The sequence below is a fragment of the Lycium barbarum genome, chromosome 3 (genome assembly GCF_019175385.1).
Source record: "Lycium barbarum isolate Lr01 chromosome 3, ASM1917538v2, whole genome shotgun sequence".
NCBI classification, from domain to species: domain Eukaryota; kingdom Viridiplantae; phylum Streptophyta; class Magnoliopsida; order Solanales; family Solanaceae; genus Lycium; species Lycium barbarum.
Genome location: NC_083339.1, coordinates 130,351,216 through 130,456,117, shown reverse-complemented (window position 1 = coordinate 130,456,117; position 104,902 = coordinate 130,351,216). Strand labels below are relative to the sequence as shown.

The 104,902-nt window shown below is 35.4% G+C and overlaps 10 protein-coding genes across 14 annotated transcripts; 4 read left to right on the top strand and 6 right to left on the bottom strand.

Moving 5' to 3' along the window:
* Positions 1-11,241: 11,241 nt before the first annotated feature.
* Positions 11,242-22,236, bottom strand: LOC132632527 (uncharacterized). Its single transcript, XM_060348493.1, has 20 exons — positions 22,020-22,236; positions 21,717-21,803; positions 21,519-21,587; positions 20,789-20,921; positions 20,605-20,651; positions 20,422-20,508; positions 20,237-20,298; positions 19,303-19,345; positions 19,123-19,203; positions 17,849-17,965; positions 16,883-16,988; positions 16,685-16,748; positions 16,480-16,522; positions 14,154-14,414; positions 13,912-14,073; positions 13,092-13,226; positions 12,827-12,979; positions 12,582-12,668; positions 11,873-11,941; positions 11,242-11,779 (listed from the first exon to the last, which is right to left on the bottom strand). Exons 1-20 carry the CDS (start codon positions 22,149-22,151, stop codon positions 11,672-11,674), a joined length of 2,046 nt encoding a protein of 681 aa, XP_060204476.1. The 5' UTR covers positions 22,152-22,236; the 3' UTR covers positions 11,242-11,671.
* Positions 22,237-24,389: 2,153 nt separating this feature from the next.
* LOC132632526 (tubulin gamma-1 chain) lies at positions 24,390-33,276 on the top strand. The gene is made up of 11 exons (XM_060348492.1): positions 24,390-24,741; positions 26,197-26,397; positions 26,975-27,086; positions 27,197-27,597; positions 29,931-29,984; positions 30,058-30,162; positions 30,712-30,786; positions 30,866-30,910; positions 31,603-31,731; positions 32,752-32,856; positions 32,940-33,276. The coding sequence occupies exons 1-11, from the start codon at positions 24,613-24,615 to the stop codon at positions 33,006-33,008; spliced, it is 1,425 nt and encodes a 474-aa protein (XP_060204475.1). The 5' UTR covers positions 24,390-24,612; the 3' UTR covers positions 33,009-33,276.
* A 1,215-nt stretch (positions 33,277-34,491) lies between these two features.
* Positions 34,492-39,970, top strand: LOC132632525 (uncharacterized). Of its 3 annotated transcripts, none has more exons than XM_060348491.1 (10): positions 34,492-34,689; positions 34,964-34,987; positions 35,245-35,326; positions 35,420-35,629; positions 38,647-38,769; positions 38,871-38,928; positions 39,011-39,084; positions 39,255-39,343; positions 39,418-39,516; positions 39,660-39,970. In XM_060348491.1, exons 1-9 carry the CDS (start codon positions 34,604-34,606, stop codon positions 39,485-39,487), a joined length of 816 nt encoding a protein of 271 aa, XP_060204474.1. In that variant the 5' UTR covers positions 34,492-34,603; the 3' UTR covers positions 39,488-39,516; positions 39,660-39,970. The 3 variants fall into 3 exon arrangements, with proteins under 3 accessions (XP_060204474.1, XP_060204471.1, XP_060204473.1); XM_060348488.1 differs by having other exon boundaries at positions 34,492-34,699; positions 34,965-34,987; XM_060348490.1 differs by having other exon boundaries at positions 34,494-34,699; positions 34,965-34,987; positions 35,420-35,626.
* Positions 39,971-41,815: 1,845 nt separating this feature from the next.
* LOC132632521 (uncharacterized) lies at positions 41,816-44,334 on the bottom strand. The gene is made up of 2 exons (XM_060348485.1): positions 43,361-44,334; positions 41,816-42,768 (listed from the first exon to the last, which is right to left on the bottom strand). Exons 1-2 carry the CDS (start codon positions 44,149-44,151, stop codon positions 42,141-42,143), a joined length of 1,419 nt encoding a protein of 472 aa, XP_060204468.1. The 5' UTR covers positions 44,152-44,334; the 3' UTR covers positions 41,816-42,140.
* A 261-nt stretch (positions 44,335-44,595) lies between these two features.
* Positions 44,596-48,559, top strand: LOC132632524 (uncharacterized). The gene is made up of 9 exons (XM_060348487.1): positions 44,596-44,904; positions 45,256-45,331; positions 45,929-45,968; positions 46,772-46,830; positions 46,904-46,941; positions 47,152-47,215; positions 47,363-47,416; positions 47,948-48,049; positions 48,202-48,559. The coding sequence occupies exons 1-9, from the start codon at positions 44,735-44,737 to the stop codon at positions 48,256-48,258; spliced, it is 660 nt and encodes a 219-aa protein (XP_060204470.1). The 5' UTR covers positions 44,596-44,734; the 3' UTR covers positions 48,259-48,559.
* Positions 48,560-48,803: 244 nt separating this feature from the next.
* Positions 48,804-55,473, bottom strand: LOC132632523 (ubiquitin-like modifier-activating enzyme 5). Its single transcript, XM_060348486.1, has 14 exons — positions 55,153-55,473; positions 54,101-54,169; positions 53,899-54,012; positions 53,215-53,343; positions 52,939-53,007; positions 51,842-51,994; positions 51,596-51,632; positions 51,421-51,503; positions 50,935-51,009; positions 50,480-50,554; positions 49,987-50,073; positions 49,780-49,895; positions 49,539-49,585; positions 48,804-49,327 (listed from the first exon to the last, which is right to left on the bottom strand). The coding sequence occupies exons 1-14, from the start codon at positions 55,240-55,242 to the stop codon at positions 49,191-49,193; spliced, it is 1,281 nt and encodes a 426-aa protein (XP_060204469.1). The 5' UTR covers positions 55,243-55,473; the 3' UTR covers positions 48,804-49,190.
* Positions 55,474-56,892: 1,419 nt separating this feature from the next.
* LOC132632520 (UPF0235 protein At5g63440) lies at positions 56,893-61,146 on the bottom strand. Of its 3 annotated transcripts, none has more exons than XM_060348483.1 (7): positions 60,955-61,146; positions 59,929-60,029; positions 59,080-59,233; positions 58,695-58,791; positions 58,139-58,227; positions 57,957-58,025; positions 56,893-57,068 (listed from the first exon to the last, which is right to left on the bottom strand). In XM_060348483.1, exons 1-7 carry the CDS (start codon positions 61,030-61,032, stop codon positions 57,009-57,011), a joined length of 648 nt encoding a protein of 215 aa, XP_060204466.1. In that variant the 5' UTR covers positions 61,033-61,146; the 3' UTR covers positions 56,893-57,008. The 3 variants fall into 3 exon arrangements, with proteins under 3 accessions (XP_060204466.1, XP_060204465.1, XP_060204467.1); XM_060348482.1 differs by having other exon boundaries at positions 59,929-60,043; positions 60,955-61,142; XM_060348484.1 differs by having other exon boundaries at positions 59,929-60,073; positions 60,955-61,093.
* Positions 61,147-66,671: 5,525 nt separating this feature from the next.
* On the top strand, positions 66,672-67,885 carry LOC132631352 (uncharacterized). The gene is made up of 2 exons (XM_060346934.1): positions 66,672-66,970; positions 67,348-67,885. The coding sequence occupies exons 1-2, from the start codon at positions 66,672-66,674 to the stop codon at positions 67,883-67,885; spliced, it is 837 nt and encodes a 278-aa protein (XP_060202917.1).
* Positions 67,886-80,107: 12,222 nt separating this feature from the next.
* Positions 80,108-82,606, bottom strand: LOC132632519 (exocyst complex component EXO70B1). Its single transcript, XM_060348481.1, has one exon. It carries the CDS (start codon positions 82,306-82,308, stop codon positions 80,305-80,307), a length of 2,004 nt encoding a protein of 667 aa, XP_060204464.1. The 5' UTR covers positions 82,309-82,606; the 3' UTR covers positions 80,108-80,304.
* Positions 82,607-90,434: 7,828 nt separating this feature from the next.
* LOC132632518 (SNF1-related protein kinase regulatory subunit gamma-1) lies at positions 90,435-95,191 on the bottom strand. Its single transcript, XM_060348480.1, has 6 exons — positions 94,869-95,191; positions 93,752-93,924; positions 93,378-93,575; positions 93,000-93,275; positions 91,662-91,825; positions 90,435-90,941 (listed from the first exon to the last, which is right to left on the bottom strand). The coding sequence occupies exons 1-6, from the start codon at positions 95,038-95,040 to the stop codon at positions 90,644-90,646; spliced, it is 1,281 nt and encodes a 426-aa protein (XP_060204463.1). The 5' UTR covers positions 95,041-95,191; the 3' UTR covers positions 90,435-90,643.
* Positions 95,192-104,902: the final 9,711 nt, after the last annotated feature.

Sequence of the window (104,902 nt, the reverse complement as noted above, 5' to 3'; positions counted from 1 at the left end):
TTTTTCAATGTATTCTTTTCAAGTGAAATGCATTATCAATCATAACTTCAACTTCCACATGTTTTCAATAAATATATATTATTCTAAATATCACTTAATTCATGTCCAAACGCCTCTTTAATCTCAAGCATAACTCTTAATCCGCACACTCCTTTTGCCCCCCACCCCACTGTGGAAAATGAAAATGAAAGTTTTGTTCTAATCTATGTTCTCATTTAACTTGCCCAAAGCATGCTAGCTGTTACACCCCGTACTTTTGTATGTTAAGCATCTTCGTGAGTTTGTGGTTATAGTTTTGGAGAGCGGTGTCGCGACCCAAACTGGAGGGCCATGACGGGCACCCGGGCCCTACCTGCCGAGCACCGTTAAACATGCTTTCCTATCATGATCATAAACAAGAGTGGACCTCGGGCTCACCAGATGAAATTCTGCTAAATCATATGAGAAATATGCTGAAAAAGGGATGAGCCCAAGAAGACATACTATACGACTATGTTGGTCAAAACTGTGCAAGCCGACAAGGCCATCATGAAATACTATACAGCAAAAATATAAGCCAAAGGGCCCGTACAAAGTCTAACTATGCCATGACTGTCTACAAGCCTCTACTAGAGTATATGACGTAACAAGGTCGGGACAGGGCCCTGTCATACCCATATGCACACAAAGGTATAACGTACCCAAAACACAACAGCAACTTCGGAATAAGAGGAGTGCTCCAATATCCGCTGAACAGCAGCCTTTAGTGGCGGATCTTCAACCTGTCTACCTGAACCTGCGGGTAAGAAACGCAGCGCCCCAGGAAAGGGACGTCAGTACGGACAAAGTACTGAGTATGTAAGGCATGAAAGTAACATGAAAGAGACATAAGAGAACATAGGATGAAATGTATGCAACTTGTATGTCTGAACTGCCTCTGTGGCCCAATGATATACATAAATATTGTGAATGCATGAATAACGGTCATATGCTTATGTAACGCCTGTCAAGCCTGTGTGGGCATCCTATTGTATCATATCGGCCTCTGTGGGCATCATCATCATGTGACCAGTTGATCAGGTGGTAGTGTGTATATAAGAGTACATCCTGAATCTATCGGAGTGATGGAAAGACGTTACACCTCCGAACATCGTTATGAGAGAGCATTTTCATTAATAAGTGACTCTATGAATCATACTGAATCTGAACAAAAACTTACTGAGAATAACATTCTAGAACATGATCAACATGGAACATCTCTAGCTACTAAGAATAAAATTCATTATGGAGTAGCGTTACGTTTACGTTCCGTTCATAAAGATCATGCCAAAAAGAATGAAAGCTAGCCTTAACATACCTCAAGTCATCCAAGCAATCCAATAACGAGCTTATCACCACTAGAGCGTCAATCCTATAATAAAGGAATACATATACAACTTAGATGGCGCTAGTATATTCGTATATCAAATGATAACTCGATTCCAAAGTGAAACGGGTAGCACTTCCCCTATTTCTTAATCACCACAACACATCCAACAGCCAACAATCAACACAACAACCTCATATGATTCTCTTTAAACTTATTTCATCAACATTTAGGAATATACAATAGAACAACCCATTATATACTTTGCATACAACATTTATATACCTTCTTCTTTCAAATATACCAAGTATAACAACCCCCAACACAATCTCAACATCGACTACAATCCATATAACAAGACTTTTAGCTTAAAATCACATTAGCAACATAACTCAAGTTAGATTACATCTCAACATAAACTCAAGTTCATATTTGAACCCTTCCTCCAACTTCCTTTCCTCCAAACCTAGCATAATCATCATATAAACTCATAACATGGAAACAATATGGAATCTTACCTCAAGAACTCAAAAGCACTTCAATTCCAAGATTATTTCACCTTGAAATATCCTCCAAAGCTTCTACAAGAAGGAGAAACAAGGTTCAACAATACTTTGAAAACCTTTAGCACTTGATTCTCACTTTTGATCTTTGATTTATCTTGGGTTTACTTACGAAATGTTTGAGAGGGTTTCTAGAGGTCTCTAGGGTCTGTTGAGGATGAAAAAATGAAGGAAAAATGAGTTTGGACCTTTTCAAACACTTAAAAACATTTCCACCGCCTCAAATATACGCCATGGATGTACGGGCGTACTTCCATGTACGTCCTGTACTTTTATCACGTACTTGGACCCTAAAAAATCCAAAATTCTGCCAACTTTTGGAAAATGAGGTACGGGACGTACTTTTTTTTGTACGGGACATACATGATCCCGTACTTCTCAGATTTGTGATCTGTCAGTTGCATTGGAAAGAAGACTCTCTAAACTTGAATTTACATAGGTTATGAATTCCTAACTCCTCATATTCTAGAAGATATATCTCCCTAAATTTGGACCAAAAATCCTGTCCAAAATTCTGCCAGGTTTTCCCCAAATTTTTACGAACTTAATTCCTTCAATTCACTTGACCCCGAAACCTTTAAATAGTTACTTAACACTTGTTAAAGGTATCCTTTAACCTTATAGGAGCTCCATGTCCTCTTCGGCTTACGTTAGTTTACTTACGACACAAACGACATAAATTTACGAGGTGTAACAAGCGAAATTTTCTTCGAGGTTTTATAAGATTAGTCGTGTTCACCTTGAGTATACAAAGGTTTAATTCTATGTTTGGCATGTGTTGGAAGGATTAGAGGATGAACGAATTGAAGAGAATACGTTTTGCCGAAGTTTGAGTTTGGGAAGAAAAATACGGACCATATATCATAATTATGGATCGTACTTTGGAATAAGGTCCATACTTCTCTTGGCAGAGAGGGTAAAATTTTTATTGGAAAATACGGTCCGTATATACGCACTATATATATATATATATATATACGGCAGTATTTTTTGGCTGCATTTTTATGTCTGTTCCAGTTCTTTTTTTTACATATATTTCGTATACTCCTCATTTTATCTTATTTCCTTCATTTCCCTGACCTCTAACCTTCTAGAAAACCCCCCTCCAACATACCTAATCAACCCCTAAGTGAAATCAAGGATCAAAAGATAAGATCAAGTGCTTAAAGGTTCTAAAGTGATTGTGGAAGGTTGTTTCTCCTCTTGGTAGTGGTTTTGGAGGATACTTTAAGGTAAAGTAATCTTGGAATTGAAGTGTTCTTGAGTTCGTGAGGTAATATTTTATCTTAATCCATGTTTATAAGTTTATGTGATGGTTATACTAGGTTTGGAGTGAAATAAGTTAGAGGGAAGGTTCAAATATGAACTTGAGTTTATATTGAGATGTAATCTAACTTGAGTCATGTTGTTAATGTGTTTTTGAGCTAAACTCTTGTTGTAAGGATAGTAATTGGTGTTGAGATTGTATTGAGGATGTTATACTTGGTATAATTGGAAGAAAAAAGTGTAGATGTGTCGTATACAAAGCGTATATTGGGCTATTTTGATATAAATCTTGGAGTGAGTGGTGATGTGAAATTAAAGAGACTTATATGAGGTTGTTGTTGTGTTGTTGGTTGTTAGGTGTGCTGTAGTGACTAAGGATATTGGAATACTAGTCCGACAGATTCGTTGTGAGAATGTGCTGACGACTAGAGGTATGTTAAGTCTAACTTTCTTCTTTTGGCATGATCCTTATGAATGAAACGCAAACGTCACACAACCCCATAATGATTCTATTCTTAGAAACTAGGGATTATCTATGTTGATTCATGTTCCAGTAATATTGTTCTTAGTAAGTCCTCCAGATTCAGTATGCTTCATAGAATCACTTGTTGATGAAAATGCTATCTCATAATGATGTTCGGAGGAATAATGACCTTACGTCACTCCGACAGATTCAGGATGTATTATTATCATATTCATGCATTGTGTGTGTGTGTGTGTGTGTCTCTCTCTCTCTCTCTCTCTCTCTCTCTCTCTATATATATATATATATATATATATATATATATATATAGACTATGACCCCACAGGCATTATATACGCGTATATTATATTATATCTATCTGGGATATGGGGAAGATTACGGCGTTATATACGCACTACCACCTGATCTGCTGGTCACATGATGATGATGATGCCCACAGAGACCGATATGATACGATGAGATGCCCACGGATATATATATATATATATATATATATATATATATATATATATATATATATATATATATATATATATATGATCAGGCGTTATATACGTGTGTGGGTGTGTATATACACACACTTATGCATATCATTGGCCCTTAGAGGCAGTCCAGATGTACAAGTTGCATTCCTTTTATTTTGTAGTTTCATGTCATCTTTATGTTACTTTCATGTCTTACATACTCAGTACTTTATTCGTAAAGCCCCTTTTGCCTGGGGGAACGTTGCATTTCATGCCCGCAGGTTCAGGTAGACAGATTGACGATCCGCCTGTGTAGGTTTCCATCCAGCTGATTTTTTAGTACTCCACTTGTCTTAGAGTTGCTGTCGTGTTATGGTACGTTATATATTTTTTTGTTGTACATACGAGTATGCCGGGGCCCTGCCCCAACCTTATTATGTCATGCACTCTAGTAAAAGGCTTGTAGACAGTTATAGTACAGTTAGATGTTGTATGGCCCTCTCAGCCTAGATTTTGTTGTAGAGTTATCTATGGTGGCCTGGCCGGCCAGTACAGTTATGTCCAGCACGGTTATACACGTATGTCCTTTCGGGCTCATCCCTTCTCAGCATATTTCTCTTATGATCTAGCAGGTTGCCATTTGATGACCCTCGTGGTCCACCCTTGTTGATGATTATGATATCAAAGTATGATTAGCGGTGCTCGGGTACCCGTCATGGCCCTCCGATTTGGGTTGTGACACTACCGCCGATCAAATTATCTATTAATTCTTTAAGGTTTTTGCACTTTCCTTAGCTCTCCTCATACTTGATTACCAAAGATTTGCAATAAGGTTTTTCTTCTTTATTTCGAAACAAATACAGTTTATCAAAATGATTAATGTTTGTGATTTTTTCTTAAGGAGTGGATACAATATACTATATATAGTAGGGATAGTATGCTGAAACCAAGAATATTGAAATGGTTAGGCAAAGGCAGAGGTGGATCCAGGAATTTGAGATTCCGGGTGCCACACTATTTTGGGCTTCGATTCTTGTTATTCAGCCTTCTAGTTTATATAGACCGACCAATTATCACACTATTTTGGCCTTTGACTTGATTTATTTTGAGCTTCGGTTCGGGTTATTCATCTTAGCTACAAGTATTTCTATTGTTACAATTTTTAACTCGTGGAAAAGCAGAAGCGTCGGCTTTCTCGACGCGTTCCATAGCCCAGTTTCGTAAACAAGGGAATGACCCAATGCATTAGTTGACTTAAACGAGTTGGGGAGTGCAGCAACTTCCGTCCGTTTATATAGATAAACCGATTGTCACACTATTTTGGATTTCAACTTGATTTATTTTTTCTACTGCCGCAATTTGGGTTATTCATCTTTTCGATTTATATAGACATCAATTAAACGAAATAATTTAATAATTATGATAATTTTAAACAAAGCATAAAAATTCAATAGTATTACTAATATCAACAAAAATATATTATTCATTTATAATTGAGAGTTATGTTTTGAAGCTATCAGCTAACTCAAGACTAATCAACTAGAACTAGAACTCAACTTAGATGCACATTTAGATATCAAAATAAAAAATTAATGAACACTATCAACTATAAAGAGAAGCAAGGATATAGAAAATTTTATAAAGTCAATGTGACTCATTAGGGAAAAAAAAACCAGCAGCAAGTAAATAAAAAGAAAAGAAGAAACAAGGAAAATAAAGTAAAGAAGAAGCAAAATAGAAAAAGAAAATAAGAAAAAAGGAGAATTAATCTTCTGTAAGCTTCTTAAAAAAGAGAAGTCTTTAAAAGAATTGGTGCAAGTTGGACTCGATCTCAGGTGCTGTGGGCACAACTTTCGGCCCTTCACCAGTGGCACCAAACAATCATTTGTTAGTCGGGGTGCCATTTTACATATTTATACTATTTCCCATATATACTCACATATATATACAAGATTTTGCTCGAGGTGTGCGGGTGGCGTGGCATCCCCACCCGCCTTACTAGATCCGCCCCCGCAAAGGAGTTTGGTATGACATCATGAACTAATTGGACTTATTGACGCGTAAAAGGACAGACAAAATTGTCAAAATATGTATAATGAGTAATGACCAGCTCATGAATTCACAGCTTCATATTTCTCCACCAAACATAGTGCCCTTTTGTTTCTAGGCCAAACCCACAAATTGTGTACGTACTACAATTCGTAATGTGTCCCATAAGATTTTTAATTCACTACATTACATCAATCTCCATCTATAGTATCTTCATTCAAAGATTTCATTCCCTTCAAAATATTTATGAAAAATCTCTATCCAATCTTTGAACAATCTAAATCCTCTCAATATCCGGAAAATTATCTGATTTCATAGATTATATTTGCGCAAAGTACCATATTTAAAATTTGGATAGTACCCAAGAATCATGAGAGTAGGTACAAAGTAGAAGTGCACACCTCCCAACCCCTCCAAACGCCAATTAAAAACTTAAAGGAACTTCTTTTAGTTTCTTCCCAATGGTTAAATTGATACTTTTATCAGGGCCTTTAGTGAAGAAAAAAAATAGCTCTATTCACTCAAGATATAAAATATATTTACACAATCAGATCACTAATGAAATAATTACATATAATTTTTTATGATAAGAGTTATGGGTAACATGATAAAATAGGTACAACTAACATGTTATAACAGTTCACTCATTTTTTTTTGGACACATTGGGAAATGCTAAATAACCAAATTATCATAAGCAACATTGCTACATGCATGGTTAAATCAGTCGCGAATAAAAATTCCATATCCTTAGTGGCCTCTAGCTAAACTAGCAACTCTTTTTCATATTTGTGTTATAATAGTTTATTCACAATATAAATAATCTTTATATGTCAGTGTATATAACTTAAAATCGATTAAAAAAAAAAAAAGAGGGGGGAGGGGGTTGGGGAGAGAAAAAGAGAAGAGGGCTTCATCCCTTCCTCAAAAAGGAAAAACAACGACATTAATTGCAAATAATTTTGGCTCCCTTATTGATTAAGGACTTTCTTATAAGAGAAGTTGGACGGTCATTTAATTAATCGTTTAGTGGTAGTTAGTAGTAAAAAGATAAAGAAAAAAAGTTGTCTTTAAACAGCACTAGCTAGGGTAAGTAACTTCAGATTTTTATAAATTAATTAAAAAAACTTTTTAACTGCACTAATTACTTTGTTTGGGCATTGCTCAATGCTCCCGGGGTCCAACACATAAGCTTAAACTTTCACTTCTTTAATGATAAAGATAAAAGGAGTAAAGGCCGGTGTGAATTAATGACATCTAAAAGCTTTTAGTTACTTTGTATTGTTCATCCAAATTTGCCTTGACATCTAAAAAGATTGGCCTATGACAAGACATGCACAAATTCGTTGCAAGTTCAATGTATCCTTTTTTTTTTTTAGGTAACTCGAACAAGATCGATATTACGCTATAAAACTCTCTTTCTACGTATATTCAACGGTCTGCTTTCTTATTTGGTGGAGCTAAGTGAGAAATGGAGACATGCCACGATGTTCGTTACTCTCCTATGGGCAATGTGTATTGGAGCCGGAAATAATTAAGATTTTAAGTATATATATGAGGTCTGAATTTTAGAAAATATAGCCTTTTTGAGTGCTTGATGAATTATTTACACATACTAAATGAAAATTTAAACATAAATTCAAAATTTGACTCAAAAGTAATGAGTTCTGTTGAATCTAAAGGTAAAGCTATACGCTCGTCTCAACTATTAAATCTCCTTCATTGAGAAATTATATTTACAATGCAAGCAAGGTAATAACTGTTTGGGTTATAGTTTAATTGTTGAAGTGACAAAGGAGTTCAAGACTTGTTTTGTATCACTTGTTAAAATCTCATACGTGACATTCTATTGTAATTTTGAATCTCTTTATATAAATTTTTAGCTCCTCATTTTATGCTGCAAGTCCAAACTCCAAAGGTGAATTCAAGATTTTAGTTAGTTGTATGAGTTCTTAACTTTGGACAGAACATTAATGTTTCGAAATAGATAATTTACTTTTCAGTGAACTTTTATTATAAATTGACATTTGGTGAAAGCTATTGGTTCTGCCGACCGTAATTACTTGTAGCATGGGTCCGCAGCTTATAAGACAAGGATTGACTATTGGTTCACTTTAAATCCCACTAATAACATGTAAGGGCAATTTAGACAGTGGCAGACACGTTATGGGGATTAATTTGGACTAGTTTGACGTTTTAAACCTAATAAAAAGGTCAAAAGAGCCTATCTCTTAAGGTAATAAATAGGTTTGGACTTTCACAATATGAAATTTATTTACAGCCATCGTTTTTGCTATTGGATTTGATTTCTTGAAGAAAATGTACAATTACACCATCATATCCCAAAAGGTAAATAAGTTTGCTCTTGGATTTGATTTGATTATTAGGTACAAGTCCACGTTAGAGGCCCTCCCTATTCTCTTAGTCGAAAAGACTTACTCCTTCCATTCACTTTTACTTGTCCAGTATTTCAAAAATAGATTTTCACTTTTACTTGTCACTTTTAGCATATCAAGAGAAGACAATTTTATTTTTTCTGTTTTACCTATAATATTAATTACTCACTTCAAATCATTTTTTAAATCCAATAAAAATATGCACTAATTAATATGGGCACATTGGTAAATTATGCACTTCATTTATTATTTCTTAAACAACGTGAAAAATTTAAAGTGGACAAGTAAAAGTGAACGAAGGAGTATAATGATTGTTAGAGGATATTGGATTGAAGAAAAAGCTAGTTTCTTTTTACTATTTATAATATTCCAGACACAAAAAAATTAAAGCTATTATGATTAACATTGGATGGTAATCCGATTTTATCCCATCATATCATGTATTTTTAATTATCTTATTTAAGGTCAAAAATGAATTATTATGTTAATATCTATATCAACGAATTATGATGATGTTTATTAAAGTGGTGTTCGGATTTAGTTCTTTTTATTATTCATTTAGTTCCGGTTTTAATTTTTGGAAAGCTAATTCAAGGCATACGAAAAAGTGGTGTGTTTGGATGATCCTTTGAGAAAATGTTTTTGGAAACATTGTGTTAATTTTTTCTGAAAAACCTAAATTTGCTTGTTCTTTATTTCCGAAAAACATTTTATTTGATATTCGAAAAGCAAAATTTGCTTTTGAATTCCAACAGTGGTGTTTTGAGTATTTTAGTGTGTGTATCTTATCGTAACTACTCCTATACGGTTAATTTTTTAAAACCATATTATATCCCGGATATGATGAATTAAGACGATGCAAAATATACAGAGTACAACCTCCACACGGTTCATAATAATTGAAGAAGTCTGGCATTTGTCACTATGTCCAAAATCTTTTTTTTATATTCTCTCGTAACTTGGGAGATGCTAAATCAGTAGTAATAATGACCAGGCTTTTTCCACTTTTCAGGGAAAAATAGCATAAAATACAAGTATAGAATATGGCAACGCGTGCTTTGTCCTGGATTAGAAATCTTTATGGGGACATGCAGCTAATTAAAATACAAAGCTTAGCTTGCTAAAGTTTGGACATTATTAGTACACACACTACTTCTTGGACAGGAATATTAAGTTTACAATTATGTACAATATATATTTTTATAGAATCGAATAAAAGAATTTTAATATACGTTCCTGGGTCCAAACTGTTGGTTAATTCGCATAAAGGTTGTAATATAGGTGAGACAAACAGAAATATTTTATTGACTAAAGTGGGAGGAAAGTGAGTAAAATACAAATATGTGATTATGGCATGCGCGACGCTTACTTGGTTGAAGTCATTAAATAATGAAACAATTCAAAATGAAAAATAAGTAAATACAAAGGTGAAGATGGGTCCATCTTTTGAGAGACTGATAGTGCTTTCAGAGTGATAGTAGGTGAGTAGAGACATAATCCGTGGTTAATATGCAGCGTTTTAGATAATGTTAATGTGGAGAATGTACCAAAATTCAAACAAGATTAAGGAGCTAGCTAATCACTTTCATTTAAATAATGTATCCAAATTCACTCCCTCTTTTATCTTCAAAATTTACGGTACAAGAAGAGTAGAATCTAATTATGTCAAAAAGTCAAGGATAATTGCTTTTACTATTCACTCAATCAACTACGTCCCAATCCAAAATTAATAATTATCCTTGATCTTTTTTTTTTCATCTCAATCCACTATAATCCAGGTTTATGTCATTCTAATACGAAAAACTATTTTTTAAGGTAACTATGGGCTCTCTGAACTACAAGTACTTTGAATCTCAACCCCCACATGAACACACAAATTAGAAACAAACTTAAAAAGCTCTTGACAAACATTATATTGAATTTACCGCAAAAGTTACAACAAAATCTTAATTATAACTAGTTGGTATTATCTATATGGATGTTTTTGGTTTCGTTTTGTTTTGTACTGAGTATTTAGCCAAGTCCATTTTAATTTCAATAGATTTAAAATCTCTTGTGATGACTTCTCTGCATGACTTTAAATCTACTTCTATCCCTTTATCACAATTATCATAGCAATGACAGATGCACATAGAGGTTCAAATCAAATACGCCAAACTTGACCTTTTATTTATTCTGTGTGACTTGCGACCTCTATTGATTTTGATTATTTCTAATCTGGTCTAATCTTCTAGTATTACTTTACGGACCTTAACATTCATATTTTTCCAACATCCGTCTCTTATTCTTTTAAATTTTGAATATTTTTCAAAATGGATGCTATGGAAGAATGAAAGGACACGAAGGAGAGAAATTTTCCGGAATGAGGAGAAAAAAGTAACTAGCAATATCTCCTACTATACGCCTGTGAGCTAATAACCCATTGTCACTTTCATTTCATGATGCAAAATGTAGACACAAGACATACACAAAGATGGTAGCCCTAACTTCAGACAAAAGTTTTTTAAGTCTTTTATAAAATCAAAATTCATTATATCATATATTGCCTTTACCACAAAAACAGAAAAATAAAATCATGCGAAATCCTTTCAAAGCAAATTTCAGGCAATTTCTAAGAGCCGCTGCCGATGGTGTGGAGTTGTTACCTACTTATCTAGCTAACTTGTACATATGCTCTTTGCCAATCTTTTCTCACTATTGACTATGTTTGATTCATGCAACAAACATACCCTTACATTGTCTTCACGTTTGTCGAAGATGCCACTCCATTTTTAACCTTTGTTGAATATCTATCCTTACAATTACATCTTATCATGTTCGTCTCCACTCAACTTGCTAGCCATATCAAAACTGCAAAACGCAAATATATAAAACAATAACTACCACACAAGTCGAAGTTGGCCTATAGAAGTTTAAATTCTTGAGGCTGGAAAATCCGCTGCTTGACTTATACATATTGGCTCTCGCATCTTTAGGCAAACGGAACAAGAATATCTTCCTGCAACCCTGTTTTGGTGAAAGAATCTACACTGGCATTTCAATATCTCCTTTTGGGGCCTTTACCAGATGAGGAGATAAGTCGAATCTAAGGTCACGAGGACCAAGGCTACTTGGATGCTACATTTTTGTTTTTCTTGTTTCCTCTCTTCTTTGCACTACTCTTTTCAGGTCCCTCTGCCTCTTCCGCCTTCTGCTCCGCCTCTAGAATGGCCAGCTGCATTTTGTTCCCATAGGAGGTCACGTCAAACACTGATCACTTATGATATGTCAGCATATAACAGAATATATGTATAATTTTCAAGCGTACCTCATCAAGGATAGGTTTGAGCTCCTTGTACCGACATTCAGCAAGATCAAAACCATCCTTACGCAGCTCCTACAGTGACAAGAGAACGACACTAGAGCTCACACAATATACATATCAATTTACACAGTTTGAAATATAAATTGCATAAAAAAAAATCATGTATATAAACATAAAGAGAACATAAGTAATCTGGAAAGTCTTTCAATTCAACATTCTCAAGGCCAGCCACCATATTGGCTTTTCATTCTTGGCGGCATATTCGGTCCCTCACATGTATAATCTCCTCACAGGTGACCTCCCAGGCCTCTAAATTCTTGTTCAGTGATCAACCTCTCTCTGTCAATCTCCGTGTTATCACCATCACAATCTCCAACAACCCAACTCATATAGGGTTCTACTACCTGCGTCATTCCACTCGATCATATATAACAATAAAGCAATGCCGCCCATCTGATCCTTCCATCTCCATTTCAGGGATGGTACATAGGTAACTTGACAATGTTGAATTTCCTCCCAGTGTAATATCATTTCAAATGAAGCTCCATGCAATTAAAAATAAACGTAAACACCTCATATAAAGTTATTTTTCTGTGCATTAATTTGATAACGACTTTTCCATTCAACTCCTTTAGAGTAGTAATATTACGACGAAAAAGGATCAAATGCATTGTGCATCTTCCCCCAAATAATTAAGATAGGTAAAACTGACCTTTCCCGTATGTTGTGTGTGTTCATATGCTGCCATTTGCCAGTACATATTTGTTCGTTTGTAGAATTCCCTCAGAGACTCCCCCGGCTTCACAAATGAAAAAAAGGGGCAATAAATTTGGAGTAGAGAAAAATGTCCGAGCTAAATGTAGTGTACAAATCAATAACTAGTCACTCAAATTAAGTTTATCTAAAAAAGACCACATTTGTTGCTCAACCAGAATCAGATTTAGAAGAATACAGTACCACTGGTGTTCTTTGAGCATCAGAAAGACCAAGACTAGCTCTGATTTGCTCAATTCTGGCTCGTTTCTCCTTCCTTCTCAGTGTTTTACCTTCACCTCTAATTATGGCAACGGCATCTCCAGTTTCAACTGATGTTGATGCACCATTCCTAGCCTTTAAACAAATGAATATTACAACACAGTTTGTCTTCCAAACAATAATTTGGGAAAATGACATAGGATATTTGATGAAAATCAAGTCTGCTCAATGCATTAAGGAAAGAGACCTCAACATCAACTTCTTCATCAGTGTCCTCGTCGCTACCATCACCACTCTCACAATCTTCGTCTTCACTGTCATCTTCATCTTCGTCCTCATCATCTTCATTATCTGACACTTCAACCCACTCAGACTCAGATGCCTGGCGGAAAATCTAAAGATAAGTCCAGGGCACACGGAAAAAGCAAACACAAGTCTGCAATATAGCACTTACACTATCTTCACAAGTTCAAGTGATGATTTTACTTGCAATTAAAGAAATTCAGAAAATATCACATCAAATGGTCGGCAATAGAATTAGCCGCACAAGGGCTTTTGGCATCAACCAAATAGTTAACTGGAATATTATCTTCACACAAGTACTTGTCCATTTAACGGGATAAGGTGCAAAATAATGTCTGTGGGGTCAAGCGGAACCTGTTAATGAACCACACACTTCTCTTGTTGGAAAAAAAAAAAAGGTTTACTTACTCAGTAAGCTAATGTCTTTTTGAAGTGTGTCTCACTGGACAGGCAAAGACGAAATTAAAATTTGAAAAGGCTTGCAAGTCAAAATATACAAGGATGCTGCATCATGACACGTGAAGATGATCAGCTGCTTGAACTTGTTATGAAGACAGAATAAGTAGATAAGAGATGATCTATCCTTTTGGAAATGATAATAGAAAAAAAAAATCAACTAGGAAAATTTACTTCCTAAGGAACCAAATAATTATGGGTTTGACAGTGAAAACTAGGAGAGGGGAAATGGAGGCAAGACAGACTCATTAATTAGACAAGCTAAACAGAAAGAGACAGTAAACAACAACAGAAAAATATTCACTAACCGGGATAATGCATTTCCATTCATCAAGTTTACTGAGATTAAGCATATATAAGTCATCAAGAGTAATCTCTTGATCTCTAATTTCCATCATGCCACCGTAGATATATAAGGTATCTTTTGCCACAGCCATGCATGAATTGATACGCCCACTGGGCTTTACTACCTGAAAGATGAACAAGCATCTTAGGGAGACAAATAAATGAAAATACATTATTGAGATATTATGTTATTCGCACAACTGACATCTGCTGAAGCTGAATTTTGCACGACTGAAGATTTAGAGCTAGAAACAACTGGCTTTTCCTCAGAGCTAGAAGCTACATTGCCATCATCAATAGTCACATTCTTTTTCATGTTCAAAGACATTTTATTGATATTGCCTTTTGTGCTGCCATCATCTTCATAATCAAGGTCCTCATCTTCATCATTTGCATCAACTTCCATTGCACTTGTCTTAATATCAACATCCATGCTGTCAGCTTGCTCATCTAAAACTTGCTTTTGCTGCGAGCAGATCCAACAAAACAGATTTTATCAATCAAATTCCATTTCTAGAGAATAGAGATACAATAACATATATGCTTTAGAATACACAAAGAGAAAGAGAGACACATTTGTTTCAGAAAGGCAAGAGATGAGAACGCCTCTAAAATGAGAATTTTCATGTCATTTTTTAGATGGCAGCTCGAGACCTGCTTGAGCTCAAGAGAAACTCAAATTCAGGAGCTCGAGCTTAGCTCGAACCTCATCCCATAGGACTCAGGTTTGCTCGGTATGCTCGAAAATGTCAAGCACAATGGCATGCTCCAAAATGTCAAGCACAATCCGAATCATGGTGTCAGCTTCTGTCAGAATGAAAACTACAGAGGCCAAAACAATGTCAACAAACTAAAAATGGAGAGCCTATACTTAGGGTGTAGAATCTGAGAAGAAGAAATTAAGGAAGACAAAATGAAAACCAAAAACATGCAACATACCCAAATGGCCAACGCCAATGGAACAGAACAGCTAGAACACAAAAATCATTATAGAAAATCACAACATTGCTCCTTCTGCTTCCTAACCAAAAACAACTGTTCCTATAGTTAGAACTTGAGAAATCACCATCAAACACTGAATCACTCTAAAAAAAAAATATTGACCTTGCAAAATATTCTTCTTTATCTTCAAATAAAAGATATTCGACCCAGCACTTGCAAACATATAGCTTGGCATTAGTGATTTGCATGGAAAAACTGAGAAGTGGCTTTGAAAATTGAAACGGCTGCTGCTGCATAGAGTTGTAAAAGGAAGAGATCTTAATGCCAATGACCGAGATGAAAAAGATGAACGCTTGGACGGTAGAGGCAGCCAGAGACTCACCTCAAGGAAAGAGGCATGAGATTACAGCTTGAGAGAAGAAAAAGGTGAAAGTAGAGGTGGCTATTTGTATTTATGCTTAGGGTTTCGAAGTACTTAAATTTGAATTAGGGAAAGAATTTCGGGCAGGCTTGGTTAGGCTAATAAGCTAAATAAGTCGGGCACCAACAAGTTCAGGCTCGGGCACATTGCTAGTGGCTCAGTCAAACTTGAAAGTGTAGAGCCAGGCACGAGTGGCTCGCAAGCTACCCAGCTCAGCTACACCCCAGTTCTCACAAAGGTCCGCTCTAAGCAGGTAGAGCACGTTCGACATGGGAAGATATTATTACACAAGAGATTTGCAGGTTGAGCAACAGCAGCAAGATGGACCTCATAGAACTAAAGTAAGTTGGCCTGTTCCAAAGCCCAACTTACCCAAGTATGTATGGCCAGCTTGCATTACTTAGTTCGAATCTAGGTTGGACACAAAATAAAATGAGGAATTACGTAATATGATTTTTCTAAAATTAGTCATGCAACATGACATGATCTAGTGCATTTTAAGAGACTCGTTCGAGCTGCACTTAGACCCTAAATCTAGGTGCAGCATGGGCTGGACACTTCCATGGCTTCAGTGCAAGCACTAAGACGCCAAGGCATGCGCCTCAATTATCCATAGATTTTATCTTGAAGAGGACGTCAATGAAATTGTGATTAAGCATCTGGTTACTAATGTTCACGTACAACAGCCCAAGACAAACTTATGTCCCATACAAGAACAGGGCTGGTTATGCGCCACCTGTCATGCATATACCTTTGGACCTCGGGCTTTTTTTGGTCTCAGTATTCTTCATCTAGACCAATTCCACAGTACAAGGAACTACTTTGTTTTCTACATTGTTTTCCGAGATAGAGGAGCTTCACAACCCTCTTTGCCGATGCAAGAATCCAGAAGTTCCTAAGATAGGCTCTGTCTAAGTGTTGTTTGAATTGCAGTTTTTATTAGCACTTTCGACTGTCTCCCTAATGTCTTTGGTGATCACGAAACTATTGGACCCAAATAACAAAAGGAAATGAAATCTGTGGCAGGAGAACATTGATTTTATAACAAACTGTAGTGACGAAAAGGTTGCTAACCACATGTATAAAAAAGCTTCAAAAGGGTGTGCATGAGACAGTAGTTTAAGCAGGTAGCGCTGAAGACGATTTTAAAAGCTAATAATGCTAGTACCTTATGTTTTGTAGATTTCTCCTTCCGCAGCTCCAATGGATACCTGTATGTAGAATAAATTATTAACCTCCAAAAGAAAATAGCATCACACACTGTCTAAGGCGGAAATGATACAGAAAGAATGTGAAAGATAGGCATGTGCAACCAAAATAAGAAAAAAGCATTCATCTCAAGAAAAATACAAAGTAATGGAATAGACATTTACCAGCGATGATTGTCTAATTGGAAGCCATAAAGTTCATTCAGGAACAAGCTCATCATAGCATCACCTGGATAGAACATACAGTCAGATGTTTGTTTGCATTTCTTTTTTCTAAAAGTTGTCCTTTTAAAAGTTAAAAGAGCAAATAATGTGAAAAGAAGCACAAAGGCTGCAAGATATGCTTATACAAAGAAAACCAACCTTCCATTTCCATATCCACGACACCTCCAAATAGTATAGCCCGCTTTTTATGGACGCACATAGAGAAACCAGCACGAGGCCCAGGAGGCATGCCACTTTTTTTTACCTTACATGCAGCAAGACAAATTTAATAAAAGGCAATGTTCTGAACATCGAAAAATTACTCAAACAATGTAATAAGAGAACTCTTTCAACTTGTCAATAAAATAAATAAAGCAACATAACAAACAAATACTAAACTCCAAATTTTCAGAGATGATCTTTCTGATGATGCTTCTACACCTATGCTCTAGTTTGTAAAAGAAGCAACGCGTTATCTCACTCCCATCCATATATAGATGGAGACATAAATGCAACAGCCATTTCATAGTGTTCCTCATGTACAGCAACTATGCTCGTCTTTTTTCTTTTCTTTTTTAGTGGGAGGGAATGTTTTGCAGGAGAATTCTGGTAAAAATGATGTACTTCAAAGAATGCAATTAGTATCTTTCTCAGAAAACAATTAAAGAAATCATTGGTATCTTTATCAGAAAATAAACGTATTTAATTTCTCGTGACAAAGGCAGCAAACTATGAAGTCTGGACATCTGCAATCATTGCTGTCACTTGGCTAGGAAGTACATTTTGAAGCAATAGATGTCAATCTAAGCTCGATACTGTAATGATCTTATACGTACTTAAATTCCATTTTCTGCCAATGTTTGGAACTGAAGTGTGATTTTAGTATTTAGTTTCCATATAATAGTCTAGAGGGTGAGGGCATCTTTAGCATACTTATGTTTATTATTGTCAAATATAATGATACAGTCAAATGGTTCAGACCCATCTGCTACATGGAGAGCTACACTAACTAATTTGAAGGGGAAGAGAAAGCGGGAGAGAGGGGAAAAGTACATTACTTCTTTTTTTCCACCATAAGAGATTTTGAATACAAGGGAGAGAAGGAGAGAACAGTAAGATATAAACCTTGTTCCATTCCCACGTCTTAGGATCAAGGGACCACATGTCTGAGTGAACAATTCCCTTCTCTGAGCCACTTTTATCTGATGAAACTTCTTTGGAATAACCACCATATAGATATATCTGAAATTTGTAAAAGATGGACTTAGGAACCAATTAATGTGATTACCACCAAAGAAGCATATAATATGAGAGACTAACTGAAGTACTGAAAAGCTTTCTATAGAACGCTAAAGGAAACAAATCATATAATGCAAAAGATAAGTCACGCAACTAAAAGAACAATACTGCAAAACTGAAGGAACATGTAACCAATTAATGAATTAAAGAAAATAGAGAAGTCAATCGTTATTCCTAAGAAGAAGTTCAAAGATACCTGAGATTCACCAGGATATTACCTATTCTGGGTCAAGGGTGTAAACAGCTCCACCTCAGTGGTATAGGAAAAGAAATAAAGGAACTAATTTGCTGAACAGGGAGGATGGCAAACTGAAAGAATGGAAACTGCGACTTAATTTCCCACCTGAAGCACTCTCCTTGTCTAATAGAAGGAACCAAAAAGGAATAGAAGAGATGATATATCTCTTAACAAAGTTGAAATGTATTAAGATATATTGATCAAATTAACAAAATGTTGACAATAACAGAACACCCTTATTTTTATTCATTTTGAAGCTTTTGTGCAACAAGCAAGAGCAAATAATTCTGCCAACCTTCCTTTTATCCTTACTTCTTCACTTCTTCTTCAAACAACATAAAAAAAGGTCAAGGAATACTAATTCAACATATTATTACTCACTCCTGAAGGTCTTATCTGATTCAATCCCGATGAGTAATGGCAAGTAGAACAAAAATATCCTTAGGCTTCCTTTTTTTTAATTTTCTACAGTTTGGACTGTACAGAAGTACAGGTTGACCACTATCAAGGAAGAAAATACTACAAAAAACAAGAAATTTAGGACTTAAAAGAATAGAGTTTTCAGATACCTAATGGTATGTTCTACAGTGGTGCCTACAACCTTGAATAGTAGTAAGCACTAAGTTGTACATGTTCAGAGCCAATATCTAAGTCTTATAGCAGGGGAAGAGGGGAGCGGTCGAAGTCTGGAAGGTAGGAGCTCAACAAAATGCAGCAGAATTAAACAGTATTAAACCCCACTAGCTAGTAATCCCGGTAGCAGCATATTATACATCCATCCCAGACACCTCAAATAGTCAAACAAAGATGATAGGTAGGGCAATTTCTGGTGGAGCCAGAATTATTCCAGCTGATCATTCACCTCATCTTGATTAACAAAAAATTGGAAGCCACTTCGAGCACTCGGCCACATGCATCCAGGTGTAGGTTTTATCTCTTGCCACTGCAGCGCGAATATCAAAGCGATAGCAATAAGAACTTGTTAAACAAATAAACCAGAAAAAAATGCAGAAATGTCAGGTTCATTAAATCATGTACTCACCTTATACTGATCAAGATCAAATACATGCAGATCATTGTAATACCTGCAACAAGTAGAGGTTTTGAAAATTTTAGAAATCAGACCAAAAGATCACTTTATGTCCAGACAATTAGGTTAGAGCCTCATTGAGATGCATTTAATATAATACTAGCAGGCATCTATTCACCTAATCTTGAGCCGAGGGTCTATCAGAAACAGCCTCCCTACCTTCCCAAGGTAGGGTTAAGGTCTGCGTACACTCTACCCTCCCCAGACCCCACCTGGTGGGATTATACTGGGTATGTTGTTGTTGTTATATTGGCAGGCATCTATGCAACCGAGCTACTTGTGGAAACAGAGATTAAATAAGTGATAAATGAATCACTGGAGAATATTCCGTGATGTCTTTTATAAGAAAATATCCTGTTATAGTTGGGGATAAAAAAGGGCAAAAGGGCAGCCCCGTACACTAAGCTCCCGCTATCATGTTATAGTTGGGGATACAATACATGAATCCGCAGGACACATGTCAAACCTTATCTGAAATTTTCAGCAAGTCACTCTGCCCTACAAACAATAGGTTATGCGGTTACTAGTTTACAGGTTTTTGCCTCCATTCTCCGCAAGGCTTGGCTCTGGATGCCACCATACCTTGAGTGCATGGAGGTATGCTGGCTGCAGAAGAATTTGGCAGTACATAGCAGGCAAGCATGTTGATATGAATATATAATTCTAATTGTATGTAGAAAGAATCATCTCGCAAAATATGTACGACTAAACTTCACAACTTCAAAAGCTAATTGAAGCATGAGGAGGGCTGCAAGTTATTTACAAAGCCACAAGGAGCACTGACAATAATCACTAATTAAAAAAAAAATGGGTTTATAGATCATTGAAAGCTTCTCATATTAATTTCAGTAACTTGCAACTCTTCAACAAAGGCAAAAATAACCACCTGACTTCCCTAAGAGTGTCATAGAAGCCTCCAAAAACTATAATCTTGTGCTTGTACAAGATCTGCAATAAGCCGAGTTCGAATCGTAAGCACCTTTATAAGGCCAAAAAAGTTCCAAAAGAGACCCCAAAAAAAAAAAAAAACTGCTTATCAAGAATTAAGTTAGTAGAGAAAGCTGAATGTACCATGCGATGACCTGAACGTGGACAAGGACAGCCTTTATAATTTAGTTGCTCCCATTGGTTTGTTTTCAAGTCCAACACCCAAAAGTCCTGCAACACAAATTAGAAAAGGGTACATAATACATTGTAAATCTTGGGCTAAAAGGCAGAAGTGTGACATTCCAAGGGATAAATAATGGATTCTACCTTGTAGTGATGGAATCGCTCTTGGTTAGGAGATGTAAATTCACCACCTGATAATGTAACAGCAATTACCACATAAAACCACCATGGAAGAGGAATAAAATATGAACTCAAATGCATATATCAAGATGAACAACGTTGTTTATGCTAAAAAGAATACTCATTATACAGACTTTGGATCTTTTACCAAAAATATAAAGATAATTCTTCCAAGCAACTGCTTGGTGTGCACTGCGAGGAGGCGGACTGTTAGGGCTTGAAATCAACTTCCACTCTTGCTTTTCCACATCATACCGGTAAAGATCGCCATATACAAACGTCTGCATTTAGCCAATTCGACAAGCTCCAAATCATCAGTTCAAACTATAACACATCACTAGTCCATCAAAAGAATCATTGAAAAAAGGGAACTTAAAGCTAACCATTAATAAATTAATCCCTTTTCCCTAAACAAGTTGTCCGTTTTGGCTTCACGAGAGTCAAACATAATGATATTTGAAAAAGATGTTTTCTTTTATCGCTTTTAATAAGGACAACATGCAACCTACAGTACTTCTCATTTAATTTTGTAAACGACAAAACTTTTTTTCCTTAAGGAATTCATACTCCAATACAGCTCCGAAAATCAGTTAAACTGACCCTTGAGATGCAAATGGGCAATAAAACTGACACATAGAGAGTATTATTCAGCGCACCACATTTTTATGAATAAGTGACTCATAATCAAGATTTTTGATCACTGTGAAGCTAGCTGGAAAGTAGAAAGTTCCTTAAACTTGCAGCATTAAGTAGACAAACACACGCGATGAGAAAAACTGGAATATGCATTCCAAAGGAAACTCTTGAGGCAAACGTATCAAATTATAACTAAATTTCATAGAATTGCTCCGACACTACTAATTTCCACATTTGCTTACCTTGCTGCCATTGTAAAATTCACCACCGTAGAGAACTAATTCAGTCTCCTTCAATGGATTAATGTTCAACTGCAAAAACCAATTAAACAAGAAACACAGTTGTAGATAAAGTTTACTAATACATTAATATAAATGCTTGCTTTTATTGAACTGTGTTACACGAATAAATAAAATCGAAGTGTCAATAGTTTCACTTACCGAACAGTTGGATCGGGGAGAAGGTGCACGCACGTTATCTTCAATGTGAATTTCCTTCTTCTTAGCTTCCTCTTTTTGTATGCTCAGCTGTCAATGTGTAATACAATTTTCAAATACTAGTTAGTTTCTAATTTTACATTTTTTGCACCAGCCATAAAAGTGTGTGGCCTAGTGGTTCAGTTTCAAAATCCGCAAAAACAGTAGTGATTTCTTTTTATCAGTTCAAATATTACGTGGCAAGCTGGCCTGAACATCACGGTTAATAAAAAAGAAAATATTTGTTGAGGGTAAGAAGTGGGGTACCAATATAGCATCGATATCATCTTCAGGGGAGAGTTTCTTGGACTCTCTACGGGCTCGTTTTTCTTCAGCTTTAGCTGTTTTCTTCTCTGTTTTTTCCTTACCTTTGCCTGGTTTCTTCGTTTTCTTTCCCATTTTTCACTATGTCCTGCTGCTGCTCAGTTCCGGCGGCTCCTTCGCAGTGTAGTCAAAATTGAGCGTTTTATAGCCTGACCAGTTTTAAGAAGAAAAAAGTAAGGTTATTATTTAAGAGCCCGTTTGCATCGGCTGTTTTCAACTTTTTTGAGTGTTTGATTGACTAGCTTAAAGTTATTTTGTGTTTAAAATAAGCACAAAAAAATAATTGGACCCATTTGACTTAGCTTATCTAAAGCAGCTTATAAGCCAAAAAAAATAAGTTAGACTACCCAACTTATTTTTTTTAGCTTATAAGCTGCAAACAGCTTATAGGCATAAGCCCATCCAAACAGGCTCTAAATGTAAAGTGATCATTAGGCCCGTTTGTCCATAGATTTTTTTATTTTGAATTTTGAATTTTGGAGTTGGAGTTTTTGGTGAAATGTAATTGTAAAAAAAGTTAAAATAGTGAATTTTTTTTAAAAAATAAGTTTTTTGAGTTTTTGGTATTCCGGAATGCAACTTCAAGTTGTATTCGGAATTCTCATGGCCAAATGCTGATTCCGGAAAAAAGTGAAAAAAATCGGAATAAGGTGAATAATTCTTATGGCCACACGGGGGCTTAATAAATGGTTTGTTATTATGTGTGATAAAAATGGAGGAATGACTATAAATGAATTTACTTAGGCATTTCATCCTTAAATATTTTAATTTCACTGTTTAGGTATAATTATTTCATATACAATCAAATAATGTGTATAGTCCCTTGTATTCAATACGAGTATTATTTAGTAGTGTCAACTAAATGTTGCATTAGTTATGTACGAAACTATTATTTTTTCTCATGCGGCCAACCAAATGCTGTATTATTTCATGTGAGAGTTTATGTTGAGAATAATTGTTCCAATACCATAATCAAACAATTTTTAAGTTATTTTTACGAGCAACATGAGTTGCTTTTATGAAAAAACGTAAAATGATTTCTCTTTAAAATAAGAGCATAAACTTTTAAAACTCTTGGTGATAAAATATCTTTCAATTTTTTAAATGTACCAAATTATCATTACTTGTATATAAGCGAGGATGGCAAGGATTTGTCGTCCTCACAGGGGTTGTACAAGAATTTCAATTCCTTACACGTGGCTGCTGTAATTTAGTAGGCGTTTGGCCATAGAAATAAAAAAAAAACACTTTTTTTCTGGTTTTTTGGAATTTTGGAGTTGGAGTTGTGTTTGACAAACGGATACGACCGACTCTGACTTTCACACATCACTCTGTGTCTACACCTGTTATACATAATTTAATTATTTATATAATTTTTAAAAACTTATACATATTGATTTGAGGTACACGCGCTTTGCGCGTACCCTAAAACTAGCATTGATAAAAATGTACATACAATAAATGTTTATCAAAATAAAGAAAGAAATTATCATCATAAAAAAAGGGCATGATATCGCAAAAAGTTCTTTTGGTCAAAATGTTGTGCGACTCGGAAAACATAAGACATTTTGATCAAACAAAAGTACAACAAGACTTGAACTTCCAATCGTTAGGTTTAATTTGAAATAAACTTTTAATGGAGGTCATAAATGTCTGATTTCATAAAGATTAGAGGTAAACTTAGTCGGCATTTGGAAATGCGATTTCATCTCATCAGATGAAATCAAGTTTAGACATGCGATTTCATCTCATGACTCCCAAATCATCAAAAAAGACATGATTTGGAATTTCAAATCACGATTTCAAAAATTTTAAATGTAAAAATTGATTCATAAGTTTATATTTTGTAAAAATAGATCCATAAGTTAATAGATATATTTACCAATCATGTTTACCAACCATTTGTATCAAATATTAAAAGATCTACAAGTTGGTAGTATATTTATAACGAATTTACTCTTACCAACCATGTAAGAGGATTATATTAAATAGTAGTTACACTACAACTCATATCCAATTTTTTATTTTATCGAACTAAAATTTGATCAATAAATATTCATTTTTTAGAAAGGCCTTCTAATAGCGTATTAATTTTATTATGCATTATTAACTTGCTCATTGATAAAATTATATAAGATTTGAGAAAATTTAAACTTTTTTATCTATAAAAAATAAATTTAAAAAATTTAAATTACATATCCAAATAAAACTTGAACTTCAAATGTTGGCTCGTTCGATTTTAGGAATAAATTTAGGAAAGAAGTTGAAGGCATACCGCTCGCGGCTTATGTTAGCGCGCACCAGCAAAACATAATTAAGCCGGTCAGACTAATTAACCCCACCATTATAAGACTTGACATAATTGCCGAAACCTCGCTTTTTTCCCTCTTTTCTTTTTCGAAACCCCTTACAAAAAGTGGCCATAAAGCTAAAGTAGAAGCAAATTCCGATTGTTCTCTTTTTCTTCTAGCAGATCGTGCAGTTTAAAACTCCTTGATACTGTCAAGTTAACCAGCCTGGAAAAAGTAAAAGGAAAATGCCGAGAGAAATTATCACACTGCAAGTGGGACAATGTGGAAACCAGATTGGAATGGAGTTCTGGAAACAGCTATGCCTTGAACACGGTATCAGTAAAGAAGGCATTCTTGAAGATTTTGCTACTCAGGTTTTCTAACTACTTCGCTTTTGTTACGTTCAGTGTGCCTGTTTGCATAAATTTAACTAGTATACCGCTTCTATACCAAGCATTAGGTTTTAACTTAGCTTTATATTGTACTTCTTGAAATGTTAGCTTAGAGTACTTTGTTTCCTGTATGGTTAGGTATAGAAATAGAAGTCAGCACAAACACAATTGTAGGAGACTAGGAGGTGTAAAGTTGATTTATTGTTTTAAGTTGGGATAGTCTTTTGTAGTTCATTTACTTCGGAAGGAAATAGATTTCTTATTTTGTCGTTGTGGTGGAAAATGAAATGCGAATACAACAACATACTCAGTGAAATCCCACAAAGTGGAGTCTGGAGAGGACCTTACCCCTATCCTGTGAATCTAAGAGAAAAAAGGGCTAACATTTTCTTTGGATGAAGTATTATTATGAATGGCATCAAGAAGATGCATATGGAAATATAGTTACAATAGAGTGAGATTGTTAGGTCCGTTACAAGAGAAAAAAGGGTTAACATTAAAGTACCGTTTTCATTGCAGAGGTACTTAGGTCTATTTTATCATTTGTGGTCAGCATAAAATGCAAGTGGTGATAGTTACAATTGACAACTCAGAATGGTTAGATCATGTAGTAGTTAGTGAGGCAGTTTAGTTGATTTATTCTATGACAATTAACATTAGTGAATTTGAAATCTACATGGGAAGCTAAACATCCCTCCGAATTTCATACCAAAGAAGCGTCGATTGGTTTAAGTAAAACATCTGACTGTTACCACGATGAGCCTTTTTATTTATTGGTCCTTGTGGTTTACTTTTGAAAAATTACGTGGTTTTGCTTCGAATTTGTTATGCTGGATTTCACCGGTTGATAGACTTGTTGTTTCTAAGAAACCAATTTGAGGGAGCTTGAAACTGGATTCGTCTGCATTTTTTTTTTTTTTTGAAACTGTTAACTTCTATAATTCATATGTAGCAAAACAGTACTCAGGTAGTACTGTAACCATATTTACAAGAAACTCTTAACTTTTACTGTCCTCTCTCTAATTGAATGTAAAACATCACTTATAGTGACAGTATCATTTGAGTAGATCTGATTACACCAACACACAACAGCAAAATAAAGCTTAACTTGATCTTCTGCACCCCATTCTCCACATTCTCAAAACATCTGGAGTCTGCAAATTATAGATATGATTCTTTCATTTTCTGATCTGATTTATGCTACCTAGGGGCCATGGAAACATACATGTACATACAACATTGTCATTGAGCCACATGCATGTGAATGGTGGATCTACAGGTCCTCATCCACTTATACAAAATATTCTTATTCGTTTTACACACTTGCTTCAGTTGCTTGTGTGTGATTAAGTGCTTGTGTTTTCATCGTAAGACCACTCTCTTATGCAACATAAATATCCTAGATTACTTTATAGTGATGAGTATGTGATGCTGCAGGGAGGTGATAGGAAAGATGTATTTTTCTATCAAGCGGATGACCAACACTACATACCTCGAGCATTATTGATGGATTTAGAGCCCAGGGTGATTAATGGTATACAAAATGGTGAATATAGGAATCTCTACAATCATGAGAATGTATTCATTGCAGATCATGGAGGAGGTGCTGGAAATAATTGGGCAAGCGGATATCATCAGGTCTAGTTGTTTTCTTTTTAATCTTTGTCTCAGTTTGATAAAGATGAGTACTTTTCCAATGAAGAAATGGAGGTATTAATAGAAAAAGATTAATTATGTGTAGGAACAAACTAATGACATTGCATAAACATAAATACTCTCAGCTAGTTTCTGGGCTACCGTTTATTAAGATTTCCATATTCAAAGATGCTTCATCAATGTTACACGCAATAGATTGCACTCTCAGTGTCAGTTTAGAGGGCTGGATGCCAAGTTGGACAAATGAGCCAAGCTCATAATAGCTGTGATTAATCTTGGCTTATAAAAGAATATATAGACTCTTTGACTGCCTTTACAGTTTCGATTGGAGATACATCGGTTGAGTTGAGAAAACTAGTATCTGTCATCAACCTTGATCTATCCACTTCAATATCTGTTCTGTATGCTTTCTCTGTGATGTTCACTGGACCAGCACCTTTGAAGAGTCTTTATTCAGCAAATAATCTTGAAGTGCTTCATGACCCTTTCATTTTGTTGTCCCTAGAGATTGGATTGGTAGTTTCTGAAAAATTTGGTAAAAAACCATTTATTTTATCAGGGTAAGCAATACGAGGAGGACTTAATGGACATGATTGACAGGGAAGCAGATGGAAGTGATAGTCTCGAGGGTTTTGTTCTATGCCATTCGATTGCCGGTGGAACTGGCTCAGGTTGACTTCTTTTATTAAGTTGGTTCAGATTGTGATAATGTCAGTACAATGAGTGTCTCAGAATTAAGTGCGGATATTTATTATGTTGCTAATCACTGTCCTTAGTGCAGGTATGGGGTCATACCTGTTGGAGACTCTGAATGACCGCTACAGCAAAAAACTTGTCCAAACCTACAGTGTCTTTCCTAACCAAAATGAGACAAGTGATGTGGTTGTACAACCTTACAATTCCCTATTGACACTCAAGCGCCTGACATTGAATGCGGATTGTGTAGTTGTACTTGATAATACTGCACTCAATAGAATTGCAGTAGAACGGCTGCATATTACGACTCCCACATTTACTCAAACAAATTCATTAGTGTCTACTGTAATGTCAGCAAGTACAACTACACTACGCTACCCAGGATACATGAACAATGACTTGGTTGGCCTCCTTGCTTCTTTGATACCTACACCAAGATGCCATTTCCTTATGACTGGATATACGCCACTCACTGTGGAACGTCAAGTAAGATATCCGTTCTTATCTGTCAGTGTTTTATTTCTAAATGTTCTATATGTAATTGTATTTGCGATTTCTGATTATTATCTTTTTACTATTGCGCTCTCATAATAGCTCAATTGTCTGTTTTTTTCCTTAGAACGAAGTAGAACTGAAATGTTGACTTAAGTAATCTATATTCATGCCGTCCATTGATCAATTGTACAGACCAGTTTCATCCCACAGTGGTTTTATAAGAAGTATCAGTTGATTTTTTTTTTTTTGGGGATTCTGATAGTGGGGTACCTGGGGGATTTCAGTTGCTAATTCTATCTCCTGTCCTGTTGAAAAGTATGGTTTGCCCACCGGCTTTTGTTAAAACTTATCTCATAGATACATTATTCAACTCACCTGAGATGTTTGGTCATGCACTATGTAAACCTCCAAATGCCTCGATCCTTGGGTGTGACACTAAACATTATTGAAGGTACACCAAGGGTGTGGCTCAGTGGTCAATAAAGTAGTTGAAAACATTGGAGACCAGGGTTCAAATTCCAGCAGAGAGGAACGATGCTAGCTGATTCTTCCCATCTGTTTAAGCCTTGGTCGGAAGACTTACCAGGTAGTACAATTGTACTGGTGGGAGGTAGCAGAGATTTGTGGTATATTCAAAGTGCGTGTAAGCTGGTTGAGACACAGTTGTAAAAAAAATGAAAAACTAAAAGGGCATGAGGTAGAACTAAAATCACGTGGATTTTGGGTCTAAAATGGGCTATGCCAAGATCAACTGCAGATCTGCTTCTCTGCTGGTACAACAAGGGTCTGCCTAAAGGAAGGAAAAAGATCAAAGCGGCTTGTATTTGGTGGTGCATATGGAAAGAGAGAAACAAAAGATGTTTTGAAGGACACAGCAGCTCCATACTGAAGATACAGTCTGACTGCATACTTTTGATTTCTTTTTGGTGTAAATTGGAGTGGGTAAATGAGGTTTACAGTTCTTAGATACTTTTGTATAGCCTAGACTGGGCGTTCGTCCGCCTCTTTTTATCTCTCTCTCTCTCTCTGGATGTAAGTATCACTTTTTTCTTGCTGTTCTCGCTTTAATAATACTTACCATTTTTTTCTTAAAAAAGAACTCACATGGACAAAAATTGCCTCAGAAACCGTCAATATCACTTAATCCATGAGAACTTAGCAAATAGAAAAGATTCATATAGATGATATCGATTTGTAGGGGTTTAGGCTTAGTCATGTTGGTGCATTTACCTTACATCCAGTGTTTGCTAGGAGTGTTTATAGTTTGTCTAGAGATGTGTACGTTAGTAGAAACTGTAGAGAATCTCTTTTTTAAAACTCGCTAGGTTATTCTTTTATCTCCCTAAGTTGTTTTAAAAGATAAAATATTGAACATTAAAATGAAATGGATCTAAATGAAGCAGAATAGATGTTGAGGATTCATATAGTCGAGTCTAACTTTGTTTGAGATTGAGATGTAGTTGTTTGATAATGTAAAAACTAATTATTTTTATTAACGTAACGTCGGGGGAATCCCCGTATATGAGTATTATACCAAAAAGCAGAAAAACCTAGACCAAAAACATGGTTCTGTACAAAGTTCACCCAATTATTTATACAAACAAAGACTTAAAGGGTGCACTAAAAGAAACTAGAGGTATGAGGTTGCTCCTCACATGTACAAAATCATTATCGACCCCTTCAAAATCTCTCCTATTCCTCTCTCTCAACACCACCCACATAAGAGCCCATGGGCTATATCCTATGCCTTCAGTATTCTCGTTCTTCTTTTGAAAGCGCAACTATGAATGCGTCCTTTACCATTCTCGGCACAGTCCACTGTATTCTAAACCAATTCTGAAGGTTCCCACAATTGGTGCATAGCTACATGACAATGTTATGAGAAGTCCACATCTTCTCCTGAACATCTACACACAGAGTACTAGCTGACTCTCTATTCGACTATCCTTTTTATCATCCTTTTAATTCTACTAGCTTAGAAGATGAAATAGAGACTATATTTGCCTCACAAAAGGTAGTTATTTCTTTTTAATTCCACTATATCACTCTCTATTCGACTATCCTTTTTTCTTTTCTGTTTATAAGTAAAATTGTAAATTGCTGTCCTATTTTTATTTTGAGCCGAGGGTCTATCGGAAACAGCCTCTCTATCCCGCAAAGGTAGGGGTTAGGTCTACGTACATCTTACCCTCCACAGACCCCACTTCTGGGATTACACTGGGTATGTTGTTGTTGTAGTAAAGTTGTATCATGCAGCTTGTGTGTGGGACATTCAGTAGTGACAAGTGACAACTGAAGCATATATCTAATAATCCTGTTTGCAGGCTAACGTGATTCGGAAAACAACTGTACTTGATGTGATGAGAAGGCTCCTTCAGGTATGGAAACCTGTCCTCTATATTGTCCTATTGAAAGATTTTGCAGATATACTCAAAGACTTTCACTTTGCAGACCAAGAATATCATGGTTTCCTCCTATGCTCGAACAAAGGAAGCCAGTCAGGCTAAGTACATATCCATTTTAAACATCATCCAAGGAGAAGTTGATCCCACTCAGGTATTCATGATTATTTTTTAACAACTTTTGTGGTGTAATTCCTTTTCTTTCTTCACCATGCTATAGAAAGGTTTGGTTTGAAGTGCTTTTCCCCCGAACTGAGACATTTATATTATAATATATTCAAGTTATTTGTGAAGGTCCATTTGATTGAATTTCTTTCAAGCTGGAACGGTTCTAAGCAGATTCTGATTCTGGCTGTTTGAGAAAGGCACACCACATAGAGTCATGTTTTGGAAACTTAAACACAAAATTGGTTTTATGTTGTTATCATCTAATCCTTAGCTTGCACTATTTCCTTAAGGAGTTTCAAGATTATTTCAGTTTCAACTTAGACATAGCTTTATCAACAAACCACCCAAAGGGACGTTGTGTTTCCATTGCATACATCAAGATTCCTTTGTATTCATGAATCCTGGGGATCTAGAATTATATTTATCATCTGTTAGCTGTTCCCAACTTTGTAAGCTCGTAGCATATATCAATCCACAAACATATGCATACACATAACTTCACTGCTTCTTACCCATTTGATGTTTTGGGAATCAGGTCCATGAAAGTCTGCAGAGAATAAGGGAAAGAAAGCTTGTCAATTTTATTGAGTGGGGCCCTGCAAGCATTCAGGTAGGTCTTTTGGCCATAATAAACTTTGAGATTTAGCTTTTTATCCTACTTCTTGACTTTTCATTGCCTTCCTTTGCAGGTTGCTTTATCTAGAAAGTCTCCCTATGTCCAAACTGCTCATAGGGTGAGATATACATCTATGTCTAATTGTTCAATCTTTTGTGCTGAAGGCTGTTAATCTGAGTTCTACAGCTTATGAACTGCTTAAATGACTTTCTTAGAGATTAAGGATGCTCTGTAATGTAAAAGTCAAAGCTTGTTGTCCAGTAATTCGGCTTACCAACAAAGCAACGGAGTAATATGTTGTACTTATAAAGTAAGTTTGACAGCATGAAGTAATTGTTCTTTCCGTGTTTCGAAACTGATGCTTAGATCCACTAGATGCTGTTGCTGAATCCAAAGGTTCTATAAAGTTTATAGTTTGAACTTTAAATAACAGATATATTGCATAAGTTTTTATAGTTGAAAACATAGCAAATATTTTACTTATGTTTGAAAGCGTATTTCTGGTAAGGGGCAAATATAGTTTCTATTTCTGTTGCTGCTTGACAGCCTCTCTACCCCATAAAGGTATAGGTAAGGTCTGCGTACATCCTACCCTCCCCAGACCCCACTTGTGGGATTACGCTGGGTATATTGTTGTTGTTGTATTTCAGTTGCTGCATGATGATCAGCTGAGGCAAGCCAGATTAGTTTGACTATCTTGGTCTTCACATTCTGTTGTAAATCTGCTTACCTGGATGTTGTGTGGACATTGTAAAGCTGTTTGTTTCCTTAAAGATATTTAATATTACTCTATGCTTCTCAATGTGTCAGGTTAGTGGTCTCATGCTGGCCAGCCATACAGGTATCCGCCACTTATTCAGCAAGTGTTTGACCCAGTATGATAAATTGAGAAAGAGACAAGCCTTCCTTGACAATTATAGGAATCATCCAACGTTTGCTGTAAGTTCTTTTTCAACTCTATCTTTGTGATATAATCTACTAAGAATAAGAGGCGGCATGGTGTATAGTTTAGTTACTGGTAAGTCAGTTCCCATTCAGCCGGGGATTTGGTTGTGTTTAGTTTTTCTGCTTGCATGGCTGAGAAATTGATAAGTAAAACAGAGCAGACATTTGTTGTGCTCTGTGGTATCTGCAAAACTGAAGCTGAATCTGAAATTTTTTCAAGTGAAATCTATCAACTTCTATTAGAAACTACGACATGTTTTCTCCTTTCATATTGCTGTCACTATACAATGATATCTATAACTGACGTCCACGTATTAAGAAAGATTTAATTGATGAATTGTGCAGCTGATATTCTATATCTAACCAATTAATAATAAAATAATACCGTTTCTCATTTTAAGAATGTACAGCCTTTAGAAAACAAAAGCGCGTCAATCCAAGTCTTGGGTAAAATTCAAAATGTAATACATTTGTTTGTTTGGTTGACTTGGCACGAAGTTTAAGAAAGTAAAGAAAACTTTTGAAACTTGTGGTCTTAAATTAAAGAGATATAGAATGTACCAAATGCCTTCTAATCTTGTGGCCTTAAACATGCCATGTGGAAAGTTTGAATTAAAGAGTTGCCAAAAAAAGAAAGAGGCGTTCTTTTTAAAACAGACTAAAAAGGAAATTAAGACAAACAAATTGAAACAGAGAATGATAATTTTTCAGGTACAATTCTCAAAATCTTGAGAATAGAACAGTGTCCTTTGTGATATTTTGACTTGTGGGCATGAGATGTAAAGTTGAACTTCAAAAATCATGCTTCTTTGTCCAATATCCAGTTTGGGCGTTTTAGCTCCCAGCTGAGCTCCTTGCTTATTCTTGTTCAACAAGGAATGATTTTCGAAGGGGGAGTCCAAAACCCGAGCTTTAAGCTTCATGCACTTTGTAAAAGCTTTTGTTGGTTGCATTTATAGTGATGTTTGCTATAAGCTTTTTCCTCTTACTTTAATTTTTACGCAAAATGGGCAGGACAATGATCTATCCGAATTTGACGAATCTAGAGATGTGATTGAAAGTCTTGTTGACGAGTACAAGGCTTGCGAGTCCCCAGATTACATCAAATGGGGAATGGAGGTAAGTGCTAGTACTAGTATACGAGTCTGTATTGCCTTTTGTTTCATGTGCTGCATCACAAATGAGCTAATCTATTTGTGCAGGATCCCGACCATGTTCTAACAGGCGAAGGAAACTCTAGCGGAACAGTTGATCCAAAATTGGCTTTGTGAGCAAGCTAACTATTCTCTGTTTCAGCTCTGCAGACGAAAAAAAGGACACTTTGTTCTATGTAATTATCTCTATAATTTCACTCTGATTAGTCTTCTGTACTACTAGGTGAGAAGGATGAGAATTCCATTTGGGGCTCAACTTATTTGTTAGGGTCATTTGGTGCTTTTAACATTGGCAAATTCATGGTAAGATATGCTGAAATTGTTCTGGAATTTCCGGCAATGAATTATTGTTCCACATAAATTGAGCATAACAATCTTATGAATCCTTGAGAATTTTTTCTTTTAAAATAAGACGTAATACATAGTTTACCACTTGACCTTGTAGCCAAACTTCAGGGGAACCTTTTATGCATTCAAACTTTTTCGAAGTATTTCTAATGAACGCCATTTTATCCACCTGACAAATACATTTTCTACCAATAAATTTGAGCGCGCGAATAGGTTGAAAAAACTTGTGTTTGGGACCTTATTTAAGCGCCACATGTCAAAATTCTATCTCAAATTTTCATTTATTTTAGTTTTTGTTTTTTATTAACTTCTTGCTTTTAATAAAGTCACTGCCATTGCCACTACTTCCCCCTTTCCCTCCATTATCCACGGCAACTATGGAGGTAGAGAGCTCAAGCAAGAGGGATATATTTGCCATTTTTTCTATTACCTACGTGGGAATATGCAATCCAAACAAATAACAGTTTCGTAAAATATCTCTTCAAACTCAAGGTTTCAAGCTCTTTAATGATTGTCAATGGAGCTTTTTAATAAGTTCAAAAAGCTCCAAATTAAGAAATTCAGAAAATAAAAAAAATTAAAAAAACTGTTGTTTGAGTAGAAATTAGAATTGAATTTTAAAATTGTGCGGTTGAAAATGGGTTTGATGGATTTGTTCGAGACATTAGCTGCTGGGTCTTTCCCGATAGAAATTGGCACTTTAGAGCTCAAGTTATTGGAGCCTAATAATTATGTTAGGTAATTAAACTGGACCTCCTTAGTAGTGATATAATTTTGCATGTATAGATAAAACCGTAAAAGTTCCTTGAAAATATGGGTTCATTGTTGTTACAAGCTCGGACCATGTGATATAGAGGACAAAAACCTCTTGATTCAATGTCATATTAAAAGAAAAAAATTCAATTTTTTTTTGTAACAAATGTATCGTACTCTAAAAAAACGAGTAATGCATATTTATAAGAAAATAATTACGGTTAATAACACCAAAGGATTGATCAGATGCGGCTGCTCCTCGCTTAACCAGAGACCTCACATTCGAGCCCTGAGTATGAAAAATCCTGGTCAGGAGTGCTTTTCCCCGAATGAAATCCTACGCGGCGCAAATTCAAATATAATCAGGCTTCAATGCGGATACACCAACACCGGAATGAGAAAAAAATAAAATTAAGGTCAATAATTTCCTAAAAAAATCGTAAAAGTAAAAGGAGAAAAATAAAGTTAGGCCGGTAATAAATAGACACTTTGAAGAAAAAGAATAAAATGGAGTCAAGTGTCGTCTGAGCAAGAGCAAGAAAGCGAAGATACATATAAATGCAAAGGCTGCAACTCAGTCTGCGAATTTGGATATAATAGATAGAAGGAAAATGGAGGCTATGCATATTGTTCTTCTTTCTTTACTATTGATCACTGTCCTTTCTTCATCCATATCCGCAACTTCACCTCTTTCTCACTCAGATCAGGTACGTCTCTTCAGCGAACAATTTGCTTCGGTAGCTATAGTAACAATGAATGAATTTTCTCGACCTACTCTATATGATTATTCTGCCCTAGATCGAAGGGATACAATTCTCTTATTTGTTTAATTTTGCTCTTAGGTTTAAAATGCAAAATTTATGGAATTTGGGTTTTATTCTAATTCTTTCATCTAATATTGCAATTCCTGAACCAAATCACTTGTTGAGCTTTTTCTTTCCTGGCTGACCAAATTCAATTTTTTGTGCACAGGGTACAGAGCAGCATGCAACAAGGTAACGTTTTGTAATCATAGCTCTTATTGATTCTTATTCCAAAATTCTTACATTGAAAATGAAAGAAAGAAGCCTCTTAATACATTTAAAAGATATTTCTCTGAGGCATTAAGTTGTATCGTACTTCTTTATGGGAAAATAAAGAAGAAAAGTTGTATCATGGTCAAATATTCTTGTTTGTCCCTTTTTTCAGCAAGATATTGTATGTGAAAGCAATCCTTTTACTGATCTGAATTATTGTTTTTCATCCTCTGAAGTCCTGAGCAAGACAAATCACATGTTCAAGAAGTTCATTGCTCCAGAGAGAGAAGTCGGGCAGCATGGAAAGTTATTGAGGAGGTATCTGCAAAAGTACTTTGTATGAACTCATCTTAAGCTGCGGCATTTATGGGGCTGAAAATTCTTCTTTTACTCTTTTTGTGTGATGTGCAGTACTTAATGCCCTTTGTAGAAAGAGAGAAGTATGAACTTCCTAGGCAATGTAGACTTCATCCAAGTAATGATATTTTCAGAGATCAGGAGGAACATAAAATTTATTTTGATGTGAATGAATGGCGCTGTGGATACTGCAAAAAAAGCTTTCGGGCTGAAAAGTTTCTCGATCAACATTTCGACAACAGGCATTCCAATCTTCTGGAGGTTGTAAGCATCATATATTGTTCATGTTTGTGTTACTCCAAATTTGCAATTCATTTCATATAAGTTCTGAAAAATTCCTTTTTTTTCCTGCCATTGGAGCGAGAAAACCAGCCTTGATTCACTCTTCTATAGTATAGCTATTCGCGTAGAATAGTGGTTTATATGCGTGTCAGTATTGCCTATATTCATCTTCTTCCACTTTGTTTTCTATCTATTTCAAAAGTTTCTTTTTTTAATTCAATAAATATAAATCTTCAGTGAAATATATAATTTCTTTTAAGAATCCTTTGGCATCTGAGATGGCCGCTTAGTTTATGTATTCATGTAGTTGATAGTGTATGTTTTGGTAACTGGAGAAAATGAGCATAGTAAATTTTTTGGTATTTAAGTTGACCAGCGATATTTCTAATGAGAAATGCACTTCCATCTGTTTCAGTCCAAATGTAGGTTACAGTTTGATCTTAAGTTTGAAAAGTAATTGTTTCTCACTCAGAATTCTGAAAAGATATGTAGTTAACCTTGCTTTGCCAGAGGCATGCAACTATTGATGCTACACTAGTAGCAGTTAGATATGTAGACTGTATATTACTGTATTAAGCGATGGAGCTTGCACTATTTTGCATGGTATCAGGTATGTGTGACTGCTAAAATTAATTATCAAATTATCAGGGATAGGTGATCACTCGCTTACTGCTCTTTATATTGCATGCAATGTTGGGATTCTGCGAGCGGCTGGTTGGTTGCCTCATCTTGGCTCTGTTATAAATAGTATAGGGCTAGAGATATCGTTTTGCCTTTCGGGTGTGGTTTGTGGAGGAATATCATGAAGGGATGGGATTATTTCGTGAAAAATATCTCATTCAAGGTAGGAGAAGGAAGTAGAGTATATTTTTGGGGTCGTAATTGGTGTGGGAATATTTGCTTGAAGGAATTCCAGAGTCTACATAGAATATCTTGCCAAAGAGACTTGACAATTCAACAAATTAGGGGGACGCAAGGTGGAGAGATTTTTTGGGATTTGAGATTTAGAAGAGATTTTCAAGATTGGGAAGTGAGTGAGTTTCAAAGATTGATAGACTTACTTCATAGGCAAGTCAACCCGGCGGTTAATCCCCATGTGTGGTGGTGGGGCTTGGGAAATAATGATGTGTTCTCTGTGAAGTCTTTTACGAGAAACTTTTGGTTAGGGAAGAGGTTGATTTCCCATGCAATGTAATATGGGTTCCAAGTGTGCCGAGAAAAGTGTGTTTTTTCACTTGGCTAGCCTCTAGAGGGGTGATTCTGACAGCGGAAAATCTTAGAAAGCGAAAGGTTGTCTGCGTCAGTTGGTGTTACATGTGCAAGGAGATGGGCGAGGACGTGGATCACCTTCTTCTACACTGCGGGCTGACCATGAGATTATGGTGGGATATGTTCAGGTGGTTTCACAGTTCACACACATTGGGTAATGCCGAGAACTGTGAAAGATTTGATGTTCAGTTGGAAGAGCCGGAGGAGGAGAAGATGTAGGGCTTGGAACGTGGTACCGCTTGCGTTAATGTGGGTAGTGTGGACAGACAGAAATAGGAGAGCTCTTGATGGAGTAGAGTCGAGTTTCTCTCAGTTGAGGAGTAGCCTCCGTTCTCTTATTTACTTTTGGTGTAAACACAAAGTTCCTAGTGGTATAGAGGATTGAGTGGAGTTTGTAGAGGATCATATTTTGTAGATTCTTGATCTTATGGTATACCCTTTGTATACAGCCGTTGTGGCAATGTTTATGAATGAAAATACATTTACTTGATCAAAAAAAAAAAAAAAATAGTGTAGGGCTAAGGGGATGGAGATGGATTTTCAAGAATAAGGTGACTAATTACAGGCCACAGACGATTGTTTATGTTAGGAGCTATTTGGGGATTTAGGGAAACCATTTGCAATCCTTCCTTCTCTCAGAAAAGTACTGACAACCCGAGCCTGGTTTTCCTAAAAAACTTGTCCAAACAAGTAGAAAATAGAATCTGGGTTCTACTAAGCTTATTTCCCCCCTTATATGGATGTCTTTGCACCTTTGATTTGAGGGTCAATTCTAGTTTCAGGGAGAACCCAGAGTGGTATCCGTTTCCTCTGCTTTCACCACCTTTCTCATACCTGTTCTGGCTGGACTCTGTAGCTTATCATAATTTAGCACCATCAATGTCTTGTTCCATGCAGGTAACCGCAAAGTATAAATTATTGAGGTGTGTAAATACCTTGGAAAATGAAGGGGAAAATATGTTAAGCATCTTATAATGTCCACGTTTTTTTTTTTTTTTTTTGATAAGGTAAAAGTGTCATACACGTTGGTGTTGTGTGTGATCCTTTATAGAAACTAAAGTAAATTTTTTTATGCTGAATGGTGCTTATATTAGAGATGAGCAAAATTATCTATTTTTCCTGGAGGATTAAGTGGGCTATTCCAATATGTTTTGTCGGACGAGATATTGTTGGAGGTTGAGATTCCAGCATGCTTTCATTTTAAGTGCCTTACCTGGTATTTTAAATGTAAAGCTTGTACCGCCCTCTGGTGAGAAGATGTGTTCGTCAATGGTCGAGAGGATCCTCCTACCAATGCTATCAACCTAAGTAATTTTTTTAGTAGGTTTCCTGGTGTCGTGGTAACTCTTCTAGATGGGTCCAGCACATTCATAAGTATGTTTGCAACTCTTGTTCAAAGAGAACGAGTTTGACTTCAGTTTATAGCCAGAGTCTTTTTGAACTAGCCACTTCTTTCATCATGTTTGGCAAGTTATCAGAGAATACTTTAAATTTCTCTATTATGGAAATTGATCTCATGGTATTCAAAAACCAAGTGTAAGTAGGCTTATCACATAATTCTTTCTGGTAATTTAATTTCACGGGATTCATAATTTTGGTCCAGGTCGGTCCACTGGTGAGTGTGTCAAGTAGTTAAGAGTATTCTTTTACTTACCATGCTTTGATTTTTGAATTAAAACAATCTTTTATAAGGTATGAAGTAATCTTAGCATATGATCTCAATGTCTCAGGGTCGCAGCAAATGCCTGGCAGATGTATGTGGAGCTTTGCATTGTGACCTTGTCATGGAATTCAAATCCAAGAAGACCAAGTGTAATCCTGCGGCGGCAGCACGAAATCGTCATTTATGTGAGGTTACCTTCTGAACTTAAGCCTGTATTTCAGTCGGATTAACTTTCCAATTCTACTGATTTCTCTTTGATCATGTCTACTGTTTCCCCCTATTTCCTTGTAGAGTCTTGCAGACAAATGTTTTCCTGCTAATCAGAGTCCATCAGCAACTCGTCTTCATGGTACGATTTCTCCAGTGTTACGATCTGAAGTAATTAAATAGTTGCTTCCACTTGTGATGATCCTTGGTTGGTTTGATGGCAGAACTATTCTTGCGCCAATTCTGTGATGCTCACACTTGCTCGGGGGGAAGAAAACCCTTTTCTAGAGGAGGAAAGGTATGGTTGATTACTGAAATGCCTTAATTATGTGCCTTCTGTTAAATCAAAGTAAAAGTTGTACGATTAGGGACTTTGGAATGCACTTGCTTTACTCAAGTGAAGTTTTTCTCTACATTTTGTAATTTTTTTCAACTTTTATGCATGTGACATGTTATATATATTTGCAGAAGCCTACAAATCGGTTCTACTTGGCAGCTTCAGTATTGACGTTGATGCTGCTCCCTCTATTTTACCTTATTGTGTATTTGTACCAAAGGTACTTCCTCCAACCTTTGCATCAGCTAGTCTCCCTCCAAATTTGCCCCAAAATAATTACTTCTTCATATGCAGAGAAATCAAAAGGGGAACTCAAGAACTTAAACGCATAACAAAAGTTGGAAGAAAAGCAAAACCTTCTTAGCTGTGTACAGCAGTGATACTTTTTTTTGGGTGAGGATGTTAATCTATCTTGTCTCATGTTGGAAAGAAATGCTACACCAGTTTATGAAATGTATTTCATAGGGGAGCTGAAACATTTGCATCATGAATGAATGGTAATGGATTAACATTGTTCAACTTCTTGTCTGCTGTAGGCATCTCTTGGTAACAAGTCATTTACCCTTGCTGGATGATCAGAGTTCTGATGCAGAAGGCAATACATTTCCACCATCAGCATGGTATATGCATCTGGCATTCAACTCTTGTCAGCCTGGATCAACTGATCTCATTGAGGAAGCAGCTAAATTCTTACTCTCTGTTGTATCAATTCTCACAGATACAGAGAACAGTTCTCTTGCGAAGCCTATCACGATCTGTTTTCTCTTTATGAATTGTACATTGGGAGAACATGAAATCTTCGTGTTGTATGTTTCTCTGGGTAATCTAAAAATTTATTTTTGGGGTGTGTTGACCTTGCATTGTTATGACTGGTAAGTGGTAAGCTCGTGAAAGTGTTAGCACATGGAAAGATAAGGTGGTCAATAGAAGCATTTGTTTTAATTTTTTTTTCTTGTAATCTCGTCGGCCAACCTATCGTTGGTGTTACTAAGGAAAATGTCAAAAACAACCACAGGGTAGAGGTTATATCGGATTGGTAGTAAAAGAAAAATATCTGGAAGATGTCACCTCTATGCCTCATTGGCGCACATGGAATGAAGAAACAGGAGATTAATTCAAAATAATGATAATGATATAGAAAACATTAAAAGCATTTGCCATTTTGTTTTTGGTGTAAGGAGTGGTGTAAGGAGAGAATATCATGTGCATTAATCGCAGGACAAGCTCAATAGACGACTGTGGATGACTTCGATTGAGTCATATACAGCATTTATACATATTTTTGGACACCAAGTTGGTATTTATGATGAAATCTTGACTCGTAAACAAAGGATTTTGATTAAACCGTTGGTGTCATATAACCAAATTACATTTACTGCTGGCTTGAATAAATATCCTTGCTAGAAAAACCTCCCGCTCTCTCCCCATAAGGCCATAATTATATATTTTTTTAAGCAGTATAATTCAGAAACAAACCCCTTTGCTCTATTGAGGGTTCCACCAGTTCACATGTCGATAGATCTTACACACACCAACCAACTGATGGTGTCCAAGTATTGACAGTCTTCTGCCTTTAACCGCCAGCATTGCTAACAGAGCAGGTCAGAGCAGTCTCTTCTGAACCATCCAGGCTGAAACTTATGGAGCTAACACATTGAATGCGAGGGATATTAACTCATTAGATAATAGGAAATCATCAGGGTCACTAAGCCTGATATATGCCAACACCTCATCAATCTTGTCTCCTGCAGATAACAAAGAGCTGAATTCTTCTGCGCCGATTTCCCTCCGCTGCTCATCCAAGCAGAATGTGCCTACTCTCAATATGAGGCTTATATACCTCACAAAGGGAGAGAATAGTTGAGCTGCCAAAAGCTTTGCCAAATGACTTCAAATCCAACCCTCTAGCAGTTCTCAGACAGCATAACAACATCCATTGCTATATCTTGGGCATCTACTTTACTGTCCTTGCCACAATTCACTAATCCATTCTCCAAATTTTGCACATAACCCATGTAATCTTTCAGCTTCGTTGGCCTTGAAAACCTTAGTCCATTAAGATAACTAGCTGACCCCAGTCCAAAAGCATAAAAAGGTTTGTTTATCCAGTATGTATAGTTGTGCTTGCATTGATAACCACTTTTGTAGTAGCTACCTATCTCATGGTGCTCATAACCAGCATCTCTTAGCATTTCAGAGGCCATTCTGTAAAAATCAGCAGATTGATTTTTGGGGTGTCTTGACCTTGCATTTATGACTGGTAAGTGGTAAGCTCGTGAAAGTGTTAGCAAATGGAAAGACAAGGTGGTCAATGGCGGCATTCCTTTTAACCTTTTTCTTGTATTCTGGTTGTCCAACCTATAATTGGCGTTACTAAGGAAAGTGGCAAAAGCAACCACAAGGTGGAGGTTATATAGGATTGGTAGTAAAAGAAAGATACATGTAAGATGCCACCTCTATGCCTCATTTGGCGCACATGGAATGAAGAAATAGAAGATCAATTCAAAATAATGATAATGGCGCAAAAAACATTAAAAGCCTTTGCTATTTCATTCGTGTTTGGTGTAAGGAGAGAATATCATGTGTATTGATAGTAGGACAAGCTTAATAGACGACTGTGGATGACTTTGATTGAGTCTTATACAAAATTTGTACGTAAATTTGGACACCCAGTCGGTATTTACGATGAATCTTGACTCATAAAAAAAGGATTTTGATTAAACAGTTGGGGTCATATAACCAAGTTACATTTACTGTTGCCTTGACTAAATATGCTTGCTAAAGAAACCTCCCGCTCTCTCACCACAAGGACATAATTATATGTTTCATTCAGCAGCATATTTCATGCACACCTGGCTTTGCTCTATTAAGGGTTCCACCAGTTCACACGTCTTGATATATCTCAACACACCAACCAACTGATGGCATCCAAGTATTGGCAGTCTCCTGCCTTTAACTGCCAGCATCGCTAACAAAGCAGCTCAAAGCAGTCTCTTCTGAACCATCCAGGCTGAAACTTATGGAGCTAACACATTGAACGCGAGGGATATTAACTCATTAGACAATAGGAAACCATCAGGGTCACTAAGCTTGATGTATGCCAAGGCCTCAGTAATCTTGTCTCCTTCAGATAACAAAGAGATGAATTCTTCTGCAGCGATTTCCCTCCTCTGCTCATTCAAGCAGACAACATGCCCACTCTCAATATAAGGCTTATAGACTTCACAAAGGGAGAGAATAGTTGAGCTGCCAAAAGCTTTGCCAAATGACTTCAAATCCAACCCTCTAGCAGTTCTCAGAGACAACATAACAACATCCGTTGCTATATCTTGGGCATCTACTTTACTGTCCTGGCAACTTTTCACTAGTCCATTCTCCAAATTTTGCACATAACTCATGTAATCTTTCAGCTTCTTTGGCCTTGAAAACCTTAGTCCATTAAGATAACTGGCTGACCCCAGTCCAAAAGCATAAAAAGGTTTGTTTATCCAGTATGTATAATTGTGCTTGCATTCAAAACCACTTTTGCAGTAGCTACTTATCTCATAGTGTTCATAACCAGCAGCTCCTAGCATTTCAGATGCCATTCTGTAAAAATCAGCAGATTGATTTTCACAAGGCAGAGGGAATTCTCCAGCTGTATACCTGTTGATACAACAATTTCAGTTCAGAAGTTGAATGTGTAAGTGTAGATCACTGCGAATGTGCTCTTTTTTATACTAGTGAAAAATGCATGATATTCTTCTCTATACTTAAACAATATCGAGGTTTCATCTTTATAGCTCAAATGCCTCTTGCAATAGAAGTTATGGCGAAACTCTCAATAGAAAAACATAATCCCTCTGTCCCAATTCACGTGAAGGGGTTCAGACTACGAGGACAAAACATTTAATTTTGACTATGAATTCGGGTATAGATTCTTTAAATATTAAAAATAAAATGTACATATTTGAAAACTACACGAAAAGTGCTACAAGTCAGCATTGCTAACAGTTCAAAATATTTTTAAAAGTTCGACAAAATTATAGTTAAAGAAAAAACAGTTTGACTCCCCCAATAGTAACACCTACACATAAAATGGGACGGAGGGAGTAAAATATTGCCTCGTTAAAAATTAGCGGATAAAAGACGCCTCAATCTCAAATCAATTTGAACGATACCTGAAAATAGATACTGAACAAAAAAAATGCTGGCAAAGGAGAATCTCAATTTGGAAAGTGAAGGTTGTATTACTTACAAAGATCCAAACTTTGTATCTTGCTCAACTTGTAAATCATAAACTGACACATGTGTAGGATTTGCTTGAATAGTGAGGCTCAAACTTTGTTCCCACATATGTGGTTTCTGATGAGGAAGTGAAGATATAAGATCCACACTCCAATTCTCAACACCACATGATCCAACAATATCAATAGCCTCATGAATTTCCTGTACACCGTGCGCTCTCCCACAGCTCTTAAGCAACTCTTCCTGGAATGCTTGAACTCCTAAAGACACTCTATTAACACCCAACTTCATCAAATCTTTCAATTTTTCAGCATCAAATGTACCAGGATCCATTTCTATTGAAATTTCAGCATCATGGGACACTCCAAATTTCGCGTCCAATGTTTCCAGGACTAGAGATACTAATCTTGGTGGTACAAGTGAAGGTGTCCCTCCGCCAAAAAAGACAGTTTCAAGAGGTGATGACTTGTAGTTATAAGGTATTATTGAAGTGGCTTTAATTTCTCTACATAGGAAATCAATGTAGCTAAGAATTCGCGGGTCGTCTTCACTTTGAGGTGAAGATGACCCGAGAGCGATAATAGGGAAGTCGCAGTAATGACAGCGTTTTCGACAGAATGGAAGGTGGACATAAGCTGAGGTGGGGTTATGTTGTTGTAGGAATGTATTTTCCAGTGAGGCATTATGTCGAACAGGTTGTGGGGGTTTTGTTATAGCAGTGATGACTCTGTTTGAATAGTTTCGGGATTTGGTCTTAGAGGGAAAGGCTGTGAATAATGGAGTGAATGTTGATCTCAGCATGTTTGGGAAGGCCAACCTATAAGGTCAAGCGGGTACACAAATTAATTCTACTACTTCAAAACAACATTTTAGAAAGGAAATAAAAATCGCAAAATGAAAATGAATAAATTTAAGAATTTTCTTTTCTAGATAAACTAACTAAGTATTATATACCTGAAAAGAATATTTACAATAGTGGTCACTTGAAAACAAATTATAGATAGGGAAATTAACACTTTTAGTCCCTCAAATTCTGATTTTGGTTCTTATAATTTCTGATTAACAATATTTAATTTTCAATTAATCTTATATGCACTTTTTTAACCATATATTTGTTAACCTTCACAAAATAAATTATTAAGTGCAAAACAATTCAATTATTGATATGAGTGAACATCAATTTTTAATTTTCATAATGAAGACATGTTTGGTTTAGGAGCACTTTACCACAAATAAAATATTTCGTCATGAGAAACAAAAAAGAAATTGTTGCATGAGTTAGGTCGCGGCTAAATTAAAATATTCGTTCATCCTCGTTTTTTAAGTATCTGTGTTTTTGGCGGCTAAAAAAGGGCCTTAGTTTTGGCGTGTTGCACTGAAAGCAATGAATTGGAGAGAGCTGACATTGGTCTCAGCTGGCGCAGTGGTTGGTGCTATGACTATTCGCTTACTCTTCAACCCTAAAAGGCGTTCAATTACTGATCCGGATTCCGGTTTACATCTTCAAAGGAAATCCTCTTCTAAGAACCCATTCGATCCTTCTAAACGTCAAGGGTTTGTCAATTCTTACTTCTAATTGCTTCACTAAGTATCTACTCCCTCCCTCCCAAAATACTTGTCCCATTTTTCATTTATAAGACCCTCTTAACATATTTCATCATATTGTGTGTCCTCAATAAATGTTTACAACCTCTTACATATTGGTATGTGAACTCACAAAATCAGCCTATTGATTTAATTAAATTAATACAAGGGTAAAATAAAAAAAGTTACTTATTTTTATCTTTGGTTAAATAAACCACAAGTATTTTCAGTAAGGACAACAAGTATTTTGGGACAGAGGGAGTATTCTTTTTCTTTTATTTTGAAAAAAAGAGGTAGATGATAATGGTTGTGTGAGTGTAGGTATTTGTCGTGGGATGATTATTTTATGGCGATTGCTTTTCTATCTGCTGAACGGTCGAAAGATCCAAACAGGCAGGTATTACTCTAATTTGTGAACCCATTTTAAGTATTTTGTATAAATTTGAGGTTGTTTGGAATAGATGATTGGAATGTATACGCCAAATGTTTGTTGAATGTTGTATCTTTCACGCTGAGTTTTTGTAACTATAGTATTTCTAAAAGCTAATACATACTTCATTAAGTTCACTCTGTCAATTAACCGATTTGCCTAAATAAGAAAAGGAAGGAATGAACTTTTTTCTTACACACAATAGGAAGTACTGAGTAGTCATCAGATGCTACTCAAACTGAAGTTTTTGATTCTGGAAGAAAAGCTACTGATTAGTATTTCTTATTTATTCCGGCTTTTAGGCGAAACCAAAGAAGTTATGAGTAATTGTTGCCCCTTTTAACCTCACGATAAAAAGGGTTATCTAATAATGAGTGATGATCGGGTTCCTTCCAACTGAGTGAAGCTATTTATAGACACTCACAGTTAAGCTGTAATTGTTGAAATGACTTTTTTGTATGTTATTTCCACTTTTACTGCTCTAATGCTACTTCGACGTTGACTTTCTTGACTCAGGTTTCAAAAGCTCCCTTGGAACTAACCCTTTTTCTGGCTGTTTGGCAGGTTGGGGCATGTTTGGTGAGTCAAAATTACGTAATACTAGGTAAGATGTATTTGAAGGAATCAATTCTTTGTCTATTTATAGCTGAAAAATGTCTCATATCATTAAGTTTTATTGTGCAAATTCTATTTGATTAGGAAGAACTGCATAAAATCACCTGATTGTCTTGTTGGAGTAGCTCAAAGATAGCTGAACTAGTTGATTCACTTAGGTGGATCAAGGGTACGTGTTCACATTTGCTTAGGACCTAAATATTTGGTTATATTCACTTGAGATACTGTTATTAATCATTTCTTGATTTGAGAACTCCGATGGTCTATCACTTGGCCCTTCTATTGATTGAGCCATGATTTTCGTATGGGTTTAAAATTAACAGAAAGGATAAAATAGAGATGGTTACTTCTGAAATAGTAGGGCGGTTAAAGAAGCTGCATTCACCACTTATGAAGTGCTTTCATAGAAACTGCAAACATTTGCAAGACGCGAGTCTTCAGTTGCCCCTCTAAGTTCCTTTAGTCTTTGCATTTTAGTTAGTATTATTTACTGTATGCTGTATCTCGATTATAGCACTTGATGTGACATGGCCACATTGCAACACTTGGGAGTATTGTGGTAAATTTTACACTTAAGTTGCATCCTGGATTTTGATGTCGGAAGTCCATCTTTGACTCTCTGATTTATTGCCTTTTTCATATGGGTATATATTATTTGATTTGTGCGTCCACACTACATGAATATTTTGATTAGGCTAATCGCATGACTTCTAGAATACGCACGTTCAGGCAACATATTTATTGCCAATAGGTTACTAGATTTCATCTAATTGATGCTCTACTTTTAGCTAGGCATTGGATACAATGGGTTCCCACGTGGCTGTTCAGATGACAAGCTTCCCTGGGCAAAGGTTGTTAGTGTTCAAAGAGCATATATCTTTATTGTTGTTATTGTTGTTATTCTAACTAAATCATAACGTGCAGAAATCTAAAAATGGGAATCCTTTGGAGACCAAGTATCCGTAAGTAATAAGCTTCTCTGGACATTTTATATGCAATTTATGTCCGTAGGCTACATAATATTGTTTTATAAATTTGTAATTACCATACTAGTCATACTATCTTAGTTCAAGAAACAAGGATAGTCATAGTATTGTCTTAATTGAAGAAACAAATTTTGTTCAATCTACATTTGATGACTATCTCATTTCAAGCTTACCTTTCTCTTGCAGTTATGTTTGTCATGCAGAAGTTAATGCCATCCTGAACACAAATCATGCATCTGCTGCAGGACAGGTTAGCTTGGTTCTTGACTTGTGCAATCCCCCTTTTCTCTCTCTAGACGGCTTCTTTTCTTATCAAGTCAATTGTTTTTTTTTTCTTTTCTGGCCTCCATTTTGCCCAGTATTATCTCACAGAATACGTCTTACCCCTATTATGCAGAGGCTCTACGTGACAATGTTTCCTTGCAATGAATGTGCAAAGATTATCATTCAAGTAAGCGTGATCCTATATGACCTCAACATATCTATAGCATTTGCAGCAACATTTTCTACTATGCTGATAATATGGAGGATTGCTTCCGTTTGGAAGTTTAAGCTTTTTATGGATGTTCATTTTATAAATTTCCAGTGAGGCATGCTCTAGCAGAAATTATGTGAAGGCAACAAATTGCTAGATTCCCATTAATGAAAAGCTACTGAACAGTTTGCAAAAGAATTTGCACCTCACTTTTAAAGCAGAAAAACTTGCAGCAGGATTTCGTGCTCATAATCCCTTACAAAGAGATAAATACAATATAAGTAGGCACATTTTTCGCTTTAGCAAGATATAAAGTTTAACTATAAAAAGATTAATGAGGATTCTGGAATATAAATAGCTCTGAAAAGATCTTTTGGTGTTTTCCAATATTTTTTGACTTCTATGCACTGGGAACTAGATCTGTAATTAGTTTTGCATATCTGCATCTTGCACCTTAAGTTTTTAGTTTTCCATTAATTTATACTTCACACGTGTCTGTATTTGCAGTCTGGTGTTTCAGAGGTTATTTATTTTGTGGAGAAGAGATTGGACGGTTCTGACACGGCTTATGTTGCTTCCCACAAGCTTCTGTCGATGGCTGGCATAAAAGTAAGTAATTTGGGCGTCAACTTCTCTCCAAGAATTGTTACCTTCCTTGGTAATGGGACAAGGATTTCTTCTCGGTGCTTATTATCCTTGGTAAAAAAGGGAGCAAAATATATCAGCTCTTTTGATTGGTGAACTTTAAATCCTGATTGTAGGTAAGGAGGCATCAACCACAGATGAAAGAGATCTCAATCAAATTTGAAGAACCATAGACACTCCTCGATGATGTCCTCTTCTCTGGGCTTTAATGTGTCTTATGTATCTCTCTTGGGTAAAACATCGAAGATTGATGCATCTTAGTTAATGCTGCTAAGAAGGTTGAGGACTCTCAACTTATTACCATGTAGGGTGTTCCAACTCTTGAGATGTATACCAATGTTTGTAACTGCTCACTTTAATACTTGAAGCTAAAACTTCTCATTATTCCCTAAAACACCTTCACTCGTTACTGCAAAAAGATGATGAGTTAGCTTCCCAAAGCAACATTAATAAGTGTTTTTGTTCCAGAGTGAATTGATTTTATGCAGGGAAAAGTATGGCAATACGTTGATGTGTATCCATTTCGTTACAAGTTTAAACAGAAAAACATGCTTATGTGGATCCACTTGTAATCAGATTCTCCGATGGCTGTGGATTGAGACAATTCATTCCTTGCCAAGCCTGTAGCGATAGGGAATTAGCCCGCATTTACTTGAACTTGGAACCCGTATGCACTTTTCAGTTTAAATCAAATAACAAAACATAAAAAAGAAAGAAAACTGAAATATTGTTTAGGATTGTATTCATTAATTTAACTTCAGGGGTCCAAAATTGCTAGAACCGAGATGGGGTCACTATTTGACTAACCATTTAGTAATACAACATTAACCCCACCTCTGTCGGTAAGTTGTTTCAATATAGACTAGTTCATTGTCTTTTACATGTCTTCAATCCGGCATGCTGGGAATAGGAACAATCTCTCACTCTATTCATTCAGACAAAAAAATCAGCATTAAAAAATGCCTCCAAATCCCAAGTGTATCAAGCTCACACCAGCAAGCTTAATGTTTTCCGAAACAAGGAAATTTTACACAAGTATCATGCGACTTGGAACAAGTCTTCCTTTTCTCTTCAGCAAGGGTTTCTCTCTTTGTATTTCAGTAATCTAATCAGCGTTAAGAGCCTCAAGTTGCCTTCTGAGCTCTTCAAGGTCATCTGCAGGACCAACGGCCTCTGTAATAGGTGGTTTTTGGTATTCATCAGCTATTGGCAGCTCATGAACAATACCTTCAGGAAGGACACCTACAAGAAAAATAAACAAAACATTCAGGTTAAAGAATAGTATTAAGCATGATATTTTAAGGTTAAACATGGGATTCATTTTTGAGTTATGAGTTATGATCCATCAAAGAGTGTTTTAAGTAAGCAGATAACCTTTTTTCTTTTTTGAGAAATAGTTGGAAGATAAATTGAGGCTAGAGAAGCAAAATATGTTTAGCAGTGCGGACGATACCTGAATTTCCCCCCTCAGCACCATCCACCTCCTCGTCATCAACAACGCTGAAAGATCATAAGATAACAGCAAAATCAATTAGTTGAATAACAATTATTATACACCAGACTTAAACAAGAAACTCAGGAAAGTTGTTAAACTGTTTTTTTACCAATATGAGGCATGTGAGCAAGTAGTCGTCTCTAAGCTTACCTCGTATTTTTGTTTTTTGGTTTTAATTTGGATAAGTTAAGAAGCTTACCTTATGTTCCATTCATTATCTGCATGAACAGGGTTATCTGCTACTGATAACGCTTCCGTGTCTGCCTTTAATTTAGCAGCAGCATCCCTGGTAGGCTTTGCAAGAATGTATTCCTTCTGCAAAGTAGAGGACATCATAAAATGTCAAAATGTCCATTGAATATCAAATAAATATTCCTCCTCACTTGTAGGACTATGGCCACTATACCTGTCGTTCCAAACAAGCAGCATTTGAACATTGTGAGTTTGGCTTCATCTCCATTGTTGGAAAATAATCTTTGAGGGCATTGTACCCCTACGACAAGCAACAAGAAAGAAACTCTAAAGATCAAATCTGTTGAGCTACACTTAATTTCTCTCTTCACCTTGCCCTCCTTTTATAGAGGCAAGTTTACTCTTTGCGAATTTGAGACTCTGGAACTAACAAATCTAGTATATCTGGACCAAAAAAAAAAGAGCTGTAGTATATACTGGTCTGCAACATCCTGTTAATATATGATCAGCTATTTGTTACGGATGAATAGACTACTTCAAAGGATTGAAGGAACTCAAGTCAACATTTTGACTGGAAAAAGTCCAAGAAAGAACTTAAGTGTGATTAACATTCTCCCACATTTACTCTGCAGCCTTAGTGGGAGAGAAGGGAAAGGTGGTGTTTGGGGGGGGGGGGGGGGTGGAGTTGCAGAGATTCCAAGCTTTACCAGATATCGTGACACCTGTCCGAACTTCAACAAGTATTTCAATGTGTTTTGAACTAAAAGTCCAGCAACAACTCCCTATCAAAGACAGTTCGAATGTTAGTTTACCAAATCAGATAACGAATTTGTAATACAGCTTCAATCAATCATAAACAAGATTCTAGTAGTGTTGCTGGGAAAAAAGTTCATATTATTCATCAAAAGCAAGTGGGAGCATAAACATGAGAAAACCCACCAAATTAGCAGAGCAAATGGGGCTATAAAGAGAGGGAACAATTTTAAAGATGAGAAGAACCAAACATCAACCACAACTTCCAGTGTTTCTTTTTACAATTGCCTATCGTTTAAAAGTTTTTCACATTGTGATCTTCAGGCAGAGAGCTTAGAACTTGTCATGCATAAAATTAATAAAGATAAAGGGAACAGACAAATAATTGAGGAATTAAGGTTTTTCATACCATTGTAGTAGGTAGAGATGCAGCACAAACCCCTTCACGCTTTAGCGTCCGCTCATCAATTCCAGATGCTACGACCTAAAAGCACAAATATTCCATTACAGCGAAATATTTGGTTTACTTGGAAGCAATTTTAGTTCTTTTTCATACAGAAAAGAGAAATTTCGCAGAACAAAGTAGGTTCACATCATTTTTAGTTATAAGATAGCCCTTTTTAACTTTTCTGTATGCCTTGAATGAATCAGTAACAACATATAAGTGGAATGAGGGATCAAGAGACGGATAGGGAGGGAATGGTCAATCATTCATTGGTTGACCTTCCCTTGAACCAGCCATGGAGCTCTCAACTGAGTTGTTTAGGTTCTGGAATCAGAATTAAGCTTACAATTGTTATAGAGGATTGTTACACAAATCAAGAGTCTCGCTTCAAGTAAAAATTGGTGATCTTTGATTGAAGCCATTAAGGAAAATTTCAATAACTAAACATACCAGAGGAGGCACACAAGCAAAGCAGGCAGTTTCACCAGGAATCAGCAATTGTATGTGACCTGACACAGCATCTTCAGATACACCTACAAGATTCCATCCATGTCTGGTTTAGTTCAAAGTTTCCTGACACATATGAAAGACAGTAAAAAAGATAAAATGAAATTCAGCCGCTTACCAGATTCCATCCATGTCTGGTTTAATTCATTGCAGGCCTGCATTACGATGAATTACTTAGCAGGTAATTTTACCAAAGAAACGAATAACCTAAAACCTAATATCGAGAAAACTTGTTCTTATACAGATTAAAGAAAGACTTGAGAAGAACAAATTTGGAAAATACTTTCAAACAGAGGAATTAGAAGACACCAAAACACATACTAGCCATAGATTAAAATTTTAGGTAGCAGATATTTTCTTGTACCTGATTTACTACCATCCTTGCTTCATAATTATCTACACAGCTCAAGACGAGGTCAACCCCACTACCACTCTTAGTTGTCCGGAATGATCTATTTGTAAGACTTGACATAAATGTGTCAAAACCTTCCACTGTCGTGATATTCAGCGTGTAGCTCTACAAAGACAGCCCAGTTAAATGAGAGTAAGAGGAAGATGGAGTAAATGAATATAAGAATTAAAGGATGCAGGAAAAAAGACATAGTATTAACTAAACGTGTAAAACCACATTAGCAAAGAAATGTCACAAGCAGCAAACTCTACCTTAATATTTAACAGTTCAAACAAAACTTTCAAAACCTTTTAGGATGAGCATACACATTCATGCAGTATGTAAAAGCAGATGCAATTCCAAATCTTCAACTGAAGGAACACAAGCCGGTAACACATGCACTGTACCAGAGAGGGAGAGAGAAACAGATGGGACTTAAAAGTACGAATCACTAGCTTCTTCCCACGCTGCAAGTTTTAGATGCAGGATAGGGTTATATTTTAATCCATAAATGGTGTGGATCAATTCTGTTCTAGCGCAGTCCATTGAAGAAAAGACTATAAACATCCAGGCTCCAGGGACCAGTTAAGAAACTTGAAGAAGTCTACCACACTCATGACCTAAATATTGTGAAGTCATCACACTCACAACTTATCTATACATTGAGTGGACCAATAAGAGGTATTATTGTCAACCAACATAAAACAGAATTGACGCTTAAGCTAATAGATAAATAGGAAGCAGAATACTGAAAGAGAAGGTTTTCTTCGTTGAGTATGAGACAAAAATCTAAGCACTCTAGTTTCTGAGGACCTCACCTCCAATTAAAAAGAAATAGTTCAAACTAAGGCAGAACAGTTAAGAGTGATTGTTGACATTCTACACTAAATAAACAGTTGACTTTACTAGGACATGATATTTTGGTCTTCCAATCATATTTTAAAGAATGGAGTGGAAAGAAGAAACAGTTACTATAATTTTATTTAATATTCTTATCTCGTTGAAAAAGCACCTCAAGCAAATATTCCTTTCTAACAAAGCCGTAAGTAGCAAACTGCAAACAATCCTACCTCAAGCACAACATCAGGATTTATCTCTGAAAGAGTTTGTACAGCAGCATCTGTCTTTGTCATGCCAACCTGGAAATGACATTAGAAATGTATGATAAAATGCCAAAATGATAATTCTTCATAGCTGAAACGAAGGACACTAACTTATCATGTTATGAAAATGTAAAAAATCTTTGGGTCAGCAAAACAAACTATTAATATAGAAACGTAATCACTCACTAGCTACTGAATATGTACACAAGGGGAAATGGAAATAAGAATATTCTCTAGAAACACCTGCTCTGGGCGAAAAAATAGCCTATTCATATTAGCTAACTCCACTTTGTCATAATCATACAACAAAAGACGACCTATGCCACACCTTGTCAGCATCTCAGCAGCAACACTGCCAACACCACCTATGCCCTGTTATGAAGAAATTGCAAAATCATGAGCACTTAAATATCGAGGACTAGCAGAGGCATTCTACGAGAGTCTAAAGCAAAATATAGAAGACTCAAATACACGTTTAAAAGAGTTAAGTCTAAATAATTATTCTGATAGCTTGATGGATATACTAAAGATTTTGCAGTTCCTAGGCCTAAACCAGGGCCCTAAGCCCTTTTAGGCACCAATATATGGCCCAGTAAAACAAATCCCACAGATACCTTTAGAAAGTCCAGGAGCTTAATACTCAGATTGGCGCAGTCACTATAGCAGATGTATGATAGAAATAAAGGACGATTTCCTTTTTGTTGATAAGTATAATAAAAGACAATATCTTAAGTCTAGAGCACAAAATCGGGACATTATTTTACATACATCTAAGACCTTGAACAGGAAATACTAAATAATATGAATCTCATGCTCATAGCATAATTGGAAGTCATGACACATGTAAAGAACACTGGAGGGTAAAAACTCAGTTCTATAACATTACAAATACAGAATTTAACACAAGGAGGCAGATAAAGTACATACAACTATGGCAACTGAGAACTCTCGTATCCTTTCATAATTATTCACAATACCCATCCTCTGGAGTGCCATAAGCCTGCTATAGGGATTGCTATCAACAACTTCAGCGCTCATGTCCTGCCACCATCACAATCATGCAATTATTTGACAAAAGTTCTTAGATAATTCCAATGACAATATGGCATGAAGGACCATATACACTTACCTTGACTTTTGAACGGCGAGTAGTTCCTGACTTCTCAAGAGTAGCGATGTTTTCAGCATGCAAATGCATCTAAGAAATACGACCAAAGGGAAGGATATATCAAAATCTCATGACTGGACATGAGAAAAAAAGAATGAAGGTCAAGGGCATTTGAAAGATATGGTGATATTTTAACATATACTGTAGTAAACATTGACGGTTTTTCCTCCTTTTTTCTTTAAGGTTACATATAGGTATAGATGTATGGTAAAGACAAAGTGGATGTGAAAGACCAAAATCCTGCCCAATTATGTTTCTACTTTAAGTAACCATGATAAATTTTGAGGGATATCAAAGGGAAAATATATGCATTTGACCTTAAGCATATGAAGTAAAGCTTAAGAACTCCTATATAGCTAAAGACACAAACCAACTCCTCTCTTTCTTTTGGAGGAAGATATTTTCAAGGCTATGAATTTGAATAAATTTACAAATTCTTTTGAAACAAATTGTGGTTCTGGATTCTGGGACGATGAAAACTGCGATGCTTACAATTTACAAACAACAACAACAACTATGCCTCAACGCCCAACAAGTATATGAATCCTAACCCGCCATGTTTCTCCATTTAGATTCATCTTTGGCCAACATTACATAAAACAAAAAACAAAAAATAAAAAAAAGTACTAGAAATCCTATATTTTTTCTCCCTATAAAACTGCAATGCTTAATGCAGGTAATTTAAGACATATCTGAAACTCTGCCCAACACTCCAATTGCAGGTAAGTCCGATTAACGGCCAATTCAATGCATCAAAAAAAATGCCTGAGTGATTCAATCTGGACCTAGGCAAATATGGTACCAAAATTCTGAACATAATCAGCATTCAATCAATTGGCCCAATAATAAATTCCCCTACTTTACTATAATAGATCCAATTGAATTGGACCTAACATTGGCGTTTAAGAAAAAGGTACATAAACGCTTAACTAATGAATCCAGAGACACAGATTTCATGTATGTTCAATAAAAATTGTCTGTAGAAAGGAATGTACATGGTTATGTGAAAGTACCTTGTCAATTAGGGCAACATGTGAAGGATCTGAGATTGATTTCTTGAGAGATTGAAGATCATTCAACAATTCTTTGAGCTCCAACTCCATGATTTGACGATTTCTCTGAATATTATTATTGTAATCTTATCAGATTAAATGGTAACTGCAATAGCTTTTGTTGTCAGTCCTCAAGGTTTTGGAATCGTCATGCCATAAATCCCAATTCGATCATATCGAATTTTCCTTTTTTTTTGGAAAGGAATTCGTTTCTTTTCTTTAATTACTTATTTCCTCTTCTTGACTTTTTTTTTTCTTTTTCTTGAAAGTAGAAATTACACATTCTTCCTTTTATTTTTTGACTTATTACACATACTTTAACTGTAGTTTCAAATATTACGCAATGTTCTCCTTTTCTTTTTTTTCTTTATGCTCTTCTTTCCTACATATATTGAAGAAGGTCTAAAATTACTTTATTTTATAGCTGAATCTTGGTCGTCTAGATTATAAATTGAAAAGGTAATAATACATTCCCGAGAAAAGAATGAAATTCAAGTGAAAGTGTAATGTGATCGAATTGATGATGTGTTGTAAAATAACAAGAAAAATAAAAAATATAGAGAGAATTATAGATCAATGATTATACACATTAATGTAATACAATTGGGGTAAGGAAACGTATATACGAGGAGAAACTTTGTTTTACCAGAAATGAGTGTTTAACTTTTTGGGGTGGGGCGGGGAGTCGGAATTAAAATACCCTCTTCTTTTTATTTTAGAAACTTTTCTTTGCTAAACCTTTATCAGATCAGGAACTCTTTAATATTGTGTACTCCATTATAAGATGGATACATGTAATTTTGTATTTTTTTTTTAATTTGCACTATAAATTTATTTTATCGTGTTTCACGTGCAATATAAACTGTCGCAGTCGCCGATAGAGGCAGTGCAATCTTATCGCTTAGCGTCGTACAAATAAAAGGATGAATATTAACATGCATAAAACAATGAAAATGTTGTCACTCTTGCCTTTCCGAAGCAACTTGCTGTGTCAGTTGCAACAAGTTTGCCCAAAAGACTGCTGAAGAAAATTGGATCTTGAAGTTTTGGATAAAGGATTTCTTATAGGAGAGAACCATATGATGTAAGCCACCATATTCAGTGAAATCCTTCAAACCATCATTTGTCTGGATCAAACCTCGAGAGCCAAGGAGGCTTGTGACAAACTACACATTGACGGCTTCTTTCATGAACAAGTCAATTCTGGGTTGTGCAGTTAAAAATACACTCTCATGCCAACAAAATCGGAGAATCCACACTGAGATGCCTGATGTGATCTGTCGAACAAATATAACTACTAAAAACAACCACAGGTGGAACGAGAGAGAGCATCCTTAATACATTACTAACCACTTCCATATCATCCATTTATCATTTCGAAGTGTTGCCTCCACAACCACTATTACACACTCTTGACCAAGCGCCCGACAGAACTTTGGTATCAAATTACCAAATCAAAAGTAAAGGACAGCGTAAAATTCAGGAAATACAGTTTTCTTTGCTTCCCTTGATGCCGAGTAATTAAAAGTTAAATCAGCAAGAGCAAAGCATTTGCAAAGGGCATATTTTCAGCTTTAATTAACAAAGACTACAGAAAATAAGACATTTGTAGAGACATACAAGCATTCCCCAAAAATTAGTAAGGGAAAGTTGAACCCTTGCAGGTAAATAATGCTAAGCAGGAAGCAACAATTTCCAATAGGATCAGAACAGCATATGCATAGATAACTGAATTCAATTTTGTGAAACTGAAAATCCAATCTTACAAACATGGAAAAAAATGACAAGAAGAAAAACTACTATGATAGGGAGCCATCTCAAGGTTGAGCAGCCTCCAAGAGTTTCTCATATACTTGTCTAGCTGTCAAATCCTCCACCTGATGCAGTGAAAAAAAGTTCAGTGAGAAGTTGACTTAGAAATAACTATTAAAATGCAGTGTTTAACAAGGATACTTCTCTAAAGCCAAAATGTACCTTGTGTCATAATGGAGGTCTTGATAAATTTTAAGCGTTTTCAAAGTGCAAAAATTGTGAATGAAAAGCTTTTCACTGATGAAATTGTAGAAGTCCTTGCCAGGAAAGAACACACCACTAAGCAATTTCCTTTAATTTTTCTATTAATGTCTATGGGCTTTGATGTTTCAATTTGTCCCCTCAAAGTTGAAAATTTGGTCCATGTAGGGCCAAGTTGATGCAACTGAGGTATACTCCTGTGCACATGCCTACAGCTTGTTGACGTGCAACTTACCAGGCATTATTCAAAGACAATATAATCTGACGAAGTGGTTTCTTGGCAAAGCTTAGAACAGAGAGCATTTTCTCCGACTTGGAAACAAGTAATTGTCCACATGCATTGATACATATTAACTAGAGTTTATTTATGACAATAAGCCTAGGTCATATTTCCATCTATGAAGTGTCCTCTTCCTGCTTTTAGACCAAAATGTAGACGAATACTTTCTGGGGGTATCTAGCATCACTGAACTTCGATGCTACAAATATTCTTCTGCAAAGTTTCTATTAAATTTGATATTCAGGTCACTGTTATCTATTAAATTTGATATTCAGGTCACTGTTACAGCAAGCCTCAGAACTTGAACTCTATAGCCATAATATACACGCAGAAGATAGCAGGGAAGACTTACGTTAAGTGTCTCACAAAAGATCTATACAGGATAGAATTATGGCTTTATTTCTCAAGGAACTAGAGAACATTTACAGTTTGATCCACTCTACTTAAATTTTAAGTGTCAATTATGACTTACTACAAGAAGCTTTGATTTGCTATTCCACCCTCTTTGGAGAGTCATCTGAGAGAGTTTCAGACCCAGTACCTGCATCAGCAGAAAATCCTAGTGTTCAGCGAATCAACCAACAAAGTATCTAAAATTATGTGCTCCAATTTGATAGTTTTTCCAAGAGGCAAAAGTTAAAGTGTCCGACATACTCGGCCCATGAATTCCAGAAGTTCATTGTTAGCTTCCCCACGAGCTGCAGGTGCGGTTACAGTGACCCGGACATCATCTGCATTTACTCCTTCAACAATATAAATGTAAAATGAGCTTCTCCCGTAGATATTAGAAGTGTCATTTCTGCTGAGTAAATTGATTAACATTAGTGCAGAGTTGTCCTCTAAGAGCATATCATTGTCCAGTACTTGTCTGACATAACAGATAGCTAAGATGTGTGCAATTATTATTTAACCATTTTTTTTTTCATCAAATGACCATTCTTACAATGTTAAGTTGACACAGGAAAAAGTTCTAGCCTCCCAGCATATGAAATCCAGCATTCAGATTCCCGACATATCAACATCTAGGTCAAAAAGATAATTTAACAGTGCAAGCACTAGATTCAACTCTTAAAACTAACAGAAGAGTAGAAAATCTTTATTGAGGCTACCCAATCATATATGCAGCATTGTTCAGTTGACAAATTATTCCCAACTTTAAAGGAATAAATGAGATTGTCTAACTTCCAAAAACCATGGAAAGATTATTTACTTGTAATTGCTGACCGTTGGGCGCGGTCCTCGACTTCTATTGCCACTTGCACAAGGGCACCTTCTAACTGTGAGATGCAGGGCGGTACAGGAGCATCCTACAAGCAATAAGAAAATATCAATACCTAAAGGTATATCTGTATGTGGACGAAGTATGTATGTTGTCAGGTAAGATACCCTCCTTTCCCAAAAGGAAAAATAAGAAACATTCAGTGATAGAACAAAGAGTAAGATTTTACACGATCTTACAACACAAGCAAGGGAGTTTCATCAAGCAGACAACAATCAATTTTATGGCTTGCTGCAATACAAAGAAAATGTAGCCAAAACTATGTCTAATGCAGCCGGGAAGTGAATAATAGTAAAAGCCACAAAAGATATATTACCTGTGGATTTGTCTCAGCCGCAATAGTACTAAGTGCACCATCAACTACATATAAGAAGGACGCAGTCTCCAAATCTTCTTCTGCCCGGTAGCATACAAACAGGCCACAACCCTTACAGGACATCCGAAACTGCTTCTCCAATTTCCCTTCACCACTTTTAAGAAAAAACAGAAGGTTTCAAAAGGATGTTATGTGTATAAACTGTTAACCATTATCAATAATCAATAACAAAATTCTTTTCCAGTGAAGCAGGAGATATAGGCTAAAGATCTCTAAGTTAATAACGGATAAACAGCGCATAAAAGAGCCGCCGTAAAGGCCCAACCAACAAAGTACACCGGAAAGACAGTTAGGGGTTGATTGGTTCAAAACCAGGATATACAAGGATTGTAACCAGGACTATAACCTGGATAATCAATCCCACCTTCTATATGGAATAAGTTATACCAAGATTTTAGTACAAAAATAATACTGGTTTTAGCCAATAGTACCACTTTCAAAAAAAAATAAAAAATAATACTGTTTTTAGCTAATACCTCCAACCATACACGGGATAAATTTAATCCCAAAATTTATATTTAGATAGACCTATTTACAACACTTCAGTGATGTGACTCCACTATAGCTTAAGTTCATTACTGCTTGGATTATACCAGCTTCTTTTTAACTCTTACTCTCTTAGCATCTAGCATCACTTCCCCGTCAAACAGAGCAGTGCTTCCATTTCAAACTGAAAACATCTTGTCATCTCGACACATAATAATCCTAGATTTCCCTGCATAGCTATTGCATATACTGGTAAAGGAAGTAACATCAACAGACTAAAGTTTACAGGAACAGAAAGATTACCGCTTTAGAAGAACTTTCCCCGCATCATCTACGCTCAGTCTCGCGAGATACTTCTTTTTATCCAATACATATGCTTTGTCGGTTTTCCTTTTTGGCATTTTCTGCAATTGATTATCTACAAGCATACTTTAGCAAGGAGAATGCCCTGTAATTGGCAATAATGCCACAATATAATAAGAATAACACTAAATCCTCTATCATTCTTCGGATATCATATGGAAATCTTTCTCCATTATGCCAAGAACAAGAAAAGGTAATGCAGCACCTAATCACATCTAAACTGTGCACAAACAGCAAAAAACTACAATTCGTTCCACGTCCAAATTTGTAGAAACTAATAATATTGGAAAGTAGAAATGCTCAAAGTTCAATGAAGCATGTTTCATCATGGAACCAAAGAGACAACCAAACATTTAATAGTAAGGTCGCGTACCATAGACCCTTGTGATCTGGCCCTTCCCCGGACCCTGTGCATAGCGGGAGCTTACTGCACCGGGCTGCCCTTTTTATGATGACTCAATAGTTCAGAAGAGCTTCTCTGTAAGAGACCCCAATAATGAACTACCAGGGCATAATTGACTGCAATACTTTTCAGCTTAAACCAAATTCAACTGGTTTCTTCACTACCATTAGCATAAAACCACAATATCCAACCTGAATTATAGCAATCCAAAACAAAGGTTTTTACTAGATTTTTCAAATACCTGAACTATCACTTTTCCCACGTGAACTATTACCATATATGTATTAAAACACACCTAGAAGTTGACTAAACCGACTATCAGATGTTCCTTTTTCCTACCTGAACTATCAACTAGGTTGTGCGTTTTATTACATAGATAGTGATATTTCAGGCAGGAACGGGGAACAACTCGCGAAAAAGTGATAGTTGAGATGTGTTTTTGACCATTATCTCTTTTAAATACTTGCAACAATAAGAAATTATGCTTTATAAAGTAGACTAAATTGAAATTTGTAAAGAAATCAATATCGAAATTGAAGGTGATAAATAGGTCAAGAGCGAACCGGAGATAAGGACGTGAGAGGAACAGTGCTTGCAGTAATAGACAAATAGATCGGAGTTTGGATCATCGGGAACTGCATCCTCACTCGAGTATGTATGGGTTGTTCTCTTCGGCATCTTTCTTTCCCCCCAACACCCCAATTTTTTCACTACCAAGAAGAAAGATTTTGTTTCTCTCTTTCTCTTAGCTCCCGTATATTCCAAAGGGTAAAAGTGTAAATATACACTTTTTGTTGTTGGGATTTAGAAAAAAAAAATATTTATTTATCTTATCTTTTAAGGAATTAAGGAAATATTATTTGGCTTTAACAAAATTAGTCTATTCATTTTTCTAGTATAAGCTACAGTAGATTATATTCAAGCAGTAGATTGTATTCAAAATTTAGCTGAGTCAGATTTCACTGTATTCAAGTCAGTATTTAACTAAGTTGTATACAAGTTAAATGTGTTCAACTCAACTGTATTCATTTGTAGCTACTTTTATACTATATTAACTTTATTATATTTAAAATCGGTTGTATACAAAAAAAAAAATCCTTCAAAAACCACCCCGAAACACTGAATTTTGCACTAAAAAAATTAACAAATACACTCAAATAATGAATATAAGAAATAAAATTCATTGTATTCATTTGTATACACTTCAAATTCATTGTATTCATTTGTATACAAAAAGAGCTTCTTCTAAATACAGGCAAAAAACACTGTATACATTGTATGTATACAACAAATACAATGTATTTTTCGGTCAGATCTGAAAAATATAGTGTATTTTTCGGCCAGATCTGAAAAATACACTTCCGGTCAGATCTGTGTATTTTTCGGTCAGATCTGGAAAATACAGTGTAGTTTTCGGCCAGATCTGGAAAATACACTTCCGGTCAAATTTGGAAAAGTTTGATGGTCGAGAAAGCAAATAACAAAAGGACGAGCACCATAGTGTCAACGATGAATAGCAAAACAGAGAAGATGACAAATACTCAAATCTGAGAAGAAGACATCGGAGAAGAAAGGGAAAAGAGGAAGGGGCTGACAGTGGCGGCGGTGTGGAGTTCGTGGGGGTTGTACAGTGGTGGTGTTCATGGTTTGGGTCGTTGTGGGCATGGCTACTCCGATTCACCGGAGCTAGAGCTCCTCGCTGGAGCAATGGGGGGAAGAGAGGAAAGAGAGAGAGAGATGGAAGGGGAGTGGCGTAGTAGTTGGGTTGGCAGTGATGATGGCAGTAATAATAAAGTATTCTACTTTAAATATATATGTAGCTATTAATTGTATTTAACATATTACTATCAGCCATAGGTTGTAATTAATTTAAACTATAGCTACTAAATCTAAATATGTACTAAAGTTAGTTATGCCATGTAGATTTCCCTATTTTTTTTTTCTAGTGGGTTGTCTCGTTCGTTTAAAAAAAATATCTCCTGGGTTATTAAAAAAATAAGTCAATTTATTTTTTAAACGAACTAGACCCGATTTACCAGAAAAAATTATCACGTTGCTTTAAAAATATGTCTACTAAATAGGCAGCCTTTTTTTTTTAAAAGCAATGTGAGAATTTTTTTTAATTAAAAAACAAGCTAAATGATATTTTAAGAAAATTTTGTCGGCGAAACGGGTATATTTACACCATTTGTGTAATGACAATGGTATATATGCACACTTTTTTAATAAGGGATATATTTATTCTAAGTAATAAAGTTAAGGGGTATATTTGCACCTTTTTCCCATTTCAAATAAATTCTACTTTCGCCTTCGTCTTTTTCCTCTCTGGGACACTTCGCCTCCAAGTTCACGATAAAAACTCAAATGGGACATCAAAATATTTTCTCAAAGGAAAAAAAGAAGAAGGAGAAAATGATTTGATTGGCAATTTGTTTCATGTTTACTTGCATGTATAATATCAACATCAATCTAATGCTCTAAGGGACCGTTTGTCTCTCTTTATAAGACTAGTGTCAAAGTCCGGGCCCAAACCGACGTTAATGAATAAATTTTTAAATATCTTTTTAATTTTTCTGTTCTTATTTTTTTATTTTTGTAACATCAATTTGACACTTTCAAAAATATTGTTATACGATGACATCAATAAAAATTAAATTATGAATAAATATAAATTATTAAAAGCCTTGGTATTGACAGATACTTTTGTAGATGTTTTTTCAAATTAAACCACACAAAAAAAAAAATATCGAAAGTCAATGAAATTAAATTGTTGTTACTTTAAGCTTTCTCTTTCCTTCCAAAAGATGCATTTCAGAATATATACAAAATTATATTTTGTAGTTCCTCTTTTAATATGTAGTAATTTATTAGATACCTTTTACGTTGAAAGTGTGTGCTCGTACAATTTGATTAATTAACTACCCTACTTTGAAATTCATTTTTCGATTGAGACGAAAGGACTATAATTTACGTTTTCTTATACTTTTGAAAGTATTTAATAATGACATAAGTTATTTGTGTCTATTTTTTTAATATAAAACTTAACCCTACCTTAAGTGAAAATTTTGTTAATTACTTATATTTGCCAACACATACGTCCCAAAATTACATGAGAAATTTTTAAAAAAATATATTTAATCGAACGAATAAAAAATTAAAATAGCATATGATAAATGGTAAATAATTGGGGCTATCACCAGTTCAAATGGCAAGAAGCTCTCATACTGTATGTGGTAGGAGCTTCATCTTCTATTGGGGCTATCACCATGTTCATTGCTATGAACTGGAATTTTGCTACGCAGCCTAGAATCTATTATCATAATGATGGATATTTCATAGTCCTGCTAGCTAGTAGTGAAGATAGAGATGTTGTAATGTGCTTTTGCCCATATACCATAAATAGCAAACCAGTGATACTTCACAAATGGAATCCTCATTTTGATTTTAGGGAAGAGGTATTAAGAACAGTTCCTTTATGGGTACAACTGCCTAACTTTCCTATGAATTGCTGGGGGAAACAAACTTTGAGTCGTATTGGCAATGTTCTAGGGCGTCCAATTTATGCAGATGGATATACTACAAGCATAGAAAGAGTATTATATGCTAGGATCCTCATAGAAATGGATGTCACTAGGAAGCTACCAGATGCAATAAAGGTTCGGGATCCTGAGGGGACAGTGTTTGCACAAGACGTTGAATACGACTGGAAACCTAGTTATTGCCCAAATGCTTGAAAATTGGGCATGTGTGTAAAGAACCTGAAGACCCAAAACGAGTTGTACCCATGGCTAAAGGGAGAGCACCCAGGGCCAACATGAAGCAAGCTTGGCTGAAGCAGGGGGGTCAACAAGATCAAGCCAAGGTAATTTCTAGGGGTGCTAGCATCAGTGGAACTAAAGTCAATGGTAGACCAGTACAGGAAGAGGGCCATGGTGATCAGGCTAGTGGCAAAGGTGAAGGCAAAGGGACTGGGCTAACTGGTGTAAGTGCTAAAGCTACTGCCCAACCTGTGCAGGGGAATGTTAACCAAACTGCTGAAGCAAGATCAATAGATAAAAATGTAGAGGCGCCAGCAAAGGTGAACACAGAGATCATAAAGGGTGTTAGTAATGCGCAAGGTAAAACACAAGGGGGTTGGATAGCAGCAAAAAATACATCTGCTATGAAACAGCTCAGGAACAAAAGGGGAGAACAGATTGGCATGGCTATTGTTTTCAACCCTCTAGCAGCTATGGTGAGTAAATAACTGCTGAATTGTGGCTCAATAGCAGAGGAGGAACGAGGAGATCCAAGAGGAAAGGGATCATGCCAATTTACTATTCTAACTAGATGAAAGTAGTAACATGGAATGTTAGAGGGTTGAATAAAGTCTACAAGCAAAAAGAAATAAAAAAGTTTCTTACTGAGAATAAAGTGGATATGATAGCCATACTAGAGCACAAAGTCAAGAGGCAAGCTGCACAGAGTATTGTCCAGAAGGTGGCACCTGGTTGGCAAGCTGTGTTCAACTACCAACAAATTGATAGAGGAAGAGTGTGGCTCATGTGGAACCCCAATTACTGTGACTTCTCAGTGGTTCAAATGCAGGATCAGTTCATACATGGGCTGGTCAGAGTCTATGGTTCTAATAAGCGTTTTTACCTAACTGGTGTCTACGGATTGCATACGATTCAGGATAAGAAGTCTCTATGGGCATATTTACTACTCACAGCTCAAAACATGATCATTCCATGGTTGATTATGGGGGATTTCAATGCCATAATGCACATTGAGGATAGAGTGGTGGGTTCCCCAGTACAAGCAAATGAGATTAGTGACTTTAATGACTTTATGCAAAGTGCTCATATGTTAGAGCTTAAAGAAGTAGGGAGAGCTTTTACTTGGACAAACAATCATGTTTTTAGCAGAATAGATAGAGGTATTGTGAATGCAGCCTGGGCTCAAATGTGGAGCAACTTTGAAGTGGTGGTGATGGAGCCCGAGTTTTCTGATCATTCACCATTGTGCATAACCTTATGTGATAGACAAAACACTGGCCCTAAGCCATTTAAGTTCTTAAATTGTATTACAGATCACCCATCCTTTCAGTCCATTATACAACAGGAATGGAGCAAGGAAGGGCCGGCAAACAACTTAATGAAGCTATGGAGGAAACTAGGTAACCTAAAGAGCCAGTTGAAGCAGCTGAACTCCTCAGAATTTCAAGGGATAGCTCATATAATTACTGATCTAAGAAGCAAGCTGAAAATAATACAACATCAGATGGGCTTGTTTGCAAACCACCAGCTGTTACAAACTGAAAAAAAGACAATCAAAGCAGAACTTGAAAAATGGCATGGTGTTGAGGAAAGTGCTATGAAGCAAAAGGCTAGGGTCAACTGGCTTAAGCTTGGAGACTCCAATACATCATATTTTCATGCTTGTTTAAGGAATAGAGTGGCACAAAACCACATCAGAAATTTAACTGGCCTAGATGGTACATTGATGCTAAAAGATGATGACATTCAGAATGAGATTATGGGGTTCTACAAAGCATTGTTGGGGACTGCTGCCCAGCAGCTACCCAGCATTAAACAGGATGTCATGCAACAAGGGAAAGTACTAACTAGGGAGCAGCAACTAGGACTGGTCGCACAGGTTAGAAAAGAAGAGGTGATTGCAGCTGTTAAATATATTGATGACAATAAAGCTCCGGGCAGTGACGGATACAATGCTTTCTTCTACAAGAGGGCTTGGAACACTATCAGGGAGGAAGTAATTATGGCAATCATGGATTTCTTCAATGGGGCTAACATATATAAGCCCGTTAACTGTACTGCTGTCACCTTGATTCCCAAGGTCAAGCACCCAACCTCCATTAGAGAATACAGACCAATATCCTGCTGTAATGTGATATATAAAATTATTTCCAAGGTCATTACAAGAAGATTGAGTGGAGTTATGGAAGGGATCATAGATGGAAGCCAATCAGCTTTCATTCTGGCAGAATGATTTTAGATAACATCATTCTGAGCCACGAGTTAGTCAAAGGATATGCGAGGAAAGGTACATCACCAAGGTGCATGCTGAAAGTTGACTTGCAAAAAGCCTATGACTCGCTCGAATGGGTATTTCTAGAACAGGTACTGGCCAGCTTACAGTTTCCTGAAACGTTCATCCAATGGATAATGAAGTGCATCACAACTGTTACCTATTCTATCATCATTAATAGAATACCAACACCTCCATTTGATGCTAGAAAAGGTCTCAGGCGGGGTGACCCTACCTGTTTGTGATAGCTATGGAATATCTCACTAGATTACTCAAACCATTGCAACAGGACAAGAGGTATCAGTTTCATCCTAAATGTGCTAAGCTAAAAATCATCCAGTTAAGTTTTGCAGATGACTTACTATTGTTTAGCAAAGGGGACACTACCTCTGTTCAACTCCTCATGGAGAGATTCAACCACTTCTCCCAAGCATCAGGTCTACAGGCTAATCTCAATAAGTGCTCAATTTATTTTGGAGGGGTGAAGCAAGTGGTGCAAGATCAAATATTAGCAGTTACTGGCATGGGTAAAGGTGAACTTCCAATCAAGTACCCAGGAGTGCCCTTGAGCACAAAGAGACTATCTATTGTGCAATGCCAACCTTTGCTTGACAAGCTGCTGGGGAGACTGACAACATGGACAAACAAATTCCTATCTTATGCAAGGAGATTACAACTACTAAAAGTTGTATTGTTCTCAATTCAAACCTACTGGTCACAGCTATTTTACTGCCAAAAAAAATCATGGAAAGCATAGAGAAAATATGCAGAACCTTTCTGTAGACTGGTGGAATAGAGCTCTAAAAAAAGGCCCTTATTGCATGGGAGAAGCTATGCTTACCATACAATACAGGAGGGTTAAATCTGATTAACATGTATGTTTGGAATAAAGCAGCTTTGTGTAAGCTTCTATGGAATTTGTGCAGGAAAAAAGATGTCCTATGGATACAGTGGGTACATATCTTTTATGGAAAATGGGAATCTCTATGGGGCAAAAGACCTAAACAAGCAAGCTGGATTGTTCAAAAGGTACTAAAGGTGCAGCAGTATATTGAGACAGCAGGTATGGATGAGACAGAACTTGTGAATATACAAAGCTTCTCAATAAAGAAGATGTACTTAAAATTGCTAGGGGACCATCCAAAGGTATCATGGAGAAGAGTAACTTGCAACAATCCTGGACTTCCCAAATGGATTTTCATTCTTTTTCTGGCCCTACACAGGAGATTGTACACGAAAAATAGATTAATCAGTTGGGGAATGCCAATTAGTCCTTTATGTGCACTATGTGGTACTGAACCTAAGAGCATTGACCACCTGTTTTTCAAATGTTCAGTATCAGAATATATTTGGAGGAAGCTGCTGATATGGCAAAGTATAAGCAGGAGTACTATGCCTTGGGCTAACGAAATTCAATGGTGTGAAGCTGGTTACAATGGAAAGGGATGCACTGCTACTATCTAGAGGATGACTCTTGCAGCCACAGTGTATGAGCTGTGGATAGAAAGGAATCATAGAGCATTCCAAAGTCAAAGGAGAGATGCAGATGCTATTATTAGGAAGATCATTCAAGAGATTCTGGTGCGGGCTGCTAAGAATGCAAGATTGAAGCTAATTATACATAGGCTCAATGACTATCTTGCTTAGCTAAGTAGTATAGGGTACTGGAGAAGAGAAAAAGGACACCAGGTAGGGCCTGTCCTACTGGTGGTCTGTAGCTTTGCGTGTTACTATTTTTTTTCCCTTTTTTTTGAGCTGTACATTGACACTTTGGTAATAAAATGTGAATGGCTACCAAAAAAAAAAAAAAAGGTAAATATTATTAATAAATAATATTATAAGAATAACATTTTAACTCAATAATTAATAATCATATAAGTTATTTGTGTCTATTTTTTAATGTAAAACTTAACCCTACCTTAAGTAAAATTTATAAATAATAAATAATATTATAAGAAAAACATTTTAACTCAATAATTAATAATAATATAAATTATTTGTGTCTATTTTTTAATTTAAAACTTAGCCCTACCTTAAGTGAAATTTTGTTAATTACTTATGTTTGCCAGCATATACGTCCTAAAATTATACGAGAAATTAAAAAAAAATAAGTTTAATCGAACGAATAAAAATTTAAAATAGCAAATAATAAATGGTAAATAATATTAATAAATAATAAATAATATTATAAGAATAAAATTTTAACTCAATAATTTTGCCTATATTAAGATAGAATTTAAATGACATGATAATTTATTACGTTTCTATAATAAATTCTTAAGGAAAAATATAATTTAAAATAAGTTTAGATAGTAATATTTTCACATAAAAGACTCAAATATGTATGAGTGTGCTTTGTGGGGGCCATAACCTTTTCCATGGCATCATCATCTTTAGTGACATGACAAAATTTCTTAAAATTCTTAAAATTTACCAAAATGTGTCAAGATTTGCAAAGTAATTAATACTTCAATTAGGGATAAAAAGAGACAAAAATTTATGTGAGGACTACAAAACTTTGAGATCATCTCTCTCTCTCTCTCTCTCTCTCTCTCTCTCTCTCTCTCTCTCTCTCTCTCTCTCTCTATATATATATATATATATATATATATATATATATATATATATATATATATTATTAATTTAAAACTTAATCTAAACTTAAGTGAATTTTTTATAAATTACTTATGTTCGCTAGCAGGTATGGCATAAGATTGTAGGAGAAAATTAAAAAGAAATTTCTAAATGGACAAATAAAAATAAAAATAGCAAATGATAAATGGTAAATACATTAATAAATAATACTAAATAGTATTATATAATTCGATAATTAAGCTTATATTAAGATAGAATTGAATGACATGATAATTCTTTATGTGTCTATAATAAATTCTGAAGGAAAAACATAATTTGAAACAAGTTTAATAATATTTATACATAAAAGATTCAACTATGTATGAGAATGCTTTATGAGGCTTCTATAACCTTTTCCATAACATCGTCATTTTTAGTGCCATGAAAAAGTCGTTAAAGTTCTCAAAATTTACCAAAATGTGTGAAGATTCAGAAAGCCATTAATTTTTCAATTAGGGGTAAAAAGATTCAAAAAAATTCACGTGAAGACTACAAAAAATGGGTATTTCTCCCTTATATATAGTAGTAAATTAATGGAGAGTAAACAAAAAAAAAAAGACCTTAAAAAATAAATTTAGGACCCAGAAGTAATTAATTGAAAAATTTGACATTAAATTTAAAAAAATTATGAGAACTACAAATACCCTTTGAGTGTCCCTTATATATATAGCAGCAATAACTAGTCGTTGAGGGTGGTAATTGTGATTGATTTATTATCTGTTTGGCTAAAGCTATTCTAAGATCAAAAGTGCCTTTTTTCTTCTTCTGGAAAAAGTGCTTATTTATTTCAAAGACGAAAGTAAGAGAAATAAACACATAAGATATGAGAGTTTTTTCTTATCTTTTCCAAATGCATTCAAAGTGTTTAGAATATCATATCCAATGTCACTATTTATTGGATTATATCGAGTAATATTAGGGATTGTCATGCACATGACATTTACTTATTTGAGATCATGGATGAGATGTAATTTTAGGATCCGTTTGGACATGATTTGACATCATGTTGATTTGAAGTTGAAATTTTGTTTGGACATGCAATTTGAATTTCTTATGTTTTATTTTTTTCTCATAAACATGAAAATCGCTCACTTAGTGGAAACTATTAAAATTTCCCCAACTCTTATACAATCTTATTAAATAAGCAAATCATGTTCATAAACAAGATATCTGAATATACAAAGGTGCAACATTAATAAATTGCATATCTCTACATTCCTTTTATGATTAAATGTGTGTAGTTACATGCTATTCCAAACCTTCAAATACACATAATTTGACAAAGCTTCATTGGTTCAAAAAATCAACAACTAACTATTCCTTAAATATAATCCTTTCACATGATATGGATAATTTTTTCAAGTCAAGCATGAGTCTTTTTCTTCTTTGCAAATTTTAAAATAAAAGGTCTTTTTTTTCTTTTACAAATATAAACTTATGTGTCAAGTATCACAAATGCCTATTTGGCCATGCGATTTAGGAGTCTGATTTCATATTTTGATTTCAAATCATCGTTTGTTTATGAACGCTGCAAAAAAATTCAACTTCAACTTCAAATCATGATTTCAAATCCCGAATTTTCCAAAAAGTAGAATTTGAAATTCCAAATCGTGATTTCATTTTTTTTTTAAATGTAATACTTGACCCATAAGTTTACATTCTGTAAAAAAGATCCATAAGTTGGTAATATATTTTAAAAAATGTAAAACTTGACTAAATCAACAACATTGGTGCGTCTTCTCCGTCATCTGATCAGAAATGCATGCTCAAAGTGAAGAGATTGTCTGTACCATGTGTGGGGATTATATTAAAGAGAAGTTACAATACAACTCATGTTCATAGTTATACTACAACTCATGTTCAGTTTTCCTTTTTATTGAACTAAAGTTTAATCAATAGATGTTGTATTTTTCATTATATGTTCTAGTAGCAATTAATTTTGTTATGAACTATGGTTTGCTCATTTGGTAAGATTGTATAACAATTGGGGACGTTTTGATAGTTTTCACAACTTGTGGGTTTTTATGTTTATGAGAAAGAACGCAACTTAAGAAATCCAAATTAAATGTCTAGACAAAACTTCAACTTTAAATCAAACCTGATTTCAAATCATGTCCAAACGGGACTTAATGTACATAATGAAGATGGGTGATGACATCGGAGTTACTTCTCACATCCCACTAATTATTTCATAACAGTTTTACTATTTGGGTCCTTATATAAATGGAAAGAAGAAAGGTACCTACAACATAACTCAAATTTTAGTTTTTCAACTTTTAAGGTGCTTATATAAATGGCAAAAAAGAAAGGATTCTTCAAAACTTACCTATTTGGAAATCGTTTTAATTTCCTTCTAAAAACAAACCCCCTCACTTCTCATTAAAAGCAGATACATGCATCATAAACTACAACTCCAAAACCAACACAAAAACCTTTGTTTTCTCCCCGCTCTTTACAATTATGAGCCATGGAAAATATAGGCGCTCCTCCAGTTTTTTCATCAAAATCTTTCATAGCCCCTCTTCTTATTACTATGCTGGGCATAGTTTGCACAGCCTTAGCCTTAGTGATTTACCACTTTATTTTATTAAGATTTTGCCTAAGGAGAAGATCACATATTAGAAACAATATTATAGGACAATCATTCGATGAACCCCATTTAACCATTGGAATAGATCCAAAAATCATTGAATCAATCCCTCTTTTTGCTTATTCAATTCATAAAAAACAAGATTTATTTCTTGTAGATCAAAATGAGTGTGCCGTTTGTTTAGGTGAATTGGAAGAAGGTGAGATGGCTCGTTTTTTGCCTTATTGTAGGCACATTTTCCATGTTACATGCATTGACAAGTGGCTCATTGGGCACGTAAATTGTCCAATTTGTCGATCTCCTATAGTTGAGGCAAGAAAATATGAGGAGAAAGATAAGACAGATGCAACTCTCGTTCAAATAGCCCCCTAATTGTCTGCCACGTGTCAACGAGGAAAGAGTCACGATCGAGGTTGTTCAACTTCAAGATCAAGAAAATCGAATCAACCATGGTTATTGCTTCATTGTCCGAGGTAATCTTGAGAGATCAGAAGCATTGGAAATAGTTAATTAATTGTGTGTGTGTGTTTGAGAGACACAGATTCATCATCTTGTTCTTCATCAATGGAGGATTTAGCGGACCCAGGATTTTAAAGTAGTGGGCGCTAATTTTCTTTAACTAAAGTTAGTGCGAAAATGTTTTTAAAAAAAAAAAACAACGAAATTTAAAGCTAAATGAAAAAAGATTAACAAGAAAAGAAAGTTTTTTCTAAAGAAAAGGAGATGAAGAATCTTTATTGGCGTAAAAAGAGGAAAACTCATCAAGCTTCAAGTAAGAAAAAAAGTCGACCAAGTAAAAACGTAAGCAAAGTAAAAGGAGAAGCCAATAGAGAGGGCACATCTGTATGGGAGGAAAAGAAGGAAAAACCAGCAAGAACAAATACCATGAAATGACTGGATATCGAAAACGAAAGCATCCACGGGGAATCGAACTGCTGCGCTTTGTTTAGTAAGCGCCTTAAAGTCTAGGTTTTGACCAATCCAAAGATATTTCTAATTAAAAAAAAGAGTTCGTGTCAGGGTTAATGGGTGCTCGAGCACCGGAATTCTAGATGTGGGTCCGCCCCAGGAGGAATTAATCCCGGATATATATTCACTAGATTAGTAGTAGTACTAGTATTATATTAGTATTGGAACCTATTTTTATTTAGCACCTTAAGTGGTAAAAGTGTATCAGTATGTGACGACATGTGTCCTGTATTCACTAGATTGATGTAAATATTGAGTGCAAATAAGTTATATTCTTCAATGAAGTGGGTGTAAATTACAAAGACGATGTTCAAAATTTTAATTAAAACAAAACGCACTAGGTGATTTCTTTCATCTACCTAAATTTTGGTAGACCGATATCTCAATAAAAAATAATTAAGAATTAAGGTGCACCCAATATGAATACCAACATGACCGTTATCAATAATAATAATAATAATAATAATAATAATAATAATAATTAAAAAAAGAATCTTATGATTTGGTCATTCAAAAATTTCAAGGAGCGCTTATTGCGTTGACAAATGTTCTGGAAAAAAAAATAAGTATGAACTTATGAAGAGTTAGATATCGACAATATAATACCTCGTGGTTTGCATAATTGGTCACTAAATACAGTCTGATCACCCTATCATAATTTCTTATTATAACATCGCTTTACTATAATAGTCAAGTTTTTTTCGAAACAGATTTTTTTATGTTATATTTTACCTCTTTATAATAATTTTTTATCTATAACATCAAACAACCATCTTTATAACAGTAGGCTCCTTATAAAATATGCTCCTCTATAATATCTATTTTCTTTTTGAATAGTTTAATAATTAGTCATCTTTATTTTAGAAAAAGAATTTCTAAATACTTTGCTACTTTAATGCACTAATTATGACAAATAATATTATATGAATATATATTTTTATTAAAAGATTTACCTTCTTTGTACAAAGTGTAAGTAAACTTCGAATTTGACTTTTTTTTTTTTTTTTAAGCTTACAACAACCAAATATTATTAATATGTCAAATGTTGTTATAGGTGTATAACAATAGTCGTTATAGCAGCCAAAAATCTCAAAACTAACAATGTTGTTATACAGAGGTTTGTTGTACCATTCTTTCTTCTTTATTTTATGACCATGAGAGAAAACGTGTAATATTATTGATATATGAACGCCTATTATTATATCGGTAACTAAAAAACCCAAGCAACAGAGAAAGGGCAAAAAAAGAGAGACAACATTATACTTTTTTTTTATGACAAGAGAATCCACGGCCGTTAGTGCTCACGCAACATTATACATTTTACACCTTTAAATAGCAATTCCATTCTCTCGTAATTTGTAAAATTAAGTTCAACATCATACTATTCTTTTCCATTTGTCTTCATGTTTTTGCTCCAGCTAGGATCAAAGGATTTTGATTTGACAAACAGAGCAGCTTCGCCACGGAAAGGGAGTACTTTGATAACAGTGGTACGAGTATTGACATTCTAGAATTTGACGTAAATGTGGAAATTTATTTAAAATATCCACACATGATTTCACTACTACCACTTATACAAGGATAGACTAAAGATTTATTTAAAATATCCACACATAAGTTCACTACTACCACTTAATACAAGATATATGACGCTTTTAGCCATCAAAAGAGAGGACTAAAAGAATACCTTACAAGTTTTAATTTAGTATGACGCCAATTTTTTTAATTTCGAGATGTTATATAATGGTCGACACTATTTAATCAGTAGCATTTAAAAAGTTTTTATAACTTCCAAGTAACAACAACATACCCGAGCAATTTATTTGAATTTCAAACTTGGATGTTTTCTATCAAAACTATTGGTTAAATGTTTATACACTGCAACTTGAATAACAAACAACTCAAATTAACATCTTGAAAACTCCCGTTTTCATTTCAACATCATAATGTCAAATAAAATGAAGGGAAAAGGGACTGATTTGCCCCTCTACTTTGCGAAATAGTTCATATTTACCCCTCGTTATACTATCAGTCCACTTATACCCCTACCGTTAGAATAGTTGCAATATTTACCCCTATATTTAACCCTTGTCCACTGTGGCCAAGTCGTGGGGGTAAATATGAACCATTTCCCAAAGTAGAGGGGCAAATCAGGCCCTTTTTCCAAAATGAAAAAGAAACTAATTTGACGATGATAATTAAGTTGTTCCCTTTCACCCCAATTAACTCTTTATCTCAAAATCTAGCTGATAAATGCACACATTAACTAACATATCAAGATTCAGATCATAAACAACAAAATTCAATACAATAATATCATTCAATTTACGTCATCGTCTTTTGTAAGCACCAGAAAAAAAAGTAAGCACCAAAACAATAAATTCGTGTCAAAAAGTAGCATCACAAGTTCACAACAAATTAAAAGTAAAAAAAAAAAAGAAAAATCACGCTTTGAAGCACCAAGGGTTGTAACTATGGTGGCCGTGGTTGTGGTGCTGTGTTGTGGTTTCCTTATCAATCAATTCTTGAACATGTCGAAGACAACATTTTAATGGTGAAGAAGAAGACATCATTTGGTCTTTTAATTTTAAGACTCATTTAATTGGGTTTGATAAAACGAGTAAAAAATTTGGTATCTAAATCATAGTTATTCAATAATTTTTTTTAATTAAAAATATAAGTTTGATAAAAAAAAAAACTATTGAATTCTCGTGAATTTGTGTTTGTGATAAGTTTACATTAGTTGGTAATTATTATTGGTAACGGTAGGGGCAAATTTGTGCCGAAAGTATAACGGGGGTAAATGTGGACTATTTCCAATAGTAGAGGGTAAATCAGCCCCACAGTGGACTGGTGTTAAAAATAGGAGCAAATATTGCTACTAAAGTAACGGTAGGGGCAAATTTGTGCCGAAAGTATAACGGGGGGTAAATGTGAACTATTTCCAATAGTAGAGGGGTAAATCAGGCCCTTATCCCTAAAATGAAAGAACAAAACTGGTAGTACCATGTTAACTTTGCCCAGGTTCAAGTACTACTGGGCCAATATAACATCGAGTGTGAGGCTAATAGTCAAACTTGAACCAAGTATAACTAGTAACGCTTAAGTGACAAGGGTGGAAATTGCTTTTGCAAAGAATATATTTTAGTTGGTACAACCAACAGCCGTAAAGTAAACATATATTCAGCTTTCAAGAAACAAATATTTCTTTCTTAGAATATTGGCAGATTGTTCCACTCTTTGTTCACTTAAGCTTATTTACATTTTCTCCCTAGTTCCATTCAAATTACTTGGAAATGCTATTAGCGTACTACAAAGAAATTCAAATTGAGATATTGATGCAAGTTCTTCCCTTCTGAATCAGATAAATTCATAAAGAAAAAACATGAGACCACTGTATGAAAGAAAAGATACTGTGACTACTGAAAAGGTGGAAATGCCCAAGGATAGTTTGGCAGCAAATTGACGAAACAAAATAATACTTTTTGTCCCTTGATTAGCAAAAACAGTATAATTTTTTTTTTGTTTATAACTCAGTCAACTGAACTTTAAGACGGTAAATGGCAACTTCCATGATTAAATCCACTCTAGACAATAATGGCAAAACCCCAATTATCCCAAAGGAAGCTTGTGTCTTTGAAGAGAAATGCTATCCCCAATTGAACCAAGACAGAACTTGTTCAAATACTACTAACAATTAAGGTGAAGCAGGGTCATGACGAGGATCAGCTCCCCAAATAGAGAGCTTCAACCATCAGGTGATAAATGAAAAAAGCATGATGCACTAAACCTTTTTTTAAGCAGCAAGATACGGTAGAGCTTGACCCGCTGATTTTTTCTTTCCCTACAGCCAGTGATTATTGACAACTCAGTGAAAAAGTTAGCTATAATCTGCATCAATATTACTAGAAGATCATTGCATTTGGAACCAACTATTAAGTGCCCCCTCCCACTTTATCTCCTTCTCAATAATCTGAAAATATGCAAAAAATTCTCTGCCATTACCAATCATTAACCAGAAATCATGCCTCTCGTGCTGAACCTCATTTTTAATCCCCTTCTGGAGTAACAAAAGGCAAACAAACTGACTCAAGAAAATCCAGTACATACCCTTGCATAATGCAGAAAATTCCTACATTCCTATTTCCTACACAATAAAGACATAAATTCACCTCACAACCTGAACCTGAAGCAAGAAAATAAACTAGGGTTGTCAGTGAAGGGTTAGGGGCTCCATCCAAGATATCTTAAAGCTGTGATGACACCCTCCCTCTATATCTTCTAATGTATTGCTACGTAGATGCAAACCATGAACATAAACTACAAAGCATGAAAGATACCTCATAACAAGCGCACAACCCCATCACATAGCAATATTTTTTACAACTTCAAATATAATGTACTTGCAGCATGAATGACCTCTACAGTTGAAATTCTCAGAGAATGTAATTGCACTCATGTCTATGCAAAACTCAGGTTGGACAAAAAAAAAAAAAAAAAGGGGGACTCTGTGGCATGAACATGCCAGAGATGAAATTCTTCTACTATTGCATGGTCTATCACGTCAGTAATACATCAAATGGTGCAACTTGAATTCTGGTCTCAGTTCTGCTGGTCTTGAGGTGGATAAAATAGTCATTTTCCGAGAGAAAAAGAAAAAACGGTAATTGCAGTGGAAGCTAAGAAATGCTTACAGCTACCAGCATTGACATAAAAACGAAAACGAAGTACCAACTAAAGCTGAGACAACTCGAAGTTGATCAAGTTCAAACAGCAGTCACACCAAAGCAAAATCCTAGATATTACTCATCAAAAGAAAGGAAAAGAGACCATTAGATGTCAAACTGCAGGCAGTATGATTTCAGTATGATTGAGAAGTGTCAAAAGAAATTGACCCTTGAATGTGTTAAGAGGTCATTTGATCCTTCTTTTTTTTGGGTAACGTTTGTATCTTCGTGATGCGATCAATAAAATCTACCTACTTACATCAAAACAAGTTCACCCCCTGAAACACACTATACCTTTCCTTTGGAAGTAGATTGATATTATGAACACTGTCTTGGATGGCATCCCACACTATCTAATACTCCCATTAATTCCCATTACATCAGAAGTGGAGGAACAATAAATTCTGGAATGATTTCTTTGTGGGAAGGAAGCAAAAGAAGATGCACTACAGTGACAAAACATAAAAAGAGATGGTGGCATGGAAAAGAAACAACGAAAAAGAAGAAAATTCATCTGATGCCACAGTGGTTGTTTACAAAATGGCTGGGTGTTATCCTTCAGAAGGAATTGTGAATATTGAGGAATTGACAACATGACTGAACTTCAAAAAAGATCAGATTTGGCTAAGATGGAAAGCAATGAAATGGGGGTATCAGAAAGATGGAAAGCACTCTGTGAACTCTGGCTATAAATTGGTAGACACATAACAAATCTAATACAGTGGCCTTCGGGATATCTGAACTTGGGTGCAAAGTGGGTGTAGAATATAAAGCTTCACAGTAAATGTTTGCAACTTAAAGGGCCCCGAGGATATAATTATACTAAAGATGACTGTAGAAGAAAATGAGAACCACAAATATTATCTGATGCACTGTACCCGTGATTACGCCACAAACAAATTAGGAACCTCTGGGAGAAGTTTCAGGATGAAATTAGGACTGAAGGTTGACAATGGGAAGAAGATTAGAACATGAGCTGATTGAAGGTCGACAACAGGAAGAAGATTAGGGTGTGGACAGATATATGGTTAGAGGATGTTGCATTGGGAAGCTCTCTGCATGTCTAGACAACCTGCTAGCTGATAAAGTACGTATTATTTCAGATTGCATTTCTGAAACTGGTTGGACTCTATGGAATCTACAATTTTGAAGAAACTTCGATGATCGAGAAAATGGAAGTGCGACTCTTCTGGTTCTGAAACAGGAGATCTAGTATCAAAGGAAAATTTGAATGAATCCATACAATAGATTGGCAGAAAAGATGGGAAAATTCTCTGTTAAATCATGCTATCAGATTACACTTACGCAAGAGAGGGGATGAAGAAGAACACTGGCCACGAAAAGTCATTTGGAAGACACGCACCGCCAAAAGAAGCTAGTTTTGAACGGACTGCAGTACTCGCAGCTTGTGTAACACAAAACAATACACCGAGAAGACGTTTTAATATCTTACTAGGTGCTATCTTTTTGAACAGTCCACTAAATCAGTCAATCATCTCCTTTTCATTGCAGACAAGCAAAACAAGTATGGACTATGTTATTGAGTTCCAGTGGATGATACCAGAATATATGAAACAAGAGACTCATCCACTGGCAAGGAAGAGGCTAGAAAAGAGACATAAAAACTAGGAAGTCCTTACTGTGCTATCTCCCTCTCTCTCCTTCCCCTGGTTGGATGTGAAACCAGAAAATTCTGAAATCTCAAATTAAAATGCATACTTAGTGCTGCACATAGTGAATTCAAATGCACTTGGAGCTTCAGTTAATAGGAGAACTTCACGGCAACAAGACAAAATCAATAACCTATGGCAAGTTAAAAATGCAATCCCTTAGGCAAACAAGATTGGAATGTCTAAGGAATGGAGACCATGGTCCAAATCAATGAAAGTTAGGTGATTTCTTTCTATCCACGCCTTGGTGGCAGTGTTCCAAGTACCTGTGCTGGTAGGAGGTAACAGCTATGCAGTGGAAGGACACCATTGTTGTCATAAAAAAGAAGGCAACATGGCTACGGAACAAACATTTGCGTACCCTAAAAATATTTTAGTCATGGAACTCCTGATTTGCCATCTGTCGAAGCCTACTTTGGCGGACTTGTAATTAGGTTTACCTTGTTTACTTATCCTAATACAACAAAAGGAAAAAATAACTCATAACAGGGAAGATCCAAGATTCCGAATTGTGTATCCTAGGGTATATGCTCAGTTGCAGCCAAGGATCCACTTGGAAAGAGAAAGGAGAGAAATATAAGGAAAAGATAACCACATTGCGAATTCAGGAGCAAGTGAAGAAATGTCTTATCATGTGCAAAACTGAGTTACCGCGAAAAGCCTTTTGATATCCCTGTAGCCTAGTTAGTAGTCACATGCTAATACTGGATAATATAGGCACTACCCAGAAGCAACAACTTCAAACAGGAATATACACCCAAAAATCACTTTTTAATAGATAAGAAAGTGTGTGTATAGATATACACAGACACCCCGAATCAAAAGTACAGATATACACACACCACAAAACACTGAATCTGTTTCATTTGTGATACAAGGAAAGCAGCACGGGATAAATATGTTTTCTGTATTTTCCTTTTAAACAAGAACACAAAATAACATCTCCCGATACAAAGACATTTTGCATCCCCGGGATACAACAAGTCAGGAGTAAATTGCAACCATAAGCAGGACAAGGAAACTTTCAGCGATTAGCTTACCAAGTATCCTATCCATATGATGAAATTATGGTATGAAGAGCTCAACGGATAGACCATTGTATCAGAAGATCTCACATATAATACATATACATCTCACAGAGTTATTACAGTAGGTGAACAAGAGTATAGCTAGTCTCACCGAAATTGCTTTTAACACATTAAGATCAACAAGGAAACAGAACATCCCCAGCCTATACTCTAGACACGCTAGTCCTTTAGAAAGGAGACATACCTGTCTCCAAAGACCTGCACCTTAAGTGCCTTTTCTTCTCAAATGGTGCAAAACAAGAGGTGATCCTTCAAATAGATCCAACAAATAACCCTCTAAGTCCTCTAGAGTATACTTTATGTACTTGCCAGCATTTCTCCCACTCTCTAAATGACCCCCGAATCTTCCCAGAAAAGAGCGATATGCAGGAAGCACCTTTTCAGAAATAGAAATCCTAAGTTCTTCGCGCAGTTGAGCATCTGGGACCTTCCAACCAGTCTGGATTCTATATATTTCTTCAAAACATGCGTTGAAGCTCTTAAACCTCTCCTTGAGGGCTACCTTTGAAGCATTGCTTGAGCTTCCGCTCAGCCCTTCATCCTTCAAACAAGATAAAACCTTGCTCCATGAAGCTCTAAGATAGCTTGTAGCATGTTGTCGAATTTGACCCCTCCGCTTTCTGACCCACTGATCACCTAAAAGTTTCTGAAGCTCTGAATCTTTCACTTTCTGAACGATGTAATGTACATTATTCATCAAAAATATATACTGCATTCCACAATCTTCATACATTCTCGACTTCCCCTCCAGATTACCTTCTAAAGACTTGATCAGTAACATCAACCGCCTCGCCAGTGGTGCAACATTCTCCAACTCCGAGTTATCACCATTATCATTTCGAGAAGAGTCAGGTTCCATGCCCCTCTCTAACTTCTCTAGAAGTCCATTCAGCGTATCACTATAATCAACCAGCAATTTCACATAATTCATAACATAACGAGTCAATGGGTGGATTTCACCGCCTTGTGTTGGTTTCTTTGAAGCCTCCCTCTGAACAGCATTTTCAAACTCCACAAATGTTCCAATAGCTGCTTCTCCTAGGCCATCTAACACCCCCTTTGCCTCACTACACACCATTTCACCAGCTTCATCACTAAAAAGCAGGTCTATATCAGACAAAACATCTGCCAGGGCATCATACATATCAAGAATCCTAAACAACTTCTCCGACGACCTTCTCCCTATCGCCACAGCTTCACCAAAATTCAAGAGCTGCATTACACAGCCCTTTGCAGTCTCCATAAAACAGACTTCTTTAATCAACTCCGACTCCACAAATATCTGTTCACATAAGCTCTTTTCAGCAGATAAAAGGATTCTCACCAGAACTTTCACAGCATAAATCCATTTCTTCATTTTCTCATCCAGCGACTGCCATTCAATCCTATGAACCTCCTCAATACTCAGCTTCTCAATCCCAAGAATCGCTAGACACTCATCAAGAACCTCCCTTCGAACACTCGAATACACTTGACAACATTCCTTTTCATACCCAGATCGAATCATCCTATTCGCAATCTCTCTCAAATCAATCATAGCATCAGGATACACCAAATCAAGCGAAAATTCATCAACCCCACCAAGACTCTTCCCTTTCACATGATTATACCTTCCGCTACTAACATCCTCCTGATCCTCAGACAACGTACCCGTCTCAAAATCAGGAATTTCAGCAGCAGACGACGAAATCGAACAACGACGAATAAACGAGGACTCGTGTAACCTCCCAGCATCAAAAGGAACAGTATTTCCAATAAGAATATGACGAAACTCATCTTCTAAATGAGCCATAGCGTGTTGAAGAGCAGCTTCAGCTCTGTCCATAAGAGGATCATTTTCAACATTCAGATCTTCAGTCATCTGTATAATCTCATCAACAGCAGCAAGATATTCGAACGTCGAATCAGGATCGGCGCTTTGTGGTGAGTTCCAGTGAAGAATAAGTTGCTCGGCGGCTTCGAATCGAGGATCGGTAAAGGACTCATCGGCTCCGGCGGCTGCGGCGGCGGCGGCGGCGGATTTGGCGGAAGTAGGAGTTGAGGAAGAGGATGACGTCATTAAATTAGAGAGTTTTGAGAGACGATTATCGAAAGTTGATAAGATCATAAGCATATCATCAGTATCAACATTTGTTGAGGTGTTGAGAGATTTAACGATCTGTTGAGCTGCAGCAAGAACCCTATCTTGTCCTTCAATAGTCGCTGCCATGTAACCCTTTCTCTCTCTCTCTGTCCTTTCTATTTTCAACCTCTATTATATATATATATATGTATGTATGTATGTAGAGGATTGAATTGAAAGGATATATATATATATATATGTGTGTGTGTGTTGGGGATTTGGAGGTTTGAAATTAGGGTTTGTGGAGAAAGGGAAAATGGGGAAAGAAGGGGAGAAATGGGGATGGGGATTGTTTGTTTGTTTGGTGGGATTTTTTTTTTTTTTGGGAAATTGGGAAAATTGAATTCAAACGGTGATTGTTGCGTCCATTTGTGTGTGCGTGCGGGCCTGCGGGGGGATGTTTCGTTAGACCAGTGGGGTTATTACCTTCGTCCTTCCAAATTCCATGATTATGATGAGAGAATACGGTAATACAAGTACGACTCTTTTTTTTTTTTTTTTTTTTTTTTTTTTTTTTTTTTTTTTTTTTTTTTTTTGGTTAATGCATATGCAATCCCTAAATTTGTCCTTTTTTTCGCTTGGAACCTTAACTAAGCGTTATTTCTATTGAACTTCTGAATTCGTCCTCATGTATGTCTATTAAACCCCCTAAGTCTAATTTTTATTATAACTAGAAATTAAAATGGAAAAAGAAGGTGGAGTAATATTTAGACATGCGTTAAGCTATTGTTTTAGATCATGAATGTGTCGGTTTCTGCTCTTCCACTGCCAGCTAAATTAAGAGCTACTCTTTTTTCTCCTCTCAATTATTGCTAATCTTAGCTAAAAGATGGCATAATTAAATTAGAATATATATTAGTGTGTTGCTACATTGAAGATAGAATACTATGTAAGTCGGATTATGTTTGATAGACACACTTGAGGACAAGTTCAGAAATTTAATAGGAATAATATTTAGTTGAGATGCCAAAAAAAAAAGTCAAGTTTAGGGGCTGCATACGCGTTATTCGTTACGTCATGAAATGGCATATTCCGAACTAAACAATGGATGGGTGTGTTGTACCTTATGCGAAATGTTCTGTACATGCCAGCTTGAGTACTAGTACCAAGATTAGGATGTGCTTGATATAAATCCAACTTTTTTTGTGCTGGCTCTTCAAAATATTTTTCATAATTCTTTAGAAAACCAAAAATTATGAAAATGACTTTTTTAGTGGGAGTAGGAAAAATAAATTTCATAAATAGCATATGGAGTGGATTGTCCCCCCCTCCCTCACCCCACCACTCCAATCCTATAAATCAACTAGATTATATATAAATATTCTTAGAACGATATTGTTTGCTTACTTATAAAATCCTAAAATTAAATAAGAAAATTACTTATTTAATAGAAAAATATTTTTTTCTTTATGCCAAACACACTCTTATTTCAGGGAGATTAGTTTAGAAAGGTTCTTTGCGCTGGACATATGATCTTTTCACGTTTTTTCTTTCAAAAGTTGTTTGGTTATCCATTTTAGTTAATTTTCTACGATTTGAAGTTGAGTTTTTAAAGTGTAAGTTAAAATATTCCTCACAAAAAATTGATATTATTTCAATGTCCAAACACAAGTTCAATTTTTAAATACTTTTTTTAACTTAATTTTAAATACTGCTTTTCAAAATATCATCAGAGTCATGTCCAGAAGTATAATTAATTATAAAAATATTTTCACCGGAAAATGATAAAATATATACAAAGGAGATAAGTAAATAAAATAGAAGAGATATTTGAAGGGTTATATTCAATCATTTGCTATTTGTTGTTCTATTCAATTAAGTGGAATATATAGTTGAGGAGTCAATTATGAAACTCTTAAGACTTTCTACTCAAGGAATTTCAGTTTAAGCAGTCCAATGATATTTTAAGTTATACTTAAGTCCCTTCAATCAAAAGTCGTTATGATTATTCGGCTAAACAATTCAGATATATTTCTTATACTTACTTTGGCATAGTAAACCCTCAAGGTATGGTCTAAATTGATTCGCATATTCAGACCAGAAAAAAGAAAATTTTGATTCGCATAATTTTGTTAGTTTATACTGATATCAGTTTAGTGGATCACAATGACTTCACAATTAGCGGTTGATTGGCGCACATGTGAAATTTTATTCTCTAATATAGTAGATTCCCATTTGTCCAATACCAAGGTAATTAAAATATAATGAATTATCTCAAAATCTATTAGTACTTATTTCATGATCCGAATCAATTTTGTACACCAAAGACAGATATGTATTTACTAGTACTTGTAGATTAATTTTTCCATATCTGATTGATCAAAATGTTTTTTTATATCTTTGAAAAAAATTAGTAAATAACTTTTCTGGTGCGAGTAGGAAAAACAAATTTCCCAAATGATAATATGAAACGATTCTCCTCAACCTACGACCCAACCATCTTGACCCTCCAGCTCCACGCCCCCTTCAACCACCACCCCGGCCCTCCAACTCTACCTCATCCCAGTCCAATAGTGTTTGCCTATATTATAGTACTCCTTCGTCTCATTTTATGTGATACTCTTTCCTTTTTAGTTAATCCAAAAAAGAATGACACTTTTCTTTATTTAGAAATAATTCAACTTTAAAATTTCCCATTTACCCTTAATGAAATGACAACCACACAAACAATCGAGGCTTGTTTTTAGATCACAAACTCTAAAAGTCTTCTCATGTTTATTAAACTTCGTGTCAAGTCAAACACCTTCATATAAAATGGGATGGAGGGAGTAATGTTTTTGATATGAAAATTCTACTTATTCATCAAATATAAAATTAAGTAAAAAAATTACTTATTTTTCAAAAAAAGAAAACATTTTCCTTCGTACCAAAAATACCTTATTTCAGTAAAATGAAGAACGATAAAATATATACAAAAAAAAAATTAATAAATAAAACTATTCTTAAAAGATACTCCTTCCGGATAAAAAAAAGAGTCTATTTAGCCATTTGCACACCCCTTAAGAAACTAATCACTCCAAGAAAAAAAAATGTAAATTGACTAAACTATCCCTAATTAAATAGACATTGGGATTTAATCACAAAATACTTAATAGGGGCGAATATGGAAAGATAAGGTTAATTGTTTCTTGATTTAATAAGTGAACATTTTTTTTACCCAGGAAAAAAAGGTTAAGTGGACATTTTTTTTTAATCTGTAGCGAGTATTTGAAGGGTCATAGAATCACATTCGATCATTTTCTTTGTTATTCCATTCAATCAAGTGTAATTTATGTAAGGAGTCAATTACGAAGCTCTTAAGACTTTCTATTCGAGGAAATGTAGTTTAACCAGTCCAATGATATTTTTTATACTTAAGTCTATTCAATCAAAAGTCGTAATGACTAATGATTATTCGGCTAAACAATTTAGATCCATTTCTTGTATTATCTTTTACATTGGCATGGTAAACCCTCAAAATGTGGTTCAAATTAATTCGCATAATTTGGTTAGTTTATAATGAAATCAGTTTAGTGGATCGCAATTAGTGGTTGATTGGCAGTTTGCCACATGTGAAAAGTTATTCTCTAATTAAGATTCCCATTTGTCCAATACTAATAAGGTAATTCAAATATTAATTATCTCATAATCTGAGAGGAGCCGGATCCATCTATTAATACTTATTTAATGATCCGAATCAGTTTCGTACACCAAACCGAGTACATATCCATTGTGGAGTGTTTAATATAGCTCTCCTGAGAATCAAATGATTTTGCTGTCCCATAAATCATAATATTTAAGTTTGTATTTTCTTTTAGGATTGATATATGAGAAAGTATCGAAGTAATTAACTGCCTGAAGAATATTAAAGTAACTAGTAAATTTACCCGCGCTTCGCGCGGTCAATAAACTTCTTTTAATACATGTAGACGAAAAATTGAAAGTAACAAATATATGCAAGATATACATATGAAAGATCTTTTAGAAAAATTAATATATAAGATAAAAGATACGAAACGGGAAAAAACCTTCAATAGAAGCATCTCATATGTGTTTTATAAGTTTATAATAGAGTTCTCAAGAAATAGTCCTCCACTCATATAGGAATAACTTTTCATATATATGCATATAAAAGTTAGTTCTATGATCAATATTGCTTAAATTATGTAGGAGTATATATTATTCTTATAAATTTGATCGATATAGAAATAAATTTTCTTGTATATGCATGTTAAAGTTAATGACTTAATTCTATCATACATAACGATTTTTTCTAGTTAGCTGCAGCACTTTCCATATAAGCAGTTTCACACAAAGAGTGGAACGAAAACAAACATATGCTTAAAAACGTATGATTATAAATTTTTCATAAGCAAATTCTATTTAGAAAAAAAAAAAACCATATCTTTGAGTAAAAGAAATCAAATTGTTGGTAATTCAACATTTTAAATGCATGATTAATACTATGTTACCGTGTTGAGTTGGACCTTGATTAATCGGAGCGTCAATGCAAGTATCGGACACCGCGCGAGAAGCCAGAAAAACAATAATGTTGTATTACTGCAAATAGTGAAAGAAGTCTGTAAAACGCGGGCTTGTGTAGGTTGGATTATCAAAGGAAGTGCAAAATGGCTTACCTAAAACAATAAAAATCAATGCTTGTACATGTATAGTTTTAAAACCAAATAAATTGGTTCCGGAAACCAACTTCGAGTGGCTCTAAATAACAAATATATTATAAGGTTGTCTTGTTTGACAATATGGGTGTTGGAACTATCAATCCCGACTACTTTAACTTGTTACCGTCTCCAGTGTCGTCGGTGTATCCGTGTTTAATTTGATGGCTTCTCCAAAATTACAGAGCACATACCATATCAAATGAAACTTGTTTAATTCAATACGTGAGCAACGAAACAACTAATAGACAAAATACTGAGTAGTACAATTAACATAAAATGAGGTGGAAAAAATATATGTTGAAGAGGAAAAGAGAATTTGCTGGCCAGTGGGAGGGAGAGGTAAAGGAGAAGGACGGAAAGTGAAGAAAAATAGTTTTAGTTGGAAAAGGGAAAGAGGAATAGTAATTAACAGAGGGAGGTTTTAAAACTGCCAATTTAAAAGGCGTGTCCTTTTAATTTTCTTTAGCAAATTAAATGGCAAAAAAGGAGTAAAGAGGAAAAAAAATAGGAAAAAAGATAAATATGATTTCTGATTTTTTAGAGCGCCACATAGGCGAGCCTATTGCCTGCTTTTATATATATATAAGATATAAGATTAATCATTGCGTGTCAATTCCAAATGAAATCGATTAAAAAGATATACTCGTATTTATGGCTCTTTAATTAATATTTGCTATCCAAAATTTTAATGGAGGAAGGAGATAATACTTGCTCTCCATTACTAAATTTGCAGAATCCTTATGAAGTTTAGTTCAAAGCAAAACTTGCCTATTCATTCACAGTTTAAGGGCCTCTAAATGACTTTACTCTCTCTTAAAATTACTTTATATTTCTACTATTAAGAAGAGGCAGTTGAGGCTCACTTTCGTCGTCCGGTGGGCCCCTCTTCTTAATAGTAGAAACAACAACAAAATAAATTGTGAGCCCCTCTTTTTAATAGTAGAAAAACAATAACTAATATTTAAAAAAAAATATGGGTCCCATATATATTTTAAAAAAATTGTGGGCTCCATATATATTAAATAACAACTAATATTAAAAAAATAGTGCAAATTAATAATGTCAAAAAAAAAGTACACCTCCTATTAAAAAATCAAACAATATTCGTGTAATTTTCAAAATATCTCATTAAGTCAATAATGATGGATTCATTGCCACGTGCGTATTCATAGCAAACACTAATATAGTAAAATTTTAAATACGGAACACAAACTATAATTTTATATTAATCGTGTTTTGAACATAGTATCTCATATTGACAAAATCAAGCAATATATATATATATATATATAAAGTGAATCCCATATTAAAAAACAAACAATGTAAAAAAAAAAGTGCAAAAAAAATTGTGGGCCCCATAATTCTAATATATATATATATGCATAAAGATAGTGCAAAATTAATAATGTCAAAAAAAAAATGCACCATCCCATATTAAAAAATAAACAATGTAAAAAAAATAATTGTGGGCCCCATAATTCTAATATATATATGCATAAAGATAGTGCAAATTAATAATGTCAAAAACAAATGCACCCCATAAATTGTGGGCCCCTCTTCTTAATATTAGAAACAACAACTAATATTTAAAAAAAAAATATGGGCCCCATATATATTAAACAACAACTAATATTAAAAAAAAAAAGTGCACCCCTATTAAAAAATCAAACAATATTCATGTAATTTTCAAAGTATCTCATTAAGTCAATAATGATGGATTCACTGCCACGTTCGTATTCGTAGTAAACACTAATATAATAAAGTTTTAAATACGGAGCACAAACTACAATGTTATATAATCGGGTTTTGAACATAGTATCCCATATTGACAAAATCAAGCAATATATAAAAAAAGATGAATCCCATATTTAAAAAACAAACAATGTCAAAAAAAAGTGCAAAAAAAATTGTGGGCCCCATAATCTAATATATATATATACATAAAATAGTGCAAATTAATAATGTCCAAAAAAAAAAAGTACACCCCATATTAAATATATATATATATGTTTTGAACATACTATCTCATATTGACAAAATCAAGCAATATATATATAAAAAAGTGAATCCCATATTAAAAAAACAAATAATGTAAAAAAAAAAGGTGCAAAAAAAAATATTATGGGCCCCATAATTCTAATATATATATATATATATATATATAAAATAGTGCAAATTAATAATGTCAAAAAAAAAAAGTAAACCCCATAATTCTAATATATATATATATATATATATATATATATATATATATATATATATATATATAAGCATAAAGATAGTGTAAATTAATAATGTCAAAAAAAAAAGTGTACAATCCCATATTAAAAAACAAACAATGTCAAAAAAATAATTGTGGGCCCCATTATTCTAATATATATATGCATAAAGATAGTGCAAATTAATAATGTTAAAAAAAAAAGTGCACCCCATAAATTGTGGGCTCTCTTCTTAATATTAGAAACAACAACTAATATTTTAAAAAAAAATTATGGGCTCCATATATATTAAACAACAACTAATATTAAAAAAATAGTGTAAATTAATAATGTCAAAAAAAAAATGCACCCCCTATTAAAAATTCAAACAATATTCATGTAATTTTTAAAGTATCTTATTAAGTCAATAATGATGGATTCACTGCCACGTTCGTATTCGTAGTAAACACTAATATAATAAAGTTTTAAATACGGAGCACAAACTACAATGTTATATTAATCGTGTTTTGAACATAGTATCCCATATGACAAAATCAAGCAATATATATAAAAAAAATGAATCTCATATTTAAAAAACAAACAATGTCAAAAAAAAGTGCAAAATAAATTGTGGGCCCCATAATCTAATATATATATATATATATATATATATATATATATATATATATATATATATATACATAAAATAGTGCAAATTAATAATGTCAAAAAAAAGTACACCCCATATTAAATATATATATATATATATATATATATGCATAAAAATAGTGCAAATTAATAATGTACAAAAAAAAAGTGCACCCCTATTAAAAAATCAAACAATATTTATGTAATTTCCAAAGTATCTCATTAAGTCAATAATGATGGATTCATTGCCACGTACGTATTCGCAGCAAACACTAATATAATAAAGTTTTAGATACGGAGCACAAATTACAATGTTATATTAATCGTATTTTGAGCATAGTGTGTGTATATATATATATATATATATATATATATATATTATCACTATCTAAACACAACTACATATATATATAGATATACTATAATCTGAAGTGTTATGCCCGTGCGCAGCACGGGCATAAGCCATCTAGTTATCTAATAATGCCCGCATATTGAACGGATATTATAGTCAGACCTCTCTATAACAGTGATCCTCTATAATTATTTTTTTCACTATTACGGTCAAAGTTTTTTTGGGAATCAATTTTTAACAACATTTCGCCATAAGTATCCAAACATACACACTCTTATAAAGAAATTTGGCTGTAGTACTGAATAAATGACAATAGCTGAAGTCATGCCAAACATAGAAACATTGAAAGACGGGAAAGAGTAGAAAAAAAGCCTTCGCATTTCTTTCCATTTCAACACTACTACCAAGTGTCTTATGTGTACAAAAGATAGCCATGCACTTGTAAGAAACAACCCCAAAATTACAAGAAACAACCTAAAATTTAAACAAGACTCCTAACATGTTAGACTTATTCAGTTCATTAGGGAAGTAAAGGATCAGCATAAAGTTTTTAAAGTTGTTAGGACTCAAACCCTGCTATTTGCTGGCAATGGCAAAACACCATCAAAGAAATCACCAAAGTAACCACGCGGTTCGTGTACTAGCTTTGAGATTATGTCTCTGAGTGTGACTACCCCCTCGAGATTTCCCATGTCATCGACAACATAGATCCTGTGGATCTTCACCGAGTCGAGCTTCTTGATAACTTCTTTAAGGCTGTTATCTCTTCTGCAAGTAACCATATCACCTAAGAACGGAGAGTTCTTTTCGTGTTCCCCCTGATAGCTTCGAACTGATGTCAGGAAGTTCTTTGCTGTTATAGATCTGCAGAGTTATGATAACCAGTTAGTAAATGAGAATGTTTTTTGCAATCATGGTACTTGTATTTTATGGCAAGAGGAATGAAGTGATACTGTGTCTGAACTTCAGAGGATGTGTGATCCGATGAATGTTATAACTTATAATGGATGTGCTTTAAGGTAGAATGTGAATTACAACGAAATCAACTTCAAATGATAAGTTCAGATTCAATAAAAAGAACGAACACAGATACCCCTCCAGTCCAAAATAATTGATGTTTTAGGCTTGGGTATATGAATTAGGAAATTCACTTACTCATAAAATTTAGAGGGTTTTTGACTAAAATACCCTTCATTATATTTTTTTCCCGGTCTTTTTAGGTTGGCATAATTATCATTAAATTTGTACAATTGAATTAGAAATGTGCCAAAGGCAAATTTGAGAAAAAGAATAAAAATACCTTCTTGGTTTTGTCACTTATTTTGGACCAACTTTTATAGGCTTAAAACACCAATTTATTTGGACGGGAGGAAGTGAAACGAAGGGCTCAAAACTGTTTGGAGGCTTAAAGAGGAAATATGCAATTTAAAACATATTCGGAGTTAGCATTTATGCTGTCCCATGTCTAGAAAAGTATGTCGTACTGCTGCCTTTGCATATGGCAGCCTTGAAATTATATTATTAGCTTATGTGTTTTTTATTAAGTAGTTGTGAGACATGTAAAACTATGAAGGTCGAAGCAACCTGTAGTCCTTGTAGATTTTGGGAGCAATGAGGAGGAACTGAATATCTCTGATGCTTATATTACCAATAGCTTTCCTTCCACCACTTTCGACCACTGGCACTCCTCCAACACCCTTCTGTCTCATCAGCTTGAATGCCTGCAGCACTGGTTCATCCTCAGCCACCTGGAAACAGAACAAAAGTAATTGTTTCTTGATTACTGCAATTTCAAGTTATATCAAAAATTATTAAAATCTTAAAAGAATAAGAAACTTGGAAGAGCCAACTGCAAAGTTAAAAAAATGATAGAAGAAGACAAATGAGATGCTTGGCGGTATGTATGGCAATGATTTCCCAAATTGAGGCAGTTCCTACGCTACTTTCCCCACCCAGTTCTGAAAAAAAAAAAAAGTCTGGTGTAGTTGAATATGAAAATTACATGATGATGCGAAAATTGTAACCAAAATATTGCAGATACATCATGTTGGTATCAGAGAAGACACGTGGCTGAATGGACATACATCCTAAATTTATCATTTACAGAATCCTTCCAGGGCATATAGGCAATCTGACAGATACGAACAGGTAGATTAAATTTCCCAACAGGAGCTATTCTGTGAACGAAGAGAATAAAAGCTGGAGAATCAATCGTCTGCGATGAGGTGGGGAGCTACAGAGACCTTAGGTTTATTTTTCTTTTGTAATGAATAAAATTGTTCCCTAATTATAGGGTAGTTTCTATAGGCAACACTTAAAAGTTATTCTAGCAACAATGCCACAAATGTAAGATCAGATGATTCAAGCTACTCAAGATAATTATTACGCTTTGTTGCTTTGCAATGGCAGAAAGTGAACTTGTTGAAGGTAAAAACTGATAGCTTCAAAATGTCAGATGCTATTCAAACAAAATGTATAGATAAGTTTTCTTTAGACTCTCACACTGATGTGCTTGATCATAACGTACAAAAGAAAATATCTACTCAAATCGATTCAGCTACTCACCACGTGATTGTTGGTGGATCATCAGCGGTGCAACCAAAGTTGGGGGCACAGAAAAGAAGAAAATAAAATGAAACAAAATGGAGAAAACTTGTAAAAGCACAAAGAGAACATATAAATAGGTCAATCAGGTAACCTTTTGCAGCAAATACTAACTTCAAGCAGTCAGTTTCATGAACCAAGCACATGATGAAGAGATAGAAACACAAGGAACTTTAGAATTGAACATATGAACCTGATTGAAAATATAAGGTCAACAAACTAGTATATGTTCATAGATTGTGAAATAATTACTCCATTATCTGCAAAGAATAAACCACATGCTCAATAGCAGAAGCACAAAAACTATAGAGCTCATACCTGAATGATGCTAATCGGCTTCATTAAAGGGAGGCCAAGTTCATATAACTTCTTTGAACCCCAGCTCTCGAACCAATGAAGACCAGCGCATTCTTCTAGCATGTGTATAACAGCAGATTGAGTTATGATGTTATCAATCTTATATTCCCCTAAATCAACCACAGGAATACTCTTCATCTTGTATTTAGATAACAAGAGAAGCATTGTCAGAAAGGAGTTTGATTTCTGCAAAGCCAGAAACGGAGCCCAGCGGAACGAACCCGAAATATCCCGAACCTAAGTAATCACGTGTTAGTTAGCACAATTTCCCCAATAGCCTTGTAAAAGGAAAATCAGTAGATGATTACAGAAAAATAACTAGTTGAGTATAAGAATAACCTTTGTGTTCTTGTAGAGATCTGATGAAGTTAAAGTCTCGAAGAAGTTTCCACAAGTCTCTGTTGGAGATTCAGGATGCGAACTTCTGAATCTCGGAGAAGAGACTCCATTAACAGCTGCTGCCAATGCAGGGCTGAGTGTATCATCTGCTCCATCGATTACCGAATCAAAAGCAGAGGATCCCTCCATCTTTTCTGACTGAAAAGTATGTGACAAATTGTTTTAAGCATCTCAATAGTAAACGCATGTACAGCAAGAATACACAGTCTTTTTAACAGTTTATTAGACTTCGATCCATTTAAAGACTTGCTTTAACCTTTCCCCTACTTTTAAAGGCAGCACATATTCATCAATTCCATTTTGTTTGTGCATACCTGATGCAGGATCCACACGACAATGCCGGCAAATTCCACTATGCCAATATATCTATCAATCCAACTAGCATCTTCAGGGGCATCAACATCCACAACAGGTGCACCAAGTATTTTGTGCTGTGCTAGTAACTTAACAGCTTCGGCCAAGGTTGCATCAGATTTTATCTCTATTACTGCAGAGAAGAATGACAATCATTGACATCAAGTGGACAATGTTAGTAACAAAAGAGAAATAAACAAATAAAACACACTACAATAAGAATGGCCATTAAATCAACTTTTCACTGGTGGAAATTTAAGTCCCCAAATGAAAAGCTATGAATTGATAAGGTTCCCAACTTAGGCTCCTTACCACAACGAGCTGAGAATGAACAAATTTCAGTGTGCACCAAAAAATCTCTAATTTTTAAGATTCAGTCTCTCAATTTTTTCTACTCAAAATAATCAACACTTAACCAATCAAAATGATCTACCAACCCCTTTGCAACTTGAATGAGAGAGACAGAGCGATAACATAAAAAAGAACAAAACAAATCATGATTTTTGACTCAGATCAGATCTCCAGCTAGCGTTATTCTGATGATTCGATTAGTAAAACATCCAATGATGATCTTCTTTTAGTTAGAGCCGATTGAGCTAAACTAGCCACAAATCCTATAAGTTCCTATGATTAAAAGTAATTGAAATATTAAATCCCACCCAGCTCGCATAACAAGCCCTTGAAACCTTTTATCCCTTTTATTTTCTTCCATTGGATGATCCAAAAAAGTTTACTAGTGCAAATCAAGAACTTATCATTCAGAGTATAAAACAACAACGTAAAGATCATTTCTTTGTGTGTTTATTATCACACCTAGAACTCCTCTAAATTCCTAAGGCTAAGAGTTACTGAAATACAATCACTTGACACCCTTTATTCTTTTTTCATTTTCCTCTGATTAAACGACCAAGAAAATTTTATCAGTGCCTGACAACAAACCAAATCAAGAAAAACGTAAAGATCATGTCTTTGTGTGTGATTAATGACACCAACAAGCTATGATCAAATTTCTTAACCTCTAAAACAAGTAATTAACAAACACCACTATGCAAAATTCAGAGAATTAATGTATTTGACCTTGATTAGAAGGAGCAGGAGGGAAGTCAGAAACAGGTATGTTCTCGAAACAAGCGTTAAGTTTCTCAGTAGGACTAAGCTGAGGCTCTTGTACATCCCATAGATTTTCCACTTGCATACCTACTTTTGCTTCTGGGCTTCTTGGTGTTCCACATCCTTCTTCCATCACCATCTATTTTCTTTACAAAATTCAGTCTTTCTTTCTTTGGTTATTACAAAGTGATTGAAGGCTGGCTGCTGACAAAAGAAATCAAGATTTCGATGCTATTTTGTTGCTTTCTAAGAAAGTGATCCAATTATTACACTAAAATACTGGACATTATTACGAATAAGAAATACAGTAATTAAAAAATTGAAAAAGAAGATCCACGTAGATTATGATATGGTAGTTCTAAGTAGTATTTCCACCTGTGCGTAAATATTTTCTTATTTATGCTTTTATATGATAAAATATTTGGCAGAGAAAATCAAGACCTAGTAATATAGTAAAAATATTTTAAAAATTTATAATTTTAAATACATTGTATAATGTAAAATAAGAAGCTTAATTTTTTTTTAAAATTCTTGATGTGAAAAGTGTGTTTTTATAGAGAGCAAAAAAGACAGCGTCATATAAATTATTAAAATTATAAATATGAGAGTATTAAATTATACGTTTTTTTCAATTTAAGTTGTTTCAAAATATTTCATTATTAATATTAGCGACATTATTATTTTTGAGAATTCAAATTTATTTAACTCGTTAGTTAACTTTCTATGTCCATACTTTCTTTACCAATTTTATCTAGTAATCAGGATTTATGAAATACTAATAAGTGTACTAATATTCTTTCTTATTAGTAGTATTATATTATATATTATAATATATAATATATTATATATAATATAAAAAAGATAGGAAGAGACATTGGGAATAACGTACATGCGCGGTGAAAGTGGGATGATTGGGGTTGACGTTTATTCTTATCCATTGTTTCTTCAAAAACCATTAAATTAATCTATTATGAAGGCTAACACTTATCCGGTTTGTTAGAAGGGTCACTTCCAAACCAAAAAAATCAGGGGGCTGCTGCAATGCTGCATTACGTGGATAATGCCGACTTTCATGACCAGATTAAGACACTGGACAAGTGGCTCTTCATACTTTCCCAAAGAGTTAACTGTCCTTTACTCTTTAGACATAATAATTCCACCTCAGTTAGAAAATTACTCGTCCCCGAGATACATGTCACTCTCAACTTTCTACTCTCTCCATTACAATTTTAAGTTTCCTAGTTTAGTTTGATTAAATATAAAGTTTAAGAAATAATTAGAGGCATTTGAATCTTATAGTTATAAATTAAAGATGTGTATAATGTATTAAAATTTTAAATTTTATAGTTATAAAATCATGTAAAATGTTTGAATTATCAATTTATTAAATGTAGAAAGAGACACTTTTGTGAGACATAACGAAAATAGGAGTAAGACACTTAAATTGGGACGGAGGAAGTAAAAGTTAAAAAAAATCTTAATTAAATTTAATTTAATTAACTTAATATTAAAAAATTATATAGAATATACTATAAATTATCACAATTAAGCAATAACTTATGGATGAGAAATTTATATCGTACATTTATTGATTTGATATAAATATTAAATGTGGATAAATTTAAATTATAAGCCGACTTCACTTAATTGTTTTTTACATAAAGTTCAAAACTTTAATTTGTATTTGATATAAAGATGAAATTGGAATGCGGATTTCATGTGACTAAACATAAAATTTAAGTGATATACAGCATATGTATAAAGAATATTTTAATATCAGGTCATGTAAACGAATATTTATAATTTTACATGTAAGCCTTTTAAATTATGAGATTCGTAATTCTAAAGTAAGAGTAATCATATACTTCTTTCAATTTAAAATAAGTGATTTTTTAGCTTGGATACAGCCCTTAAGAAAATTACTCATTCTTAAAAAGTAAGAGATATTTTATTAACTTTCCTTAATAAATATCTATAGCTCATTAGTAGCTTCTTTGTTATGTAATTTTTTTTTTTTGAATAAGGATAAAATTCAAAGAAGATCATTAATTTTTTTTAATGATGTAAAATATCATTTATTTTGAAATAAAATGAAAACATCACTTATTTTAAAACAGACTAAGTACTATTAAATAAGGAAATCTAATGATATAAACATTTCCAATGTGACGAGTGCATAAAGCTCTTAAAAAGTACACGAAAATTGCAACTCAATGAAACATAGGCACGCGTCATGCTTCGGTCAACTCAAGTACCTATCCATCAAGTGGCTCCACGTATATATCATCATTCTTTAGACCCTACAAAGTACAAAGTATACTTCAATTGTGATCTTAATCACAGAACCTATCTGGAGAGAGTAGGGAACGCCTAGCTGGAGAAAATTATGACATCTTAACCACTAAGAGCCCGTTTGGATTGGCTTATAAGGTATAAGTTGCTTATAAGCTATTTTTAATTTTTTTTTTAGTGTTTGACTGGTTAATTTAAAATCATTTTATACTTAAAATAAGTTTTAAAAAATAATTGGGTCCGTTTGATTTAGCTTATCTAAAACAACTTATAAACTGAAAACAACTTATAAGTAAAAAAAAATAATTAAACTATCCAACTTATTTTTTTTAGCTTATAAGCTGCAAACAGCTTATAGGCATAAGCCCATCCAAACAGACTCTAAATTGTCATTGGCAACACAAATTTAAGCTCGCACAACAAGATGTCATATTTAGAAGTTACTCCTCGGTTCAAAACAGAGGCGGGCCTATCCACCCTTCAAAAACAATTATGTAATATATGTGTATATATCTTGAAAAATTAGTATATATTTAATTGTGCATTCTAATAAACGAAAGTGTCTTTGAGACACGTTGATTGCAACTGCTGCTTTCCTTACGTGTCACTCCGGATCGAACCCGAGTGTCACTTTTAATTATTTTTTTGAGCCTATTTTTAGGAAAACAATAAGCGTTAAATGAGCTCGCCTAAATTCGAACCTGCACTTGTTTACCCCAGATTTGGATAATCAATTGAATTTGTAGGTGGGTATAGGATATGTGCTTGGATCTCAATATATCGTAGGGAAATGAGGTATATGAACGTTATGTAGCAAAGCAGTTGACGAAGTGTATTAGTGTTGCTAAATGACATGCAATACTTGTTTGAAGAAGCACAATGGAAATGAAAATAATTGTTATGGACCGAGTCCGATATTTGAGAGAGATTGCATATATGTTTTTCTATTACAAGTGTTCTTGGAAAATGAAGAAGCCAACCCTTACAAAGGAGGAGGATATGCCCTATTTATAGTGTGACTTCCATGGGTTTCATCCAATATGAATTAATAAAATAATAACAATAAGGACAGCTCTGCACGGATTTGGTGGGATTAGACTGACGGCGCCGTCTGACACACGTATGGTGGGTAGTTGACCATGACAGGACGCTACTGGCACGTGGCTCGCGTGTAACGGCCACTCGGACCAACGGCTACTCGGACCAACAACCACACGGACCAACGGCTACTCGGACCAATAGCCGTACGGACCAACGGCTATACGGACCAACGACCACGAATGCTCGGGTCACCGGGCTTGGTCGTTCCAATGACGAAAAAGGCAGATCAGTCGGTCCCCTCGCTCCACCGGTTTGCCTCGCATCCGATTTTTACCGTATACAAATAGCCCCACACTTCCCGGATCTCCGATCTGTCGGAGTAACGAGGAGTGGATAACTTCCGAAACCGGTGGCCCTGTCAGCTCGTCGTTACCTTCTTATTTCTTCGTTTTGAATGTTTGCCATTATTTTTGTCATGATCGTTGGTCCGTTTTAGGACAGGTCGACTCATAGTCGTTAATTCACCGTGCCCGTGGGACTTATCCGATGCTTCATAAGTTCAGTTGTCTCCGAATTACGATAGGCATTTTCTTTATGGTCGGTATTTTTTCAACCTTGGCAAAGTTTTTGATGTAGCAGTCCCCGTTTTGGGGGAATTTGCCGAGCTTTAGCTTGGGTCATTGTGACCTTGTCGCCTTTGTCGAATTTCGGGCACAATCCTCGATATATAGTATGTGAGTGGGGCAGTGCCGGAATACGGCGGTTACCATCGGGGCGAAGTCCTTTTAATAGAAAGACACCCAAGATTTTGTTATACCAGCTTTTGATAACTTTGCGTTTGCAAAATGTTTGTACATATGAGAATTTTAATTCCTTCTGCCTTTGTTGTAGCAAATATACAACGGGACACGATTCGTTACGATCGTTTGGTCCTTACATCGAAGGCTATGACCGGTGACCGGGCCTTAGTTTTGCCGTAGCAAATGCTAAATGGGACACGATTCATTATGATCGTTTGGTCCTTACATCGAAGGCTATGGCCGGTGACCAGGCCTTAGTTTTGCCGTAGCAAATGCTAAACGAGACACGATTCATTATGATCGTTTGGTCCTTACACCGAAACCTAATGCAGAAGGTCCGGTCTTGATTTTGCCGTAGCAAATATTGGGGGGACACGATTCATTTTGATCGTTTGGTCCTTACACCGAAACCTAATGCAGAAGGTCCGGTCTTGATTTGTTGAGCTCCTCCGTTTTCCACTAATCGGGGTAAACCTCGATGTGGGTATAAGTCCCCTAGTGTTTATCCGAGCTGCAAGATCAGGCGAGCGCTATCAAGTCCCCACTCGTAGGTCGTGACCCCGAGTTCCCGGCCGTTTGTCCTTATTTTTATTAAGTAACACGCTGTACTTGTTGCCTCATTAAAAACCTTGTCGAAAAACCCATTTTGGGACAAAACCGTACAAAGGAAAAGAGTGCAACACGCGTTTTCAGACCTAGATCCTAACTTTATCCGGTACTTGACTTCCTGCAAAAAGAAAAAGGTTAAACATGAGGTGTCCATACCTTAGCAGTAATATCCCTTCAAATGAACCACGTTCCGGTTGTTGCACAATCGCTGCCCGTCCACGGATTCCAGCTGATATGATCCTTTGCCCGTTACCTCGGTTATCTTGTACGGTCTTTCCCAGTTCGGACCCAGTTTTCCTTCGTTGGGATTCTTGGTGCTCAAGGTATCTTTCCGAAGCACCAAGTCCCCAACTTAGAAATGTCAAAAATTGGCTCTCCGATTGTAGTACCTTTCCATTCTCTGCTTCTGGGTTGCAATACGGACCAACGCGTTTTCGCGAAGTTCATCCGTGAGATCGAGTTTCACAGCCGTGGCCTCCTCGTTTGACTCCTCGGTGGTATACCTGAACCGGGGACTCGGCCCGTTTATCACCCCCACCCGGAGAAATGACTCGGGCCATCCCTTGATTTTTCCGACCTGAAGCTTGGTTTTCGAGAGTATGGTCGATACCTTTCCCTCGATGGTCCGGCCTCCGGTTCGTAATTCTTTCGTGATCTCTCCGAGCTTTTGTTCATTTTTACGAGCCCCGAGGGAAGCTCGAGTTGGTCATCCTCTATCCGAATTTTTGACTCGTATCGGTTATGGACATCCGCCCAGGTCACAGCCTCGTATTCCAGCAAGCTTTCCTTTAATTTGAACGAAGCCGTCGAGCTCTGAACATTGAGCCCCTTTGTGAAAGCTTGTGCGGCCCATTCCTCCGGAACCGGGGGGAGCTCCATTCGTTCCCTTTGGAACGGTTGACAAATTCACGCAATAGCTCCTCGTCTCTTTGGGCTACACGGAAAATATCCGCCTTTCGAGCCTGCACCTTTTTGGCTCCGGCGTGTGCTTTTATGAAGGCATCGGCGAGCATTTCGAAAGAAGTGATTGAATGCTTGGGAAGATGATCGTACCAAGTCAATGCTCCTTTTGACAGAGTTTCCCCGAACTTTTTCAGCAACACGGATTCGATTTCATCATCTTCCATATCATTGCCTTTTATAGCACAGCCGTATGAGGTCGCGTGTTCGTGAGGGTCCGTTATGCCGTCATATTTTGGATATCCGGCATTTTGAACCTCTTCGGGATCAATTTCGGAGCTGCACTCGGAGGAAAAGGCCTTGGATGTACCTCTTTGAATCCGGCCTTTTCAAAATAGGCGGAGCCCCCAGGATTTGATCCACCCGAGAGTTGTATGTCTCCACCCTTTTTTCGGTCGAGTCCACCCGCTTCGCCAACGTTTCGAGCATTCTCAGAACCTCGGTGGATGGACCAGCTCCGGAGCCATTGCTTTCAACCATCCGTGCCTCATCTCTTCTGGGTTCAGCAACACTCTTCGCCTTTTCCGGGGTCGTTTTATCTCCTCCGTTTTGCAGCTGGGCTATTGCGATTCCCTGTTCGGCAATCGCCGCTCTCTGTTCCTGCAACATTTCAAAAATTAAACGCAAGTCAATATTATCATTCGGGGTATCCGGTTCTTTCCGGACTTATGTCCCGGACAAAGTAATTGAATTGTTAGTATTTAAAGGGTCAGTGGGGTTTGGCAATCCTCGTGGCCCGCTGCCTTCATTTTCGGCCACGATCTCGTTGTTGTTGACGTGACCAGATTGCCCACTGTTAGCCATGTGGTCCGTTTTTTCAGAGACGGACAACAGATGTTTCTGATTTTGATGGGTAAGATAGAGATCAAGATCAAAGACCACTATTATCCTAGCCCCACGGTGGGCGCCAAACTGTTTACCCCGGATTTGGATAATCAATTGAATTTGTCGGTGGGTATAGGATATGTGCTTGGATCTCAATATATCGTAGGGAAATGAGGTATATGAACGTTATGTAGCAAAGCAGTTGACGAAGTGTATTAGTGTTGCTAAATGACATGCAATACTTGTTTGAAGAAGCACAATGGAAATGAAAATAATTGTTATGGACCGAGTCCGATATTTGAGAGAGATTGCATATATGTTTTTCTATTACAAGTGTTCTTGGAAAATGAAGAAGCCAACCCTTACAAAGGAGGGGGATATGCCCTATTTATAGTGTGACTTCCATGGGTTTCATCCAATATGAATTAATAAAATAATAACAATAAGGACAGCTCTGCACAGATTTGGTGGGATTAGACTGACGGCGTCGTCTGACACACGCATGGTGGGTAGTTGACCATGACAGGACGCTACTGGCACGTGGCTCGCGTGTAACGGCCACACGGACCAACGGCTACTCGGACCAACAGCCACACGGACCAACAGCTACTCGGACCAATAGCCGTACGGACCAACGGCTATACGGACCAACGGCCACGAATGCTCGGGTCACCGGGCTTGGTCGTTCCAATGACGAAGAAGGCATATCAGTCGGTCCCCTCGTTCCACCGGTTTGCCTCGCATCCGGTTTTTACCGTATACAACACTGTCATCACATATTGCACAGCCTTGTAGAAAACAGTTTAAGGAGGTTACGTATAAAATTTTAAGTCATTTCTCGGCGATTTGTACTGATTTACAAGAATTGTAACAACTGAAAATTGGGAACAAAGTTCGTCTCTATATATAACTAGTGACATGTTATACATTTTTATATATTATTATGCAATTTCATACCAGATAGATATATTGTTTATATAAATGTATACATACTAAACATAAGATCATGTTTTTGTGTGTGATTAATCATACCAACAAGCTATAATCAAAATTCTTGACCTCTAAAACAAGTAATTGCTACTTGTTTTAGTAATCAGGATTTATGAAATAACTAACTCGTAGTAACTGCTAAGACCAAAATCGGTCAAAGATTTCTTTTATTTTGTTTATTGTTTTCTAAATATTTTTATGTTTACCGTTGCAATCGCGAAAGTCTCTAGAAAAATTTAAAAGCTTTTTGTATTTTACCATATCAATTACTTTAAAATGATTTTTCCTTCTCGTATATAATTTTTTTTTTAAAAAAACTTTTTTTGTTCTTTCATATAAATAATTGATTAAAGATTTACGTGTGATATGTATGCATCTATTACTTAACACGATACACACGTGCAACACACGTACAATAAACTAGTAACTAACATAAATACGACCTCTCGATTCAGAAGTTTCAAACCTATACTTACATGTAATCATAACACACATGAAGTGAATCTCTTTCCAATGACAATGAAATCATGGTCCTTGCTAGATATCAGCCCCGACTAAATCTAGCAAGGCTTCTATGTAGTTGAGACCTTAGAGCTATGCTCCAATGAATGCCTTGAGGCTTCGGAAGTTACTTCACGCCCAACAACTCCTTCAGTTGCTCTTTACCACTGTATGTAAGAACCCAGCAGACAACTACGCATCAGTAAAATAACAAGTACATGCCATAACGCAGAAATCTATAAGGTGACTTGAGTTACTCTTTTTGGTTCATAATGCAAGAATCCAAGAAAAAATATTCCTTCCCTTTTACTAAATCACAGGCCTATGGGAGTAGCTTTACTCAGACAAATTGAGTGAGTTCACCTTCTTAACTATAAATACTTGGTCCTCGCTCACATTGGCTATTAATTTCGCAAGAGGGGGAGTTTACACAATACTATGTTATAACTTGCAAAGACCAAAAACTAGAGCTCTCTATTCAGTGCTGCTAATGGAGACCAGAAGAACTAGTTAAAGCAGGCATAGAGACAAAGTTCTTTTTCCCTTGTGTCGAAACTAAAGATGATCTTAATTATGTTCACTTAAGATCAATTCAGAATGTTAGTATTTATAAACCTCTATCGTACAATTATTCTATTTCCATTTGTTATCATCCGTCCTTTATCTGACGTTGCTCTAACCACTTAAGTCCTTTTACCAAATAACTTGAACTTACCCTGCCATAACATCACTTTATGCACCGAGCTCAACAGGCCATATTTTGCGCTAATTGGTCATAATTCTGCATTTGGAAAACATTCTTTATTTCTTTAAGGGCGAGGAGGCCAATTTTACAGTTCCTGGGAATATTCTATAAGCTATTATTGACGGATATATATAAAGCAAAAAGAATCTATTACTATAACAAAGCAATTTGAGGTTTGCCCACAGGATTACACCACAATAACTGTCTGGTCATTGGACCTGTAAAGTAAACGATCTTTTTCTTTTGGATCATAAATAGAAGATTAGTTTAATAATAAGCTTCTCTGAGTCGAGCATCTTCCGTCCTCGTGATATTTTAACTTCCATGTCAAAATAAGTAACAGTAGATAATGTGTAGAGGTAATGTTAATTTATGAAGAGATCAGCAGACTCAGAGGTACCTGTTTGAAAATGAAGGAATTATCTCTTCAAGAACATGGATCACAATGGAGTTAGTGGTCTCATCACAAGAGCTTCGCCTGTCCTTGAGAACTGTAAATGAATTAAAATAGCCAGTCAATCACCAGCCTTAAAATACAAAATTTAAAAACTTCCTACGGATTGGAAAACAAGAGAAAGGGCACACATATTTTTAAAGGTTTCACATTTCAAAGACTCTACCAGCGGCTATGCTAAAGTGATAGCAAAATCACATTAAGTCTGACACTTCCCTGACAATCACTCAAGCTATCTCGAATGAATCATAACTTCGATGTTTAGGGGCTCAATGATAACAAAGTAACTTGGACAAATCTACAAGCACTTTCCATTTAGAGATTACGAACGTTAGGATCCAGCTACATGATTGTACCATATCACAGTATCAGTTTCTCACTCACTTGAGCATAATAAACAACCATTCTACAACCTGCATGTTCACAAATGAACCACTCATCGCACATAGAGATGCTTGGTTTTCATTTCTGCCATGTTTTATTGTAAATCTTAGTTTACTGTGCGTGCTGATGATTCTTTTTCTTTTTTAAAGAGCCTCTCCTTTGAGTCTACGTTCATGTTCTCTTTTTTATTATATGCAAGTGGAATATTTAAAGTCTAATGAAACGCACATTTCAACAGGTTATTTTACATTCCCATACAACAAGAAATGTTAACACCCACGGAGTGATGTATAGACATGGAAAATATGAAAAACCAAGGCAGGAGTGGAGAATATTCTAAAACAATCAAAAAGAGATATGTTTTCAGTGACTACTATTGGTTAGATTCAGAAGAAGCACG

Bases quoted from the DNA above. Each gene is read 5' to 3' on its own strand.
- LOC132632524 (XM_060348487.1), top strand. From the start codon at position 44,735: ATGAATTGGAGAGAGCTGACATTGGTCTCAGCTGGCGCAGTGGTTGGT. The intron at 45,332-45,928 runs GTATTACTCTAA...GCTGTTTGGCAG, and splicing joins CGAAAGATCCAAACAGGCAG to GTTGGGGCATGTTTGGTGAG. The intron at 47,417-47,947 runs GTAAGCGTGATC...CTGTATTTGCAG, and splicing joins GTGCAAAGATTATCATTCAA to TCTGGTGTTTCAGAGGTTAT.
- LOC132632520 (XM_060348482.1), bottom strand. From the start codon at position 61,069: ATGCCGAAGAGAACAACCCATACATACTCGAGTGAGGATGCAGTTCCC. The intron at 59,234-59,928 runs GTAATCTTTCTG...TTTTCTTAAAAG, and splicing joins GGGAAAGTTCTTCTAAAGCG to TGGTGAAGGGAAATTGGAGA. The intron at 58,792-59,079 runs GTAATATATCTT...TATTGCTTGTAG, and splicing joins CGGCTGAGACAAATCCACAG to GATGCTCCTGTACCGCCCTG.
- LOC132632527 (XM_060348493.1), bottom strand. From the start codon at position 22,151: ATGGGAAAGAAAACGAAGAAACCAGGCAAAGGTAAGGAAAAAACAGAG. The intron at 20,299-20,421 runs GTACATTCAGCT...GGCTTATTGCAG, and splicing joins CACGTTCAGGTCATCGCATG to ATCTTGTACAAGCACAAGAT. The intron at 16,749-16,882 runs GTTGGTTTTCTT...TGTTCTATCCAG, and splicing joins CGTGGATATGGAAATGGAAG to GTGATGCTATGATGAGCTTG.
- LOC132632518 (XM_060348480.1), bottom strand. From the start codon at position 95,040: ATGGTGATGGAAGAAGGATGTGGAACACCAAGAAGCCCAGAAGCAAAA. The intron at 93,576-93,751 runs GTATGCACAAAC...CATACTTTTCAG, and splicing joins TCGTGTGGATCCTGCATCAG to TCAGAAAAGATGGAGGGATC. The intron at 90,942-91,661 runs GTTGCTTCGACC...ATAACTCTGCAG, and splicing joins AAAATCTACAAGGACTACAG to ATCTATAACAGCAAAGAACT.
- LOC132632526 (XM_060348492.1), top strand. From the start codon at position 24,613: ATGCCGAGAGAAATTATCACACTGCAAGTGGGACAATGTGGAAACCAG. The intron at 24,742-26,196 runs GTTTTCTAACTA...GTGATGCTGCAG, and splicing joins TTGAAGATTTTGCTACTCAG to GGAGGTGATAGGAAAGATGT. The intron at 30,911-31,602 runs GTGAGATATACA...TCAATGTGTCAG, and splicing joins ATGTCCAAACTGCTCATAGG to GTTAGTGGTCTCATGCTGGC.
- LOC132632521 (XM_060348485.1), bottom strand. From the start codon at position 44,151: ATGCTGAGATCAACATTCACTCCATTATTCACAGCCTTTCCCTCTAAG. The intron at 42,769-43,360 runs GTAAGTAATACA...TTGTATCAACAG, and splicing joins GATACAAAGTTTGGATCTTT to GTATACAGCTGGAGAATTCC.
- LOC132632523 (XM_060348486.1), bottom strand. From the start codon at position 55,242: ATGGAGTTGGAGCTCAAAGAATTGTTGAATGATCTTCAATCTCTCAAG. The intron at 50,555-50,934 runs GTATGAAAAACC...TGTCTTTGATAG, and splicing joins CATCTCTACCTACTACAATG to GGAGTTGTTGCTGGACTTTT. The intron at 50,074-50,479 runs GTAAAGCTTGGA...TGCTTGTCGTAG, and splicing joins GACAGGTGTCACGATATCTG to GGGTACAATGCCCTCAAAGA.
- LOC132631352 (XM_060346934.1), top strand. From the start codon at position 66,672: ATGGAATATCTCACTAGATTACTCAAACCATTGCAACAGGACAAGAGG. The intron at 66,971-67,347 runs GTACCCAGGAGT...GAATTTGTGCAG, and splicing joins AAAGGTGAACTTCCAATCAA to GAAAAAAGATGTCCTATGGA.
- LOC132632519 (XM_060348481.1), bottom strand. From the start codon at position 82,308: ATGGCAGCGACTATTGAAGGACAAGATAGGGTTCTTGCTGCAGCTCAA.
- LOC132632525 (XM_060348488.1), top strand. From the start codon at position 34,604: ATGGAGGCTATGCATATTGTTCTTCTTTCTTTACTATTGATCACTGTC. The intron at 35,327-35,419 runs GTATCTGCAAAA...TGTGATGTGCAG, and splicing joins CATGGAAAGTTATTGAGGAG to TACTTAATGCCCTTTGTAGA. The intron at 38,770-38,870 runs GTTACCTTCTGA...ATTTCCTTGTAG, and splicing joins GAAATCGTCATTTATGTGAG to AGTCTTGCAGACAAATGTTT.